The sequence below is a fragment of the Myotis yumanensis genome, unplaced genomic scaffold (genome assembly GCF_028538775.1).
Source record: "Myotis yumanensis isolate MYYU_CA2020_CCGP unplaced genomic scaffold, mMyoYum1.0.hap1 SCAF_5, whole genome shotgun sequence".
NCBI lineage: Eukaryota > Metazoa > Chordata > Mammalia > Chiroptera > Vespertilionidae > Myotis > Myotis yumanensis.
Genome location: NW_027223756.1, coordinates 27,416,697 through 27,546,381, shown reverse-complemented (window position 1 = coordinate 27,546,381; position 129,685 = coordinate 27,416,697). Strand labels below are relative to the sequence as shown.

The 129,685-nt window shown below is 44.3% G+C and overlaps 1 protein-coding gene, 1 long non-coding RNA gene and 2 pseudogenes across 3 annotated transcripts; 1 reads left to right on the top strand and 3 right to left on the bottom strand.

The window, feature by feature from the left end:
- Positions 1-8,088: 8,088 nt before the first annotated feature.
- On the bottom strand, positions 8,089-10,730 carry LOC139010371 (negative elongation factor A pseudogene; annotated as a pseudogene).
- A 945-nt stretch (positions 10,731-11,675) lies between these two features.
- Positions 11,676-27,417, bottom strand: LOC139010372 (uncharacterized). Its single transcript, XR_011471509.1, has 3 exons — positions 27,341-27,417; positions 26,436-26,468; positions 11,676-11,757 (listed from the first exon to the last, which is right to left on the bottom strand). It is a non-coding gene; the product is annotated as an uncharacterized lncRNA (long non-coding RNA).
- A 236-nt stretch (positions 27,418-27,653) lies between these two features.
- On the top strand, positions 27,654-74,942 carry NDFIP1 (Nedd4 family interacting protein 1). 2 transcript variants are annotated; one of them, XM_070414717.1, is made up of 8 exons: positions 27,655-27,877; positions 50,214-50,304; positions 55,245-55,375; positions 59,611-59,698; positions 60,570-60,694; positions 63,612-63,678; positions 65,963-66,068; positions 73,886-74,024. In XM_070414717.1, exons 1-7 carry the CDS (start codon positions 27,815-27,817, stop codon positions 66,064-66,066), a joined length of 669 nt encoding a protein of 222 aa, XP_070270818.1. In that variant the 5' UTR covers positions 27,655-27,814; the 3' UTR covers positions 66,067-66,068; positions 73,886-74,024. The 2 variants fall into 2 exon arrangements, with proteins under 2 accessions (XP_070270819.1, XP_070270818.1); XM_070414718.1 differs by lacking the exon at positions 65,963-66,068 and having other exon boundaries at positions 27,654-27,877; positions 73,886-74,942.
- A 34,855-nt stretch (positions 74,943-109,797) lies between these two features.
- LOC139010106 (M-phase phosphoprotein 9-like) lies at positions 109,798-113,447 on the bottom strand (annotated as a pseudogene).
- Positions 113,448-129,685: the final 16,238 nt, after the last annotated feature.

The following is a 129,685-nucleotide window of genomic DNA, read 5'->3' as shown; positions in this document are numbered from 1 at the left end:
ATTCAGCGTTGGAAGCAGCAGCTCTGTCCCTTTGCTGTGGTGCTCATGGCATTTCTGAGTGATGAGGAGATGTTCCCTCTGCCATCTCAGGAGGCCTAGGGGAAGCCCTGGGACCTCAGGGCTGTCACTCCTGGCTCCGTCTACTCCTGTCTCACCATGAGGACCAGGCTCCTCTATGGACAGGTAGCTTCCTTGGGACCCTCCCTTGGAGCATCTCCTTCGATCACAAGTTGCCCTGGGCGTCTCCTCTTCATTTTCCTCGTTGATGTATTCATTTGTTCGTTCATTCATTTAACAAGTGTATACTGTGTAGCTGCTGTGCAAGGTTCTAGGGCCAGAACAGAGAGTAAGACAGACATAGCGCTTGTGGGCATGGAGCTCACTGCTTTGTGGGGCGCAGACGGTACACATGTGAATAGAAACTGGGAAGGCAATAAGCAGGGTGGTATCATCCAGGGAAATCGGCGGCGGTGGGCCGCTTAGAGTGAGTGGCAGGGAAGTCTTTCTGCACGGAGATTGGCAAGCTGAGAAGCAGCCATGGAGTTGCTTCGGGAGTGAGGACTGTTCCAGGGAAGAGCCAGTGCAAAGGCTCACACAGGTGGGGCCTGGCGTTTAGAGGAGGAGAACGGAGGTGAGTTGTGAGGGCAGCAGAGGAGGGAGCTCCAGAAGCAGCAGGGATCAGACAGAACCCCATCGGCCTTGCCATGGAGCCTGCATGCTACTCTGAAGGCAACAGGAAGCACTGACAGGTTTTAAGCAGGAGAGGGAAGTGACCTGACATGTTTTTGCATGACTCTGCTGGTCTGGTGGACGATGGGCTGTAGGGAAGTGAGAGTGGAGGCAGGGGGACCAGCGAGGAGACTGGTACAGTGCCCAGGTAGGAGCTGATGGTGGCCTGGCCTGGCCTGGGACATGGGGATGGAGATAGAGAATTTGCAGGTAAACCCCAAAGGGCTGGCTGGGGACTGTGGGTGGGAGAAAAGCGAAAGGATGACTCCTAAGTGTCCGAGGGTGCGAAGGGGAGCAACTGCACGAAATCTCAGCTCTGCGGCCTGGGTGGAGCTTATTTACGTTGTTTCAGAGCCTCTTTCATGGCCATCATGACACCGCTGAGGACTAACGCATTTTGTAAGCAACACTTCTGAGGAGTTAAGCTAAAAGGAAGCTTTCTTACAACACACTCATGGGGAAGAAAATAATCATTTTAAAAACCAGCTGCTAGGTGTCTTAGGGTGGTGGCAGAACTCACTTAGGGCAATAGCTGTTCTTTTGAGAGGTAGACACCTTGAGGGGTCTTTCCCAGCATGAACGATATCCTCTTGGACATGATAGGATCTAACATATCGGGTACTTTAAACACATTCTAAGGTAACCCCTTCTACATATTAAGAAACTGGAGCTCAGAGATGCTAAGTAACTTGCCAAAGATCACACAGGAAACAGGTGGCAGAGCCTGGATTTGAACATATGAAGCCCGTTAACCACTCTGCAAAATCAAGAGAGTTCAATTGCTGGCACAAATAAGAATAAATAACAGAAGCTGTCCCCTGGCCAGTGGAATTGGGAAAGGTTTGGGGAGATGGCAGAAGGCCCTTGGGAGAGAGGAGGTGACCTGGCAAGTTACCATGAGAAGCTCAGCCAGTGGCCCCTGCCAGGATACAGTGATCAGGGAGTTTTCAGAAGAGTGCTGCCTGGGACTTGTAATCTGTTTCTCATTCCACACTGTGCTACGACCCCTCTCCTTTACCCACAACCCTCAGTAAAATCGTTGGTGTTTGGGAAACTAAAGAAGGAATAGCAGTGGCAATGATGAGCACGTCCCAGAGGTGAGAACAGAGAGGCCGATAGCACATTCAAGAACAGGACAGGGCCTGGCCGGCGTAGCTCAGTGGTTGAGTGTCAACCTATGAACTTGGTTCCTTGTGTGGGGCGTGCAGGAGGCAGCTGATCAGTGATTCTCTCTCATCATTGATGTTTCTATCTCTCTTTCCCTCCCGTTCTCTCTGAAATCAATAAAAACATATTAAAAATAAAAAGAACAGGACAGGAACAGAAAGTGATCAGACAGTACACATATGAACAAAGAGACTGGGAAGGCAATAAACAGGGCGGTACGTAAGCTACCCTGGGATCTGCAGCAGTCCTTTTGAGGGAGCTGGCCTTGCCACGGGATGTAGAATGGGGAAAGAAGCCATTTTATTTGGATGTTGAAGGATGGGCAATGGGTGAAGACTGGAGAACTTGAGGAAATCAGACCACTCATGATTTAATTGCATCACAATCTGAGGAGCACAGCACCCCCAGAAAGAAGCCCCGTGGAATGAAAAATTCTGTCTGGGTCAGTACAGTCAGCCATCGACAGTTTGCTCAAAGGGTCTGTTGATGGCAGCCTCCCTCCTGAAGTCTTAGAGCAAATATTCATTATGCCTGCATCACTCCATCTGAAGTCCTGCCTCCCTTCCTCCCATGTTTCCATATTGCTTTATTCATCCAGAGAGGAGGAGAGAGGAGCGAGGAGGGGGCTGCTCTCCCCCGTATGTAGGCTGTCCTCTGCCCCTGATCCTGATGACAGTGCAAGTGGTGCTTTGTTTATTTTTTTAGCGTTTGCGTTGTCCTGTGGGTTTGCATGCCTCTTTGTGCTTGTGTGAGCCCTACATCAGTTTCGAATCACAGTCTCCATGGATAAAACAGCAATCTTGTACAACTCACGGTGTCACTGCCTAGTGGAGACCCGGAGCTTTCTTTTTGGAGGATAAATTGGAAGTCTCTTCAAATTTTAAATGTGCATACCCTTTACTTGCAACATTACTCTTCTCTGTCTTAGAGAAATTATTTCTCCTGTGCAGAGTTTTCACATATAGCACTGAGTGTAAGAACAAAAAATTAGGAACAACTTAAATGTCCATCAAGAGGAAATCTATATATATAAAAGCCTAAGTGACCATTACGACTGAACGAACGGAAAGCCGGTCACTATGACACGCACTGACCATCAGGGGGCAGACACTCAACACAGGAGCTGCCCCCTGCTGGTCAGTGTGCTCCCACAGTGGGAGCACTCAGCTGATAGACCCGTCTCAGCGGCCCACCAGCCCATCAGCAGCCACTCACTCCCTCAGTAGTCCTGCAGGTCCAATCTCCAGAGAACAGGCCAGGCACCAACAGACTAGCACCATCGGCACAATCCCAACAGCACCACCGGCCTCCTGGAAGTTGGCCTCAGACACTGCAGCCACTTCCCCTCCCTAGACGCTCCACAAGGAAGAAAGGATATAAAAGTGGTGGCCAGGTAGCTCCTGACAACTGGCGGGAACATCAGAGGGATGGATCCGGATCCCGAGCAAGGGTGTCCCACCACCTGCCCGGAGGGCTGATCACATCCTGGCCCCTCTCCCCCCAGCCTCATCAGGACCCCACCCGTGCACAAATTCGTACACCGGGCCTCTAGTCCTTACATAAACAATGCCACATCCCTACAATAGAATCATAATGTGGTGGTTACAAAGAATGAGTAGATCTACATACCCTGCAATGGAAATAAGGCCAAGACAAAATGTTAAATGAGGGAAGTAAGCTGTGGAGTACATTGAATATGACCCTATGTAGGAAAACAGAACAAAAACAACCTTCCCCACAAAAAAAAAAAAAAAAAAAAAAAAAAGGCTCAAAACACATAGAATACCAAATTGGCCACAGTGGATACTTCTGGGTAGAGTGGATGTGGGTTTGGGGAGTCAAATGGGCTTTTACTTCAACTGTATTGTTTGACCTTTTTCCCCCAGCGGGAATATATTTGTGTGTTTCCTGTGTCATTAAAAATGATTTAAAAGCTCTAAAAATAAGGGCGTCCCTGAGTGATGTGCAGAGGGAGGCTCAGGCTGATTGTCTGACCCCAGGTCAGCCCGCCCTGCCCTGTTGGCGCCAGAGCTGCCCTTCTCCAGGTGATGCGCTCCAAGGTCAGCCCAGCTCCCCAGCCCCAAGGTGCAGTTTAGCTGCAGCCAAGTCTCTCATGCCCCTGAAAAATCAGGAGCATTCAGCCCTGTCACAGTTCCCGATCGTCACGGGTAATGGGCTGGGTCTCAAGATAAACCGGTGACTGAAAAAGCAAGGTGGAGGGTCGGGGAGGGAAGCAAGGCACAGGACATTGTGAAAAGAATTCCACTATTTGAATGAAAATAAAACTGTGACCATGCAGACTTATGTATGCATGTTTCCAGGACCTAGTAACAGTGATTGCTTCTGGAGAGAGCAACATGGTGGCTAGAAGATAGGGATGGGGTGGAGCCTTTATTATAGGCACTCCGTACCCTTGGAATTTTGAAATGTGTGTTGCATAATTTAAAATAAGTACTTTTTTAAAAATAAAAAATAAGACTAGGCCACCAAGGGAACTCTATTAGAAAGGGCCCTTTTCTAAATTCTAACAACATGGTTGGGGGACTTTCCCTTGATTTAGGGATCTAGGTGCCATGGCTATGATATTGACACGTAGGCTTAGGTGATGACTCAGTTTCTCCTAAGGCACCTCAGAAGGCCCTTTCGGTGATCCAGAAGTCATCTTGATGCTGCCACAGAGCACCTCTGTAGGCATCTCGTCCCTTAGTTTCCTTTTGGGGGTTTTAGGATAATAAAACACTCATTTATTATTATTCTATACTGTAGTTGGCTCATACCATGGGATTGAAGTTTCCAGAAAATAGCTGAGAAAGCTTCCTGTTATTGCCTTCCCAGGAAACATAAATGTACACAGCCACTCCAATTCCTTTGTGGAGTGAGGCAGAACCTACATAAATGTAAAGGAATAAATAAATACGCCCTTCTGTGGATGAGGTGGAGCCTGTACTAATGTCACATGCCAATTTAAATACTGTAACCCTCCTTTGTGAGAGTGTATGCGCACACACCCACGCCTTTTCTCACAAGCAAGTGCTAACTGTTATGGGTTCAATCAGCAAGATAGACCACCGACTCAAAATTTAAATTTTAAGAGCTTTTATTAAGCTGGCCAGCTGACTACAGCACGTCCCTCCTGTAGGAGCATCGCAGCTTGCAGTGCTGACCGAGAATACAGCAAAGCCTTTTATCTGCAACACTACAAAGTATTTCTAAAAAAGAAAAAAACAAACTGCAAAGCGGTTCATTAGCCGTTTCTGATACTGGCTGGGTAAAAGTTCACATAAAGTTTACAAGTACAAACGGGAGGAAAGCAAGGTCACACCTGGCATAACACATTGCTTTTCTAGCGAGATAATTAGCAATTTTTCTCTCCCATGGTCCCTGCCCCTCAGCCCACTCAGTAATTCTTCTCTGCCAGGCCCCTGCCCCTAGCACACTAACAACAATGGGAAGCTATTGAAGGTTTTAAGCAAAGGAGTGACCTAATCAGATTTGAATTTTATTTTTTTAAAATATATTTTAATTTTTTTAGAGAGAGAGAAAGGGAGAGGGATAGAGAGATATAAACATTGATGAGAGAGAAACATCATCGATGTGCTGCCTCCTGCACCCCCCCCTACTGGGGATCAAGCCAGCAACCCAGGCATGTTTCCTGGCCAGGAATCAAACCAGTGACCTCCTAGTTCATGGGTCAATACTCAACCACTGAGCCACACCAGCCGGGCAGATTTGCATTATTAAAAGATCTCTGCCTACAGTGTGGAAAATGGAAGGGATCACGGTGAAGCCAGAGTGGGAGGGGAGGCAGCCGCTGTGGTTCAGGCTAGAAGTGATGGTGGTGATGAGTGGGATGGGCTTGGTGGGACGATAGACATGCTTTGTGATTTGTAAATTCCTTACGTAGGGACTCATTGTGACCAGCCTGTGTCAGCCTTTGTAACTCCACCCATGCTCCAGGCGGGCAGAGCTGGCAGGCTCTCCTTGGACGTAGCTGCGGAAAGAGGAGCTGGGGGCAAGCTCAGGTTGCCACGGCTCATAAAGTGAGAAGGAAACTTGAATCCCAGCAGGAGCCCTGAGCTGCTCAGGGTTGCAGGCCTCTAATGTGTCAGTGACAAAGGGCTTGTGGAAATGATACGTAGCTGAAGGCAGAGTGAGGCAGAGTTTCAGACAGAGAGGCAGCACTCCCCCGCCTTCCTTGAGTTTATTTCAACGTACTTCAGCTCTCTTCTTTGGAAGTCCCTGGTGTTCAGGGCATGACGAGCTCTGATGGAGCTGCGGAGTTAGAGACGGGTAACACCCAAGTAAGAGGGAGGAGGCCTGGCTTCTGGCTCTTTTTAAAAAAATATATTTTATTGATTTTTTACAGAGAGGAAGGGAGAGGGATAGGGAGTTAGAAACATCAATGAGAGAGAAACATCGATCAGCTGCCTCCTACACACCCCCTACTGGGGATGTGCCCACAACCAAAGTGCATGCCCTTGACCGGAATCAAACCTGGAACCCTTCAGTCCGCAGACTGATGCTCTATCCACTGAGCCAAACCGGTTAGAGCCTGGCTTCTGGTTCTTGACTTCATCACACACCATCTGCCATGAACCTGGGGCTTAGCCCTTACCCTCTTTGGATCTCAGTTTCTGCGATCATCCCTCTTATGGAATTTAATATGAATAAATTATTACATGCTGTTCTTCTTGCAACACAGAAAGCCATCGTCTCATAACGCAGTGATGTTTCAGGCTGTGCTCCGAGTGCCTCATGATGAGTGAGAAGGGTCCTATTTCAACAAGGACAATTCCATTCTTTATTTAATTTTAAGATTTTTAAATTGATTTTTAGAGAGAAAGGAAGGGAGCAGAAGAGAGAGAAACATGGATCAGCTGCCTCCTGCACACCCCTGCACCAGGGATTGAGCCCAAAACCTGAGCATGTGCCCTGATGAGGAATCAAACCAGCAACCTTTCGGTGCATGGGATCATGCCCAGTTTCACAACCTCTAAGATGGATCATTCCTCACTCTGCAATTCAGAGATATGGGACCTGAACGCAGGAATGGTGGATAAATCAACCACTACTTCTGAATCTTGGCCCTTTCCTGCTGGACCTTAATGCAGTCTCAGAATTATTTGCAACACAACAATTCTAGCAGCCAGTTCCACAGTGGGCATGTGAAATAAAAGGAATTTTCACTCTTTTGACTTTTCATTGTAGTTTGACCTTGAGTGTTCAGTTCAGGTGAGAACAATAGCTACTCTAAAGCTTCATTTAGATAAAGAAGTTTTAAAGCAAGTTGAAGTCTTTGCTTTTGTCTTGGGTCATCTGAGCTGCATAACAAGATACCACAGACTGGGTGGCATAAACAACAAACATTTATTTCTTACAGTTCTGGAGGCTGTAAGTCCAAGATCAGGGTTCTGGTGAGAGCCCTTCTCTCAGTTTATAGATGGTGTCTTCTTGCTGTAGCCTCACGAGGTGGAGAGAATCTTTCTCATGACTCTTATAAGGGCACCAATCACAATATGAGGTCTCCACCCTCATTACTTCCCCCGAAACCCCACCTCCGAATACCATCTCTCTGGGGATTAGAGCTACATATGATTATTGGGGAGACACGGTCCTCAGCAGCTTTCATAACCTTGTTTTGCCAACATGTATATTAGAAAATGAGATCAGTTACTTTTGATCAGTTACAGACTGTCCACCATCCTAGTAGGCCCGCCCTCCTCCCATTTACATGTGCAAATCATACTCAGTCCTTTAAATCCTAATTCAAGTGCCACCTAATACCTCCTCCACGAAGCTGAACTTTTACAGCATTCTATTTGCCTTGCTCATTTAATGCCTTGCAGAATTGTTTTTTTTCTATAAATGTTTTGTTTCCAACTATACAGTGAGCTCCATGAAGGCATGATCCCCGTCTCCGCACACTTGTATTATTCCAGAGTAGCCCGGTAGTTACGCAGTAAATATTTGCTGAGAGCATGGATCAACACAGGAAAATCTGAGTACTAACCCAAAAGGGTATTTCATTCTGTTAAACTGCAAACTAAAGTGTACTTGGGTTCTTTCTTTTTTTTTTTTTTTTTTAATATTTTTTTATTGATTTCAGAGAGGAAGGGAGAGGGAGAGAGAGATAGAAACATCAATGATGAGAGAGAATCATTGATTGGCTGCCTCCTGCACGCCCCCCACTGAGGATTGAGCTCGCAACCTGGGCATATGCCCTGACCAGGAACCGAACCGGTGACCTCTTGGTTCCTAGGTCTAGGCTCTACCACTGAGCCACACCCGGCTGGGCTACTTGGGTTCTTTCTATTGGTGAATTGAAAGTAGTTGCTAAAATGTAAATTCTATGACAACAGGTGGTCTTTGTTTGCTTCATGTGTCACTGATGCCTAGAACTGAGACTGGCATGTAGTAGGCCCTGAATTTATTTTAGTTGAATAAATAAAAAAATGAATGAATAAAAATGGTTTGAGAAAATACTGTAGCCTGGCAATGACTTTCCTGTGTTTCTCGCATGAGGTAAGGCATTAAATGATTAGCAGGGTCTAGTCCTTTTGAAACCAGCTGGACTGTTGCTCGGTTATTTCTCTGGAAACTTGCACATTTCACACTTTTCCAAACAGTTAAGAGCTGTGGGGCATTATGTAATTGAGGTGTGACTTTCTTTTTTTTTTTTTTTTTTTTTTTTTTTTTTGTAGAAAAGCTAAACTTTAATCACTCAGGTAGTTTGTACAACGAACACAGGTGCCCGGAGGCTGGTCTCAAATGCTCACAACTGTACAAAAGACTCGTAGAAAACCTGTGGGCGGAGAGTGTGGCTCGGCCTCAGCAGCCTGTCCCCACCCTGTTCTCAGTCCCGCCTGGCCCCCCTTTGGTCCCCTCAACCTCGAGGGCAATGGAATTTAAGAAAAATAAAAAAGTAAAAGTCTATAACAGGCAGAGCTGTCACTAAAATTAGGAAGTTAGAACTTTTTTGGTTAACTTTAACATTCAAAAATATAATATTGAATCCAAAAAAGTGACTTAGATCACACAAAAAGTAACCCATCTTAAAACTTAAAAAAATCAGTCTAAAACACCCCGAGAACGAGGCGGGGCTCGGCAGCATGGCGGAGGCCTGCCGCTCTCGGAAGCCAGAGCCGCGTCCTCGGAGCCTGTCGCCGGCGGAAGCAGTGGCGGGCGACCCTAGGACACGTTGGCCATGGGCTTGTACTTCTTGAAGCGCGTCCACTGGCCTGTAGCGTAGTTCATCTCGAACACGGTGTCCACCAGCATGGTGGTGCTGCCCTGGCCGTCCGACTTGGGCAGGTCCTCCGTGTGCTCGCTGAGCTTGATCTGGATCACGTCCCCCTGCTCCTGGCACGGGTTCTCTCGGGAGCCGGCCATGAAGCCCAGGATGAGGGCCTTCTCGGGCCGCGTGACCTTGTTGGCCGTCTTGAACATCTCCTGCGCGGCGAACATCTGCTCTCTCGTGAGGGACAGATTCTTCTTGGGCTGCTGCTGGGCAGGGGGCTGAGTCTGCGGGGCCACCATGGCCACTGGAGGTGCCTGGGCAGCAGGGGTGACAGCTGGGGGTGTGGTGGGCGTCAGAGGCGAGGCGGGCGCCGCAGGCGTAGGTGTGGGCGTGGCTGGGCTCAGGCCGCTGTTGTACATGGGTGCCCTCTGCTTGAACTGTGCTGGCAGGGCAGGGCTCGGGGTGCTGGGCTCCTCGGGGGGCCGGCTGGCTTCCCGGGAAGGTGGGGCTGGCGGAGTCTCGGAGCTGGGGATGTAGGAGGAGGCCGGGACCACGCTGGGGGTGGCAGGCAGGTAGCTGGTGGAGGGCAGCGAAGGCTCGCTGTTTAGAGCCCCGAGTTTCTGTGTGGACACCAGGCCGGCTGCGTAGTCGGGGGGTGGCGTTCTCGATGACCGTCTCCTCCTTGGCCGGCTTTTCCACCACTTCCGTGTCCAGCGTCTTCCTTCTTCTCTTTGCCTCTCGGCCGGCACCGACCGTATCCAGCTCAGAAATGTGCAGCAGCTTCACGCCCCTCTCCTTCCGCAGAGGCGTCCTCGAGGGGGGCATGGGGGTCCGGTTCCCGGCCGGGCTGAAGACACTGGGGGCCGTGGGGCTGCGGAAGGGCGCCTGCTTCGGGATGCCTTTGAGCGGGGTGGTGGTGTCCATCTTCCGGAGCAGCCCCCGGCCCTTGGCGTGGAAAGGCACCCCTGCGCTCCTCTTCAGCTGCTGGGCGGTCTCCGTGGATTTCTGCAGGAGCTTGGCCCGCAGCGTGGCGCTCTTCGGTTTCCTCTTGAGCTGGAAGTGCTTCACGGGGGGGGGGGGGGGGGGGGGGGTGTGAGGGGGCCGGCGAGGGTCGTCAGGGCGCTTTTATTCAAGAGTCGGCACTCGAGAGGCAGCATGGCGGACGCCTCGCACTCGGTCACCTTCTCTCGAAGTTCTCCCAGAATATCCTGAACGTTGGGGTTCTGCTCTTCAAGATCAAGGTTAAGCGAGCCCGTGTCGGGAAAGGACTTGAGAATGTCGGCGACCATGAGCACCCAGGGGTCCGAGTCCAGGGTGGCCAGCTGGATGATCTCCGCCAGGGCGCCTTTCATCTCGTCCACCGCGCGGCGCGGGAGGTGCAGCGTCCCGAGCAGCAGCTTGAGCTTCACGGCCGACGAGAGGCCGTGGAAGCAGAGGCGGATGTTGTCGATGACCGCGGCCGTGAGCAGCGACGCGATGCTGGGCGGCGCCCACAGCTCGTCCGTGGCGCCCAGCTTGTTGTGCAGCCACAGGCCCGTGTCGCTCTCCCGCATGGACGCCATCTTGGGGGGGGGACGCCCTTGAGGTGTGACTTTCACCCCTAACTCGTAATTTACTTACTCTGGCCTTGTGGAAATCTGACTATATGTGGTCCTTTAAAGGATAAGATATTCTGCATGTTTTAAAATTTATATTTGTTATCAGAATAGCTCCTGAAAATTCTCTTATTTATGCTATGCCTGGCAAATGGAGATTTCAGTCTTCCAGGGCCTGCCTGCCAAGAGCTACTGTGTGTCTCCTTGTGGGAGAAATTGCTTGCTCATTTGCTATCTAACAGGATTGGTTGAAAGTTTGCTTTACTGCTGGTTGTGCACTCATTGATGGAGAAATCCACATTCAGAGTGATTTTGCCAATCTCCAGGCCAAATACTGACATCAGAGAGGCTTTTTAAAGCCGTGATATTTGTAATCCACTGTCCGGTGTATAGTAGGTACTTGAGTAAATGTCGAGTTCTTGCATTTAGTCACTCAACAAATATGTATCCAATGCCTGCCCTCTACTTGAGGTTACCAACATTAAATTCAGGTTCTAAGAACATTATTGGTGCTATCTCTCCGAGTCAAGTTGCCTAATTAATGTGGGTATGCTGTTATTTTCTTGTCTGGCCTAGTACTGCCAAATGGTTCAATTAAAGCAATAAAACTGAAGAGGCTTGATCTTCCTTTAACATTTATCATTAACAGGGGCTCGGTTCTATGCTAAAAAGGCCCTGGTAGGAATTTTATTGGGCCCTTTGCCTACTCAAACTACTATATAACCATTACCTAGTTAAGCCATATAGGTCCTTAGGGAGGCCTGGCAGAGCCATTATCTTTACATTACTGAAAGCCAGGTGGCTTGTTCAAGGCCGCTGAGTAAGGCCAGAGCCTGTTCACAATGTTGACAGATGGAGTCCCGCCCTTCTTTGCCAGGATTGGTCAACCACCCCCCACCCCCCGCCACACACACACACACACATACCAGTAAAAGCAGCTCCATTTGCCACCTTCTAGCTCTGTCCACTTGTGACCTCCTGCTGACTGTCTTCTTATCTCCAAGAAGCGCCCTGGTGAAAGTGCTGGCCCTGGAAGTGAGAAATTATGCGACATCAAAAACTAGAGCTTTGGAGAATCAGGCATCTTGGGTTCAAATCTTGGCTTTTGTTGGTTAGTGGCCATAAGACTTCAGGCAAGTCATTTATTTAACCTTTCTCAGACCTCAGTTTCCTCCTGTATAAAATGGGGGTGTTGATAATAGTACTCACCTATGGCATTGTTACAAAAATAAAATGACAAAACCAAAATAAAATGACATAATGTCTGTAAGCACTTAGCACATTGTCTGTCACATAGTCAGTGCTTGATGTACAGTTGCTATGAAATTATTAGGCAACTATTACACAACTATTGCCCTCCAGACAGAAAATTAAGTGACATCTAAACCAGTCAGTCAGATCTGATCTTTCCAACAAAACTCACCTGAAAAATCTATAGAATAGAATCCAGGCTCTCCAAGTGAGATACAGCCCATCTGCCCTATATACATCTGTGCTGGCTAAAACTTGGGGGAGGGGGGAGAACTATACAGGTGATGAAAAAGGAGTATGCCTTATAGAACTTATTTACCTGGATGCAGCAAACTGAAGAGAACGCAGACACACTTTGGAGAGATGCATTTATTACCTTTGGGAGGCTGAGCTGAAGTGCAGCTGAGCAACCAGGATTTTGACATTTATCTGTTTTCCTGATGCTTTATGGGCTCTATATAAAACCAGTGAAATGACCTTCCTACCAAGGCTGAACGATTTGCTGATAGAGCTGCAGGTTTCCGTGGGCCTTTTGTGTACGTGAGAGTGAGTGGCTTTCATTTCATTTCTGGAATAAAGGAAGTGCAAAGACATTAACTCTGAATCCATCAAAGAAAGGGCTCTGTAATTGCAATTTGGCAGCCAATGTGCTTGGGCTGTGTGCCCTCTGAAAGCCAGTGATGATCAATCCTGCGCATTTATCTGAGCCCAAGAGCAGACACGCAACTGCATCCGGCAAGAGAACATCGTGTTTGATCACTACAGGCTTGGGCCTGCTATGACGGGCGTGAGTAGGATAAGATCGATCCGATCTCGGCCCAGAAATCTAGACCTGGATGTCCGCTCTAGCAGCCATTAGGCACACGTGGCTATGGAGCACTTGAAAGGTGGCGAATACAAACAGATGTGCTTTAAGTGTGAAACACACACTGGGTGGCGAAGACTTTGTGTATAAAAGAGAATGTAAACCATTTTGTACCGAGTACATGTTAAAGTGGTCACATTTTGGATCTATTGGGCAAACTGAAATATATTATTAAATTTAATCTCATCTGTTTCTTTGTACTTCTTTACTGCGTCTGCTAGGAATTAAGGGACACGTGGCTCACATGTGTGTCTCGCTTTATGTTATTAGGCAGTGCTGCTCTGCAGTCAGAGACTGACGGGCGAGGCAGACTCCTCTTGGGTTTGCTCCCCGGCCCCGAGGCTGGACACCCGACTTTAGTCTGTCAACCAGAGTGCTTCCGGGGGAAGTTGGATTGGACACTGGTTGGAGCTGTAACATATAAACTAGAATGCTCTGGGGGGCCAGGGTGTTCTGCTTCGTGGGTCAGAAAAGCAGAGGGAGCTGATGTGCAAAGGGAAAGATAAGAACAAAGCACATGTGTAGGTTTGGAGAGGAAGAGATGAAACACGGGGTTTTCATAGTAATAACATCTACCATTGATTGAGCACTTATTGTGTGTGATTTTCTTTATATGCATTACTTGATTTTGAAAATGACTTTGTTTTTTGTAAAAATTACTTATAATCATTGTAAAAATATTTTTTTAAAATATATTTTATTGATTTTTTACAGAGAGGAAGGGAGAGAGATAGAGAGTCAGAAACATCGATGAGAGAGAAACATCGATCAGCTGCCTCCTGCACATCTCCCACTGGGGATGTGCCCGCAACCCAGGTACATGCCCCTGACCGGAACCGAACCCGGGACCCTCCAGTCCGCAGGCCGACGCTCTATCCACTGAGCCAAACCGGTTTCGGCTGTAAAAATATTTTTAATCTCTCAAACAAACAAACTCAAACAATATGGAAAAATAAAATAAAAAATAGAATCTCTAGCCATAACCGGTTTGACTCAGTGGATAGAGCGTCAGCCTGCAGACTCAAGGGTCCCAGGTTTGATTCTGGTCAAGGGCATGTACCTTGGTTGCGGGCACATCCCTAGTAGGGAGTGTGCAGGAGGCAGCTGATCGATGTTTCTCTCTCATTGACGTTTCTAACTCTCTGTCCCTCTCCCTTCCTCTCTGTAAAAAAATCAATAAAATATATATTTAAAAAAAATAGAATCTCCAGAAATTCTACTCCCAGAGAAAACCAAAGTTAACATTTTTATAAACATCTTCCTAGACATCTCTCTTTGCAGGTTAACATATTAGATACGTGTTTAAATACACAGTGGGAGCATTTTATAGGCGTAGAATGGCTTGGTGACATACCTAAGGTCACACAGTTAACAAGTAAATGAGGCTAGTTTCAGTTTCTTGGTGGAATTAGAACTGGACAACTGGACAAAGCAAAGATGGTCCTGCTATCAAGGCACCTTGATGATAAGGAAGCACAGCTGATTTAGTAAACTCAAGAGCTGTAGTGAATATACCATTTATGATTAAAATAAAGCATTTTCAGTGCTGTAAGCCTTCTGAGATATTGTTAACCTGAAGTCTTTGTTTGAAGCAATGCTGAGCTGACATCACCCAGGGCAATACCACCTGGCCCCATCACGTGACTGAGTCTTCCCGGACTCTCAGTGTTTACCGTTAATGATCATTGCAAGTGATGTTCATTCTGGTGGATTGTAAACGACTTTTCATTCCATACCCCACCCCCAGCTCTGCGGATGCTTTGCTTTGTACTTGTATTTGCCAGATGTTGTGGACCAAGCTGACTAATTTTTGCAGCCGCAGGATTTTGAATGAATGAATGAAATAGAGGTCCCTCTTCTCTTATGGATGAATAGCATATCAACTGCCAAGACGCACACTGAAGTCTTTAAAGATGTTTTGCCATTAATAGGATACTGATTAAAGAAATTGACACATCCGTATGTTGGATAAATCATGTGCTTATAAAATGAAGGAAGTGGGTCAAGAAAGAATGCCAGGATGTATTATTCAAGTTGTAGAACACGATCCCTCTCCCAGTTTCTTTGTAAATTTAAAAAGAATATATATATGTAGATGCATGTACACACATATATGTGTATAAATACATAAACATACATACATATGTAAATATATACTTTTTCTGGAAGGACCCATAACTGTTACCAATGAATAATTGTTACCATTAGGAGGGGCAGGAACAGAAGTCATCACGTATTATTGTAGATTTTTAGTGTTTAAAATTTCAAAGCTTTTACAATGTACTTTAAAATATATATGCTTAGAGGATCCGACTCCAAAGGCACCTTGGTGATAGGAAAAACATGGCTGCTTCACAGCAATTGTAGTGACTATTAGAATGAATGTTATAATTGTTATCTCATATCTAATATCAACAGCGGCGATCTAGCCAATGAGAACATGGGCCATTAAATGTTTTCTTCTCTGTATTTCTTCATGCTTAAAAAATGTTAAGACATTTTAAAACATATTTTTAAAAATTGATTTTAGAGATAGGGAAAAGGAGAGGGAGAGGGAGAGAGAGAAACATCGATGGGCGAGAGAAACATGATCAGTTGCCTCCCAGTACGAGTCCCAACGGGGGGATACCCGGGAATTGAACCAGCAGCCTTTCGATGCACAGGATGATGCTCCACCAACTGAGCCACACTGTCCAAGGCAAGACCTATTTTTAAAAGATGTTTTCAGAGAGATTTCCTTCCTCTCTAAAGGAACAAAGGGCCCTCTCACCTTACAGACTTTTGATGGGAAAATTCGTAAAACGGTACTATACGTACAGGAAACACGATCGGAGCAACAGTGTAAAACAAATCCAATTAGGGGGACAGATTTATTTTTTTGTCTTTCAGTTATTGTACTAAATCAAGCAGGACTGCCAAATAGTGCCCGTTAAGTTCAGTTGGTGGTGGCTGCCTGGAGTGCTGCTGAGAAGGCCCCAGAGGCCTTGTCCAGGCTTAGCTGTGGTTGGTGAGCCATGGCTGCCCTGGGTGTGCAGGGAGGGAGCCTGGGGAGCAAGCTTCATGGGGGTGGGTGTCACCGAGGGACAAGTTTTCCCCAGGGTGATTGTGACCTCCCCTGCCCCCCAGCGCGCCAGCACATCACAATGTGCTCCCCACAATGTCCCCACACCCCAGAGGGGGAAACAGGCTCTAATGGAAACTCGAGAGAACAGGAAACCTGATGGTGCATGAAATTAGCAGTGAACACTGGGAGACAGCTCTGTTTGTTCTGGGACAGGGTGAAAATCACAATCATTTCATGAGAATAGGCGCTGAGACCAGAGAAAAACTGAGTGCCAACTCATCAAAAGGTCCACCACCCCCTTGCAGATGGTGGCCCCGTCACCCGCCACCCTTGCAGAGCCTCTGTGACTAAAGGGGAGGCAGGACGAGGGCTTTGTGCTGACTGAGACGGATAGCAATTCATCTTTAGGGTCTCGAGGGCTTTGCAAGGTGCCAGGGTAGTGGGCTCTGAGGAGGTGGCAGCTGAACTGATGACCAAGTACATAGTACAAAAGGAGCCAGCCACTCACACTTCCACGGCCGCTGCTTTCTGCTGGGGGGCTGCGTCTTCCGTGGGATTTTTCAGGCACCTACTGATGGAGCATGTCGCCTCTGGCCAGGCATGTCTGCCAAGGCCTAGCTAGCAAGGGGCAAAGAGGCCTTTCCCCAAAGGGGGCTTTTTGGACCTCCCTGCAGTCTGTCTTCACTGGGTCTGGGGAGTAAGTGCATGGCTGTGCGGTCCCGGAAGGTGCTTCCAGCACAAAGCCCAGTGTCTGCTGCCAGCGGCCGAGAACAGACTCAGAGCTTAAAATAGCAGCATTGACTGGTTGGCGTATTCTGCTTCTCCCAGAGCTGCAGTGAGAGGACACGGGGAGGAGGGTGAGAGGTTTACAATGCTGCGTCTGTTCACCCCCACGGCCACCTTTGGGGTTTGGTCAAGTTTGGTTTAGTATTTAAACTCTTTGATTTTTGTTTATTGGCCCAAACTCTAGAAATATGAAGAAATGACTCCCCTCCCCCCATATTTGGCAGATGAAGGATATGACTGAATGGGATTATTTGGTTTTCTGCTGTTGATTGCTACACCCTTCTGTCCCCAAAGACAACCTTCCAGCCCCACCTGCCTTAGATAGAGCACAATTTGAGAATCTGCCCATCTTGTCATTAGAACCAGTGAGGATGGGGTCTGTGGGAGAGCATGAACAATGGGATAGGAGGGGTGGGTGGGGCAATGGTTAGACTTCTATATTTTATTTAACAAATACATTACACATATAGTCTGTCCACCACAAACAAGATCCAGTTCTTGTTCTGAGGAACTCGGAGTCTGGTAGGGTGAGGTACCTTCCCGGACCGCACAGCCATGCACTTACTCCCCAGACCCAGTGAAGACAGACTGCAGGGAGGTCCAAAAAGCCCCCTTTGGGGAAAGGCCTCTTTGCCCCTTGCTAGCTAGGCCTTGGCAGACATGCCTGGCCAGTGGGGAGCTAAATGGTGATAGAAGGGGCTTGACTTTGGGTGGTGAACACACAATACAATATACAGATGAAGTATTAATAGAATGGTACACTTGAAACCTATATAATTTTATTAACCAGTGTCACCCCAATACATTCAATAAAAAGTTTAAAAAAGAAAAAAGAACTGAGTCTAGTGGGGGAGTTGGACCTGTTTAAAAACTCTTTGTTTTGCTTCTTTGATTTCCTTCATTGAACCTTGTCTGTGGCAATCCTGTTAATGGCAGGATTAAGAGGCAAAACCTATTAAATGTTTAAGCTAGTTTAAAAATGGAAACTCTAGCCCCAAAACAAATGGATGAAATTACCGGGATCCTATTTGCAAAGAAAAGAATTTAAAGAGTGTAATTAGAGACTCTGGTACTTCATTGTACGTAACCACCACCTCCATCATTATCACAGATCCTTCTTTAGAGCACCCACCTACTCGTGACCTTCACTACATTGCAGTTTTTCTAAATTGCTTTTCCCCCCAATCTTTATTGTTGAAAGTACTACATATATCCTCTTCTTTCCCCCCACTGACCCCTTCTAGCTCTCCCCACTCCCCACCCCAAGCCTTCACCACTCTATTGTCTGTGTTCATGGGTTATGTATATGTGCATACAAGGCCTTTGGTTGATCACTTCCCACTCACCCACCCTCCCCTGCCTTCCCTCTGAAATTCCACAGTTTGTTCTATGTTTCTGTGCCTCTGGGCCTATTTTGTTCATGTAATTAATTTCTTCATTTCTTAATTGACTTTACTTCATTATAGCACAGACTAATAGGATTAAGGCCTCCACAAATATTACGTTTGGCTTTAAAGAAGCAAGGCTATGAACATATAAACTTTAAAATCGTCCTGAAAAGATGGCTCATAAGACTGGTATTGCAAAGTATATATGACTATGCAAAAGATAATTCTTTTAAAAGAAGTGTATAGTCCACATAAAATATGTACATGAGTGTTCATAGCAGTGTTATTCATAATAGCCAGAAATTTGAAATGACCAAAAGGTCCATCAACGGATGAATGGATAAACAAAGTGTGATATATCCATACCATGGAATATTCAACAATAAAAAGAAATTAAGTATAGATACACATACTTTAAAAGGGATGAACTTTGAAAACATTACTAAGTGAAAGAAGCCAGACACAAAAGGTCACATGTTATATGATTCTATTTATATGAAATGTCCAGAACCGGCAAATCCATAAAGACAGAAGTTGATTGGTGGTTGCCAGGGTCTGGGGGTGGGGGAAAGAGGGAGTGACTGCTTAATGAGCGTGAGGTTTCCTTATGGGGTGGTGAAATGTTTTAGAGCTAAATAGAGGTGATGGTTGCACCACATACTGGAGTGCAAACTGCCACTGAACTGTACACAATTTTAAATATGTTTTTATTGTTTTGAGAGAGAGAGGAAGGGAGAAGGAGAGAGAGAAACATCAATCGCTGCCTCCTGCACGACTCCTGCTGGGGATACAGCCCAAAACCTGGGCCTGTGCCCTGACCAGTAATACAACCGGTGACCTCTCGGTGCATGGGACAACGCTCAACCAACTGAGCCCACCAGCCAGGTCCGAACGGTACACTTTTAAATAGTTAATTTCATGTTATATGAATCTTATCTAAATTTTAAAAAAGAAAGAATGTACAAATACATGTTAAATTATGGATGAACTTTGAAAACATCAAGTTAAGTGAAAGAAGCCAAAAGGCCATGTATTGTATGATTTCATTTGTATGAAATGTCCAGAAGAGGTAAATCTATACAGACAAGAAGTAGATTAGTGGTTGCCTAGGCTTGGAGGGGGTTGGGAGGAAATGGGATGTGACTGTTAGTGAATATGGGGTTTCTTTTAGGAGTGATGCAAATATTCTAAATTTATTGTGGTGAAGGTTGCACATTGCAAATATACTGAAAACCACTGAATTGTACATTTTAAATCAATGAATTGTGTGGCATGAGAATTATATGCCAATAAAGTTATTTAAAAAGACATGTATACATTTAAGCTTTTATTTTTTTATTTTTTTTAAAGGGGAGAATGATGATTTTTATTTTTTAAAAAATATATCTTATTGATTTTTTGTACAGAGAGGAAGGGAGAGGGATAGAGAGTTAGAAACATCCATCAGCTGCCTCCTGCACACTCCCTACTGGGGATGTGCCCCGCAACCAAGGTACATGCCCTTGGCCTGACTCGAACCTGGGACCCTTGAGTCCGTAGGCTGACGCTCTATCCACTGAGCCAAACCGGTTAGGGCTAAATTTAAGCTTTTAAAAAATTGACTCACTTCAGGGGTAATTAGGGAATTGCCCATTTGCAGCCTAAAGAATTTTGTCTCTAGGTTTATCAATTTGTATGTTGAGGTTTTTGTGAATTCAGTTTTCTAGAAAGCTGGACTTCCAATAATACAAATGAGCAGAGGAGTGAAAAAGCATCAGGGAGCCAGAAACAAGCACAGTATATACAAAGATTTTTACACGATAAAGGAGACTTTCAAAATGTGTATGTAGCGAATGGTATGAGATCTACCTACCCTTTGTTTTTTGTTTTAAAGTTGGACTCCTACCATATTCCTTACCCCAAAAGAAATTGCAACTTGATCAAATATATTCACGTACAAAAGAAAACTATAAAATTATTAGTAGAAAATGTAGGCGAATGTTTTTTTCTTGATCTTGGGGGTGAGGAAGAACTCCCTAAATGAAAGCCAAGTCATCATTAAAATAAGAAAGAGAAACAAATTTGACTATTTTTAGAATGCAAAATGCTTCATTACGGTAAATACTATTCTCCCTCCCTCCTCTTCTCTATTTACCAGCTCTACCCAAATTTGATTGCTCCTTCAGGATACCACTAAAATTACCCTTCCCGGGGGCATCTTTCCCAGCCACTCCAGCGCATGTGCCTATTTCTTCCTTTTCTGAACTGTTGAACTTGGTCAAAAATACATGGATGGAAAGAGGAGATGGATGGCTTGTGTTTTACCTGTCAACTCTAGACAACTGGTCATGAGTGCTCAGGGCACTGTGTTGAGAAGGATTCTTAGGGGCCTCTGCTCTCAATAGGAGTGCTATGATCGATTATTGCTGTTGGTCCTGGGCAAGGATATATAGGCATGTCCCCTGCCTTTGGGCATTAACTATTTGAGTATTCCCCTTCACTTGACTTTAGGTACTTATAATGGATGCCATTCGTGTTGTTATTGCTTTTATATTCCCTCAGAATCTCTCATGGAGCTAGGCATTAGAGTGCCCAATAAACACTGTAATAACACTATAAAAAGAGTACAATGGCATTCTGAAAACAGTGCTCTCCAGGAACACAATGGTTCCCAGGAATAGAAAATATCCCAAAAGTGCCCTCTGGTTTATGGTGAAGGTCAAGAAAGGTGGCAGGGCGTCGATGCAATGGAAAGAGGCATGTCTTTGCTTCTTGTATGTAAACAAGAAGGCTGGGTCCTGCAGGTCTTACCTTCAAGCTGTGCTCACGGTGTGTGGGCTTTTATGGGGCAGAAAACAGAGGAGTTTTTTAAACAGAGAAGGCTGCCCTTGGAGTGATAATTAAATATTATTCACTGCAATAAATGAGTGCAGGAATAAAATAAAAGAACTGAAAGCACCCCTAACATGACAAAGTGTTCTACGGAGCTCAAGCATCACATGCCCCTGGCAAGAAGCTGGCAAGCTTGTCTTTGTCTTGAGAACAACTCCCGGTTAACACAGTGCCAGACACTCAATTGGGAGGTCCTCCCGTGGCTGCCCAAGGCCCTCTTCTCCATTTGTGGGCCGGCTGAAATTCATTTTGACTCCTTCCAGCATCTGCACCCCGTTTTAGCCGGCATGAGTACAGCCTCAGAATTTCTTTTTTGCCATGGCCTTATCTCAGCACACGAGGAGTTACTCACGGAAAGCCCAGGCCAGGAAAACTCCCTGGGTCTCTGTGGTTGGAAAATCTGTGTTACCCGAGGTGTCACAAAGAAGTCACCCCTTCTGCTTGCTGCTGTTTTGAAGAGGCAGAGGCACGTGATAGTTAGTTCCTGGTATTTGCAATTTACAAAGCACTTTTACATACATTGTCCCATTTAGAAGGTAAACGACTAGGTCAGAGACCCACGCCTTCTTCCTTGAAGTCAGCTGGCTTTAAAAGAGCAATTCTTGCCAAAGTTCACGAGCAGGGTTTCTTTTCTGCTGCCAAGAGATACTCCTCTCCCTTCCCAAGAAGGAAGCCTCGTCTCCAGGTGGGAGAAAGGCCACTCCTTAGGCAGCGGCTGGTTTGGGAGGGAAGGGCTTCGCTCCAGGAAGTGATGTCTGTGTTTTGGAAAGGAGGAGGGACTGACATTTTTAGGCTGCAAGCCTCTTCTGGGAGAGCTGGGGACAGACCTATTTTTAGATGCGTTCTCTGCCACCCACAAAACACTCAATAGGTAACCAAGCACCTGGTGGGTTTCCTGTGGGGAAAGTTGTAAGGGCCAGAGCGCTTCTGCGCGTTCTGAGTCATGAAGTTTGACGTCATTTCTAATCTGATGCGAGCAGGATGCTCCCCCCACCCTTTGAATCATCGTTTGATGGCATGATGGCCGCGGACTTGGGGTTGGCACACATCTGCAAATCATAAATGACTGGACACGGACTCAGAGAACAGGAGGCCGGGATGATGTGTGCTAACCCAAAGTGGTAGATTGTATGGTTCAAGGATGAAATGAACCTTGTGTTTAGGTATCCGTTCTGCCTCTTCCTGGCAATGTGAACCTGGGCACGTGACTTAACCTCTCTGAGCTCCGTTTCCTCAGCTCTAAGGTGAAGAATCATCAAATGATTTCTAAAGCCCCTTTAGCCCTATTTTCTATGCCACACAGACACAGGCAAGACCATTAGCCTCCAAGCCACTTGTTCCCTCATCCACAGAATAGAAACAGAAATAGACTCCACTTCATGTGTTTATTGCAAGCGGTAAAAAAGATAATAATTGTAAATTGCTTGGCACAGGCCCTGGCATAAGGTAAGTACTCAATACATTGAGTTATTAAAGTAGTGTTCTTGGGGCCAGGGACAGCAGAACACCTTTGTTAGGGCAGTGAACAAGTGTGCCTTACAATTTTTATGGTGAAGAACATCAGTGGGGATTTAGCTGGTGTTCTGGATGTTTTGCCGACTAGTACATTGATCACTATGAAGTGATACGGGCTTAACAGGAAATGGAAAGACAGGGCAAGAGGATGTTTGATGTTTGAAGAGCCCAGATCGGCTTCCCTTCAGCCACTTAGCCTATTGTGCCATTTAAAATTGAAATCTGAGTTTTTGTGACCTGCTTTATCTCACTCAACTCTAGAAAGGCTTTGTTCCCAGGGTGCCATCCCACCCTGTACCACTCCCCAGACTCCAGGGGAGGCATCTGGCAGGAAGGGGGGCCTGTCTTCCCATCTGTGGGCTTTAGGTACTGAAGATGTGATGAGGGAGAGCCCCACACAGGATCATGTTAGAGAGGAGTGCTTGAATAATTTGGCCAGGATTTTTGCTTAAAAACGTAGGTATTATTTATTTCCCGGTCCTCTTATAATCTTCTTTAGAACGGGAGATTCTCTCTTGAACGTTGCCTGAGGCCTGCTCTTGGTCCCCCCGGGCGAGTTCCCTGAAGACCTGCAGGACCCAGCCTTCTGCCCTCAAGCTGCTGCTGAGTTAAAGCCGACATCAGCGCACATTGTTTCTCCCCTGACACACCACCAGCAGTGCAGAGCTCCCTGCTTTAGCATTTCCCCGGTGTAATTGTGTTTCCTATGATACTCCCTAAACACACAGAGAAAACTGCCATCCTGGGAAATGTGAGAAACCCTTTCTTACCTCACAAATCTGCCCGAGGGTTCGAGAGTGAAGAGCTTTCCCTACTCACCTTGTTCTTTTTTTCAAGGCAATTAGTTATCACAATTGGCTGGTACATTGTGTTCAAAGATGAGGATCAGACAGTTGATTTCCTAGTGGACACTTAGCTTTTCCTCATTCCTTCGCCACCCACAATACCCCTAAATGTACTGAGGAATCATTCGAAGATTTTATAGGGTCACCATCTATAAGAGGCAACATACAGGGTGGGGGGTGTCATTTGCAGAGATTGTAATGGGAAGCTATTCCTGGAGTGTGGCAGTGCACAATTGCACAACCAAATGGGCAGCTGTAGCATCATTCCTGGCTGGGGAGAGTCCCAAAACTTTTGGAAATGCACAGATATGTGGAAATTAAATCACGCACTGCTAAATAACCAGTCAGTCAAAAAAATAAATTATAAGGGAAATTAGAAAATACTTTGAGATGAGTGAAAATAAAGACATAGCATACCAAAACTTGTGATAGCAACTACACTTAGTAAATAACCACCCTTAGCATTTCTTAATTTTATTTCTTAGCATTTCTTATATGAGAAACTATTCTTTTATAGTTTCAGCTTCTTGGTCTCATATTCTGCTTGCCCATATTGGTGCTAAATTAATATTTGTTGAATGCATGAATGGTGTTCCAGTGGCAAGAAGATAAACCAAGGAATCAGGAGTCCATGTTAAATTCCTACTTAGCTAATCCTTATCCTCTCACACTTTTGCACATGCATTTATGTTTTAAGATCTTTGATAAATTCTCATCCTCTTCTCTTTTTCCCCTTCCTTTTCCCTTAGGCCTTCTGCATTACTTTGTGGTTTAAACTTCCTACCAATCTCTTAATACATAAACTTTTTTTGTCCTGTTACTAAGCTAAGGGGTTGGCAGACTACTGCCTGGGCACCAAATCCAGCCCACTGCCTGTTTTTGTATGATCTGAGAGTTAAGAATAGTTTTAACATTTTTAAATAGTTTTAAAAAATCAAAATAATAATATTTCATGACATGTGAAAATAATAGGAAATCCAAATTTCGGTTCCCTTAAAAAAAGTTTTACTGGAACACAACTATGCCAGTTTGTTTGGTATTGTTTATAGCTGTGCTTACAATACAATGGCAAAATGGAGTAGTTGTGACAGAGAGGTGTGGTCCACGGAGTCCAAAATATTTACTGTTTACCTCTTTATATAAAAGTTTGCTGGCCCTTGTTCTGGGTTTTCGTACAAGCGTAATCATGACTTGGTATGCCTTCCCTTTTTTCCATCACAACAAAGCCTTTTTCTCCTCAGACGGACCTGGTCCTTTTATGTCCCGTATTTCCCTCCACACCCAGAGCAGTGCTCAAGATTTGTAGTCAAACAGATCTGAGTTTGAATTGTGGTTTGGCCACTCACTAGCTGAGCAAGGTATGTACATATCCTTAGTCTCTTCATCTGCAGAATGGATTTGTCATGAGGACTAAGGAGATGATGTATTAAACTTTAAAACATGGGTTGAAGAACCAGGAGGTGCTCCACAAACAGTAGTAATCACCAGTGGACACTTCCTTTATTTGTAATATGAAGATATTACCTTTTGCCCTTAATGAAACTAGTAGTAAGTCAGTAAAAATGGAATTCCATGATTCAGCTAGAGGCCTGTAAAGATTAGCTGGAGACATTAAGGCCTGAAATGAGATATTAGGCCAGTGAGCCTTTGTTTAAAATTTAACAAACCCTTCTTGGTTACTCATTGAGCTCAGGGCTGCGTAGGACTTAGGTGGATGTGAAAGAAGACCTCATCCACTGCGGAGGAATTTTTTCTCTGAACTGGGGGAATAAGGAAAAACAGACGTGAGCTGTGCTCTTACTTGTCCATAATATTTCTCTTCTCTCTCAGGATGGATGATTCAGAGTCAGCAGTTCACATAAAAAGTATTGGGCATGGAAATTATTACTGTTATTCTGCGGGGAAATAAGTTCATAAGTGCAGCAATCTGCAATGAATAACTTTCTCTGTGGAAACTCTCTTGACAACATCTCAAGATGAAGCCAAGGAGTGCAGTTTTTACAGCCTTGGATGATCTTCTCTGTCTGCTTGGCTTGCAGCAGGCATGGGTCCATGAGTCAGAGATTCAGAGCTTTTCCCTTTCCCTGTACAGTTTGCTTGCCAACTGGAGACCATATACAGTGGAGACTCAATTTCTCAGTCCCCAATATATCCATCCATTGAATCAACACAAATCATCTCAATTTACTTATTAAAGGCTTTGGGAGAAAATCACAGACGGAAAAAAAAAAAAAAAGGCTTAGTCTTTACTGTTATCACAAAACATTTGGGTTCAGGACATCTGAAAAGGAGTGATGCTCTCCCTTTCTGGAGCTTGCCGGAGCCCCTCCCCTCCCCTCCCTTCCCCCTCCCCTCCCCTCCCCTCCCCCTCTTCCCTCAAGCTGTGCTGCCTTTACCCTTCTCTCTCCTAAGCTCCAAAGGCCCTTCTTTTGCTTCTGTAACTTGTTTCCTGAGCCCATTTCTTCTACCACTCACTTCTACCTCAGTGACTTTCTAAATAAACTTTCTCTTACAGTATGAAAAAAGAGAAAAGAAGGAAAGGGAGATTGGAAACTGGAGATCAATTTTTTTTTTTCTTTCGAGAGGAAATATTCCTGTAAGAAAGCCCAGTATTTATAGTGTGATAAATATTTATGTCCATATGCAGGAAGTGTATAGCTATTGAAAGAGAAAGTAGTTTAGGAAAGAAGTAGATGGGAAGGGTAACAATTTTTCCACAAAAGCCACAGTGCAGCAGACATGCATAAAGATGGCAGCTGCAGTTCCAATAGCCATATGTGGCAGCACAGACGCTTCTTTTTCACTCCTTCTTACACGTAAGTTTAGAATATCTGAGCAAAGAAGCCTGGATTTCTACTTTCTGTTGATGAGGTTTTAAAAAATTTCAACTTAGATTCCCCCTCCCCCCCATATATAAGACCACAAGGTAGGGCATTATGTTTGAGATAATTCATTATACTGTATTACATTTAAAGTTTTCTTTTTCTGGCCTGGCCAGTGTGGCTCAGTGGTTGAGCATCAACCTATGAAGCAGGAGATCACGGTTCAATTCCTGGCCAGGGCACATGCTCAGGCTCAGTGGAAGGTGTGTAGAAGGCAGTCAATCGATGATTCTCACTCACCATTGATGTTTCTCTTTTCCTCTCCCTTCCTCTCTGAAATCAATAAAAATATATATTAAAGTTTTCTTTTTCTGGATTAAAAACAACTGAAGGACAGAGTAAGAGGCATACCATTTAAAGACTCTCAGATTGGCATGTTGCTGGAAAAGGGACAGACATGTAGGAGTTGGGATACTAGCAGAGAACTCAAAGTGAGGAAGCTGAACATCTAGAATTTTTATTGATTACAGTTGGCTCCTGTGTACAGAAACCTCAGGGTAGTTTCAAAACACAGCTATATGTGTAATATTGTAACTAAATTTGAAAATTAGAAGTTATACCAATAATATTAATGCCAACCCTAGACTACCAACGTGGAAAGGAAATCAGGAAGAAACTGCAACAAGCCTGAAAGATCAGGTTTTCTTCTGTGTTGGATAATATGGGTGGAAGCAATACCAGATGGCTGGGTGTGACAGGAAGAAACAAGACACCTCACATGCATGGATGAGCTATATTGTGCCACATGCTATGGGAGATACCGAAATACTTAAAAGACACACACTACTCTTGTCCACAACGTTTATAATGTATGTGCATAATAATGGTTTTAAAAGCTTTTACATTCCAGCTTTACCCCCTTACTGGCTGTGTTATTGGGTCAAATATTTAATCTTTTCCGGCGTTAATTTCTTCATCTGTGAAACAGTTAAGGATTACCTCTCATATGCCAGGTCTCCTGCCTCCTTTCAGCTCGTCCACAGGCGAGCTCTCACTTCCCGCCCCACCTCTGCCCTTGTTCCTGCACCGGGAAAGCTTGCAGCTCGGCTCACTCTGAAGGTTCTGCCTTTCTTATCAGCTCAGAGAGCTTTGGTTCAGAAAAGGATCGTGTCTATATCCATGGACGAGGCTGTTAGAATACTTACAGGATGCTATTATCATCACCTCTAAATAGGCTTTGAGATCAGGTTCGGGCTCGGCGGGCTGGGCTGGGCCCGGCGGGGCGGGGAGGTTCGGGCAGGGCGGGCTGGGCCGGGCGGGGAGGGAAGGTTCGGGCTCGGCGGGCTGGGCTGGGCCGGGCCGGGCGGGGCGGGGAGGTTCGGGCGGGACGGGGAGGTTCGGCCAGGGCGGGCTGGGCCAGGCGGGGCGGGGAGGTTCGGGCTGCGCGCGCCGGGGGCGGGGCGGGGCGGGGCGGCGGCGTCGTGCTGGTCCCGCCTCCTCCCGGGCCGAGTCGGAGCCTCCGCGGCGGCGCGCGCAGCCCGAGGAGAGCGGCTCGCTTGGCAGCGGCGGAGGCCATCGAGACCCACCCGAGGCGCGACCCCCCGGCCTCCCGGCGCTCCCGGCCGCCGCGCCCGCGTCCCTCCGCTCGCCCGCCCGCGCTCGTCCCTGCGCCGCTCGCCATGGCGTTGGCGTTGGCGGCCCTGGCCGCCGTGGAGCCGACCTGCGGCGTTGGGTACCAGCAGGTGAGCGGCGCGGCGTCACCCCCACCCCCTCGGGGCCCCCGGCCTCGCTGCCGGCCGCGCCAGGCCTCTCCAGCCCGGCCCGTGGCCAACTGGACGCCGCGGCTTGGCAGGCCGCGCTGGGCCTGGGCGGCCGGGCGGGCGGGCCCGCGCTCGGAGTCGAGGCCGCCGCGGGCCGGGCTGGGCCGGCCGGACCCTCCGCGACCTCGGGCGGGGCCCGGGCGGTGGGAGAAGCCCTGCCCGCGCCTTCCCGGCGCTTCCCTCGGCGGGCGGGTCCCCGAGTCGGAACCTGCCCCCGCCCGGAGCCCGGGACCTGGAGGCCTTGGGGTTCCCTTTCCCACCGCGGGTTCGATGTCATGGGGAGGGGAGAGCAGGCGTGAAATGGAAGGAAACGAGGCGGAGAGAGATTAATGTCGCCGCCGCCGCCCCCGCCCCCCGTGCGGGGCGATTATCAGGGTTTCGGAGCCGGGTCCGTGGCGGAACCCATCCCCCACGCCTCCGCTTTGAGACACCAGTAAAAAGCAAACAAACAAAAAACCAAGCAAAAACCGAGGCGAGACGCGAGCCTGCATTTTTCAGTAAATCTGGAAAAGACGCTGGTGAACTCGGATGGTATCCCAAAATGTCGAGCTGCGGGGAAGGCTGCGGGGCGTGTGCCCGGGTGTGTGTTAATGCGGTTCTCAACCTGTGGGTCGCGACCCCTTTGGCGGTCGAACGACCCTTTCACAGGGGTCGCCTAAGACCATCCTGCATATCAGATATTTACATGACGATTCCTAACAGTAGCAACATTACAGTTATGAAGTAGCAACGAAAATAATTTTATGGTTGGGTCACAACAAGAGGAACTGTATTTAAAGGGCCAGGAGGTTGAGAACCACTGCAATGACGTTTCCGGAGGTGGAATAGCGTAGCCGGGAGGGCATGTACGGGGGTGATTGGGCTATTATCTAGGGTGTGATTTGTGAGTTGAGGCCCCGGGGGAGAGCTGTTTGTTTCAGGCACCCCTCTCTGTGGCCAGGTTTCTCCCAGAAATCCGGGGAGGCGAGGGGTTTAGAGGGATTTAACTCGTCGCCACCGGGAATCCAGCCGGGTGGTCACTGGTGGTGATCGGGACAGCAAGTAACTGCTTGCGTTTGGTCGTGTTTCGAATGCTTTCCGTATAATTTGCGTAAAATGTCGGTCGTGCTTCGACGAAATGAACTGTTCTGTCAGTATTTTCGAAATAAAGGAAAACCAAGACGATTAATTACCTTCGAAGTGACCCTGGTGTGGCCAGTTGCTGACTTCTGTTTTGCTGTCATCTGCCCGGTGTTGTAATTTCCTCCTTCCTGCAGCCGGACTCCTGAAATGACTGGTTGAGAATTTAGCTGCTTGGTTTCATAAACACGCCCAAATTGTGGCAAAGCAGTCTGGTCCTTCCATCCCTCACAGCCTGGGGTCTGGCACATGCTTTTTTGTATGACCTTGGGCAAGGCTCTGGGTTCCTCTCCGCAAATAAAATACCAATGGCAGGCATCACTTAACTGTCACCAAGATGTTTGCAAATCACCTGTACACCGCCCCCCCCCCCCCCCCCCCGATCTAATTCATTCTTTTCATCTTGCCTTGGATAAGGCAAGCGAGCAAAATGCTGTGGCTTTTCTTTGTACTGCCATCTTCTTGAGCTATTAGGTAGTGCTCGCATACTGCTAGAATACAAAAAAATTGGTGGGGTATAAAAATTATGCATTCCTTGGTGTAGTATTTAATAGCTTTAAATACACAAAATTGAGGTATGTTAGGGAGAGCCCATCATTATTTTGAAGAAATAAGCTTCAAAAGAGAGTGAAAAAGAGAAATGATCTCCTTAGAAAAATTGGAAAATATGAAAGCCAAGAAAAACAACCAACCCACAACAAAAACCTATCACCCATAGATAACCAAAGTTAATATTTTGATGTGTATCTCTGGATTTATAGCTATGCAAATACAAGTGTATAGATCAGTGTATATGTGTACAGATAAAGAAAGCTAATATTGATTTACTATGAGCATTTACTATGCTTCAATCACTGCACTAACTGCTTTACATCCATTTTTTCACTTAAATCCTCACAAAACCCTATGAGGCAGGGTTTGGTAATGTATCAGTGGTTGCCAGCCGGTGGTCGGCAGACCACTGGTGGTCCGTGAGGTCCAAAATGTTGGCGACCGCTGGTATAGATGACAATGAAGACTCCAAGAGGCTCAGTAACTTGCTCAAGGTCACAGCTTCTAAGTAGTGATTACAAGGATAAACACACACTCACCTTCTTAAAACACAGGCTCATGGTCCAAATATAGGCATATGCACCCATACATACATATACAGGCACAACTTGGTACACACAAGTGCAATTTTACTGATTATACTTTACACACACTTTGTACAAATGTACACATGTATATGTTTATATACCCATATGTACATGTGTGTATCATGTTCAAAGACACATGTGCATTAGCAAATTTGCATGTATATTCATGTACATGTATACATGCACATGCATGCAAAGGCACGCAATATAGCTATATAATAAGATGAGTTCACATTTTTATGTGTGTATAGCATGTAATTGTATGGCTGCACCATAATTTAACCAGTTGCTCATTGTTGGTCACTAAGGATGTTTAAATTTTTCATTCATTGAACTTTCTTTTACGTGCATCTTCATCTATTTCCTTGGTATAAGTTTCTAGATGTGGAAATGTTTGGTCAGAGAATATGCATATTTAAAAGACTTCTGAATTATAGAATGTTGGTGAATTATCCAGGCAACTTGATATGAGCATGATACTCTTTGGTTGCTACAAAAGGCCATTCTGACTTCTGTTTGATCTCTTTAATCAAATTGAGCTTGTCTTCTATTGAAGTAAATGTAATGAAAACCATGTGATTATTTCATAAATGCAAACACAATTTTGCCTTTAAAGGTCTTTTTATTGGTCATGCAGTATATGCACAACGTGAATTTAGCATCATGACAGACTATCCAGAAAGACTGGGCTCATAGCTTCCTAGCAGCTTTATCCCTCTCTGCCTTTTTTTTGCATTTTAAAACTGAGATTGTGTGTCCAAACATTCTGAAGCACTGTTTGAGAAAGGTCAAGGGTAGGACAATTGTTGAGATAACCTGTTAAGTATTGCATTTATTCCTGTTCATCCATTCCAAGCCCTCTTTGCCTCACTGGAATAGAGCTTTGCCTATATCATGAATTTTGCCAAATGCTTTCTAAAATACTTTGAGATATAAAATTTACAATTTTAACCATTTTTAAGGGTATAGTCTGTTTAGTAGCATTAAATACATTCACATTGTTGGGCAACCATAACCACCATCCATTTCCAGAACTTTTTCATCTTTCCCAACTGAAACTCCATACACATTAAATATTAACTCCCCATTTCTTTCTCCAACCCCTGACAGCCATCATTCTATTTTCTGTCTATGAATTTATTACTCAGAGTACCTCATGTATAAGTATTTGTCCTTTTGTGACTGCTTATTTCATTTAGCATAATGTTCTCAAGGTTGATCCATATTGTCACCTATATCAGAATTTCCTTCTGTTTTAAGGCTGAATGATATTCTGTTGTATGTATATGTCATATTTTGTTTATCCATTCTTCCACAGATGGACACTGGGGGGCTTTTCACCTTTTGATCATTGTAAACAATGCTGCTGTGAATATGGGCATACAGTTATCTCTTGAGTGCCTGCTTTAAAGTCTTTTGGATATATACTCAGAAGTGGAATTGCTGGTTCATATGATATTAATTTTTGAGAGCCTGCTATACTGTTTTCCATAGCAGTGCACCACCTTATTTATTTATTTATTTAAATCCTCACCAGAGAGGATATTTTTTTCAGTTGATTTCTAGAGAGTAGAAGGGAGGAAGAAGGGGAAGGGAGTGAGGCTGGCAGGGAGGGAGGGTGAGAAGGAGGGAGAAGAGAAACATCCATGTGAGAGATACTAGTACATCGATTGATTGCCTCCTACACGCGCCCCCACCAGGGCTGGGGAAACTGCAACCTGGACTCTTGACTGGGAATCCAACCTGTGACACTTTGGTCTGAGGGAATGACGCTCTAACCACTGAGCAACCAGCCAGGGCAGCTGTGCACCAAGCGAGTGTAGTACATCCTGTTGTTAAATTAACCTGACTTTCCAAATAGCACAATTTATGTTAAAAATTCTAAATACTAGCTCTAAATACTGATAGACTTTAAGAATGTTTCTAGTGGAATATTTCCTTACTGATTAAAGAAGTTCCTTTCACATGCATATTTGTGTATATACCACCCCCCAGCAACTTAGTATAACCTTTGACAGCTTTTCTTTTTAAGTTCATGTATTACAGTAATATTAGGAATCAGAGGCTAGAATGGGATTTGGAGGTCTTTCTGGAGGTAGGATAGTTTATGAATAGAATTACAGCACAAGGGGCTAGGAAGTGGATTCTGTTTAATTTATTCAGTGCTTGACTGTGGTATTTAAACATTTCTTGTAGTACAGTAGTACACACATACATTCTTCATATATCAGAGTCCCACAGTAACTTTGTAAAGGATAACTTGATTTCCCTTACCTCAAGTTTGGTGTGCATTCTTCAGGCTTTTTTCTTATTTTTCATTTGCTTTAAAAATGTATTTACATTTTTAAAAAAATAAGCTTTCCTTTTTAAAAAAAATATATTTTATTGATTTTGGAGAGGAAGAGAGAGATAGAAACATCAATGATGAGAATCATTGATCGGCTGTCTCTTGCACGCCCCCTACTGGGGATCGAGCCCAGCCATGTGCCCTTGGCTGGAATCAAACCTGGGACCCTTCAGTCCGCAGGCTGACGCTCTGTGCACCGAGCCAAGCCAGCTAGGGCGTGTTTTTGTTTGTTTTTTTTTTTAGTATGTTTTTATTGATTTCAGAGAGGAAGGGAGGAGAGAGAAAGACAGAAACATCAATGATGTGAGAGAATCATTGATCGCCTGCCTGATGCATGGCCCCTCCTGGCGATCGAGCCCACAGCCCAGGCATGTGCCCTTGACTGGAATCGAACTTGGGGCCCTTCGGTCGGCAGACTGACACTCTGCTCTGAGCCACATCAGCCAGGGTTGAGCTGTACTTCTTGTAACATTTTTAGAATTTCAGAAACATTGAGAAGATAATACAGTTTTCATATATGCCCAGACCCCAGTTTCTTCTGTTAACATTTTACATTCATATGGTACATTTGAGACAATTAATGAACCAATATTGATGTATTATCCTATATAATAAAAGGCTAATATGCAAATTGTCCCCTCGACCAGGAGTTCGACCAGGGGGTGGGGTGGTGCCGGAAGCCGGTCCATCCTTGCTGCTTGACACAGTCGCTGCAGGAAAGAAACATCTGCACCGCATATGTTTCAAGGGACCTGGCATATATAGCATACTGTTCTTAATATGTTTGCTCTCCTTAGCGCCATGTGTTTTAACCAAGGTCACCTCTCTGAGAAAGGTTGTTTCCCCAGGTGGGGATATTTCCCTGAGGTTAGGGAGGGGATACAACCCCTTAATTAAGTACCAGACGGGTAGTTAAGCTACATAATCTTTACTCCCTGGAATGGAGATAAGAAATGCCCTAACCTTTGTAATAGAAATTGACAGGATTAAAATTGGCTGGTAAAAATATAGATGTAACAAGACAATAAACATCAGATCCTCATCAGATCCTGATCAGATCCTAACCAGAACTTGGCTGGAGATCCTAGTGACAGAACCTGGCGAAGCTGCTGATCAACTGAACGCTGCTGCCTCCGTGTCATCCCTTCTTCGCCGACTCTGTCCGCACCTTTGGGAACCCCTGGACCTGCTGGTGTTGGACCCCAGCATATAGTGCCCAACATGGTGCTGCTGGAGGCGTTGTGCATGACTGGGGCCATTGTCCTGGCCATTAGCCTAGCCCTGCCACTGGAGTTAACCCGAGAGGGCTTAGACCCTGTGAATTATAACAGATGGGTAATACGCATATCCCATCTTTTGGACAACTTTGCTCTGTGCATGTTGGTACTGATAGCTAATCTCATGTTATCCTTGCTTCTGCATGGACAGGAGAAGCCTTTAAAGATGTTAAGTCAGCCATAACCAGTGTGGCTCAGTGGATAGAGCGTCAGCCTGCGGACTCAAGGGTCCCAGGTTCGATTCCAGTCAAGATGTAACAGGAGAATAAAGACAGATCCTGGCTAGAGGTCCTGACTAGGCTGCTGATCAACTGAAGGCTGTCTTCGTGTCATTCCTTCTTCGCGGACTCCGTCCACACCTTTGGGGACCCCTGGACCTGCTGGGGTTGGACTCCAGCAGGGTGGGGCCGGCCGGCCAACCGCCTGTGGCCCCTACCCCCGGTTGGCCTACTCCATCCCGATCGGGAATTTGTGCACCTCTAGTTATTAACTAAAGTCCATGATTTATTTAGATGTTTGGTTTATCTAACCTCCTTTTCCTGTTCAGGATCCCGCACAGGTTACCACATTACATTTGATTATCATGTCTCTTTAGGTTCCTCTTGGCTGTGATAGTTTCTCAAAATTTCCTTGTTTTTGATGACAGTTTATAGGAGTATTGGCCATGTATTGATTGAGTGTCCCTCAATTGGGATTTGTCTGATGCTTTTCTTATGATTAGATTGGGGTTATGGATTTTGGGGGAAGACCATATAAGCAAAGTGTCGTTTTCGTCACATTATATCAAGAATGCATACATCAACATGACTTATCATTGTTGATTTGACCTTGATCACTTGATTGAAGTAGTGTTTGTCAGGTTTCTCTACTGTGAAATTAGTCTCCCTCCCCCCACCTTTTCATGCTGTACAGTTTGGAAGAAAGTCCAACCCACTATGCACAACCCACCCTTAAGGATTGGGGAGTTATACTCTGCTACCTCATTGAGTGCAGAGTATCTGTGTAAATTATTTGGAAATTTTCTGCATGGGACATTTGTCTCCTCCATTTATTTTTCCAACTAGAGGCCCAGTGCACGAAATTTGTGCACTTGGGTGGGTCCCTCAGCCCAGCCTGCGCCCTCTGGCAGTCCAGGAGCCCTTGGGGGATGTCTGACTGACGGCTTAGGCCTGCTCCCCACGACAGTCAGACATCCTTAGTGCTGCTGTGGAGGCAGAAGAGGCTCCTGCCACCGCCGCTGTGCTTGCCAGCCGTGAGCCCGGCTCAGGGCTTCTGGCTGAGCGGCGCCCCCGCTGTGGGAGCACACTGACCACCAGAGGGCAGCTCCTGCATTGAGCACCTGCCCCCTGGTTGTCAGTGCGCGTCATAGCAACCAGTCATTCTGCCCTTCAGTCGATTTGCATATTAGCCTTTTATTATATAGTATGATATCAGTATGGACTCATTTATTTTATCCTTTGGGTTACAATACAATACTACTTTATTTTCTTGCTCAAACTGTTCCAGCTTTGGCCATTGGGAACTCTTTCAGTTGGCACCTGTGTCTCTTTGACAAAGCTCCATCATTGTTGTTGTTTTAAAGCACTTCCTCACTTTTTGGCAGGAGGCTCATCATGTATATTTCCTGTGCCTCCTAGAATCAGCCATTTCTCAAGGAGCCCTGGTTGCATTTATTAGAAACCAAGGTCTGAGCTCACTGCTACTAGGGTATCATTGCTTGTAGGCCTTCTAAGCTGACAGAGTAAAGAAATATATGTGTGTATATGTATCTTTAAAATTTTTCTATATGTAACCATCTATATTAAACTAGCTGACTCTAATCTGTTACTACATAAATCTCTCTAGTCCCCTCCCCTCCCTTTCCTATAAACTCCCAGTCCAACAGTGAGAAATCCTGCTTCCACAATCCACTATCCACTTACCTAATTCTTTAATTCTAATATACATGTGTAGCAGTGTCAGAATTGTTAACCCCACACCCCTATGGGAAATAGTTTTATCAGCCAGAGGACAGGGTGTAATAGTTACAGATTCTTTTGCCTTTAGTCATACAGACTACTCATTTCCAAAGTGATTTAGGTACTTACTTTCCCCCATGTTCTTCCATGGGGTTGTATCATACATTTATAATGCATTTTAATTGTTTTGTCACATTCTGCAAACCATACTGGAAACTACCACCAACTTAAATGGTGTTTTTAAAAATTTTGCATACATTCAAGTTCATTCTTTGTGCTGTAAAGTTCTATAGGTTTTGACAAATGCATAGCATCATTTTTTTCCTTGCATTTTAAACAATACTTTTTAAGAAAAATGGTTGACGTGAGCCCTTTTTTATTTTCCAATTTTTCTATTAAATATTCCTTTTTGAAAACTTGAATGGAAATAATTTCAAGTTTACAGAAAATTTCAAGAACAGTATAAAATAACACCCATATGTATTGCCCAGATTTATCTTAAATATTAAGGTTTGCTTAACAATGGATACAATCCTATAAAAATTGAATGAATTACAAGTAAAATCTAAGTCCTTTTACCCACCATAATCCTTTTTCTATAGGATTCAATGCTTATTTTACTATTTACTTTGTTATTCAATTATTTTTAATTTACTTTGTCCTCATTACATTTAGATGAAATTCTGTAGATTAGGGAGTCAGGTATATAGTTTCCTTAGTATTCTCAAGCTTTCATTTTAGGAGCTTTATGTTACAGCATCCAAACTTTTCATATAGCTTTGTATTAGTAAGCAGTTTTGAAGCTTGTAATGTAGACTTCAGTATCTAGAAGGTTCACCTGGGGCCCTAAGTAGAGGCTGATTTGGGAGAACATAAAAGGACTTTATTAAAACATTTAATCACCAATAGTCCAGTCTCTGTTATGAAGTAAGTGGTTGTGTGACTGTGGGCAAGAACTTTAACCTCCTTCTAGCCTTCATTTTCTTATGTAAAATGAGGTAGTTGGACTAGATAATTTTGACTATTTGCAGCTTTAAAGTGTGGTGTGTGTGTAGAAACTGGTGGCAGAGAGACACTACTATTGATGATTTAGGAAATTTCTTTTGTAATACATAATTATTTTTAAAAGCAGATAGGTGAGTTTATGCCAAAAGAAAGAAGTTATGCATGATTTAAAGATACAGAAAATATCTTCTTAATAGTACATTTTAAAAGAATGAGTCACTGATAAAAATACAGAATACTGTTTTGTAATTTTGCAGTAGTAAAAACATTCTGTTTGTCTTAGCCTTCTGGTCAGCCTCAAACAAACATTGTGTATCATGGCAAAAATTTAATAATGCTTTTATAAATCAGAAAAATTAATAAATTTTAATATGTTCAAATAAATTATTTTTAGAGCAATTTTAGTTCACAATAAAGTCAATCTTTTAAAAGCAAGGAAATGTTAATTTTAAAAGTTTAACTTTTTAAAAAGAATCTGGCTCTTTGATTTCTAGTATTCTTATTCGTTGCTTTTAGTAGTTGCATTTTCAGAAGTTTTGAAAACCTGCTTATATTACTATAGAAACAGCATAAGAAGGATGATAGAGTTATCTGCAGCCTCAGAGATCTTATACATGGTTGAAGGAGGTTGATAGGAGATTGTTTTCAACTCTTGTCCTTATGTTGCTGAATTGCATTTTCAGATATACAGTATTTTAAAGTGTGCTCACAGTCAGTTCTCAGTCATGCATGTTTAGGAGCAGCATTAGGTTGCTTAAATTATTATTTAGCTTTCCCTAGCTAATGCTTTAGTTATTTCTGAGAAATAAACTCTTTTTTTAAAAAAAAAAAAATGGACTGACTTTCTAATTCAGTGATAGTACCAAAGAATAGTTAATGATGAAGGAAAATTCCACCATATAGTGAGTAAAAAGGTTATAGATTATTTTTATTCCCCCTAAAGGCTAGAAGGATATCTGAAAGATGGGATCATTGTGATTTTTATTTTCTTCTCTGTATGTTTATCAGGTTTTCTCCTTGTGAAAGTACACATTTTTAATCAAGAAGAAAAAAGTATTTTAAAAAATCCTCTGTTCTTTTTTCATGATTGTAAAAATGTTATTTTTGTGCTTGTGTTAGAATATGTCTAGAGTACAATGTATATTTCTCCCACAATTTGTATCTTGGTTTTCAAAATGTCAAGCTACCATTCACCAAAGATTTTTCATTTGTAATTTAAGTGGCATTTATGAAGTGCCAGGTTACATGTTTAAATGTTATGGAATGCACAAGGATGCGCCACAGGCCTTCCTGGTTATAAGTTTACTAAGTACCCGTGGGCTGCTGCTTTGTTTGTTGTCTTTCTGCCTTTTCCTCCCTTCCTTTTTTTCTTTTCTTTTTCTCTCTCTTTTTTTCTTCTTTCCCTTACTTAATAGTACCCTGCACAATTTTATGCACAGATTAAGTACTCACGAAATTCCTGTTGAGTGACTAATCAATGAGATTATATTATAGTATCCTATCTAATAATAGACAAAGATTGAAATTGACCATACCTTCGCTACGCCTCCCATTGGCTAATCAGCAAGATATGCAAATTAACCGCCAAAAAAGATGGCGGTTAATTTGCATATGTAGGCTCAAAGCGGCGGAGCGAAGACTGAGGCCGGCTCCAGCCGCCGGAGCCGCGAGAGGCTTGGAGGCGCCTTCGCTGCCGGGTGTCGGAGGAAAACCGGTGCCGGCAGCCAGGGGAAGAGAAGGCCTATTGCACGAATCTTTTCGTGCAACAGGCCTCTAGTTATATAATATTAATTATAGTAATTCAGAGAATGAGATAGTTGATAATTTAGAGAATGGGATAGCAGATAAAAGGTATCATTTTGAGATAGAAGAAGTCACTTGGTTCCAGAAACTACTGGGAAGCTTCTGAGATGAAACTTGAGCCTGACCTTGAAGGATGGGTAAGATGGACATGAGGGAGACAAGGACTTTTGGGAGAAATGGTGGATTCTCGTGATCTGTTTGCCACGGGTAACTTGTTCAGTTCCTATAAGGCATCATCCTCTCTGGCCCGGAGACCCTCTGTACTCTATTTCCTCTACCTGAAATGGCCCCTCTCCCCTACCTCCCCGCCCCCCACCTTAATTTTGGTAGTCGGTCCTAAGGGGAGTTTGAGTATCTTCTCCTTCCCTTAATTAGATTAGTTTCTGCAACAGCATGGATGGAACTGGAGAGCATTATGCTAAGTGAAATAAGCCAGTCAATGAAAGAAAAATACCACATGATCTCACTCATTTATGGATAATAAAGACCATTATAAACTGATGAACAAAAATAGATAGAGAGGCAGAGCAGCACCAAACAGACTGTCAAACTACAGCAGGAAGGCTGGGGAGGGTTGGGGTGGGCGGTAAGAGATAAACAGAAGGACTTGTATGCATGCATATAAGCATAACCAATGGACTCAAGACACTGGGGGTAGGGGAGGCAGGGGGAAGGTCAAGGGGGAAAAAAGGAGACATATGTACTACTCTTTGTAATACTTTAAGCAATAAAAAAAAATTAAAAAAAATTAGATTAGTTTCCCCTGAGCAAGGCATTCCCCTTTTGTGACACATTTTGTAATCATATTTTTACCTTTTCTTTTTACTTTTTATTTTGGTTTTATATCAAAGGTGTACACACATAAAGGTTAGAATCAAGTAGATTTTTTAGGCTATTAACAACAGCAGCAGTCTTCTGCTTACCCCACCTTCTCCTTAGTTCTTTTAGCTGTTACTTTTGCTTTTTTGCGATTATATTTGTAGTTAAATAACATTTACAATGTGCGTTTTAATTTTTCTGTTTTCAGCATTTTAAGATAAATATTTTTATTGACTTAAGAGGGAGGGGTGGAGAGAAAGGGAGAGAGAAACATCAATTGGCTTCCTCCCGCCTGCCCCCTCCCCTACTGGGGATGGAGCCCACAACCCCGGCATGTGCCCTGACTGGGAATTGAACTGGTGACCTCTTGGTGTATGGAACGACACTTAACCAACCGAGCCACATTGGCTTGGACAGTTTTCTCTTTTTTGCGGGGCAGGGAGAGGGGAAGGGAGGATTAATCCTCACCTGAGGATATTTTTCCATTGATCTTTTAGAGAGAGTTAGAGTGGAAGAGAGGGAAAGACAGAAACATTGATGTGAGAGAAACAAATGGATGGTTGCCTCCTACACAGACCAGGGCCTTGGCCAGTGAGGAACCTGCAACCAAGGTAGGTGCCCTTGATGGAATCAAACCTGGGACCCTTTGATCTGCAGGCCAACACTATCCACTGAGCCAGACCACCTAGGGCGGTTTTCTGTATTTTTAAAATTGATATCAGTATGGGATATAAGGATTTAGCTCTCTTTTACCGCTCACACAACACTTCCTGTTTCTCCATTTTTCTAATATAGTTATATCTATATGTGGTTAGATTGATAATGAGCGTTTCAATAGTTGAAAATATGTAGTATACTGTGATTACTATTCTTTGAACAGTACTTGATTTTCCCTAAAGTTATTTTTTTGTTTGCTTAAATTTCTATGTACATATCATAAATTTGCCAATAGTACTAATTCATCCTCAGGCTCTCACCTAATAATCTTAATAGTTTTTTGTTATGTTCAAACATATCAGATATTTTCTTGACTTCATTTAGGGGGTGTGGAGCTCTTTCCTGGTCTTCTGACCTGTCCTAGAAGGTTGCTCTTCAGTTGTCATTCTGGGGATTTCCTTTCCCAATCCTTTTCATTGAAGTGCCTTTCCTTGAGTCACATATTTCTCTCTTGGTTTACTGCTTCATTTTCATGGAACACACCTCCAGTATCCTTCTGAGGAAGAATGCATGGGAGGTTAACTTATCTTCACACTTACTTAGATTTCTGTGTTGGAAGCATTTTCCTCTAGAATTTTGAAGGCATTTCTTCAATTGCCTTCTAGGTTCCACTGTTGCTATTAAGAAGCCTGAAGCCAATTATGATGACTGATTCTTAGATGTGGCCTACTTTCTCAGCCCTTAGGAGCCTCCTTTTATCCTCAGTGTTCTTAAATTTCACTATGTTGTAGCTTGGTGTAAATCTATTTTCATCCATTGTGCCAGTTACTTAGTGGGGATTTTTGGTCTGGAAGCTCATGTCTGTCAGTTCTGAAAAAAATTTTGAAGTATGTATTTGATTTTTCTTTGATTTGATTTTTTCCCCTTTTCTCTTTGCAATTTGGACTTCTTGTATGGATTCTTTACATTATAAAAATCTCTTATATATTTCACCTCTGTCTTTTTCTCTACTTTCTCTGAGCCATTCTCAATTTTATATTCTCTTTGATACAATTTTAATTTCTTTTGTCATTTAATTTTTTTGCTATTTATTTATTTTTTAATATGTTTTTGTTGATTTTTAGAGAGAGGAAGGGAGAAAGATAGAAACATTGATGAGAGAGAAACATCATCAATTGGCTGCCTCCTTCATGCCCTCTACTGGGTATTGAGCCCACAACCCCAGGCACGTGCCCTAACCGGGCATCGAACCAGTGACTTCTTGGTTCATAGGTCTATGCTCAACCATTGAGCCACATCGGCTGGGTTACTGTCTTTTTAAAAATGTCAGTAGTTCCTTTACTTGATATTTTATGTTTTACCAAGATAGTCTTTCTAGTATACTTCGAGATGAGACACTGTGGGCCCATTATTTCATGACCATATTTCTAATGCATATTTGTTTGAGTATGTAAGTATTAAAATAATTCTGATATTTGCCAATTGAATATATATGTAAATCTGTATATCTGCAACCCTACTTGAGTCTACAGTGAATCTCTGTAGTTATGTCTAATCCAAAAATCCCTCCAATTGTCTCTTTAGTTTTATTGAATTTATTGACGTGACATTGGTTAACAAAATTATGCAGTGGTTCTCAACCTTCCTAATGCTGCGACCCTTTAATACAGTTCCTCATGTTGTGGTGACCCCCAACCATAAAATTATTTTCATTGCTACTTCATAACTGTAATTTTGCTACTGTTATGAATCGTAATGTAAATATCTGATATGCTATATGTGTTTTCCGATGGTCGAGACCCACAGGTTGAGAACCGCTGTTAGGTTCTGTAATATATCTGTTTATTATGTGTTCATCATCCCAATCTGTTGAATTTTCAAAACTCTTCTCTAATTGTTCCCCTTCTTCTTTTTTAAAATAGCACCCTTGTTATATGGTTCTATTTTTTTCTCTTGTTTTTCTGAGAGTATTGAATTTTTTTTCCTCTCTTTTAAAAGTTTTCATCGTCAGCATAGTTGTTTCCTCTGCATTGCATTTACTCTCTTTCCTTTGACCTTTTATGACCTTTTATGTTAGAAGCTTGCTTTTGGTGCATGGTGATCTTTGCCTGCTTGGTTAAGAGTGCATGGTCTGTACAGCAGTTTGGAAGTTGCTCAGTATGCTTGATGGAGCTTCTCATTGAGGTCTGTAATTAGCGTGACCTGACTAGGCTTTTTCTTTGAGTGATAGTGGCTTCATGTCTTTACTCCGGCTGGTCATTTCCCCAAAGAACAGGCCTGGCTGCTAGTATTCTGGGATCTGATTGGGGGGAAAAGGCTGGGGAATATCAACATTTAGTACATAAATCTCTCAATCGCTTTTTTCTGATATGCTACTCTTTCTCCTAAAACTCTGTGTCTCCAGCCCATAGATCTCTGCTTTACTTTCACCAGAGAATAAATCTCTAATCTTCTAATGGGGATTCTGGAAGCTGTGTGTGTTTAACTGTATCACTAACCTTTCTTTCTGCGTTTAAATCTCATTTTCACTCATACTTGCACCAGTACCTGGTGCTACCCATTCCTTTTTTCTTTTTCTTTTTAAAATTTATCTTTATTGTTGACAGTATTACAGATGTCCCCTTTTTTTTCCATATTGACCTCCTCCTTCCCGCACCCATGTCTCCCCTCTCCCACCCAGGCCTTCACCACACTATCGTATGTGTCCATGGGTTATGCATATCCTATATAATAAAGAGCTAATATGCTAATTAGACCAAACAGCAGAACGACCATCCGGGCCACCTTCTGGACGAAGCCCAGGCTGCAAGGGCCAAGGCAGCACCCGGGGCAGCTGTGAGAGCCTACCCTTGCACAAATTCCGTGCTTGGGCCTCTAGTATGCATCTAAGTTCTTTGGCTAATCTCTCCCCACCCACCCCTGCCTTCTCTCTGAGATTCATCAGGCTATTCCATGATTCTATGTCTCTAGATCTATTTTGTTCATCAGTTTATTTTATTCATTAGATTCTACATATGAGTGAGATCATATGATACTTGTTTTCCTCTGACTGGCCTATTTCGCTTAGCGTAATACTCTCCAGGTCCCTCCATGCTGTCTTTTTTTTTTTTTTGGGCAACTGAATAGTATTCCATGTGGTGCCACTGATTCTTGAGAGTATAGTGCAAGAGAGGTTGTTTTTCTGCTTTCTGGTTTAGGATTCCGTTTCTTGGGTCTACTATGTTACTGCTTCTAGCTTTCAGGATTTTATTGCTGCTTCCACCATAGTTACTTATCTTTTGCCTTAAAATTAACAATTCGTTAAAAAATATATTTTTTTATTGATTTTTTACAGAGAGGAAGGGAGAGGGAAAGAGATTTAGAAACATCGATGAGAGAGAAACATCTATCAGCTGCGTCCTGCACACCCCCCACCGGGTCTGTGCCCACAATCAAGGTACATGCCCTTGACCGGAATCGAACCTGGGACCCTTGAGTCCACAGGCTGACGCTCTATCCACTGAGCCAAACCGGCTAGGGCTAAAATTAACAATTTTAACATTTACATTTAAGAGGGTTTTGGAAGGGATAAGAGGCACATGTGTGTGTTTAATCTTTAACTGGAACATTATAATTGTAATTACTTCTTTTGATTGACCTTTTTTACTAAATGACAGGCTTAGTGAGGTAAAAAACACTAGTCATGTTCACTGTTGTGTCCTCAGACTGCACAGCCATCCTGGCCTGATGTGATCATTGAATGGTGTTAAGTTAATGTATCAGTTAAACACTTGTATAATGGAAGTTCTGTGATGATGGGGTAGAGAGAACAATATGAAATGCCTGCTACATTTCCCTCTTGACTCTCTTCTTGCAGGAGAAGGGGACCTCATGATTAGGCCTAAATTAAGACAGGCTCTTTTGAATAGAATACCTTGTCCCACCATAATCTCTGCCCTAGCATGCTGGACACTAGGTAGCTGTGGTGGCATCGGTATCATTATCATCATCATCGTAAGCAAGCATAGCTTTGGAACTTCTCATCCTGACGGAGAGTTCAGTAGCTCATGGGCTAGCAAAGCCAAGCAGGCTGCATGCATCCAGCACATGTCCCTGGGTTGTAGGCATGTCCTTGTCACTTTCAGTGCCTATATATTTGACTTCACTGTCTTTTTAGTGTAGACTATTTCATTTTTTGCATATGCCACTTTGTTGTTTTTAATAAATGTGAACCGGTAGTTAAGATTAGTTGCCATTTCTTCATGTAGTTTTCTGTTAGAGCTCCACATCAGGCTTTGTGAACATGATGTGCCACTCACTGTTAACACTCCGGTGTGGGGTGAATTTCCCGCCAAAATATAAGATGGCGCGGGCAATTATTTAGGTTTCCCGCGCAAAATCAGGGATTTTTATGATACCTATTACCCCAATGGGTATGAAACGGTTCGCATACGCAGGTAGGTATCTTTGTGAACGGCAAACAAACAAATATTTGGTAATACGCAGTTACAATCGGCCCGAGTTTACACGTTTCCCGCACTCCACCGCAAATCTATATGAACCGAGTTAAGACGGCTCCCGCGGAGTACTCGCAATTCACGCGAGCCGACTTAACTCGTTTCCCGCACTCCAAGTGTTAAGTCCTGGGTGAACGCATGCAGCCATAAAACATGCAAAGGTCCCAGTCTACAAGAGCTCACAGTCTACATCTCACATCCTCCGACAGCTCCTTTTTCCTCCTTTCTGGATTGTTAGTGAAGTAGGGTTCCCACCAGTAATGTATAAGGGTTCCCACTTTCCACACACACTCAACAGTGCTTGTTATTTTCTTTTTCATTTTTTTATGGCCATATTAGTGGATGTGAAGTGGTATCTCATGGTTTTGATTTGCATTTCTCTGATGACTAATGATATTGAGGATCTTGTGTATACTGGCTACTTATATATCTTCTATTAAATTTTGTACCCTTTTAAAAATTAGGTTGTCTTTCCATTATTGAGATTCTCTTTGTCAGAATTATTTACCTTATTATAAATGTTATCCCCTAATTAATAATATAGAACTGTTCTTGAATGTAAATAATTTGGTTAGAATAACACAATTTATAGTCAATGTACAATCAGAAATCTACAGTCTATATGTATAGGAAATTTACAGTCCTCACGAACTTTGGCTGTTTCTGAACAACAGTAAAATAGTGTACGCAGTTGTTTATGCACTAGCAGAGCCAGCGCTAAAGAAATGTGCTTATTTACTTTCTGGTAATTATACTGTCTCATTTGGTAGGATTTTAAAGAGTATGCAGAAGTAGTGGGTTGGAATGAGAGGTTTAAAAATTGCATTTTAAGGTAAAAGTTTTATAAATTAACTCTAAAATTAGAAGTGGTAAGTAACATTTAAAGCTAGAGTTTAGGCATTGGTCCAGGATTTTCTGAAATTTACTGATAATCACTTAAAGAAGGGATTTAAAACTTAGGAGAATTTTGTATACTTGAAACCTATATGGTTTTATTAACCAATGTCACCTCAATAAATTAAATAAAAAATACAACTTAAAAAAAATCTTATAATTTTCTTGCTGTTTAAATAAGACTCAACCAAGAAAAAAGTGAGCGGTATGCAAATACTTGTACTTCACGGAATTTTTGGATAGTTCAGCATTATTTTACGCATGGTTTTTGTGTTCATGTGAATTACTAGTATGTGGTATATTTTGATACTACTTCTTGTGTATAAGGATTTATGTATATGTCTTTTTTGTGTGTTTTTTTGTTGTTGTTTTGTAGGGTTTTTTTGTCGTCCCATTCTTAGTGAATAGAGAGAATCCAATTTAAAGACTTTTAAGTGCCTTTAGGTACTGCCACTGGTACAGTTGTAAATTTTGCTCCTTATTTAGGCCTAATCCTAGCCCTGGCTCTGCTATTGCCTAAAAATAGCTCATTTCTAAATTGAAGATTGTTCTTTAGAACTACTTAGGGGAGGCTAGTGAGGAAGTCTTCTTGCTGGGGTGGAAACTCAAATAAGAATTTAAATCTGTAGGTTGTGAGTCTTTAAACTTGTTAAATTCAAGTTTGCTTCTATTAGTAACTAGAGCTGTGAATGATTTCTATACAGGAGATTCTTTAAACTGTTGTGTAGCTAAAACATCATATATTTATTTCTAATAGCAACAGTATAGGTAGGATACACAAGAATGTAGTAAGGAGGAAAACATTATTTTAGATGTGCTATATATATTTCATAGGCAAAATCTAAAGGGCAAAACATTATTACCACCTATTTGTAGGTAAATATTAAACAAGAAATCGAGGGTGATCAAGGCCAAGAGACAATAGCCAATTGTGATAAATCTCAGGTGGGAACATGGACAAGTTTTAGGGTTCTTCTGGGGAGCCATGACAGAGTCTGCTCAGAGAAAAGAGGGGCATCAGGAAAGTGGGAGTGAGGCACAGTAGGGTGTGGCAAAGAGAAAGCCCATCTGAATTGTACGATCATTGGATTATTCCTATCTCAGCAATGGAGATATAGGTAATTATAGGTAGTTTTGTACTACGCTTAGTGCTTTATATGGCATCTAGTTACTTGTATAACTCTTTTTTGGGGGAAAAGCCATTTTTACTTATTTAGAGATAAGTAAAATTGATCAAAATTGTTTAAAAGAATACATGACATAAAAGAATTCAACCCTCAACATGTAGTTATTTATCTGTCACCCTTACATAATGTAAGGATCTCCCCCACCCAGTAACACAGAGCAGGGAGAGAGCAGAAGATCCCACCACTTTTCAAACCTGCCTCTCGCAGTATCTCCTCCAAACCAGGATTCTGTGACAGTAGGTTGTACTCAGGCTTCCACTGACCCAGTTGATAGAAGAGACAGGGTATCTTTCCAATACCAGCCCCACAGTGACAATGACGCTTATTTTCTGAGAGAGGCTCAGGGGAGAGCCTGAAGATCCCTGAGCCCTAGGGATGTGGCAGGGAGGACTGCAAGGAAGGGTTCTCAGGGACAGAAAAGGGGAACCTTAAAAATACATTTTGGAACTAAATAACCAATTTTATAGCCTTAGTGGTTCTCAACCTTCTTAATGTGCCACGACCCTTTAATACAGTTCCTCATGTTGTGGTGACCCCCAACCATAAAATTATTTTCATTGCTACTTCATAACTGTAATTTTGCTACTGTTATGAATCGTAATGTAAATATCTGATATGCTATATGTGTTTTCCGATGGTCGCAATCCACAGGTTGAGAACCTCTAAGGCTTAGAGGTAAGTCCCACTCCAGTTCTAGTGCATATGTGCTCCCCCCCCTCCCCATTAGTGTGCCTGACTTGTTTAACTGGCAGAGTAAATTCATGGCTGTAGATGCCCCCAAAGTCTAAAAAGATGTGTACTTAGGGATTCAGTTGTTTAGCAAGTTATTATTCCCCCAGATGGTGGTCACCAAATACTTGTTGAAGATGGTTGTCTCTTTTCCTCCCACACTGTAGTATTTTATTTTAAACACATTTCTTGACAGAGCCTAAATGTATCACCAGCATTACCGAAAACATGTCGGTACAGTTAAGTCCTGGATCTCTCCAATATGGGGAGCCTCTGTAGTCACAGTGGGTGTTTGTTGTTTTCAGTTGGAAATAATATTAGTATATGATTCTGAAGTGGTGAATCTTAATGGAGCAAAAAAGTCACCTATAAATGTTTCTTTTTTGCTCACCAAAGAGAAAATGGGGGTTTCTGTGACGGTTGGAATTTCTTTGCTCTGTTATCTGTTACTCTGGTGTGGGATGATCAAATTTCTCATTTCCAGGTTGCTAGGAAACAGGCAACCTATCTTATAGATACTGGCGTATTAGACCTCTTTATTCTTTCGACCTCTGTAATTTCTTAGAATTGCCATGCTTCCTTTCTAAAACCTAAATTATGCAGAGGCAACATGATTATTTGACCAAGCTCAGGAAGTATAAAACAATCAAAGATATCAAGCTATGTTTAAAGAACATTACTAGGTTTAAAAAGCATTACTAGCTACAGTATATTAAGGCAGTATTCTTGAAAAGTCCATGTTTGCCTCTGTTTTTGCAGCAGACTCTTGATTTTTAAAAAATATATATTTTTATTGATTTCAGAGAGGAAGGAAAAGGGGGAGAGAGATAGAAACATTAATGATGAGAGGGAACTACCGTGGGGGGATCAAGCTCACAACCCAGCATGTGCCTGTGACCGGAATTGAACCCAGGACCCTTCAGTCCGAAGGCCGATGCTCTATCCACTGAGCCAAACCGAATAGGGCAAGACTCTTGCTTCTTTTTGCAACATTCCGAGGACACAAAGTGTGGTAGGAGTAGGCTGAGAATACCCTGGTAGAGCTTCAGATAATGTTAAAAGTATTCCAAGTGAGCCCGGCCTGTGGCTCTGTGATCATGATTAGAGTCCCGGTCAGATCACATGCCTGGGTTGCAGGCTTGATCCCCAGTTAGGGAGAGTGCAGGAGGCAGCGGATCAGTGCTTCTCTCTCATCATCGATGTTTCTATCTCTTTCTCCCTCTCCCTTCCTCTCTGTGAGGGTAGGCGGGGATAGTATAACAAGTGAACCATGGCCCCAGGAACTCTATTTAAAGAATTTACTGATTTGGTGTCCTAGAAATATTGGCATTACTATAGCTATTTTGCCCATATGTCTTCCTTTAAAAGGAAAAATTCATCTTAGGTTACAATATAATTACTTTGGGAATGCTCTAAGTTTACCATTAGATTACAGGGGTTTAAAAAATGTGATCAGATGGTAGATGTTGATGGAAATTTGATACAGGAATTCATTTGAAATTGAATGCTTTGTAGAATTAATCAGAAAAGTTTTGTTGGCTTTTGATTTTGAATAGTATATGGATTAGAGACTGAGATGGTTAGTTAAAATTTAATGAATTAGGGAGCTCTACTAAATGTTATGACAGGTCAGACTCTCTGTTTTTCTCTCTCAATTCAAGATACAATTCTTTGTAGCAGTTGGTTTAGAGGCTATTTTACGAGTGGCTTAGTTGGCAGTATGTATTATGATGATATACGGCCTGGACGCAGAACCCCCAGTGAGTACTCTGTTATTACTTTACAGATTGATTCCCATTCTCAGCCAGTTTATCTTTTAAATGAGCTGTAGTCTATTGTCACACTGGAAAAATTAAAACAAATGTCTTTGTTCAATGAAGATGAATTGGATAGACTAGCCATATGGCAATAGCAGGAAGACACACTTTCAGTGTGAGTTAAAGTAACTGCAGCTGTAGATTGGACTAGCGAGGAAGTTGTTTAGATGAATTGACAGAGGTTATATGTATAATTGCGTAGAATTTTATGTTTTAATTTAAGATCTAATTTCCATGCCCGAACTGAATATAATGGTAAACCTTGGTTTGTGTGATTTGTCTTTGTCTTAACAGATTATTATTATTAGATTATTTTTGTCACTTAGAAAATTACACAAGTGATAAATGTTCATTACAAAAAGTTAGATGTATGTATAAAAAATATTCCTGTGATCACATCACTTGGAGATAAACCGTGTAAGCTGTAGATGTCTATCATTCTAGACCTCCTTTCCATTAAATATCTTCCAATACCAAATTGTATGATGCATACTGTTTGGTAAATTTAGTTTTGTTTTTTTTATGTAATAGTATTTAGAGTGAATATCTGTTTGAGCCATCAAATTTTCTTTATTTTCATTTTTATAGCTGCTTAGTAGACTTTTGTGAGATGAACTGTAATTTATTCAATAAGTTTCCCATGATTGGAATTGAGGTTGTTTCTAATTTTTGCTCCAATGACATTTACAGTGTTGGGCAGAAGTAGGTTTATAGTTGTTTGTATGGAAAATAAGACAATAAATAATGATACAAGAATAAACTCTTGTGTTTTGCATACTCACAACTTTAAACCTACTTTTGCCCTACCCTGTTTATATACTTTTTTGCCTCTGTCTGATTATTTCCTTAGGATAAATTCCTGGGAGTAGAATACTTTGTAAAGGATTTGCACAACTTAAGACCTTTGTAACAAATTGCCAACTAGCTTTACAGAAAGGCTATTCCAGTTTTCAGGTTCTTCTTTCTCTTACTGGCTTTATACTTGAATTGAAATGTGAACTTTTTATTTAGTTGCAGAATGTGGAAGAGCCTGTACAGCTGGAACAGGTTGCATGTGACGCTCCTCCTCCTTACAGCAGCATCTCTCCAGAGAGTGCAGTAGGTAGGTAATGGGCCAGAGGACCACTGAGCTCTTGAAGTGCACTGAGCCATAGACTTGCCTAGTATGTGTTTATTGGTGTTTATCTTTGCTTCAGCTTCCCCTAAATAGTCTTTGAAATTATATTTAGTTCGTAGCTTGAGGTGGAAAAAAACTAATGTTACTGTTCTGAAAAATAGGTCAAACCCCATTTTATTTTGGAACTCAATTTCATTCCAACAGACTCTCAATGTAAAAGAAGTAGAAATTTAGGGACCAGGTACATTACCTAATTTTTGTCCTTTTTGTAGTTTCCTTATTAGCTATTTTGCTTTTTGTGACTCTAGTACCTATGCTGTGGAATATAGTATGTTACATTCTTTTATGCTAGTAAATTCTTAATTAAAAACAAAACAACTAGAAGTCTCCTCTTTCATTCTGTTTCTCATGTTTTAAATGTTCCTCATAGTTTCCACCTTCCTTAATTAACCTTTCATCTTCCCACATTATGTCAGATTATCTTTTTAATTTTCATGTATAGGTGTAGAAGGAATAGGGAGGAAGAAAACAATCTCATTAGTTGAGGACTTTTGGTAGGTAACTAGAGCTTTCTGATAACCAGTTCTGCTTTTATTGCTGAAAGTTGACCACTTTTAATGAAACCTCTTCCATATTCTCCAAAATAGAACTGAAGCAAGTACATGGCCCATGGTGCCACAACTCAACCCAACCCACTCCCAGGGTGGATAGGCAAGTTGAAGACAGCATTCATACCAAACAGCCTCAGAATCCTTTTCAATACAGCACCTCAGGCAGTTGTCATCAGTTGATGTGAGATTAAATCTTTTGGTAGTCTCTGTGGCCCAAGGCTGCCATTATAATTAGATGATCATAGAAAGTTTCTCACCTCTACTCTGGCTTCAAATTCGGAACCCCATCATTTTGTATTAGTTAAGGTATTTTTATTTATAAGTTTCTGAAACTAACAATGCTAACATGGTTTTAGAAGAATTCTAGGGTGCCTTGCGGAATCAAATTAAGACAACAACATCAAGACTTGGGAAAGAATTGCAATGCTAGTCCTTATTCACTCATCTCTGCCTAGACCAGCAGTCACCAACCTTTCAGACCTCCTGGACCACCAGTGGTCCGTGGACCACCGGTTGGCGACCGCTGGCCTAGATTATTAGTACTGGTCTTCCATTAAATACATTCATGAAAATTCCAACTGATAAATAAGAAATTGGATTTCTGTTTATTAATGATAAAAGTCCTTCATTTTTATATTTTCCTGAATATCTTAGTTTCTATTTTGTGTAAATTTTTATAACCATTTTATTTTATTTTTTAATATATATACTTTTTTATTGTTGATAGTATTATAGATGTCTCCCATTTCCCACCATAACCATTTTAGATAGAAATCTTCCTCAAACACTTCTTTCCCTTATTCACTGACATTTCATATTCTTTTTTTAAAAAAATATATATCTTTATTGATTTCAGAGAGAGAGGGAAATGGGAGAGAGAGATAGAAACATCAATGATGAGAGAGAATCATTGATTGGCTGCCTCCTACATGTCCCCTACTGGGGATCAAGTCTGCTACCTGGGCATGTGCCCTTGACTGGAATCAAACCTGGGACCCTTCAGTCCTCAGGTTGACGCTCTATCCACTGAGCCAAACCACTAGGGCTGTTTAAAAATTTCTTTATGATTTAGGGATTACAACAGAAACAATCTCTGGAAGGTATTATGTTCTGTACTATAGTGGTGATGCCTTTATTCATTGAGATTTGTAGAACTTTTGACTCAAGAACCAAATTTCTCCCTGGTTTGTCAGATAACATCTCCTTTTGCTTTCAGCATGAGTTCCTCTACCTCTTTCTCTTGTTTTATTAATCTTGCTATGGGCCTCAATAGCAGATAACGAAAGTTTCTAATATTGGGTATAAAGGAAAGAAACTGTAGAATAAGGCCTGAAGAGATCTCTCTTGAATAAAGTCTTTGGGTTTTGTGGCATTGTATCCAACTATAGAGGTCTTAAACAAAAAAAACAAACTAACACTTAAGTTCCTAGGTCTCTATGAACTCTTTTAGTTCCAGGTTAGGGAAATAGGTTTTTAGAGATCATAAGTTACTCAAGATCATTCATTTTTTTTATTACTTATGAACTAGGATTTTTCTTTTTTCTTTTTTTCTTAAAGGAAACCTCATTAATGGCTTAAATGGCCTTCCACCTTTTGTTAAATTAACATGGCTTATTTTTAAGATAAATGTTAACTGTGTGGACTTATTAGTCCATTTATGTGAAAAAAGAAACAGAATGCAACACCCATTTTGGTGGGGGGAAAAATAACAAATCAATGTTTTGTATATTCATTTCACCTATTTTAATTTGTGATATATAAAATTTAACAGTAACAAATACTGGATTTTTTGGTACTAAATAAACTTGAAAAGATTGTCAAGTTTTTCATGGAAACTTAAAATTGTATGAGATCTATATGGATGGATTCTATTTTTAAAAAATCTTTTGAGCCGAAACTGGTTTGGCTCAGTGGATAGAGCATCGGCCTGCGGACTGAAGGGTCCCGGGTTCGATTCCGGTCAAGGGTATGTACCTGGGTTGAGGGCACATCCCCAATGGGGGATGTGCGGGAGGCGGCTGATCGATGTTTCTCTCTCATCAATGTTTCTGACTCTCTATCTCCCTTCCTCTCTGTAAAAAATCGGTGAAATATATTTAAAAAAAAAAAAATCTTTTGAAATAGGGAAATTAAAATGTTCGTGTTTTTCCTCAACTTAAATAGTAGATATCAGTTTTATTTTTGTATTAAAAATTACTATGGCAGTGGGCTAATTCAAACTGTACATTTCTGTTTGTGATGTGACTTTAGTATGATTTGATTAAAAGTAAGAAGAAATTTGATAGGAAGTTATATGGAATATTTTATAATATATACATACACGTGTATATGTATACATGCATATCTCTAGCTAATCGAATAAAAGAGAAACATGCAAATTGACCGTACCTTTGCTATGCCCTCAGCCACACCCTCCAGCCAGTCAGAGCGACTATATGCAAATTAACCCAACCAAGATGGCAGCTGGCAGCCACGGAGCTGGAGCAAGCAGGAGGCTTGGTTGCCCCAAGCTTCCTGCCTGCCCTGGCTGGCTGTGGTCTCCGCTAAAGGCAACAAAGTTTCAATTATAGAAGATAAATAAATCCCAGATACCTGCTTCCAGCCAGCCTCCACTGGGAGCTTGGGTGGCTGGGGGCTGTGGCCAGCCTGCAAACAGCCATCAGCCACTCACCCAGGCTGGCCAGGCACCCCAGCAGGGACCCCCACCCTGAAGGGGGTGTGGCCAGCCTGCAAACAGCCACCAGCCCCTCACCTAGACTGGCCAGGCACCGCAGCAGGACCCCCCACCCTGAAGGGGGTGTGGCCAGCCTGAAAACGGCCCTCAGCCCCTCACGCAGGCTGGCCAGGCACCCCAGTGGGAACCCCACCCTGATCCGGGACACCCTTCAGGGCAAACCAGCCAGCCCCCACCCATGCACCAGGCATATAATAAAAGGGTAATATGCAAATTGACCCTAACAGCAGAACGACTGGGAATGACTGGTCACTGTGACACACACTGACCACCAGGGGGCAGACGCTCAATGCAGGAGCTGCCCCCTGGTGGTCAGTGTGCTCCCACAGGGGGAGCTCTGCTCAGCCACAAGCCAGGCTGACAGCTGCTAGCACAGTAGTGATGGCAGGAGCCTCTCCCGCCTCCTCAGCAGTGCTAAGGATGTCCAACTGCAGCTTAGGCCTGGTCCCTGCTGGCAAGTGGACATCCCCTGAGGACTCCTGGGCTGCCAGAGGGATGTCTGACTGCCAGCTTAGGCCGGATCCCCTGGGGAGTGGGCCTAAGTCAGCAGGTGGACATCCCCCGAGGGGTCCCAGACTACCAGAGGGCACAGGCTGGGCTGAGGGACTCACCCCCCCGAGTGCACAAATTTTTGCGCACCGGGCCTCTAGTATATATATATAAAAGCCTAAGTGACCGGCCGACCATGAAGTAGCTAAGATGCTGACCACCAGGGGGCAGACCCTCAACGCAGGAGTGGAAACCATAGGCATGGAAACATGGAAGAGACTGATGAATCTCAGACAGGACGGGGGAGCACGGGAAGAGATTAACTGAAGATCTTATATGCATAGTAGAGGCCTGGTGCATGGATTCATGCACCGGGGGGGTGGGGGGACCTTTAACCTGGCCTGTGCCCTCTCGCAATCTGGGACCCCTCCGGGGATGTTGGACTGCTGGTTTCGGCCCAATCTCCGCAGGTCAGGCCAAGGGATCCCACTGGTGCATGAATCTGTGCACTGGGCCTCTAGTATATGTATATTTATGTACGTATGTTAGTTATTTTGACTTGGGGGAAAAAAACCCCAAGTTTCTTAGGTGGCAGATTTAGTTTAAATAACATGTTTTCCTGTATTTATTTCTAAAAGATTTAATATTTTATATTTCCCATTTACATCTGCATTTCACCTGAAGTTGTTTTTTCTTTCTTTTTGTTTAAACATATTTTTATTGATTTTAGAGAGGCAGGAAGAGGGAGAGAGAGATAGAAACATTAATGATGAGAGAGAATCACTGTTCGGCTGCCTTTCGCACGCCCCCTACATATACCCTGTCATATGCCCTGACCAGGAATCCCAGCGGTGATCTCCTGTTTCATAGGTTGACACTCAACCACTGAGTCACAGCGACTGGGTGAGAAGTAGATAAATTTAAAAATCATTCCCACTCTTATATTCATCGATAAACATCTTTTGATTCAATTATGTACATGTGCTCTTAGAGGAGTGCCTGGTTTTTATTTGCCAGAGTTAGTGGAAATCTTTTTTTTCCCTCCATTCAGCTAATCATCAGATAATTGTGACTTCCTTTTAATTCTGCAGTGTATTTTGACTACAAAGACGAGTCTGGGTTTCCAAAGCCCCCATCTTACAATGTGGCTACCACACTGCCCAGTTATGACGAAGCCGAGAGAACCAAGGCTGAAGCTACTATCCCTTTGGTTCCTGGAAGAGTAAGTCCATGGGAATTAAATTATTTTCATTATTATCCACTTTGATTTATTACTTACAATTGTATTGATTAGTAAAAGTACAACTAATTTTTAAAAACAAGCATATTTTCTTTGGAGATAATAAGCTCTTATCTCTTCCTGAAAATGATAAGAAAATCACTAGTTAAGCCAGCTCATTTTCCCTGTATCTTTACTACTACCACCACTTTCTTAATTCTCCTGGCATGGCTGAAGTGTCTTGGAGCAGGAGCTGTTTTAGGAAATACACTGCCTTCCCCTTGATTCTGCACAGTTCAGTTTTGGTGTTAGGTAGGTAGCTGTTGGGGAGATCTATGGAGATAATGAATAAGTGCAACTTTATGGAATTAAACTCATAAAAGTGTCCTGACAATCATCTAAGATGACCCTTGCTACCAGTGCAGATTACAGCATCTATAGGGCAGTAGTGAATTCAGATCCATCTGACTTGATGTTAATTAACGGGAGTGCGGGTGGGGTGTGATAAAAGCCAGCTGGAGATTTGGGGGCACTCTTGGTAAATGATGTAGATGTGGTTTAAATATCCATCCAGGTTGAAGCTGATATAGGTAAGGCCTTGAAATATTGAGACAATGGGAAGCAGGATCCAGTCTCCAGGAATGTGGGTTGATCAAGACTTTAGACTCTAGTTCCGGCAGGAAACTAGAGTGAAAGATAAAGAAGGGAAACTCAGTCTGGGTAACACAATGGCACAACTCCTAGAGCAGGGGTCCTCAAACTTCTTAAACAGGGGGCCAGTTCACTGTCCCTCAGACCGTTGGAGGGCCCGACTATAGTTTAAAAAAAAACTATGAACAAATTCCTATGCACACTGCACATATCTTATTTTGAAGTAAAAAAACAAAACGGGAACAAATACAATATTTGTATTTGCATGTGGCCCGCGGGCCGTAGTTTGAGGACCCCTGCCCTAGAAGTTCAGGCCTTAGGGTAGGGAACTGTTTACAGACCACATATTCAGGGATGGGGCTCCTAAAACCACTGCTTGGCGGAAATAATAGTTTATAAGTCTAATCTAGGCTGATTCTACATGGTGATGTGCATTCAGTTCTTGTAGGTGCCAGGGAGAAAATAAAAACCTCCTGGAGTTTATTGCCTTGAGAACAAAACAGTCTTAATGTAACTTCTAGTATTGGAAACAAACAACATGATTGATCCTATGTTTGGTGCTTTCATATAGTATTTTGTATATTGTTTCCAATCCTCATAGTAACATCACAGAGTAGGGATTATATTATCCCTGTTTTACAGATATAAAAACTTGAGTCCCAGAGAGATTAAGTAGTTTGCCCAAAGTCATGTAGCTAATAAGTAACATAGATGAGAGCCAAACCCAGATATTCTAGACTCCAAAGTCCTTGTATGTATGCTGTAGACCTGTTGGAATATATGGCAACTGTCCTATGGAAATAGACCAAGATATTAGATCTGACTAATCACAGAACTCTTTAGAATACTTTTATTTCACAAGTGTGTATACATATTTAAAAACATCTTTTTTTTAAAATATGTTTTTATTGATTTCAGAGAGGAAGGAAGAATGAGAGAGTGATAGAAACATCAGTGATGAGAGAGAATCATTGATCAGCTGCCTCCTGCACAGCCCATACTGGGGATCGAGCCTGCAACCTGGGCATGTGCCCTGACCGGGAATCAAACTGTGAATTCAGATCCCATCTCTCTGCTTTTACAGAGGCATTCTCCTGGTTCATAGGTCGATGCTCAACCACTGAGCAACGCTGGCTGGACAAGGAACGTCTTAAAGGATTTTCTTATTCAGCAAACCTATATAGAGCACTTTTTTAATACAATGTGCTTGCTGTGTATTTTGAGATGGGTAGGTAGAAAGCTTTGTATAAAGCAGTGTCCCTGCCAAGAGCTTCAAATCCAGCTGGGGAAAAGGCCCTTCAATACCCATATCTAAGCAGCAGCACAGGAGCAGTCAGCATAAGAACTGTGACTTTTTATTGTGTGATCATGGGGAAGATGGAATTTGAAATGTGCCTTGAGTTTTAAGGAAGGCATTCCAGAAGGAAAAGCCCAGGAAGCAGGTGTAAATTCAGCCAGGTACAGGGCAGGTTCTGTGGATTTAGTCATTGGTTTTGTTTGAGAACAGATTTGTAGGTGGTAAAGGGTGTCCCAAAATTCACGCAAGAAGTAACTTTGATAGAAAACACAGGTTTATAATTAAAAATTGTCAATTTTTTATTGATTCATAAAGTATACAGTATAGGGTTATGTACGGAATAGCATATCGGGTAAATGGCCTCCACAGCTTTGCTGGCACATACGCACTCTTTTGTTATTGCCTGAGCAGCCGCATTTTCGAAAAAGAATGGTCCGATGATGCCTCCAGCCCAAAATCCACACCAAACAGTGACACGTTGTGGATGCATTTGTTTCTCAACAATCACTCGTGGATTTTCTGAACCCCAAATGCGACAATTTTGTCGATTAACCAAGCCATCAAGATGAAAATGAGCCTCATCGAAATTCAGCCACATTTATGCAAAACAGTCATGGAAAATTTCAACAAAAGAGATCGTATGTGCCAGCAAAGCCGTGGAGGCCATTTACCCGATATGCTATTCCATACATAACCCTAGACTATATACTTTATGAATCAATACAAAATTTACAATTTTTAATTATAAACCTGTGTTTTCTACCAAAATTACTTCTTGCGTGAATTTTGGGACACCCTTTAGAATCTCCTGAATGCTAGGCTGAGGCATTTAGACTTATGTGCAGGTCACACAGAATCCGTTGTAGTTTTTGAGCAGGGGTGTGATAAGACCCGTATGGTGTTTTAGAAACATTATCCTGGCAACAGTTGGTAGGGTTACGTCCTGATAAACCCATTGAAGGTTGAAAATATTGTAAGTTGAAAATACATTTAATACACTTAAACTACGAACATCCTAGTTTAGCCTAGCCAGTTTCTATTAATGCATATCACTTTCACACCACCATATGGTTGAAAAATTGAAAGTCAGACCATCATAAGTTGGTTTCACTTCCATGTATTTTTGTAGCATATATATCTTTGACTAATTATGCAAAAAAACAATTTCTAATTTGGCAAAGCCTTATTTATCCTGCTAATATGAAGTCAGAATACTGCGTATTTAGTATTTTAAAAAATAAAATAAAAATCACATTCTTATAAAAATTTTAAACGAGAGAGGAAACATGTTAAGTTAGAAATGGAAGCTACCACTGATCCTTCCCTTTTTTTAGTTCCAGCTCCCCAAGGGAAGCACGTTAACAGCTTGTTGTGGATTTCCAAGCCCCTTTTCTGTGTAGGGACAGTTTTGATTGCCCCTCAAGTTTTTTGTTTGTTTAGTTTGAGGAACGCTTACTGGGCTGTGTACAAGTCTATCACTTTTACTGTTAAGCATATATTCACTTATTTTTCATTGTCTCAACACATCTACATCAGTTAAAAAGGTAGGCTACAGTATGTTGGTGTCAATATTGATCAAGATTATGTTCCTTCTGACCTGCAATATTATGTTTTCATGTTAGGATGGAAGAGATCCGATCTGCCAATAAAATTGGAAGTGAGGTTGTTTCAGACCTAGATTCCCACATAAACAAATGATTATGGAGATGAGCAGTGGGCAGCCCTGTAGACTCTACATGTATGATGATGCCATCCTTTTTTCCCCTATGTCAGTCTCATAAAACACCTGAGCTACTCAATTGTGTCTCCTTAATAGGTCCTGGATTACTGACATTCTAGAATTTAAGCCAGATGTATAAGTAAATTTTCTCTTTTTAAAAGATATATATATATATATATATATATATATATATATATATATAACTTTGTGTTTATAATTTTTGAAGTATATTGTTAAAGAACTTGGGTTATAAAATGAAAAAAAAAATCACTTAGAAAATGAGATGGAAGAAAGATTTGTTCTTTTCTCTAATTATATCCTACTCTTAGGTCTCTTTTTAAAATTTAGTTTTATTGCAGTAACATCAGTTTATAACATTATATAAGTTTCAGGTGCAAAATGACATTTAAAAACCATACTGATCCTTAATGCTTATAGTTTTGAATTGAGCCAAAGCAATGAGTTTTCTCCTTGGTACTACTTTTGTCCCTCTCTCTTTTTCTAGATGTCTTTCCTTTGCCTAGAAATAATTCATTGTGAATTTACCTTATTCTTTTTCTCTTCATGTAGGATGAGGATTTTGTGGGTCGGGATGATTTTGATGATGCTGACCAGCTGAGGATAGGAAACGATGGAATTTTTATGTTAACTTTTTTCAGTAAGTACATACACATAGCAGAGCCACTTCCCACAGACGGGACGGAATACTTTGGATTATGGATGAATTTGACTGAATTAAAATAACTAATGGAACTAATACTATTTATTTGGTGCCTTTTACTGAAATGTCAGAGCTTAGTATACTTTTATCTTAATATCCTTTCTCTTTGTCTTATACTTTTATGAATTTCTATGGAAAATATTAAAATAATTAAATTGGTTACGGGGCTGCTGCATTTATGCACGAGCCAAGCTCATCTTTCCGGTCTGCAGGGCCCCGTAGCCATGCTCTTACTTATACCTGACCTGTAAGTGCCTTTGTCTGATGAATTTTGTTTTTTGTGAGCTTTTATTTTCTAACAGATCAAAGTCAGCATGATTTTTGTCTTCTTAATGTTTTGCATTTATCTTTCCATGTGCCTCACTTAAAGTGAGCGACCTTATTTCTTTTATTTCTTATATTAAAAATATATGAAGGAAATGCAATGCTTTTAGAGGTGACATATGTAAACTACCAAAATTTATAGAAGCAAGAGGATGAATGACTTGAATCAAATTATTTGGGTGCACTAATTTAATGTTTAAGGCATTTATTTTATTTACTGAAGTTTAACACAGAGCAAAGGCATAAGCATACAGTTACGGCATTTTTTAAAAGTGAACAGCAGTAGCTATAATAGTGTATCATCTGATATTCAGAGAGGATGTTTTCTTGGTTGCTTTGGGGGAGTGGGTAAGGGTTGTGGAGGGCAGGTTGGGCTCTCTTTTATCCTTGGGAAAGCCATTTAAGCAGAAGCAAGTCAGAGGGCACACTCTTGCTCCAGGGTAATAGGACATGTCTGATATCTTTTTTCTCTCTGCTTTTGCAGTGGCATTCCTCTTTAACTGGATTGGGTTTTTCCTGTCTTTTTGCCTGACCACTTCAGCTGCAGGAAGGTATGGGGCCATTTCAGGATTTGGTCTCTCTCTAATTAAGTGGATCTTGATTGTCAGGGTAAGTTGTACACCAGAGTTGATAGACTCTGTAGAGAAACAAAAAATAGAGTAATTTTGAATATTTTATTGTTTTCATTTGCTTTATTTGCATTATGTCAACATTTAAAATGATTTTTGGTTTGTCTTTGTTCTGGTATCATGAAGTTGAACCTAAATCAGTTGCAATTGGTTCATGCATACAAGTTTTGTAATCAAATCTAGTGAATATTAGTGGTCCAGGGGTATCTATCCTACAGGTTTTTCACTACCTACTCTCTCTCTCTCTCTCTTTTTATTTTATTTTTTATTTATCTTTAACTGTTTAACAAGTGCTGCTCCATTAGGGGGTCTTATCTATAAAGTAAATTAGAGATATCTTCAGTGATTTGGAAGTTAGAATCACATGAAGTAATTTAAAGTTATAAAAGATCTAGTCTCTTCAAGTGTCTTCTGATTTCAAGTAAGTGTATTGCTATTGACAACTTTATAAATAAAACAAATTATTCATCATAATCTGGCATTAATAACTAATTAATGGGTGTTGACTGACCACTGTGGTTTTTCAAACTTATTTATTCTAAAGAAGTTGTTAACATTTTTTAGGATTCCAAGTTCCTTTCTTTTTTGTTAATCCTTACCTGAGGATATTTTTCCATTGATCTTTTAGAGAGAGTGGAAGAGAGAAACACATCAGTTGGTTGCCTCTTGCATGCACCCCGACTAGGCCTGGGCCGGGGAGGAGCCTGCAGCCAAGATACATGACCTTCACTGGAATCGAACCCAGGATCCTTTGGTCCACAGGCCGACACTTTATCCACAGAGCCCAACCCGCTAGAGCCCAAGTTCCTTTGAGAATCTGATAAAAGTTACGGGCTTTTCCCCTAGACAGCTAATATGTAGTCATCTAAAACATGAATTTGAGGTTAAGAAACCAAGCCCTAAAGAGGTTTTTCATTCTTTCTCTAAATATTCATTGTTATTGTATTAAGAAATAAAATACTATATTTTAATACTCAGGTTTTAACATAGACAAACTGTTAAATTTTTGAACATCAAAGCCTCCAATAGAAAACAGATAAAATTAGTTACCAGGTTTTTGGGTTTTTTTTTTTTTTTTTTTTTTTACTAAATTTAAAACTGAATTTAATGAATCAATTTGTATCAGTAGGATGGCTTTGTATGCAGGTAACAAAAACTTAGTTCAGAATGGCTTGGAAAACAGTGGGAAAAGTTATTATCTAGGAAAACAAGTTCTGACATGGAGATTAGTTAAATCAGTGTTTTCTTGACATCATCAGGGACAACTGTTCACCATGTTGGTATAGCTGCTCCTCCCTGAAGGTTTAGGCATTGTCACAGAAACCCACAGTGCTCAACAGAAAAAAGGGAACTATTGGTTCTTTTCTTTTTCCCTTTAAGAGCAGGGAAACCTTCTCAGCAGGCTTCAATTTCCATTGTCCAGAATAATATCCTGTGAAAGGAATGGGGTTATCATTATGTACATGAGAAAGTTTTCAAGGTCAAGGCATGGCTGGAGGAGTAGGAATAAAATCAGGGCTCATTAGAAAGGAAGCCAAATAGTTGGTTTTGGCACTGAGTAAACAAAGTAAAAGTATTAGTAAAACGTGTTTCTAGAAGGACCAATATTACATGGGTAAAAGATTGAGAAAACTAAACAGATTTGAGCACTTTCAAAACAAGGAGTCTATAAAGCTGAAAGCTATCATATTTCAAGACTACTTTTCCATGAAAATAAAGATATTTATATCGTAAGCACTTCAAACCAGTAATATTTAAAATACTTTTATTTATTTATTATTTTTTAAAAAATATGTTTTTATTGGTTTCAGAGAGGAAGGAGGAGGGAGAGAGAGAGAGAGAAATATCAATGATGAGGGAGAATCATTGATTGGCTGCCTCCCGCACACCCCCTACTGGGGATTGAGCCCGAAGCCTGGGCATGTGAATTTAACCTGGACCCTTCAGTTCGCAGGCCGATGCTCTATCCACTGAGCCAAACCGACTAGGGCAGTGGTTGGCAAACTGCGGCTCGCGAGCCACATGCGGCTCTTTAGCCCCTTGAGTGTGGCTCTTCCACAAAATACCACGTGAGGGCACGCATGTACAGTGCGATTGAAACCTTGTGGCCCATGCGCAGAAGTCGGTTTTTGGCCTGGGCGAGTCTATTTTGAAGAGATGGCATTAGAAGAAGTGGGGGGTGTCGGTCAGTCGGGCGACGGGAGACGTGGCGGGGGGAGGCGCACGGGATTCGTGCACCAGTTAAGTGAGCCAGTCAGTCAGCAGTCTCATTGTGGAGTGGTTAGTGCTAGTCACGTCCGCAAATTGAGCGCGGGTGACAAAAGTACCTACTCGAAGCATAAAGTTACCTGTATTTTTCCAACCAGCTGCAAATCCTACAGGTATTTTTGTCATCAATTTAATAATTGTAATTATTTTGTGTTGGTGGCTTTATTATTATAAAACGAAACATTTTTTAGGTGCCCTGTATGTTGAGATGGTTTGGACATATAGAGAGGATGAACGAAAGGAGATAGACGAAACAAGTATACAAGATGAGTGTGGATGGGAGAGTTGGAAGGGGTCGACCTCAGCGAACGTACCTCAATCAGATTGAGGACGTTTTTAGCAAAGGCCAGCTTAGGAGTACCCTAATTAAGTTAATAACAATGTACCTACCTATATAGTTTAAGTTGAAAAAATTTGGCTCTCAAAAGAAATTTCAATCGTTGTACTGTTGATATTTGGCTCTGTTGACTAATGAATTTGCCAAACACTGGGCTAGGGCACTTTTATTTATTTTTAAGAGCTAAAGGACAGCATTCATATACAAAATAAAGTCTTATGTTTTGTGTGCCTGTAAGTTAAAATGTGCAATTGTATCGCTAAACTGCTGTGAAATGTTTTTGTTTTTTCAGTTTTCCACTTATTTCCCTGGATACTTTGATGGTCAGTATTGGCTCTGGTGGGTGTTCCTGGTTTTAGGTGAGTGCTTTTAACATAGACAAAGGAGAGAAAAGATTATGTTAAATTTTAGAAGTGAGATTACTTTTAGTAAACCCTCATCATATTATGCTGCGATAGATTAATCAACAATAAGTATAATTTTAAAAATATTTCTCTCTCAAAAATTAGGCTTTCACCATCAGAATAACATGAATGTTAATAAAATGTCTATTAGTAGTTGTAGGTTTTCCCTAACTCATTCATATTCACTTCTCAGGTTCCCCATGTGACCAGTGGGACACTGATAAGACTTTATAGTCTGGATTTTTTTCCCCTTGTGAATTATTGCCATAAAGTCATAGACTTAACCCCAAATTGCTTTTAAGCATATTGTAACCAGTTGAACTACTCATGAGTATGTGTGTTGGATGTGTCAGTCAGTAGAAAACAGAAAATATATAGCCCTGTTAGATATAATTTCTGGAAGAACCACTATTGGGTTTCCAGAATTCTTTAGTTTGTTATTAAAATAAGAATTTCTTTTGTGTTGGGCAGAGGTTTTTTTAAAAAAATAACAGATATTTCAGGTTGGCCTTAATGTTTTATTTTTTACTCTAAATATTTATTTTTAAATCTTTTTTTCTAAGATATTTTAAAGCAAAGAAATGAACATTGAGGTGAATATTGTTGGCTTCTTCATTCTTTGTAAAGAAAATATTTTTGATAATAACAGATCACTACCATTTCTATAAAATAATAGCAGGGCCATTTTATCTATATATCTATTAAAGATGGTATAATTGCCTTGTTCTGCTTCTGTGACATCACTCTCTCCTGTTTCCTGGTTTGGGCCTTTTTGCAGCTTCCTTAATTAAGACCCCTGATGGCAGTGCTACTAATGGGTCTGGCTAGCACCATGTAGCACTATGCCCAATAGGTACTTAATACATTCAGGACTTACCTTCTTTGTCTCATGCATTGCTGACCCTAAATTATATTTAGAAAATACAAGTCATCCATCATGCCATTACTCACCTTCCAATAGCATCATCTACTTTACCAATAGTCATTATATAATGACTATTTTTCTTTTCCAAGGAAAGAAAAATATGATCCCCTCCCCCATGATTATTGAGAAGCTTAATAATAAAAATGACCTGCCAGAGAGTCACTTTGGAGGAATAGTTCCTTGACTTTCTTATTCTTAAACTGTCTTTAAGAGAAAAGCTGACTCCCCTTCTTCCCCAAAGCCTCAAGTCCAAGCAAATCCTGAAGGAACCAAAGAAGAGCCGTTAAGCATATTTCAGGTTGATTATTGACAGTAGATAATTTAAAGAAACTTAATGGGCTGATTTCCTTCTTTATATTAAAGATATGAGATATAAATTTATAATACCTTATAATTGATCTTTCTTGCTTTCTTGCTGCTTTTACTAGTGAGCAAAAATGATGAGACTTTGGATGTCCATTAAGTGCATCTGGACCTAATGTTTGGGTCATTTTTGGAACTTCTCTTGTGGAGAGAACCAACCTTTTTGGAGTTTTTTCTATAAGGACCAGGTCTAAAGGTGTTTAAAAATGTGTCTAAGACTCAGGGGCCATCTCTGAAGGAGGAGGGCTGGGAGTGTCTGAGCTCCCATTAGAGGGCACACCGACTTCCAGCTCACTCTTCCAAGAGGTACAGACTCCGTGAATGTGTAGATTCTGGTGTAGCCATACAAATCAGCCTTACTCTTTCACCTGCCTGGTAAGTAAATGGCAGAGTGCCCTATTTGTATGTATGTTTTAAGAATGAAGAAATAGGATTTAGAGTTGAAAATAAGAGACTTGCTGTAATAGGTAAGGGGATCCTGACATCTAGTGGTCAACATTATGTACTGTTGTAAAAAAAAATCCCTTGACAAGAAAGTATGAAATTTGTTTTCACTTGAGAAAAAGTTTATAGCCTCACCCGCTCCCCTCTTGTTTTGAGTTAATTATCTTGGAATGCTTTTTTGTAACTCAGAAGGTAGATTTTGATGTTTCTCATAGGCTTTCAAATGTCGATGTTTAGCCCCATCTTTTTTTTTATTTCCCTTTTAGACAATTAGATTCTGAATGTGCAAAAGGCTTTTATTTGGTTTTTGAGATTATGTTTTTTTTTTTAATGAGAAATGGAAAATTTGGTGTGGAAATCCTTTGGAAGCTTTGGAGGAAGTTGCTCATGTCTTGATAGCTTTTAGTAGAAAAACGATGAATTAGTGCTATCAAGGGGGACATTTCCGGGGAGGAGACTTCATGTGGAAATTATAAATTTATTCCTGATTTTTCTTTTTTAAATTAGGCTTTCTCCTGTTTCTCAGAGGATTTATCAATTATGCAAAGGTTCGGAAGATGCCAGAAACTTTCTCAAATCTTCCCAGGACCAGAGTTCTCTTTATTTATTAAAGGTATTAAAGAAAAATCAAACTGTACTCTAATCCCAGTGTAATGATGTGATGCATTGCAGATTTCTACTCAGGTTCAGAGTAGAGCGTACCTCCTGTGGTAGGGGATATGGAGAAGGTAATGAAACCACAGTCCTTGCCTTTTAGCAGCTTCTGTGGTTTTGTGAGGGGTGTTTCTACAAAAAGCTGTGGGAAAAGGTAAGTTAGAAAACTGCCATAGGAGGAAACGTAATCTCATGTTCTGACAGTGCAGAAAAGGCCGGGGTCTTAGTAGTCATCAAGGAGCTAGTATATGTGGCTGGGTCTTGGGATTTACTAGTAGATCTTTGAATCTTGAATCCGGAAGTCACTGCTTACTGTAGTACCAGTTCTAGAAGACAGTACTGGGAAGGGGCCTTTCAGCTCTAATTATGTAGGACCCTCAACCCCTGAGCTGGGAGAGACCACGTGTTCTTTAGGAACTCCTTTTGCCTGGACTTCTAACAAGCCCACCAAGGCTTCCATTCCTCAAAAATTAGTCAGGGATGCTTTCTTGGTGCCTTGTTACACCCTGATTTTACCATTCTGGTGGTAGGGTGGGTTCAAACGAAAGGAAGGGGAGAAAAGGTCTTTTCTCCTGCCTAGAATAGGAGGACTAAGCCCTGTAGAGGCTCTTAGATTTAAAAGAGAAGAGATGGTAATTATACCAGCAAGGCCTCTCTGGTACCAACATCTCATAGGCCTTCTTGGACTTCACTCTTTGTTTCTTAACTAGTGAGGATGGTGGATCAGCTCTGGCCTGGCCCCTAGGTATCTTGAGCAACACTTAGAGGCCAGGACAGTTAAAGCCTCAGGCAAGGCTTGTAAAGGGTGTAGCAATTGAGATAAGCTTTAAATGATAGGTAGCATTTATGTTAGTGCAAATTAGCTAGGTGGGGAAGAATTTCAGAATCACTGAGGCAGAGTGGAGTGCCAAAATACAGGATGAGAAGTATGAAGCTTGCCCAAGGGACCACAGTTTGATTGTAGCATAAAGGAGCATTGGGGGTCAAGACTGGAAAGCTGGGTTGAACAAATAGCTGTTCTGAATACTAATATCTTGAATACTAAGCCCATTTGCAGTGAATTCATAGAGCAATACTTTAAACTTAGTGACATGTTGGCTCAATTCAAGGCAAACCCCATCTGAACATCAATCAGTTTGTTCAGTATTTGCTGTTGGGTTATCATAGTTTATTTAGCTAATCATATGCTAAGGGTGGAGTTCTCAATGTTGAAGATTTGTGTAGGTCTCAGAATGTATCTATCTATATATAAAAGCCTAATATGCTAAGTGTCTGACCATTGGTCAACTGCTTGACCATTCTATCATGCGCACTGACCACCAGGGGGCAGACGCCCTGACTGGTAGATTAGCTTGCTGCTGGGGTCCAGCGGATTGGGACTGAGTGAGACGGGCTGGACACACCCTGGAGCCAACCTCCCACTGTCCCTCCCCAGCGTCTAAAATATTTCTTCTAATTAATTTCCTTTGAATGTGCACGAATTCGTGCACCGGGCCTCTAGTGTTTCTAGAAAAGTATTTAATTTGCCAGTTGGTGGGATAGCATTGAAAGTTTTAAGCAACAAAATATGATGAGAACTTGAGTGTACTAAAATTTGTTTTAAGCATGCACAGTAAAAACTAACACCAACTTTTCTATATATCAGATAGTGTATTAAATACTTTACATGTGTAATTTTATGCAAGTAACAGAAGGCTTTAATGCTATATAAACTCAGATACATGCAGGTGGAGTGTATTCATAGCATTTCTTATAAAAATTCAAGCATACAAAGAACTTAGTCTTATGTTGGTTAAAGTTGTTTTTTTCAAGGGACTGCACTTTTATTTGAACTAAAATTTTAGTCATTAAGAATACCAGTGTGGCCCTAGCTGGTTTGGCTCAGTGGATAGAGTGTCGGCCTGCAGACCAAAGGGTTCCGGGATCCGGTCAAGGGCACATACCTTGGTTGCAGGCTCCCTGGCCCTGGTTGGAAGCAACCAATCAGTGTGTTTCTCTCACATTGATTCTTCTCTCTGTCTTTCCCTCTCTCTTCCACTCTCCCTAAAAAAAAATAAATAAAATAAAAAATCAATGGTAAAATATCCTCAGGTGAGGATTAACAACAACAAAAGACAAATAACAGTGTGTTTATGCTTTTTATTTTTTTAATTTATTTTAAATATATTTTATTGATTTTTCTTTTACAGAGAGGAAGGAAGAGGGATAGACAGTTAGAAACATCAATCAGCTGCCTCCTGCACACCCCCTACTGGGGATGTGCCCACAACCAAGGTACATGCCCTTGACTGGAATCGAACCTGGGACCTTTCAGTCCGCAGGCCGACACTCTATCCACTGAGCCAAACTGGTTAGGGCTTATGCTTTTTTTCAAAGAAAGGTTATGCTTATTGTGTGTTTAAATTCAGGCGTGCCCTGAGTTTGAATTAGGTTACAAAGACTGAGCACATGGACATTGGCACCACTGGCCTAGGCCTTGATGCCAAGATGGGCCTTTCTTGTGTCTAGGACATCTTAACTCTAAGAGGCTTATCAGATGTTCTGTGTAGTTTTATGTAATTACCATTGTCATCTTTTTTTCTTTTTTCTCTCTGTCTTACTATATTTTATAGTCACTTCCAAGCCTTAGATTTAACTCTTACCTACTACAGAAGTTAATCCTTTGTGGGTGCCATAGCTCACCTTCTTACAAAGGGCACTAAAATCACTTGCAGATTTGGATTTTCCCTAAACCAAAGTATACTGAGGGGACAGATTTTCTTTAAATAATATTTTCCCTAAGTCTAGTCAAAAGGTAGCTTTGAATTTTTTAAAAAAATATATTTTATTGATTTTTTACAGAGAGGAAGGGAGAGGGATAGAGAGTTAGAAACATCAATGAGAGAGAAACATCGATCAGCTGCCTCTTGCACACCCTCTATTGGGGATGTGCCCACAACCAAGGTACATGCCCCCCCCCTTTTTTTTTTGTTAATATATTTTATTGATTTTTTACAGAGAGGAAGGGAGAGAGATAGAGAGTTAGAAACATCGATGAGAGAGAAACATCGATCAGCTGCCTCCTGCACATCTCCTACTGGGGATGTGCCCGCAACCCAGCTACATGCCCTTGACCGGAATCGAACCTGGGACCCTTCAGTCCGCAGGCTGACGCTCTATCCACTGAGCCAGACCGGTTTCGGCCGAACCTGGGATCCTTGAGTCTGCAGGCTGATGCTCTATCCACTGAGCCAAACCGGTTAGGGCAATAGCTTTGAATTTTTAAATGGATTGAGATCACAGCCCTCTCTATTCTCTTCATTCTTCTGTTAGAAATTTCAGTCTTTTTTTAAAATATATTTTATGGATTTTTTACAGAGAGGAAGGGAGAGGGATAGAGAATTAGAAACATCGATGAGAGAGAAACATTGATCAGCTGCCTCCTACACACCTACTAGGGATGTGCCTGCATCCAAGGTACATGCCCTTGACTGGAATCAAACCTGGGACCCTTGAGTCCGCCGACTCTCTATCCACTGAGCCAAACCAGTCAGGGCAGAAATTTCAGTCTTTCACACCTTCTTCATCTTGCTTCTAATACCTAACAAATGACCAGGTGGAGAGAAAGCGTGAACTTTTCAGTTTTACTGAATTGTTAGGGACTTTATTTAAAGTTCCGTAAATTTGTTGATTTCTTTTTCTTTTCCTTTTTTTGTTAATCCTCACCAGAGGATATTTTTTCCATTAATTTTTAGAGAGAGTGGAAGGGAGGGGGAGAGACAGAGAAACATGGATGTGAAAGAGATACATTGATTGGTTGCCTCCTGTACTTGCCCCAACCAGGGCCAGGGAACAAACCTGAAACCTAGATACATACTTTTGACCAGAATTGAACCTACAACCCTTTGGTGTGCTGGCCGACACTCCAACCATTGGGTACACCGACCAGGGCTGATTATTTTTTTAAAATCCTCACTCGAAGACATGCTAAGAGAAGGGAGGGAGGGAGGAGAGAGGAGGGAGAGAAATTAACAGCAATATGAGAGAGAAACTTGTATCAGCTGCCTTTGGTACATAGTACATGCTCTGACTGGGAATTGAGCTGGTAATCTTTCAGTGCACAGGACTACACTCAACCAATTGAGTCACTTTGGCCAGGCTGATTTTGTTTTGTTGTGATTTTCTGAAATCTCTGAAATGTTTCATGGGTGTATCCTACGTGTAAAATGAAGCATCTTTAGGGTTATGATTTGAATGAGGTAGTTCTTGGTAATAATGCTGTTGGAGCTGTGAGGTTGGTTATAGGCCTGCTTGTCTGAATTAGGGAGTCAGAAGCCTTAGATTGGAGTTTTAGGAGTTCTCAGAAACTCTGAGGTTTGTGAGCTTCCCTCATTGGAGTGCAGGGTAGGGTTTCTTTGCTCTTCTGTCTGACTGGACTATTCTAGTTGATTCTAAATTATTCCTGACATGCCTAGAGGATTCAGAGCTCTAAATTAAGGGTTTGGGGACTTAGAGCAGCAATCAGAATTCTAATGACTTCCTTACTAATTTTCAGTATCCCCAGAGGGGTAAGCTATAATAATATCCCATGAGACTGACTTCTTTTGACAATTGATAGGGAGAAGAACTGTCCATCTAGATCCAAATGTAGAATATTTCCTTTTTCTAGTTCAGAGGAAATTCAGTTTTAATTAAGTTTAAATATGTGCTAGAAAACCATTATGTGAAAAGTAAATCTTTTATTTCCTTTCATTGAGACTTCTTTTTCTTTCTTTAATGGAGATGTCACTAGTTAAAAGCTAGCTAGAGGCTTAGATAGGGAATTTTTAAAATAACTTTGCTAGAACAAAATAGTAACTTAATTCCATGCTGTACTAAGATCTAGCATTTTGCTGGAAAACATATAGGAATAGTGCCTTTTCTATTCAGGCTATCAAAAAGTTAGTACACACATACACACACACAACCCCCATACCTGCCCCCCCCCCCCCCCCACACACACACCTTGAAATGACCCCAGGGGCATCTTTTTAATGAGCCCAAGTAGATGTTACAAAAGCGGAGCACCAAAGCTTATGTGATACTAGCATAGGGGCAGCTCTCAGGTTCCTTTTTGAAGCCCATTTAAGGTTAAAAAAGGAAATCTGGTTTCCTACCCACAGCCGGAAAAGCCAGCAGGAACTGCTGGAGGTGGCACATGGGCATCAAGGAGAAGTGACTGTGAGGAAGCAGGAAAGACAAAATGTTCCTTCTGTGTTGTAAAAAAAGAAACAGATACCTTGTAGAAACATCTTTATCTGAAATGCTAAAATATGTGAGGTGTTCATACTTTCTCTTACCAGTATTACATTTCTGTGCACTGCCAGGTCATTGAGGGTAATTAATAGCTGCAAGGTGGTAGCACAGTTAACTGGTATCTAAATGCCATTCCAAAAGCACTTGTGGATATGAAGCATAATAGATTTCTGTTATTTTAACAACATCTGAAATAAGAAGAAAGAGAACTTGTAAGCTCTGGCATTAATGAGATAATAGGGCCCTTTGTAGTTAGATAATGATTGCTAAGACTGGTGAGCTATACCTACTAGTCTTAAGATAGTTTAACCTTTTCCATATGATGATTTAACTTCTTCCAAATGCTTTCATTTCCCTTTTTCTATAGTATCTTCCCCCCCCCCCCCCCCCACTTTAATATCTCTCTTAGAGAAAATTCACCTCAAGCTAAAGTTTGATTTATTGGACTGTGTTATAAAGTAGCAAGACAGTAAAAAGGTTTCTAGTGTGATTTTTTTCCTTTAAAAAATATGACTCACATATTTTAGCATTTCCTTTAAAAAAATCACAGTGTCCAAGAAGAAATGGTTGTCTTCCTCTTGCAATTAAACGATTTGTAGACTGTTGGATTCCTTTTGCTTCTGAAGCATGATGTACAGTTTAGTAATGATGTCCGAGGCCCTAAAACCTGTCTGTCCTCCAGTTCATGTTCCACCATTATTGTAACAACTGTGAGTCAAGTTGATCTGAACAGGCCTCTGGTCTTAAAGGGCAGTGAGTGCCTCTTTAAGTAGTCTTTTTCATGTGGTGTTTGTATGGTGATTAAGATCACCCATAGAAACCCATGTAGGTCCTCTTATTGGATTTTAAATGTTTTTGGGTGGCTCTGGCTTTGAGGGATCTATTAAAGCTAATTAACTGCTGTGGAAGCAGTGAGAAAAGTGGCTAGGTAGTCATCTGGACTGTATTATATGTTCTTTCAAACTCTAGTGTTTTGACTTAATAATTGTTACATTAGTTTTTATCTATTTATGAAAACTGATAAAACTGAAGTTACTTAGGTTTGTATTGAGTCTGGGCTCATTGCAAAAACCCCCATTTGACATCAGTTTACCAATTTTCTTTTTCCTTCTGCTTGGCTTTTAGAATTTCTTAAATTCTTACATCTTTGACCCTGCACATTTTAAGGTTTTTCAATCTAAAGAAAAGTTGCACTTGTGCCAGTATCATTGGTTTACTTTAAATCAAAACACTGACTGAATTTGGAGTTTGGTGAAATATTAAGTTTATAAAGAATATGTTGATTTCCTCCAGTGTTGTAGCTTCTCTGCATTTTCTCAGCCTTTTAAACATGTACACAGCAGTCTAATCAGAAAAGATATAAAAAGGCTGCTTGTGGCTTTTACAGTAATTTGGAAAGATGGAAAAGTAAGCTAACGGCCTGCCTGTGTATGAGGTCATCCAATTCTCTCTTGGTGCAGAGTAGCATAAAGTACTTTCTCAATAAATATTTGTTAAGTAGTTAATGTATCTCTTTCATGTTTCTTTTAGCATTAATGTAGGGAGTTACTTGTACTTTTCCCCATTATTTTCATGTGAACCAAAACAATTTATTATGCCAATACAGAAATGCCTCAAAGTATTGGATGAAAACTGCATTTAACAAAATTTATGGACATTATTTATTTCAGTCATGTTTATCCCATTTTATTTTTATTTGTTTTTTAAAATCCTTACTGAGGATATGTTTATTGATTTGAGAGAGAGAGGATGGGAGAGAGAGAGAGAAAAACATCGATCTGTTGACTCCCGTATACACCCCAACCGGAGATTGAACTCACAATCTTTTGGTGTTACGGGACAACTACCAACTGAGCCACCTGGCCAGGGTTGTACATTAAAAAGTAGTTTGGGGCTACAGATATCTTTTTTTTCTTTCAGAGACACATGCCCAAAATAACATTGCCTATTTTTCTAATTTATTTTTAAAAGTACATGTGATACCTCTGAGTTTACAAGTCGTTTTTTAACTTTGCCACGCTCTGAGACAACATGACATGATTGGCATCCTTACTAGAAATCTTCCTTGTGTGAGACCTGGCAGCATTGGCAGGGTAAACAGTAGCTGCAGATGTATTAGGAAAATGACTTATGTATATGCTTGGATCTTACTGTCTCTTTTCTTCAAGTTTCAGCCATTGCTGTGGAGGTTAAGTGTGAGATGAAGTAATTGCTACTTGCATTTCATTCTTTTGTTAGGAAGTTTGGAGAGTGAGACCCCTGACTTCATGGGTTTTAAAGAAAGCATTCAAGTTCTTTCTAGTTAGAGTCCTTGATAACTTTAAGAACTGGAAATTTAATGTTTATTGAATGCTTTGATGTCAGTGTATAGTAATCTTAAAGCTGTGTTAAAATGTATTTCTTGTGTCTCTAAACATCCTGCCTTCTTTTGTGACCACATCCTTCTCTCAGCCAAAATAACACACTAACTGAGTTTCAATATTCAATATCCTTCTCTGGCAGATGTTTTCTGGCAAAGGCCTTCCTGCGTTTATGAATTCTCTCTCAAGAAGCAAGAGAACACCTGCAGGAAGTGAATCAAGATGCAGAACACAGAGGAATAATCACCTACTTCAACAAAATAAAGTACTGTTGAAAAAGATCATGTCTCTCTATTTGTTCCTAGGTGTTAAATTTTAGTAGTTAATGCAGAATTCTGTAATCATGGAATCATTAGTGGTTAATGTTTGAAAAAGCTCTCGCAATCAAGTCTGTGATGTATTAATAATGCCTTATCTATGGTTTGTAGTCATTTTAAATAGCATGAGCCTTGTCCCTGTAGTCACTAGGGGGCAATCTTGCTTTATTCATCCTCCATCTCAAAATGACTTTTGGCATAAAATATTTTAGTGTAAGATAATGTGTAATGCTGGCTATTTTAAAGGGGTTTTCTCAAAAGTTAAAAATTTGTTATGACTGCATTCATTTCTGCACATAATTCATATTTACTGTGAAAATTAATCTAGAAATTGATGCAATTGTATTGTGAACACCTGAAAGCAAAACCATAGTGCAAATACATTTGAGATTTGGTCAAGAATATGTTTTTAATTGGAAAATAATAAGCATTAATTTTTTTATAGTTTGTACTCTAAATTTTGCGGTACCTGTTGTTCTTTGTTGTGTGCCTAAGGGATTGTAAATGTGTTGTCACTGTATAGAATAGAAAGGACAGGGACAAATACAGCTTAATTACTAAAATGCAATTCTGGACACTTTCTGTATGATTAGAGTCTCCCTATCCCTTCTTTTTCTTTTTCTCTTATCTCCTGATGATGATTAGGCCAAGGGCTAGGAGTAGGGAGGGGATTAGTTACTAGGAGCAAAGAATTTGCTTGGAACTTTTGAGATGATCCCTAACATACTGTATGTACTACTTGCTTTTACAATGTGTTAGCAGAAGCTGATGTGTTATAAGTGTAGAATGATGTGCTTTCTGCCAAGTGGTTATTCACCTTGGTTTGCTATGTTAAAACTGTAAATACAACAGAACATTAATAAATGTCTCTTGTGTAGCAAATTTGTTGTAGATTAGTGTTTAATTTTTTGGTTTGCATTTGTTGATTGCTAAGGCAATTTTTCTAATCTTCATTCATATAGATTTCACACAGAATAATTCAATAAATATAAACAAATTTGTCTTGGGCCAATTTTTTTATTTTTCAGTACAGGAAGTTCCCTTCTTTCAGATCATACTCAAATCATTCCTAAAAATGTATGTGAAAATTGGTTCTGCAAAAGATAGTGGACTGAAATAGGAAGGAGTTGTAGAGATTTTAAATCACCCTGCCATTCCCAATTATGTTTCATTTTTTAGACATAATCTTAGATAATTTATTCGCATTTGCCTTTTTTCTCAATTGAACACAGCATACTGGTTTAAGTGCTATGACCTATGAGCACCCAGTTGAGGCAAAAGATTTCTCGTTCCTCTTGATTTCTATTCTTATCTCAGTTGTGTTAAATGTAGAGATAATGGTTCTTACAATGTCAACCATTTGATTTTTTTCCTTCTTCCACTTACTCAAATAAAATATAAAGGAAAAAAATGCAGCAAAATGGTCAAATAACGACAAAATAGCACTGGTGTGGTGTGATAGCTGTGCATGTTTGTTCTCTGCCGCAGGTGAGTATTGGGATCAGCATGGGATGTCTGTTCAAGGGTGTCAGTAATTAATGCACAGACGTACAGGTGGTTTGAAAGCCAAACAGGGAAATTGAGAGCCTCCTGGATTGATTGACAAGGCAATGATCATCCTAATTTACTGATTATTGTAAGTAATAGGATAGTATGTTCTTGTTCAAAAGTTCTCTTTTGCTGTAGGTAAGTAGGGGCTTCATGAAAGTCTCTTTAACGATTTTTTTTATTTTGAATTAGATTATATCAGCAATAGTTTGGAAGAGTATGTAGCTTATAATGTTCTAAGTTTCAGAATGCTGTATCTCTAACAATCTGAATAAACGTGGACATATGCAACAGAGAGAACTACTTGATTACCTTACAGGACAAAAGAGAAGGGCCCTAACTCATGTCACTCACATTGTGGACTTGCTTTGTGTTTCATCTTTAGGTCCCTGTGCCTTATTCGGTTCTGTATATTCAGAGAATTGAAATATTTGCATTCCTATTTCTACATATTTGGCTTGTAAGACTTAGTCAAATGTAAATCTACAGTTTGATATGCTTTAAAAATATTTAGGAGGATGATTTTTTTTCCCTTTAAATGTTCTAAAAATTAAAGTCCAGATGCATAAAGTTGGTACACTATGTCACTTATAGTCCTCATTATTCCGGGTGGAAATGTTTATACTGCACACTTTTCATTTTTTCTTTCTCATTCTTTTCTGTCTCCCTTTGGTATGCTTATTATTAAGAATAACCCTTTCAGCCCGGCTTACGTGGCTCAGTGGTTGAGCTTTGACCTATGAACTGGGAGGTCACGGTTTGATTCCCAGTCGGGGCACAAGCCCAGATTGCGGGCTCGATCCCCAATAGGGGGTATGCAGGAGGCAGTCAATGAATGAGTATCTCTCGTTGATGTTTCTATCTCCCATTCCTGTCCTCTCTGAAATCACTAAAATATATTTAAAAAAAAAAAAAAGTAACCGTTTCAGCCTGGCTGGCATGGTTCAGTGGTTGAGTGTTGACCTATGAACCAGGAGGTCATGGTTCGAATCCTGGCCAGGGCACATGCCTAGGCTGGATCCCTAGTGTGGGCGTGCAGGAGGCAGCCAGTCAATGATTCTTTCTCAATGTTTCTCTCTCTCCCTTCCTCTCTGAAAGCAATAAAAAAAATATATTTTTAAATAATTTTTTCAGAAAAAATGGACCTTTAAAATTAATTGTTTGAAAGGAGATATTGAGGAACCACTGGTATGAAATAAACTAGCTTTGACCCTGGGCTAAGGGACAATGATGGCTCACCAGTGACCACAGAGGACTCTTATGTTTCTTACTTGTTACCATTTGGAATCATACAACTATGTTTAAAGGATTCTGCATAGCCATTTCATTTTTTTTCAGAGAATTAGATTGTGTGAGAATAAAAGGTGTTATTAAAATTTACTTGTTAAGAAATGTTAAGAATGAATATCTTTACTAATGGGATCAATTTCATTCAGAAGTTTAAAGAAACAACAAGATTTTTAGTTTGGCATTCTTGGTGAATATGTTATCTGACTTGAGGGGTGATCCATCATGAGTCAATAGTAACACAGATGAAGTTCCTTTTGGTCTTCTCTATATTCTTATATTCCAGTTAGCTATAAATTGTTTATATTTAAAGGAAGAAAGAGCCCTGGCCAGAGTGGCTCAGTTGGTTGGAGTGTTGTCCCTCTCATACACCAAAAGGTGGCAGGTTCATCTCCTGGACAGGGCACATACCTAGGTTTCAGGTTCAATCCCTGGTTGGGGTGTATACGGGAGGCAACCGATCAATGTTTCTCACATTGATGTTTCTTATCGATCTTTCTCAAATCAATATAAATAAATAAATAAAGGAAATAACTAATGAAAGGGAGTTTCAGGACTAAAGAAGTGATCATTTAAATGGGTGCCTGAGGTGGCAAGATTCTCAGGTGAAGATCAACAAAAACAGCTGTGAATGGAGCGCTGGCCTCAGCTTTGAATCCAGCCCCGCCACCTCTTCCTGATGTCTGACCCTCTTAAGAGTTGTCATGGTAGATACTGAAAAATCACTTGGCTCTGATTCTATTAAATACCAATAATCAACTCTTAAACATGCCAAGAATAGACACAGAACTATACGTTTATGTAAAGTGTTATGTAAAGTGTAAAGGAGCGTTTTATGAAAGAAAACATAATTATCACCTACCTCAACAATACATTCAGGTAAATCATGTACAAGATGTAGTTTAATGATTTTCAGATTCTGCTGGTGTTTTCAACTACGTAGATTTTCATCTTTTCAGGCTTTCTGAAGATTTGAGGGATGATGAGAGTTGTAACAAAATGCAAAATATGTTTCCATTGATGCTTTGTGCATTGTTAAAAATTTGTTCTGCATATTGTTAAGCCTAAGTATTTATAGCCTGTAAGTTAGGTAGATTGAGAGCGTTTGTTAAACCAAAACAAAAGTACCCTTGGTTTAGCTTTCCCTTCTGTGTTCTATGCACTTGTGTAGATGTGTATAGTTGCACTCATTTAGAGCACCCTCCAAAAGTGCTCTTTGATAGGTAGCCTCTGAATATTGGTGGTTTGTAGGCTCTGCTACAAAGTGAAGGACATGTCAAAGAAATAGACCAGGGAGACTATGATTAGGTTGAGAGTAAAAGGTTTTCAGGAGGAAAAGATAGTGACAGAAGCTGGTTTGCATCATCCCCATTCTAAAACAAGGCTGTTTTATAACCCAGCTCATTATATCACCTACAACTTTATGGCTATAGAAGCCTGCTCTTACGGAATATGAATGGAGAGCTGTCCCCCTGTCTATAACATTTGAAATGTTCCATCTACTGCGTGGCATTTCGATCTCCCGAACCCTCCAGTTAGCCTCAGAATTCATCACTTGCAGAATAGAGAGATTATTCAAGTTTTGGTTTGATACCTATTTTTACTTAAAAGTCTTTTTTTTTCTTTACCAAAAAGCATCTTTCCTGATTTTGAATTTTCATTCTTACATTCATCAGTTGGTGAATTAGTAAGAGGTAAACCTAAATGCAAACAAACCCCTTAAACCTGAATAGAGAAAAAAATGAAATATAAAGAAGTCTCTTACATGTCTGCATGGGTCAGAAACTGAGATGCAATTGTGTGAAACAGACATCTCCCAACCTGGCTTTGTATATTGTTCATCCTGCTCCAAAAGTAGTTCCTACTAGTGTCCCGGTGCATGAATTCATGCATGGGTGGGGTCCGGCCAGCCCGCCCCAATGGGGGCCCATCGGACGGGCTGGCTGGGGAGAGGGGCCCCAGGCAGTTGGCTGGCCACCCTCACCCCCGATGGGGGGGGGGGGGGCTGATTGGGTGCAGGGCCAGTGGGGAGAGGGGCCATGGGTGGTTGGCCAGACAGTCCTGCCCCTGATTGGGGTGATGGGGGGCAGGGTCAGCCAGGGGGAGGGGCTGTGGGCAGTTGGCAGCCGGCTCTGCCCCCATCAGGGTGTTGGGGGCTGATCGGGGCAGGGCTGACTGGGGTGGGGGGTCGATCAGGGCCTGGATCATGCTGGTTGGCTGCCACAGTGTGCATCATAGCCACTGGTTGTTTCGGTCTTTCTGGTCGTTCCGCCATTCCAGTCGCTGGGCTTATATATATAGATGTGGGAAATGAAATGTCTTGCAAACTTTCCCCTTGTCCATATGTGATTGCAGGTTTATAGACACCAAAACTGAGAAAAGTGGTTTCCTTTAAATCAGCAGTTCTCAACCTGTGGGTCGCGACCCCTTTAGGGGTCCAATGACCCTTTCACAGGGGTCGCCTAAGACCATCGGAAAACACATATAATTACATATTGTTTTTGTGATTAATCACTATGCTTTAATTACGTTCAATTTGTAACAATGAAATTGGGGGTCACCACAACATGAGGAACTGTATTAAAGGGTCGAGGCATTTAGGAAGGTTGAGAACCACTGCTTTAAATCTTACAAAGAATAGTGCTGGAGATCTGAGGAGAAGGCAGCAGTCATTGTTATTCATTAGTTGTCTGGAAGGTTCATGAGTGGTATATGCTGTCTGGGAAATAAGAAGTTGGGTCAAAAACCTAAAAGGAATCTCAAATAGAGAAGGTGATTTCTTGACACGAAACATTATCAGCTAAACTGTGGAACTAAAGAATGTGCTGCCTCTGCCTCTGACACCCAGCCTGACTCCTGGAATTCACCTGATCGGCAGTGGTTTTTCACCTTGCACTTTAGAGTTTGCATTCGTATCCCCGCTGCGAGCTGCTTCCCCCATGTAAGCCAGCTACTTCCCGAGCCAAGTAGAGCGCATCGGAGCACCTATCATCATAACATGGCTAAAGTTACACTTGGTGAAACATCCTTTTCATATGCTCAACCTTCCGAAATGCCTGAAATATTCCCTTTAAATGAGGTTTTAGAAAGAATTTTGCCATCTGCTTCCTGATGCCACATCTTTTTTTTGACAGAACATCTCACAGGCTGTATTTGTCAGTCACGGTTTAGATGTCATTTGAATATGTTTTCTTCCCTGTGGTTATCAACACTGAAGATGTTTACATCCGTGAGTTATTTCCAGTTTACATTTTAACTGGGATTGCAGATAAATTAGTGAGCAAGCCACCGGGTGGATCAGTATTTTCACCAACCTTTTTATTACTAGCACCACTTGGTACTATACAGTTGTAAAAAGAAGAAAGAAAAAAAAGTGGGCACTGCTGGCCTAAAGAAGCAAAATCGGGAGTCCATTATTTCCCAAGTCTGGCTCAGTGACTCTCAAGGCTTAGATCTTTGTACCCACGGTCACGTGTGTGTGAGAAAAGCCTTGTTTGGGGTAGTTGTATATGTTGTTCCTGAGGTTATATGTGTGAAATGGGGTTTAATCTGTACTAGGTCTCCTATTGTTTGGGGCCCTAAGCCCTTCTATGATTTAGCAGTTCCCTAGATGTAGGTATTAAAATCAAATCTTTTGCCCAGCTGGTGTTGCTCAGTGGTTAAGCGCCAACCTATGAACCAGGAGGTCACGGTTTGATTCCCCGTCAGAGCACATGCCCAGGTTGCCAGCTCGATCCACAGTAGGGGGGCATGCAGGAGGCAGCTGATCAATGATTTTCTCTCATCATTTATGTTTCTATCTCTCCCTCTCCCTTCCTCTCTGAAGTCAATAAAAAAAAGAATTATATTGCCTTAAAAAAAATCAAACTTTTTAAAAAAATCCTCACCAGAGGATATTTTTCCATTGATTTTTAGAGAGAGTGGAAGAGAGAGGGGAAGACAGAGAGAAATATGGATGTGAGAGAAACACATTGGTTGCCTCCTGCATGTACCTTTAACCAGAATTGAACCCAGAACCCTTTGGTCCACAGGCTGACGCTCAATCCACTGAGCCAAACCGGCTAGGGCAAACATACATTTATTTATCTATCTATCTATCTATCTATCTATTTATTTATTATTTAATCAATGTTATTCTAACACCCATTCTGTAGAATGATAAATGGTCAGACTTGATTCCACAGAACTTCCAAGTAAGGATAATAGGTAAGTACTAATTTTGAATCTTCAGCCTCCATTAAAGAAGGTTGAATAGAAGAAACTTACTGACACTTAACACTGTGGGTTGGGTTTTCATTAGAATATTTGCTGGGCATTGATTGTTGAGTAAAATGAAGAATTATTCTGTCTTCATGTAAGTCTTCTCCAAGCTCATGGCTACAATAGTTTCCACTTCTTTACATAGGACCATGAGGAGGGATATGTCAGAGCAGTGGGGAAAGTCCGTAAGAAAATTAATTTCTAAATATTTGCCAAGAACGATTGTGGACTCTTCCCTGAGGTCTTTAAAAATAGGGTTGATTCTCCTTGTTTGGAATGGCTTAAGGGTAAAGGAAAAGGAATGGATTAGCAGGTCCCTTGAAGTCCCCACCAGCTCGAGAGGTTTATATGTCAGTGACAGATGGAGCCGTCAGTTCGCAGATGTCATGCCTGCGTTCCCAGGCTGTGCTCCCTTTCATGTGGTGACTCTGGGAGCACTGTCCTAAATAGTCCGCCGGAGAGAAAGGAGTGCGGCTAAACTTGTAAACCTAACTTGGGTGGCTTGTGACTTACTGCTACATTCTTGTTTTTTTAAGATCCAACGATCAAAAAAAGTTGCACTTTGCTCAGAATTCCAAAATGAGAAAACATAAAACCACTATCTCATTTCTGAAGCCATTTCCAAACCTTTGTATATTCTTTTTTTTAATCATTATGATTTTTTTCCAAGGACATATTTTCATTTTTGTTTATATAGACTGACTTCTTGCTGTGAAAGATGAGTTCATTGGCCCAGCCACACTGGCATGACACGAGGTTCTGAAAATATTGAAGCCCTTCTGTACCCGTTAGTAAATGTCAGCCACTGGACTCTCCCCAGGGCTCTCCCTCTCTCCTGGCTGCCCCATCTCACCGCCAGGACCAACCCCAACACCCATTTCCCTGGGACCCAGAGCTACAGGGGAGATGGGACTGGTCCCGCCTCCCAGGCCCTTCAACACCCACCACTGCGCCCCAAGCAGCTCAGTTTCCATCTGTTTCATATAATGGCCGTCAGGTAAGGCTTTGTTTGCAGAGAGTATTCAGTGTGAAAACCGTTTGAAAACCCTGCTCAAGGTCAGCCCTCAGGCCCTTGCAAGTTTGCACAGTCCAGGATTTTGGAGAATGGAGGCCTTTCTCCCAAACACACTAGCTCCTTATAAAGTCAAGTGCACCTCTGCATCCTGGTGTAATTACCTTGCATCCAAACGGGCAACAGACACAGGCCTGCGGGTATGGAGATGACCCCTGAGCCGGGTCCAAATCGGATGAGGCAGAAGGTGCTGGAGCCCAGACTCAAGTGAAGGCGGCAGGAAAGGAGTGGGCTTTGCTGTGTGCCCAGCCCTGTGCCAGGTGCTCACGGACCAGATCCTCTTCCTCCCTTCCTCCGTCCCTTCCTTCCGGCTTTACTGAGCACCTGTCTGTGCCAGGGGCTGGGGTACAAAGGCAAAGCTAGCATCCCCAAGACCTCACCGCGCCCCGTGAGAGCATCATCCAGAAAACCGCTGTAACTGGGGTGGGTGCAGGATACAGGGGGAGCCCCAAGCGACTCAGGGAAGGTTCTCCAGTGGAGTTAAAGCCGAGCTGGGATTTGAAGGATGAGGAAGGGCATTCATGGTGGAGGGAACTGGATGTGTGAAGGCAGGGAGGCAGGAAACAGCCCACCTGGTCTGGGAACTGGGTGGGGTGGTGGCGGGCGAGGTGTGTGTGTGGGGGGGGGGCGGTGTGGAGAGGCCAATGGAGCAGAGGTCCAGGAAATCTGCTGCGTGAGTAGTAGAACCCACTACTTAGACCCTCTACCTCCTTGACCTCTTTTGCCCTCAGCTGCCTGGCCAGGAAGAGCCCCCGCCCCTCGCGCCCCCCCACTTCCCCCGCAACTGCACAAAAGGAGGCTTTGAAGCTGGAAGAGAGGGAGTGAGGAAGGAGGGGTCAGTTGGTGTGTATTTTTGGATTGCTTCCCAGAAATCTCCTCCTTCTCCTCCTCTGACACCATGGCAACCAGGTGGCAGCTGGGGGAGCCACCTGTGAGCTGGGCTGGGTTGAGGGGGAGCTGGGCTGGGGATAGGGGCCTCTGCTCCCCCTCTCTGAGCCTCAGTCTTGGCATCTAGAATATGGGCATGACAACCCAGTTGCTGGCTCCTGTCAACCCAGGTGTTCCAGGAAGCTGAGGCCCAGACTGGACTCCTTAGGGGGAAGGCCTGGGAGGTAAGGGCGGGGCTGGGGAGTACCCTGCATCAACTGCAGCTGGGGGCTTGGCAGGGCGGCTAGGAGTTCCTGAGCCACGTAACCTGCACTTCCCACCAAGCAGCCTGCCCTGGTGCCCACTGCACTGTCACTGCCAAGGAGTCCCCAGGGGAGCGGGAGACAGGGCTGAGGCACAGATACAGGTATGGGTCTCCCTGTGAGCCCTGCAACGAGAGGTCTAGGGGGGTCTCCCCTGCCGGATCACAGAACCCGGTCAAAGCCCCAAAAGGAGGGGTTTATTTCCTGAGGCTGCTGCTCTGATGACCACAGACTGGCCTAAACAAACAGGACATGTGCTCTCCCCGTTCTGGGGCCAGAATCTGAAATCAGGGTGTCTGAGGCTGTGCTCCCTCCCAGGGCTCCAGGGGAGGGTCCTTCCTTCCTCTTCAGCCTCTGGGGGCCCCTGGCCTCATCCCTTCAATCTTCACATGGCCCTTCCTCCATCGTTACAAGTTTGTACACGTGGCCTGGCCCCCTTGTTCACATGCCCACTCTCGCCTGATCACATGGCCCCGCCCCCTTATTTAGGTGCCTAAGCTCCCATGTTCACGTGGCCCCACCCCCTTGAGACCTTGGATGGTCTCTGTTTCCAGGTGCCACCTCCCTGGTTGGTTGGCTGCCCCCTGCTCTCACACCTGTCAACAGTCCCTTTGCCAAAGTCCTTCCAGAAGATAGTTTGCGCGTGCCATCTCTCTCCTGCTGGGACTCTGACAGCTGGGATTGAAAAGGAGACAGGAGAGCAGTGGCCCATCCAGAGTCCATGCAAGAGGTCCAGAGGGGCCTGTGCAGTCCCTGGAAGGCCGTTCTGAAGGGTAAACAGGTATCCCTTCGTATATTCTGTAGGGATTTTGTTTAGGTGGCATTGCCTACTATTATCTTTTTATAAATTTTATTTTGAGAGTTTTCATTTTTTAAAATATATTTTTTATTAATTTCAGAGAGGAAGGGAGAGGGAGGTACAGATAGAAGCATCAATGATGAGATAGAATCATTGATCGGCTGCCTCCTGCACACCCCCTCCTGGGGATTGAGCCCGCAACCCGGGCATGTGCCCTTGACCTGAATCAAACTCAGGACCCTTCAGTCTGTAGGCTGAAGCTCTATCTACTGAGCCAAACCAGCTAGGATGGCTAATATTACCTTTAAGAATCCCTGTTCTCAGGGACCATGGGTGGAAGGGAAGAAAGAAGATGAGGTGGGTGAGGAGGGCCTGGAGGAAATGAGGGCTGTTTCCTAAGAAGGGAAGGCTGGTGAAGACAGCTCATCGGGCCGTTTGTTCTGTGCTCCTGCTCGAATCCTATAGACTCAGGACAGTATTGCCAGCTGATTGCTAAGAGCCCCTGTAAAAGGATGGGCCTAACTGAAGAATAAATTTAAAGAGCGACTAAAATTTTTTTTAAATTCCTCCTTTATTAGGGTCACTTTTCTTTACATATGATTGTATCTCCAAGAAGTGGTCTGATACCCTATTGAGAGACTTTCTTTACAAAAAAGAAAAAAAAATCTCTGAAATTCCAAAGACTCTTCACCCTCCACTGTAGCATTTATGTCAGACTGTGATGAATGAGACTGTGGATTAAACTTAAAAACAACCCCAACAGGCTAATGTGCTTTATGGTGGCATTTTTATACAAGTGACTCATTGGTGGAAGTATATGGACCATTTTAAAGTGCAACCTGATCTTTCAGGGGGAGACACGGTGTAGACACGGTACTTAGGACAAATTATTCTGTTTGTGCCTCAGTGCCCATCTCAGCCGTGTCCTCGTTGGGTGCTTATTTCCAAGTAATGCCTGATCCGTCCAAAAAAACAGTATACTAAAAACTGTCATGAAAAACATATCAAGTTTTAAGAGTGAGCCATGGATACTTTTACTGCCTCTTATTTATTGCCGGGTGTATTTTATTGGAAGGAAAGGTAAATAAATGTGTTTTGCGGAAAATATGTAGTGTAAGTCAGCTCCGGTAGCAGTTAGGCTGTTATTTCTTAACTAGACGGTGGAGCATTTACACACTTAGTTTATTAGTGACCTTCCATAAAATTCTTAGGAGCACAGGGCCAAGCAGGGGTCATAAGTTTATCCCAGCTGGCCCTCGAGAGCACTGCGTGGTGACCTCAGACAGCTGCCCCGAAGCCAGGGCGCCTCCCTACGTCCTCAGACTCAGCTGCCTTGGCTGCACCTCCCACGCCAGTGTTTCATTCCTCTCGGGAAGACGTACAGATGAAATTTGGGAAATCACCTGTTAGGAGTAATACATTTGTACTTTTGAAAAATATAGTTTCTATATGTTCAAAATACTCATGATCTGGCTTCTCTTTTTCTTTTTATTTATTTTAAAGCCACTTTTTGGAGATATGATTGACATATAAAAAGCTATACAGCCCTAGCTGGTTTGGCTCGGTGGATAGCGTCAGCCTGTGGACTGAAGGGTCTCAGGTTCGATTCCAGTCAAAGGCACATGCTTGGGCTGTGAGCTCAATGCCCAGTAGGGGGCGTGCAGGAGGCAGCCGGTCAATGATTCTCATCATTGTTTCTTTCTCTTTCTCCCCCCTCCCTTCCTCTCTGAAATCAATTAAAAAATATATATTTTTTAAAAGCTGTACATCTTTAATGCCTACAACTTGATGAGTTTGGAGGTTAATATATATATCTGTCTGTGAAACCATGCCATGAACATATATGTCCCCTCCAAAAGTTTCTCCCACCCTCTTTATTTATTATTATCTTTTTCTTCTTTTGTGATAAGAGCATTTAACATAAGATCTACCCTCTTTGCAAAATTTTAAGTATACAATACAGTACTGATAACTGGGACTGTGTGTATAGTAGCTTGCATAGCTGAAATGCTCTGGCTTCTTGCATATAGTCGTTTCAGGCCTTCATTTAATAAATTCTCATTTGTATTAGCTGATTATAGACAACCTTGTGCTGGCTATAGTCTATGCAAGATTTGTACAAGACAGCCCCTAGCCACAGGAGGTTCTGTACTAGGGAGGGGGTTGGGCAGGACTGAAGACCCTCTTGTCCAAGAAATAATATATCTATACCTATATCTATATCTATATCTATATCTATATCTATATTTCAGAAAGGAAGGGAGAGAGAGAGAAACATCAATGATGAGAGAGAATCATTAATTGGCTGCCTCCTGCATGCCCCTTACTGGGGATTGAGCCCACAACCCAGGCATGTGCCCTTGACCAGAATCGAACCTGGGACCCTTCAGTCCCCAGGCCGACGCTCTATCCATTGAGCCACACCAGCTAGGGTTTCATTGATTTTTAAGGAGAGTGGAAGAGAGAAACATCGATGTGAGAGAAACACATCGACTGCTTGCCTCCTGCATGAGCCCTGACCAGGTCCAGGCCGGGGAGAAGCCTGCAACCAAGGTACATGCCCTTGATCGGAATCAAACCCGGGACACTTTGGTCCGCAGGCCAATGCTCTATCCACTGAGCCCAACAGCTGGGCCAAGAAATCTTAATACATCATAATTGTATCTGCCTTATTTGTGTTGTGGTGGAGGAAGCTCTTTATACTTTTCAAGTTATGATGGTCTGCCTCTAGTTTGCACCAGAAGGGGGCTAAAGAGCTTCATAAAACCAAATACCCGCCAAAGAAGGAAAGATGACTGCCATGTGGGGAAGCCACTCCTGAGGCCTAGGAGGGCGAAGGGGGAGCATCTCAAGGTGCTGGGGGCCTGGGACCTGGAAAACCAGCTGCAGAGGGGAGAGGTGAGCGAGTGGACTAGCCTAGGGCTTGAGCACTCCATCCAGTCCTGACTCGCTGTGTCATATTGGGTCGTTCGTCGCTCTCTCCAAGCTCTGGTTTCCTAACCTGTGTACCAGAATATTCTCTCCCAGGGCTGTCTTTAGTTCTAAGTAGGATAATGTAGCAAAGTGCCTGGCACATAGAAGACAGGGCTAAGCCCAAACCTGTCATTCAAACCAAGGGCTTTCACTTCCTCCTCAGGACCACGTAGCTTTCCCACGTTCTGCCTTTCCTCAGTCCTTCTTTCCTCAAGGCGGCCACTAACTAGATCACCCTGATGAGCCAGCCCGGGCTTCCTCCTGCATTTCTGAAGCCCACATGAGAATATTTCTTCCTCTTGCTTTTCGGGTAATGCCACCATGCATTTATGGAGGCCTACTATTTGTATATGTGTTTGTCTGATCCTCACAGATTACTATAAAAGGGATCATTGCACATTCTTTACCAGCAGGCAGCCAAAGCCTTCCTCCCCTGGCAAATAATTTTTCAACACTCATCACATCAAAAACTCTATAAATCCCATCAACGGACTCTCATGTCCTGTCCTGAGTTCTATAGCCTGAAATTCTGGCCTCCTTTTTTCTTGGGCCGTTTGTACTATCTTACAAAATCTGCCCAACACTATCATCGTGTGGGTTTAGGTCTTCAAAGCGTCCTTTGAACTTCCCATCCTTTCCTTGTTTCTTTCTGCATTTACCTTCAATGCTTTGCTACTTCTTCATCTGTGGCTCGGTGATTGAGCGTCGAACTATGAACCTGGAGGTCACGGTTTGGTTCCCGGTCAGGGCACATGCCTGGGTTGTGAGCTCGATCCCCAGTGTGGATCAAGGATGGTGTGTCCCTCTCACACCCTGACTTCACCTACCCTGAGCCTTGGCCTTGTCCAGAGTGGACTCCGGATGGCAGTTGTGGATGCTCAGAGCACAAAAGGTTTCTTGTTTGCCCAAGAGTCTATCAGTGTTTAAACAGAACCAGCGGAAGCTCAGGCACACGGTATCAGCAGCTTATCGGGCCCAGGGTTTTCCAGGTGCATTGCTAGTCCCTCGAGTTTATCCAGCTCCATCAGCACTGAGTTAAAAATGGCAAGGCCAGGCTGTACTGCACCGAGATAGGGCAGGGAGAACAAGCCAGTTAGTGAGGGTAGGGGTGTGTGGGTCCTGGAGATCTCATTTGCATTCTGCCCATGTAGAGAATAAAGCTGTGGTGGCCTGTGTGTTAAGAGGCACCCAGAGAGAACCAAGTCTGGTTTAGGAATACATCCAGGAGGTGGGCTGACTCCAGGCCTTTTCTGGGGCGGAAGGCGGAGGAGCGATGGCTTGGTACCCTGGCTCTCTATCTTAGTCTACCAGGTCTGCAGTCAGCTCAGGGAGTGCTTACAGGAGGTGCCAACTGTGAACACCTTAAAACTGTATGCGATTTTGGCATTTGCCAGTGTGTCTGCACACATGTTTCTCTGGGAGCGGATCCAGGGCCCACAGGGCTAAATGGTCCTGCACCATTTGGGCTGCATCTTCTTGGAAGGAAATTTTCGGGACAGATAGATGGGCAGCCTGTTTTAAAACGAGTCCTTTCCATTTACAATCATCACTCCTACTGTCTAAGCACGTGCCGTATGCCAGGTGCTGCGCAAAGCACTTCGTGAGCGTCGCCCCATTTAATTCTCAGAACAATCTTAGGACATTGGGATTTTTATTTCTGTTTCATTTAGTTATTTTTTTGTGAATCCTCACCCGAGGACATTTTTCCATTAATTTTCAGGGAGATTGGAAGACAGAGGGAAAGACAGAAACATCAATACAAGAGAAACACACCGACTGATTTCCTCCTGCACATGCCCTGACCAGGCCCCGGGCCAGGGAGGAGCCTGCAACCAAGGTACATGCCCTTGACTGGAATCGAACCCGGGACCCTTTGGTCCGCAGGCCAATGCTCTATCTACTGAGCCAAACCAGAGAGGGCTATTTCTACTTTATAGCTGAAGAAACTGAGGTTTAAAGAGTTGTGACTTGCCCTGGCCAGTGTGGCTCAGTTGGTAGGAGCGTCTCTCTGTATACTGAAAAGCCACAGGTTCGATTCCCAGACAGGCATAGAACCAGGTTGTGGGTTTGATCCTCTGCCCTGGTCAGGGTATGTGCAGGAGGCAACAGACCTCGGTGTTTCTCTCTCACACTGATGTTTCTCTCCCTTCTCCTCTCTCTAAAAATCAATGCAAATGCCCATGGATGAGGATTTTTTTTTTTTTTTTTTAAAGGAGTGATTTGTCCATGGTCACAGAGCTAAGTAAACAGTAGAGCTAGCATCTGAACCTGGGCTGCCTGATTCCATAGCTCGTAGAACCATGGAAATTGTTTTTTTTTTATTGTTGTTATTGTTTTTAATATTTTTAAAATATATTTTATTGATTTTTTTTACAGAGAGGAAGGGAGAGAGATAGAGAGTTAGAAACATCGATGAGAGAGAGAAACATCAATCAGCTGCCTCCCGCACACCCCCCACCGGGGATGTGCCCACAACCAAGGCACATGCCCTTGACCGGAATCGAACCTGGGACCCCTCAGTCCCCAGGCCAACGCTCTATCTGAGCCAAACTGGTCAGGGCAAGTTTTTAATATTTTTAAAATTGATTTCAGGAAGGAAGTGAAAGGGAAAGAGAGATAGAAACATCAATGATGAGAGAGAATCATTGATTGGCTTCCTCCTGCACACTCCCTACTGGAGGTCAAGCCTGAAACCCAGGCATGTGCTCTGACCTGGTTCACTGGTTGACTCTCAACCACTGCGCCACACTGGCTGGGCAGCACCATGGAAGTTTTGTCTCTAATGTTTTAACATATTTGTTTGAGCTTCTCATATACATGTAAGCGCTGGTTAGTTTGTTTAACTGGCACAAAATTATTCCAAACTCTAGCCATCTAAAAATCAGCTTCATGAATTTTTTCCTATTTATTATTTTTTTAATATGTTTTTTATTGATTTTAGAGAGGAAGGGAGAGGGATAGAAACATTGATATGAGAGTGAAACATTGGTTGGCTGCCTCCTGCACGCCCCCTGCTGGGCATCGAGCTCAAAACACAGGCATGTGTCCTGACTGGGACTGGGGACCTCTTGGCTCATGGGTCGATGCTCAACCACTGAGCCACACCAGCCAGACTGCCCAATTTATATACTGCCTATATTATTAAATTACTATTTAATTAAAACTTTTATTATTAAATGTTATTAAATTTGTTAAGCCTTAGCATCATCCTAAACAATGTCCATGAAATAACCATTGATGTGGTTTTATTTTTCTTGAATTTACACTGAAATAACTATATAGCCATTCAAATGAAAAATGTTATGTCCCACCTAACATCATTTATGTCAGTGTATGGGTGCTGCACTTTGAACAATTCTGATGTCAGACGTGAAGGCTGCATGTCCATGTTGCAGCAGAACTGTGGGTGAACTACAATAGCCTTTCTTTTTTTTTTTTTTTAAATGCAAGAGTATTTTTTAAATATATTTTATTGATTTTTTACAGAGAGGAAGGGAGAGGGATAGACAGTTAGAAACATCGATGAGAGAGAAACATTGATCAGCTGCCTCCTGCACACTCCCTACTGGGGATGTGCCAGCAACCAAGGTACATGCCCTTGACCGGAATCGAACCTGGGACCTTTGAGTCTGCAGGTGACGCTCTATCCACTGAGCCAAACCGGTTAGGGCTACAATAGCCTTTCTACCCCCAACCCCAGGCAGCCTGTCCCGCCCAGGCCCCGCCTCCACACGGAGTGTGATGCTGGGAGCCCTGGGAGCCCGAGAGGTGGCTGGGTTGACTCCAGAGAAGGTGCCCTTGGTGGAGACCATGCTCTGTATCCTTCAGGGCCTGTTTTCACTGCTCTAATGAGACAGTGGTGCCAAGAAAAAGGATATTACTTAGCTTGCTTTGCGGGGGTGTCCTCAGGTGCTGTGTGCTCCCGCTGAAGAGCATTGCTGGGGCCCTGGGTGATGGAAGAAATGGCCCTGCCAGGGGCAGAATCTGGGTGGTAAGGGGTCTCAGCCTGGGCTGAGAGAGGCCTCTAACTACACTCCATTTGTTCCCATTTCTGTACCAACCAAATGCTTCTCCCTGCATTCCATCCTCTCTGGGGCAGAAATTAAAGGGAAAGTTAAAGTCCTATGGTCTGACATTGTGTGTGTACCTGAGTACATTGCTGTGTCTTACAAGCAGCTAAAGAAGAATTCACACAACAGACTGACACGTGTTTCAGAGGGAAGGGTGGGGGGAGCAGGAAGAGATTAACCAATGAACTTGGATGCATATATGCATAGCTCATGCACAGACAATAGCTCAGGGAAGGCTTGTGGAGGGGAAGGGAGCAGGGAAGAGGGGTCAATGGGGAGAGGAAACGAGGTGGGGGGACATCTGTAATACTTTCAACAATAAAGATTAAAAAAAAAAAGAATTCCTAATTTCCTTCCTGACTTCGCTCTTACCCCAAAATGTACTAAGCCCCTCAGTAATCCAGCAACCTCATCTTCATCTGCGCACCCACCCCGCTTAAAGTTCCACTTTCTTAGCTTTGTAATTTGGCAGTCCTGCTCACCGCTAACCGGCAAGTGAGAGAGGATGGCAGCATAGCCGTGTGTGTGTGGGGGGGGGGGGGGGGGGGGGGCGGCACTCGGGCGGGTGGGGAGGCGCTGGAGTTTTTCATCTCTCACAGCCTGGAGAGGTCAGCCTGTGGGAAAGGTTCGCTTTGGGACCAGCTGGTCTTCGGCTCTCTGACCAGGCCCAGCTGCGGCAGAAAAGTGACATTTGTCTCCCCACAGCTGACCTGGTATCTTGATCATTTCAGACACAGTGATTGCCTGTCCATGGTGGTTCTGGCTGTTACTATTTCAGTACAGGCGCGCTTCCTTTCACTGCGCTTTGCTTTATAGTGCTTCACAGCTGTTGCCTGTTTTATAAATTGAACACAAGACCCTCACAGCGGTTCTCAACCTGTGGGTCGCAACCCCTTTGGCGGTCAAACGACCCTTTCACAGGGGTCGCCTAAGACCATCCTGCATATCAGATATTTACATTACGATTCATAACAGTAGCCACATTACAGTTAAGAAGTGGCAACGAAAATAATTTTATGGTTGGGTCACAACATGAGGAACTGTATTTAAAAGGCCAGAAGGTTGAGAACCACTGATTAAAAGATTGACCGCACTTTACTGCAAGTCTCGCTTCACTGCAAGATGCGCTTGACCTCCAGGCTTGCTTTACGGCCGTGGCCTGGAACCGAAACCTGCAGTGTCTGACGAATGCCTGGGTGAAGATGTGACAAAAAGTCTGTGAAAAAGAAAAGTCTGCTCTTGGATTGGTCTGGGCATGTCTCGTTCTGACCTCCCTCATCCTTGTGGGTCAGCAGTAGCTGACCCGGGAGACTCCTCTGGGAACTGCAGTGGTTCTGGTCCCGAAACAGAATTCTAACTCGTGGGGGTGCAGTTCCTAGTCTTCCTCTACTGTCTGGTCCCCAAAATGGCCCGGCCCGACCAAGGACTCACAGGTACGCTGCTTTAAAAAATGTCTGTTGCCAGCTTTTAACTTCGGATCCCACTCTCCAGCTGCCCCTCCTCCCCCCGGAGCCCGTGGCTGGAGTTTACAGAAACCCCCGGCACAGCCGGAATGCTGCCAGTTGCAGGAGATCCCGAGAGAGATAAAAAGCACATCTTTGACCACTTCTTTACCAAACAGACGGAGATGTGTAATTAAAGGCCCCGGGACTCTGCTGGAAATAGGTTTAAACTTGAGGTAATCCCTTCTGGCACTTCCTCTTCCTAATAACCACCAACAGAAATCAAACAAATCCACCTGGCTCCAGCCAGGAGTCTGTAACCAGCAAAGGTCACAGAGGAGCGATAAGAGAAGAAAGCGGCCACGAACAGCGTGACTGGAAACACATGTTGGGACGTGTTAGAAAGCGACTCCTGCCAGGACCGTCCTGGCCCTGGGACGGGCCCTGGGCCGCGGAGAACTGGTTCCCTCCCCCGGAGAAGAGGTGCAGGTGGGCCCTGTGCCTTCGCCCCTTCTCCCTTTCAGGTGGGACTCAGCCGGGAAGACTAGAGGTGAGGCAATTCTTAACATTCTTTTAAATTTATTTTTTCCCTCTTTCCAAAAGTAAGGCATGGCCGTTATTGAAAATACGAGTGAGAAGCAAAACAAAGGCTGAAATAAGTGCCCCTAATTCCACCACAGCGTGATCCCCCCTGTGATCGCCTGGGTTCGTCTTCCAGCCTGTTTTTGGTGCCTGCACATGTACACACGTGTAAAACGCACACACATATCCACAGGAGAGTTTTCTCAAAACTTTCAAGCTGCATTCCACCGTGCAGAGTACTTTCAGCCGGCCTTTCGCTTCAGTCTACCCGGAGCATCTTTTGTCCTCGTCTGGCGTCACAGCGTTTTAAGCGGCCGAGTGGTGTTCTGTCACCTATCAGAATTTACTTTAGTAATCTCCTGTTATTGAATGTTTAAGTTGTGTCCCAACTCCCGTCCCTCCTCTCCTCCCCCCACACCCTCCCCAGTTAAGCTATGTTGTGGAAACATCCTGACTATTGGGTTTGGGGCTGAAAGAGCAGGTGTCAGCTGGTTTGAGCCTGCCCAAGTGAGCTCAGCAGCAGGGAGGGGAGGAGACATGGGCTTCTCGGAGATGGCTGGACTCTCGCTGGGTGAGCCCGTGTCCCGTGTATCTTGAGGACAACCAGAGAGCAACCCCGGGGGTGAAGGTCAAGCAGGTCCCTCCCTGGTGCTGAAGGGATGTGGGCTGCAGAAGACATGGAGGTTAATGCAGGATGACATGGCTTTGGGGGGGGTGGCGGGGGGGGGGGGGGCCGTGGTTTGCCAAGGGCAGTGAAATGTGAAACTGCAGGAGAGCTTTAAGGAACAGGAAGTCTTCACTCTCTTCCTGGGTGTCTGTGGTCCTCCGGCTCAAATGGTGGGTCCATACCAGACCGAGGGGCTTGATGCTAAAATGTAGTTGGGTCACCGGTGGTGAACTTGGCTCCCAAGGTTTGCAGACATTTACCTGCACGTTCCCCTCCTCCCACCCCTTGTTCTCTATCTGTGACTTTTGCAGCAGGGGATTGCAATTAAGGAAAACTGCAAAGACAGGACAAGCAGAACAAAATGAGCGGTGAGCACGTACGAGCACCTACTATGTGTCAGGCTGGTGCGTGTTACCATCCTCATGTTCCAGGAGACGAACCCTATGCCCAGAAATGTTGGTGGTCTGCCCAGGGCCCTATAGCTAGGAAGGTGGAGATGGGATTTCATCTCAGGTCTGACTCCAGAACCTGATCCAAACCATGGTGCCTCATGATGAAGCATTTACAAAGGCTTCCTACCCAGGCAGGTTTATATACATGACTTAAGTACAGGTAACAGGACAAACCAAGGTCATTGTAAAAAATGCCATTGTTCACTGGTATTTAGACAACTCGCTTCACAAAGAGCTGGGGAAGGAGTGGGGGGAGGGGGCAGGTCCTGGAAGCATCTTGTCTGAATGGTTTTGTATAAAGTGGTCACAACAGGAAGCCAGACCGATGGGGCTATGTGGAGTGTTTGTATCTTGGGGTAGGAGACAGCTTCAAGTGTTTACTGCTTTGACCTGAATTTCTTTGCTTGAATATCTTGAGTGAATATAAACAGGTAGCCTCAGATTGTTCGATCTAAACTTGGAGTATGCATTCCAAAGTTGGAGGGTAGTTTTAAAGACAAACAGGGACAGAGGTCCAGTTGTGTGCTTTTCAAAATTGTTTTCGGCCTTCAGATTTTGCCTGTGATACTAATAATTTTGACCTAATTGACCAAAATGAAAAAAGGCCCCAAGAGGCCAGAATATACTTGGCAGTATGTGCATGTCATAGGATCCAAAAACGGTGTCAGTGAACAGTATACAGTGAAGAAAAGAGCGGTCATGACAGCCACGTGGGGGCCTGGAAATCATGCATCTGCAGCGCCACCCCCAGGACAGAAGGAGCAAATTATGGCGCTGAGCTGCCTGCCCACACTGAGTGTGAAATCCCAGCCCGCATTTCCTGGGCAGTGGCTGCTGTTGCTAAGGTTCCAGTTTGGCCACCCATCCCCTCAGTCAGAAAGATGGCTGCACCGGGTCTGTGTGGCATTATCTGCCTACAGGTACACTTCGGGAACCCAGGACACGGTGGCACAGCTGTCATGCTCTCATCCCACCAGAGCCCAGAGGGCCTGCTGAGGCAGCAGGCCTGACCCAGGGAACAGCAGTTGCTATGCACACAAATGAGGCTTTCTCTTGATTTGGGGGCACTCCTGACCCCCCGCCCCCGCCCAGGTCTCAGGACTGCATTGGAGGCAGCAGATCCCATCGGCCTAGTGAGTCCCCCGTTACCCGTGGAGGAAACGCGATGGCCTTGAAGCCAGGGGCTGGGCAAATAGGGACCAGCACTAACAAGGTACCTAGCTGCCTAAGGATGGGAGAGCCAGGCGGGGCTCAGGATCTGGAGGGGCCTTTGGTTCCAGCAGGGTCCTTAGCGCCTGTGTGTGAAGCTCTGTTAGAAGTAGCAGTCCCTGAAACACCGGAGACCGCTGCCGCAAACAACCATTTCAAAAATACAACTAAAAGACTGAACGGACATCACCCAGAACCACAGGAAGGCTGGCTGAAGAGAGACTCTACAACTAGAAGGAAAGAGAACAGCAAATCGAGGCTCAGAGGCGGCGCAGTGTGGAAAATACAAAGGTACCGAGGTGCGCACGAAAGCGGGCTGGTGGCTGAGGGCGCGGTTGTCGTTTTCTGTCGGGAGTGAGTCTCAGACTCTGGGCTCCAGATCCGGGCGAGTCTCTAGGGACCCAGACTCAAACGGGAGAAGCGGGATTACCCGGCATCAATTGGAACCTGAGGGCAGCTTTCTCTCCGAGGTTTGCAGCGGCTGCCGGGGTTCTGAGAAGCAGAGCCTCTGGGAACGGGACTGAGCGTGGCCATAACTGCTCCCTCCGCCCGCCCTGTTGATCCCGCCCCGCCCAAAGCCTGCGCACAGCCATTTGCCGATCGCCTCAGGCAAAGGCTGGATTAGCGCCTCCCCAGAAGACAGACGTTTTTCGCACAGCTGATTCCTATAGCCAGTCGGCCTGAGGGTCAAATCCCCCTAGTGTTAACTACAACAATTAAGGCTTGGCTAGAACAAGACTGCGCACAGAGACCACAAGGGGGTGCACCAAGAAAGCATAAAAGATGCGGAGACAAAAAAACTTGACAGAAATGGAGGATATGGAGCTAAGAATCGCAATTTTGAGGGCTTGCCATAAATTTGTGCAGAACCTCACGAAAACTAATGAGACCCTCGATGCTACGATAAAGAAATTAGAAAGTAAGCATACACAGACTGAAATAAAGAATATTATACCCAATAGCAGACCAGAGGAGTACAATAATCAAACCAAAGATTCGACAAAAAACACCCAATTGGAAAAGCAAAATGAAAAAAGAATCCGAAAGTGTGAAGATAGTGTAAGGAGCCTCTGGGACAGCTTTAAGCGGTCTAATATCAGAGTCATTGGAGTGCCAGAAGATGAGAGACAGCAAGATATTGAAAACCTATTTCAAGAAATAATGGCAGAAAACTTCCCCCACCTGGTGAAAGAAATGGACTTACAGGTCCAAGAAGCGCAGAGAACCCCAAACAAAAGGAATCCAAAGAGGACCACACCAAGACACATCATCATTAAAATGCCAAGAGCAAAAGACAAAGAGAAAATCTTAAAAGCAGCAAGAGAAAGAGGCTCAATTACCTACAAGGGAATACCCATACGACTGTCAGCTGATTTCTCAACAGAAACTTTGCAGGCCAGAAGGGAATGGCAAGAAATTTTCAAAGTGCTGAATACCAAGAACCTACAACCAAGATTACTTTATCCAGCAAAGCTATCATTCAGAATTGAAGGTCAGATAAAGAGCTTCACAGATAAGGAAAAGCTAAAGGAGTTCATCACCGCCAAACCAGTATTATATGAAATGCTGAAAGGTATCCTTTAAGAAGAGGAAGAAGAAGAAAAAGGTAAAGATACAAATTATGAACAACAAACATGCATCTATCAACAAATGAATCTAAGAATCAAGTGAATAAATAACCTGATGTACAGAATGAACTGGTGATTATAATAGAATCAGGGACATAGAAAGGGAATAGACTCACTATTCTTGGGGGAAAAAGGGGTGTGGGAGATGCGGGAAGTGACTGGACAAAAATCATGCACCTATGGATGAACACAGTGGGTGGGGAGTGAGGGTGGAGGGTGGGGTGGGAGCTGGAAGGAGGGGAGTTATGGGGGGAAAAAAGAGGAACAAATGTAATAATCTGAACAATAAAGATTTAATTTAAAAAAATAAAAAAATAAATAAAAAATAAAAAAAAAAAAAAAAAAAAAAAAAAAAAAGAAGTAGCAGTCCCCCCCTCCACAGCTGGAGAGGAAGTCGAGGGAACCCAGGCCACCCATAGGATCCAGAATGATTGGGTTGTGGGGAGGGCAGCAAGGGGATCAGGACAGTGTGTGATTGGTTCCCAGAACCCCGCCCGGCCAATAAGGTGGGGAATTGGATGATCTCTGCACACCTGGTCACTCTCTTTCCCACCTGCATCCAGTGTGGTCCACACCCTCTCCGTGCCAGCTGCGTGTGGCCGATGGAGCCCATCGTCACAAGCCTGCACAGGCAGAGAACCCTCTTACGCTCCATCATTACAGTGCAGTGGGACAAGCACAGCAGAGGGAGGAGCTGGGTGCAAAAGGCTGTGTTGGTGCAGGTGCTGCACCACCTTGTACGTTACTCCTTCTAGTTATGTCCGGACTCCACAACGGGCAGAAAGTGCTTTCAGGCTAGAGACCAGTTCTGCCCCTGGCTCCTGCAGCAGCCTCACCCAGGTCAGAGTTCATGGTATGTGGTGGTCAGTACTTCTAAACGGAGCAGCCAGCCTTGAACCCTGTGGCAGGAGCGGGGGTGGGGCTGATATGTGTGGCGAAGACAGCCTCACCATCTTTTCAGGGCGGAGGAGGCGGGATAGCTTCCAGGGATGGGTAACTCCCGCTCTGCTTTCTGAAAGGGCTGTTTAAAAATCTGTCACACATCAGCTGAGCTGCCTTGGGCGAGTTACTCACCCTCTCTGAGCCTGCTGCTCTCGCTGTGAGAGTGGAGCACAAGATGACCTCAGCCTGGAGAGCTGCCTCAGAACTGTGCCTGGCTGCAGTGGCACTCAGAAGAGGGGGGCTTCTCAGGACCCCAGGGTCTGAGTCTCTTTATCTTCTTTCATCAGGCACTGGCTCTTTCTAGAACCTACCTTATCCATTCTACTCTGAGCCAGACTCGATATAAGTCCAGAAAGGTCCTTAAGGTTTACGTTTAAGAAAAAAAGGAGTATTTAGCCCTGGCTGGTGTTGCTGTGTGGATAGAGCATTGGTCCATGCACTGAAGGGTTGCAGGTTCAATTCTCGGTCAAGGGCATGTACGTGGGTTGCAGGTTTGATCCCCACCCCGGTTGGGGTGTGTGCGGGAGGCAACCAATCTGTGTGTCTCTCACATCGATGTTTCTCTCTCATTCCCCTTCCTCCCTTGCTTCCACTATCTGTAAAAAAATCAATGGAAAAAATATCCTCAGGTGAGGATTAACAAAAGAGGAGGATTAAAAAAAATGCTTTGGCCTCCTATTGGCTTTTTGAAAGACTTAGGGTATAACTAGAAAAGAAAAAACTAGCTGATAGTAGTGTGTGACCAGATGGGTGTTTATTTGTCTTTTAAGTAATTATTTAGCTTGGCAGAAGTGGCTCAGTGGTTGAGTGTCAACCTATGAACCAGGAGGTCATGGTTAGATTCCTGGTCAGGGCACATGCCCAGGTTGTGGGCTCAATCCCCAGTAGGGGGCATGCAGGAGGCAGCCGATCAATGATTCTCATCATTGATGTTTCTCTCTCTCCCTCTCCCTTCTTCTCTGAAGTCAATAAAAATATTTAAATAAAAATTATTTATTATGAAAAGTTTCAAAATAACAAAAAAGTAGAAAGAATAGTAATAGTATAACCAACACCCACCACCTAAGGCAGCGGTTCTCAACCTGTGGGTCACAACCCCTTTGGGGGTCGAACGACCCTTTCACAGGGGTCGCCTAAGACCATCAGAAAACACATATATAATTACATATTGTTTTTGTGATTAATCACTATGCTTTAATTATGTTCAATTTGTAACAATGAAAATACATCCTGCATATCAGATATTTACATTATGATTCCTAACAGTAACAACATTACAGGTATGAAGTAGCAGCGAAAATAATTTTATGGTTGGGGGTCACCACAACATGAGGAACTGTATAAAAGGGTCGCGGCATTAGGAAGGTTGAGAACCACTGACCTAAGGTTTTTTTATTGTGGTAAAGTATACCCATCATAAAGTTGACCATTTTAACCGTGCAGCTCAGTGGCATTAAGGACATTCACAATGTTGTATGCCCTGGGGGAGTGGCGGAGGGAGAGGGCGGAGAGAACAGGGAGATTCACCTCCAGTTCCTCTGGTGCTTTCGTGTTTGGAATGAGCTGGGCGGGCCTTTGGAGGGGGATAGTGTCATTTTTTCTCAGGCGTTATCCATCCTGGCTCTCTCCTTGTGGGAGGTTATAGGTTTCACTAGCCCTTTCCTGAATGGCCAATTGTTTCTAGTCTTTTTATATTTTAAAAAAAGCTGAAGTGAGATTCTCTGTGCATTCTCTTTCTATCCTCTTGTGAATTATTTCCTTAAGAAAACTCCCAGGAGTCAGTTACCTGGTTCGAAGATCTGAACCTTTGGGGGCACTTGCCCTGTCTTGCTGAAGGCTCTGCAGAAGGACCGCACACCATTCCTTGCCACCAGCAATGGACGAGGTGCCAGGTTCCCCAGTTTTGCCCACATGGGTGTTCCTCTCCTCTCTGCTGATTTAAAAGGTGTAACATGGTTCCTTGGAGTTTTTAATGGACGTAGCTCTGATGCCTAAGCAGCTTCAATACTTCCCACCATTTGTTTACTATTCTGTATTTTTTCTGTATGAATTGTGTGCTCCAAGCTTTGTTCATTCACTTCTTGGGGCCTTGGAAATAGTTCGTGTTTTAGATGAGATATCTGCATACATGGCACACTCCGCTGGTAGTTTACGGAGAGTTGAATAAAGGGACATTTATCGCCATGTGGACGAGGTTTAGGGAACCGGTGAGGATGGAGCAGCCCTCTGGGTGAACAGTCTGCCCTGACCACCTAATGCCTCCAGAAGCAAGAAGGGAGCAGGTACCAGCCCCCATAAGAGCTGGGGTCTGAAGGGGGCTCCCTGACAGGAACTGTGGCTTTGATGGAGGGACCCGGCCAGCCCAAGATGACTCTACAGGGAGGGAGCCAGGAGACTAGGTACCACCCTCACTCTGCTCTCTCCCTCCCCTCTCCTGCTGGTGCCTGGAGCTCCCAGCACTGGCCCCAAACATGCACTTCCCAAATTGTGAGATGATTTTAGGAGGTTTGTGGACAAAGATTTTTCAAAGGTTAATAGTTATGTGTTAAATATGCACACACATTAAATGCTTATATTTATGTATGTAGTAACATATAAGATCGATTATTTCACAGATTTCAAAAATGTTTTTTATTGATTTTTAGAGAGCAGAAGGGAGAATGAGAGAGAGAGAGAAACATCGATGTGAGAGAGAAGCTCCGATCGGCTGCCTCCTTTCATGCTCCCTACCAGGGATCGAGCCCACAACCCGGGCAGGTGCCCTGACCAGGTGTTAAACCGGCAACCTCTCTGTGCATGGGATGATGCCAAACCAACTGGGCCACACCAGCCTGGGCTTCACAGATTTTTTTCTTGTTTTGTATGAGGCTAAACTGTATATTTGATTTTTAAAATGGACTTGATTTGGTGGACTCCATGGAATGAGAGAATACATGGCAAGCAGACTGAAGTTTGGGGAAATGGGCTCCCCTACAGGGACTTCCCCACAGCATCTGATCCTTTGATCTCCTGTGTACACACACACACACACACACACACACGCACACGGGCACGCACCCTGAGGTAACTATCCTGGGAGGCCAATGTCATTCTTGGACCCATTCCTGGCCAGCAGTGGTCACTTGCTCCTGATTTCCTGAGATCACCAAGGGGACACAGGAATGCAGCAGAGGGTTGCGGAGCCCCATCCACGTTTCCCCTCATCTGACTGATAGGGGAGCCAGGAAGGGAGCCCCGTATCTGCTTGTGCTCATTGAGCAATGACCCAAATGCTGCTGGGCTACCCCTAAGTCCCGCAGCCCTAACACTGGCCCTGGGCTGGAGTGTCTCCCACAGCAGAGCCAGAGGGACGGAAGAAAGGGGAGCCAGGCTGGGCCCTCATTCAGGTGTGGAGGGAGGACGGGAAGTACCATCTCCTTACTCCGTCTCCCACCCCCTTGGCTTGTGGGGACACCCCAAAGGATGCTGACAGCTCTACCTGGTGATCAGTGGCTGACACCCTCTGCTTTCCCACCTGGGGAAGTTGGTTAAAGGCCCTGCCTCCCCCGCCCCCAATTCCTCACCCCCCGAGCCCCCACCCTCAGAACGAGTGGCACTGACGGGAACCATTCAGTAGAGCAGACCACTTAGTGTTATCGCCTCCTCTCCCCGGGGAGCGTCTGCTCCTCAGAAGGCCCCTGGCGTGCACCGCTGTGCAGAGCATCTACAGGACAAACCAGAGGCTGTTGGGCAAAACACAGATTACATTATGATTTATTATGTTACTCAGAGAAGTGGTTTGCCAAAATTTCTTTGATAAGTGGCCATATCTTTTAGGAGAGAGAACAGGTGGCAGGTTTGGAGCCGTGCACACTTGCACTTCGGGAAAGCTTTGCTGACCTCAGCCCTGTGGGCACAAAGATTGGACATCCTGGTGGCCGGGGGTGGGCCCAGATTATGCCTGTCTGACCCCTTTCATTTTTCAAAGTAACTTGGTTTGGGCAGTAAATTCTGGTCACACTGCCCACGGGACATGTGACCAGTCTCCAGAAAGGACATAGAATTTGGGGACTGGAGGGGATTTCCAGATGTCTTTTAGTTCATTATCAAGCAGAACTCAAAACCCCACATCCAACCCCTGCCCTTGCCCCTGTCAGATAGATGGTACAGCCTGCTGTACACCCAGGCTATATGGTACAGCCTATTGCTCCTAGGCTAAAGCCTGAGCAGCATGTTACTGTACTGAACACTGTAGGCAATTGTAACACAATGTAAGTATTTGTTTAGAAAAGGTAGTAAAAAATGGTATCCTATATAATTAGCATAACCAATGGACACAGACACTGGGGCAGTGGGGGCTTGCCCGGGGTGGGAATGGCTGGGGGTGGGGTGGCAATTGGGAAAAAGGAGACATATGTAAAACTTTAGACAATAAAAAAAGATGGTATTCTATATAATAAAAGGCTAATATGCAAATTGTCCCCTTGACCGGGAGTTTGACCAGGGGGCGGGGCCAGCCTGCCAACTTCCCACGTCCCCTCTCCCTGGCCGCCCCGACCTGATTGGCCCTGATTGGGCAGGCTGGCCGGACCCCACCCGTGTACGAATTCATACCCCGGGCCCACCTGTAAAGGGCACTCACCATGAGGGGAGCTGCAGGACCGGAAGCTGTTCTAGGTGCCTCAGTGAGTGAAGGTGAAGGCCTAGGACATGGTATACACAACTGTAGACCTGATAAACACGGTACACTTAGGCTACACTAAATTTACAAAACAACAGATGAAATCACACACAAGAGAAATACGCAATCAGGAGACGCAGTAAACATGAGATGCACGAGGCTGCTGCTGGCATGACGGCATACAGTTAGTCTTACAGCAGACTTTATAAGTAGAAAGAGTACATTGTAATGAGGAACATACAGTAAATACACACACCAGCGACATAGCTGTTTATTACATTAGCGAGTATTATGTCCTGTATGCGGTTGTCTGTGCTGTGCTTTTATACGCCTGGCAGCGCAGTGGGCTTGTTCACACCAGATCACCACAGACCCGTGAGTAATGCATTGAGCTACGATGTGATGATGGCTGAGACGTCACTAGGCAGTGGGGATTTTTCATCTCCATTGTAATCTTCCGGGACCACCATCGTATACATGCGGTCCATTGTTGACGGAATGTCGTTATGGGGCATGTGACCATGTGAGATGCTGGAAGCACAGTGGCGCTGGGTCCTGGCCGTCCGTGCGAGTGCGGTGGGTTTTGGCACCGTGTTCTGAGCTGAGGACACAGAGAAGGAGTGGATGTTCTGTCTTTGCTGGGGTGGGGGTGGGGGGGGGGCGGGCGGCGCTGCAGAGAGGAGCAGTTTGGGAGCACAGTCCTGAGGATGAAGCAGCCTTTCCACGGTGGGCAAGATGGGAAGGGCTTTCCAGGCCAAGGCAAGGGCTTGAGCAAACGCCCGAGGTGTCTGAGAAACAGATGCAGTGGGCGGGATGGGGAGCTGGTGCAGGCTGGAGAGTCCGTGCTGAGAGGTGGGTAAGAAAGCGCCCTGGAGTCTCACAGACTGGCTGAGTGGCCAAGTTATTTCACTTCTCTCAGCCATAGTTTATTTATCTGTATAATGGGAATAATATGACCCACTCCACAGGGTTTGTGAGAATTAAAGGATATATTGGATGTAACTCAGCCAGCATGGTGTCTGGCATATACTACTGTACATGCTAACAAAATGTAAATCATGGCACAGTTTCTGCTACTACTAATAAAAGTGGGCTCTTCTTTTCCAAAACATATGGCTTGAGTCACTGGAGTGAGCTGGCAGTGATCCACTCCCAAGCAGGTCTGGCCTGATTTCATTTAGGAAGATGCTATCTGGCGCAGGATGTGAATGGAAGAGCACTCACAGGCCTGGCTGGCTGGCGGATCTGTTGCCATCTTCCTCTGACAGTTGCATCCGGCAGCAGTGTGGATCTGACATCAGTGAATGCATTTATTAACTACATTTTATTCTATGAATATTTATTGCGAACCTGTTATGTGTCAGATCCTGGGTCCAATGTCTGAGAAGAATATGATGACGAGGCAGAGAGAGGAGAGAAAAAGCTCAGTTCTTTCCAAAACTGTGTTTATCAAATCAGAAGTGTATCTGGAGACCATAATTTAGCTGCTTTTTGTTACCCCGTAGCTGGAAGCCTGGTGAAGGGGAGAAAAGAAGATGTCTTCCAATGTGTCTCTTTTATTGGAGTGTGAGTGCCTCAAGAGTTACCACTGTGGAGACCAGGCCACGTGTCCATTTGGTTGCCCAACAGATATTTATTGAGCACCCACTGTGTGCCTAGCACTCTTTAAATGGTCTTTCAGATACGAAGAGAGCTCTTTCCTTGTCAAATAGACTTGGAAAGAGAAAGGTGGGAAACCCATGGGCCTGTCGTCTACGCTGGAATTAAATGCTACTGAGGGGAGTGATGGGTGGGGAAAGGCTGGGGGAGGAGGCCTCCACTCGTGTTTTACAGCTCTGTTTCTATGGGAGTGTGTTTCCCTAAAGGACAGCGTACTGGTCTCTCCCATTCAGGATGCCACATGTCACTGGGTGGGGGCGGGGGGACGTTCATTCTGTTCATGCAAAAAGCATCTACTTACTCTCCCCTCACCCCACATGCACTTGAAATCAGTCTCTACAGAACCAGTTTATCCCCTGTATTTCATTGAAGGAAACGCTGCCTCAGACATGTTGAGCAGACTAAAGAGTAATAATGAAAGTAATTTAACAGTGGCTGTCGCCATCATGTTTGAGTACTTATAATATTCCAGGCAAGCAGGTGCTTTTCACACATCATCTCATTTAGTCACACAACAACCATGTCATGTATGTACTATCATCTCCATTTCACAGACAAGAAAAATTGAGGCCAAGAGAATGGGTAAGTAATCAGGCCATGGTCACAGAGCTGGGAGTTGAACTTATTTCTCTCAGGCTTCAGGTGCCTTTACCCCTGGTCAAGGAGTAAACTTGACCTTCTCCTTGACCTTCTCCTTCCCTTCCCTTCCCTTCCCTTCCCTTCCCTTCCCTTCCCCTACTCTCCTTCCCTCCCTTTTTCTCTTTCTTAATGATTCTTCAGTTAACCAAACCAGGCTTAGAAACCCTGATGAGTCCTGGCCAGTGTGGTTCAGTTGGTTGGAGCATCATCCTGTGCATTGCAGTGTTACGGGTTTAATTCCTGGTCAGGGCACATGCCCAGGTTGCTGGTTCAATCCCAGGTCAGGGCACATGTGGGAAGCAACCAATTGAGGTTTCTCTCTCTCTTTCTCTCTTCCTCTCCCTCCCTCCCTCTCCTTTCTTCTTTCTCTAAAATTCAATTAAAAAAAACAAAGAAAACTCTGTGAGCTTTCTCTACAGTGAGGCTGCTGAAAGGGTTAACTCCGGCCCGGTGCTCAGAGATGGATGCCTTGGCCTTGGGAGGCCGCTATTAGTCCTCCTTTCTAATTAGAAATCGCCACCACTGGCTTTCATCCCCGTGCTAACCAGAAGAGTGTGTGCGTGTTTGTGTGCATAGCTCTTTATCTCCATTTCCTGTTTCATATTTAATTTGGTATTTTTTCCAGTTTGTGGATGTGGAACATGTGTAAGGTTGGGACATGGTCTGTTAGTAATCATTCCTGCACTTGGGGGTTGGCTTGCTCCCACTGAGACCCACCAAAGGCTTGTGAATCCCAATCTTCCTGCCTCGTGTAGTTACTTTGTCCCGATCACCCTGGTTTCTGTAGGGACTGCCTTCGGGGCAGTGGTTTTGCCTTGCAGGTTGCTTTCTGGAAGGTCTGGGGTGGTTCTTGTGTGGGGAGGGGTAGCATGGCACCCTGACGAGGGGTTAATATAAAGACTGAGTGCCCTGGGAAAGATACCCCCTGGTGATCCGCTTTTTCCAGGGTTGGGTGGAACTCAGCACCAGACCTTTGTTCCTCCTCACGGCTGGAGAGAGTCATGATGCGCATTCTGTGTTCACTCTAGGACCTTTCTCTGAGGTCAGGGAACCAAACATCTGGCCTGGACTCCCAGGCGGCTCAGAGCATAGCCTTACAGACCCCATCCCTGAGTGTGGGGTTGAGGCCTCGTGAGCGAGAATGATGGCCTTGGGGACCGGGAAGCTCCGCCTTCTCACCGGTTCCTCCTCAGCCGAGGAGGGCGTCTGGTGAGGCTGGTGGGAGTCCTGTTGAGCTTTAAGGGTCCTAGGGACCCTTTTCCGCATCATGGGTGAGGATTGGGGTTCACAGCTGCTGTCCAGGGGCCTGCCCAACAGGCACCCTGCTCTCCCGGATGGTAACAGTCCTCATCCTGCTGACTTGAGCTCAGCACCCTCCTGGGAGTTTCTGAGCCACTGGAATTTTTTTGGAATGGGGCTCTGATTGCTAGGGATTAGCTCATGTATAGAATGAAAACAGAGGAATTGTAGAATGAGAGTTGGAAGGGAAGCTTACCAATCGGTCTGATCTGAGAGGGCCGGGACCTGGGGTCTCAGAATGTGCTTGGGGGGAGAAGGAGAGGCGTGGACCCCTGGCCCTGCACAGTTCTGCATGGTGCACACTTGCATTTTTTAGGCAGAGGGTCATGGCTTTCACGAAATTCCCAAGCGGTCTGGGGCTTCTTAAAAAGTTGAGAATCATTGCTCTTAATCACTCCCTCCCCTCACCAAAGAGTGCTGTACAAAAAGGGCCCACAGGCCCTGACCGGTTTGGCTCAGTGGATAGAGCGTCGGCCTGTGGACTGAAGGGTCCCAGGTTCGATTCTGGTCAAGGGCATGTACCTTGGTTGCGGGCACATCCCCAGTAGGGGGTGTGCAGGAGGCAGCTGGTCGATGTTTCTCTCTCATCGATGTTTCTAACTTTCTATCCCTCTCCCTTCCTCTCTGTAAAAAATCAATAAAATCTATTAAAAAAAAGAAAAAGGTCCCGAAGAATATGGTAGGAGTGAAGTTCAGAGGGCACAGAGGGAATATGGGCAGGTCCAAGCACTTCACCATCTCATACTTTCACTTAATTTTTGGTGATGGGAGGGGGATACGCTTAGAAGGTGGATGAGGCAGAAACAAATAGTTCGTGTTTCTTTTCAGACAGGAGTAATCCATTTCTATTATTTGCTCTTAGCTGTGAGGATACACAGGAGGAGTCTCAAGTCTAAAGAATTACAGCCAGCCCAGACGCCCTGACTTGGAATAATCCATTATAAGAGTACAGTTCCTTTTATCACAATATTCTTATCTTCTGTTTGTTTCTGAGCCGAACAGAAATGCCCTAAGCTACACCCGAGCTGCAGAGTTTCTAGACCAAAGGCTACTGTTTTCTTCCTGCAGGAACCCTGGGGTGTTTGGGGGTTAAAAGGCCTGGGCCAGCCATGTGTGTTTAAAAAACAAGGCTGATTCCGCAGCCAGTGGCTCCAGCCTGACTCCATCCTGCTGTTAATGGAGGACAGAGGACCACTTATAGCTTCCTCTTCACCCCATAACAAATAGCCCGTGCTCCCCCAGGCCTTCCTGAGCCCCCGCCCCCCACCCCCCGGCCTCCCGGTGGTGGCAGCGCAGGCCTGTTCTGAGTCTGGTTTCTCAGGAGGGCCCTGCAGTCAGCCCCACACAGTGTCAGGCCCAGCTCGTCTCCGTGATAAGGCCCTAACTAACTGCCTCAGCGGGGTGGCGAGCAGGTTTGCCTGGCCTCTGTCTTGTCTTTGGCCACTCCAGAGCCTCCTGGCAGGGTGGAGGCCTGTCCTGCCAGCAAAGTTTGCTTCAGTTTTGAGCATAGGCTCCTAGGGCACCCCCTCTGGGAAGTCTTCCATGACTGCTCTAGCCCAGGTGGGTTGCCTCTTGTTGCCTTCATCTACCACATGCACTCCTTCTTTTGGTTTTTGTTTTGTTAATCCTCACCTGAGGATATTCTTTTTCCATTGATTTTTTTAGAGAGTGTGGAAGGGAGGGGAAAGACACACAGAGAGAAACACTGATGTGAGAGAGACACAGCAATTGGTTGCCTCCTGCATGTGCCCCGGCCTGGGCTGGGGATTGAGCCTGCAACCGAAGTATGTGCCCTTGACCGGAATCAAATCCTTGACCCTTCAGTACAAGGCAGATGCTCAAACCACTGAGCCAGACTAGCTAGGGCTGTCATGCATCCTTTTTTAAATTTTAATATTTAAAAATATATTTGTATTGATTTTAGAGAGGAAGGGAGAGGGAGAGAGAGATAGAAACATCACTGATGAAAGAGAATCATTGATCTGCTGCCTTCTGCACGCCCCCCACCGGGGATCAAGCCTGCAACCCAGGCATGTGACCTCCTGGTTCATAGGTTGATACTCAACTACTGAGCCACACCAGGCAGGCTCATTTTTTAACTTGACAATCTAAGGGAAAAGAGGTCGGTGCTCCTGACTAAATAGTCAGGTATTGCATGTTTTAAAAATTCTTGCAGCAGCCCTAGCCAGTTTGGCTCAGTGGATAGAGCGTCAGCCTGCAGACTGAAAGGTCCAGGTTCAATTCCTGTAAAGGGCACATGCCCAGGTTGTTGTCTTGACCCCCCAGTGGGGGGTGTGCAGGAGACAGCCGATCAGTGATTCTCTCTCATCATTGATGTTTCGATCTCACTCTCCCTCTCCTTCCTCTGTGTTTGTGTGTGTGTGTGTGTGTGTGTGTGTGTGTGTGTGTATAAAATTCTTGCAGCACACACGTGTGCCTGCCATGGCACACCAGTGGAAAATCGCTGCCTTAGTGGTTCTTCTGCCTGTGGTGTTGGCAAAGATGGAGCATCCAAAATGAACTCACATGGCTGGCAGCTGGTGCTGGCTGGTGGCTGGGACCTGAGCTGGGGCTGTCACCAGAAGCACCTTGGCTCCCCGCTACCTGGTCTCTACCCATGGCGTGGGTTTCTCACGACATGGGGCTGGGTTCCAGAATGTCAATTCTGCCATGTACTATTTTTTTTATTTTTGGTATAGAAAAGGTGGAAATTTATTGAAGAACAAGTACAGACTCCCATGTGGGGAGGGGGAAAGAGTCCCCTGCCATGTACTATTGAGCAAATGCAGTCACAGGGCAAGTCCAGATTCAAGGGCATGAGAGACAAGCTCCACCTCTTGATGTGGGAGGGGCATGTGTGCCCATGCAGGGAGGGGAATTGAACTATTGAAGACTGACTCCATAAATATTTAAATATAAATACAGGTTGGAGCAAGAGTAAGTTTACTGTTGTTCATATGAAAAATAATACAATAATTAATAAATAATAATATAAGAATAAACTCTGTTTTGCGTACTTATAATGGTCAACCTACTTTTGCCCACCGTGTGTGTGTGTGTGTGTGTGTTCTTAGTCTTCACATATCTTTGTAGATAGGCGGGATTATTTTTGTAGCTTAATTCCTAGAAGGGAGTTGTTGGCTTACTCTCAGCGGTTCTCAACCTGTGGGTCGCGAACAATGAAAATACATCCTGCATATAAGATATTTACATTACGATTCATAATAGTAGCAAAATTACAGTTATGAAGTAGCAACGAAACTAATTTTATGGTTGGGGGTCACCACAACATGAGGAACTGTATTAAAGGGTTGTGGCATTAGGAAGGTTGAGAACCACTGGTTAAGGGATACACATTTCTAGATGGGAGGGAGTTGGGGGCTAGGTGAAAAAGGTGAAAGGGATTACAGAGCACAAATTGCCAGTTATACAAATAGTCTCGAGGATGTGAAGTGCAGCATAGGGCATGTAGTCATAATATTGTAATAACTGTGTATGCTATCAGATGAGGACTAGATTGATGGGGTGATCACTTTGTAATGTCTACAAATGTCTAATCACTATGTGGTACACCTGAAACTAATCTAATATTGTATGATAGCTGTAATTGGAAAATAAGTTAAATATTTTTTTGTTCTGAAGCATTTATTTAATTTTTTTTAAAAAAAGAATCATATTCATAATGATGAACAAATTGACAAAACTGGTGCACAGATACCTGCAAAAGGATGAACGCTATTTGTTTAGAGACCAGCTGCCTCCCAGTCACACTTCCTTATTCTTGATATAAACTGGAGACATATACTATTTTAAAATAACACTTTTTAAATAGTAAAATATACAAGAGATTCCCGAGCATAACAAACATATCTTGGAAATATGTGGCCATTTGAAGTATGAAAGAGCAAGTGGCATTGTTGTAAAAGTATGGTGTGAAGGGTTAGGAACAGTATACAACGCTTTGCCTTTCCCCGGTGCACAACTACACATCCGTTCAATGGGTACACGCGCCAGAGGCGTACCGAGGTGCGCAGGACGTGCACCTTCTTCAGCGGCCTGCGCCCTGAGCCCAGTTTGGGTTCATCCTTTCAGATGGTCCTCCAAGGCTTCCTGATTTAATCTCGTCTGCAAAATGACTCTTCCTCCTCGAGGCATCCGACTGAGGGCAGCCTCTATCTGGTCTTTTTCTTTTGTAAGTTCATCAAAAAACCATTCTGTGTCCGCCAGGGTCCTGATTTTTGTGGGCGCCCAGCCGGGCTCGACAGTCTCCTCCCCCCCCCTCCCCCCCACAGGCGGGGCTCCCTGAGGCAGCAGTTCTGGGGAAGAGATATGACTTGCATGGGTGTTGGTGGCTTTTTCTGAATTTTTTTTTTTCCTTCCGAATAGGAAGAAACTGGAGTTGTTTTCTTGGATTGGTACATTGTAACGGAGACACAGGAACAGCATCTACATCATCCAAAAGTATATCAAATCGAATCGGACTGCTTTTGATTTTGCTAAGTAGATGACTAAATCCTGGGGACAAAGTTTCCTTAGGAGGGAGTCCTCTCTGGACGATAAGCCGCAGTCACGGGTGTTGACATCTCTCTCTTGTGGTTGGAGTGCAGGATGTGCGGTTGGAAGGTGGCAGGGATGACGCCCTCAGCGCAGCACAGTTAAACCTGCTGTGTCTGCGGGCGCATTTCTCTGGGGACCGATTCGCACCCACAGTTGTTTCAGTTTGCCAAGGATTCACTAATTTATTTGAAGTGCGCCCTTTCTCTGTCTGTGTGCCCCAATTTTTAAATTTTTTTTTCTTCCTCAAGTTCTTTTAAAGTGCTCATGATTGGCGTGTCTGAAGTCTCTTGGTTTTTTTTTTATCAGTAAGTTTGTTGGTGAACTCCCAGGTGAAGAAGCCTTTTCCGGAGGAGAATGGTACCCAGGAACGCATGCCCCGGGGTGGCCCGTGAAGACCGAGTATTCCGCCCCAGGGATCAGCCACTTCCGCCTGCTGACGTCGGAGGCGGCCAGTGTGTTGGCACGTGAGGGTCCTGTGGGAGCTCTAGAATTATGACGAAGAGTTAACATTTTCATGTTTCACTTGCTTGACCTGAGCTTCAAGTTTTGAGATTGTTCTTTTCCAATCAGAAATCTGAGTCTGTGCACCAAGCGGTGTTCTCGGTTGTATTTAATGCGTGCTTCACTCTTCGTGTTCTCTTCCAAGGGACTCCTACTCTCCTAAAAGATGAAACATTTTGTTTTCCTGTTTCAGTCTGGCGTCTTGTCATCTGAGAGTTTGTAGGCATTCTCAAACGCTTCCTCCGGCTCCTGCAGCCTGGACTGCAGTCCAATGCTGTGCTGTCTTTTTCTCGGTCACCTGCTCTCATTCCCTCCAGGAGAACATTCCTGCAGGATTTTGGGGGCACTGCTGGCTGCACCGAGGCATTCTCTGAAGCCGTTCACTTCTCTTTCTAGTAGGTTATTCTTATTTTCCAATGTCTTCACACCACTAGTGGTTTCATGCAGAGCACCATCTCATTGGCCGCATCTGTCTCCGGGAATTTGATTGGTTTTCTTCTGATCTTCAGCTGCAGAAATCTCTTTTGCCTCCAGCTTCTGTTTCAAGCTACAGTGGGGCCTTGACTTACGAGTTTAATTCATTCCGTGACGGAGCTCGTAACTCAAATTACTCGTATGTCAAATCAAAAAGTGAACGAGTGAGACATGTGATGCTGGGCTGATGTTGTGGTGTTCACTGTGACGTTCGCTGCGCCAACTAGCGGTGGGGTGTCTGAAGCTGGCTCGTAACCCGAATTTTAGCTCGAAACTCAAAGCAAAAAATCGGCCGAGAGATGGCTCGTATCTCGAAAAACTCGTTGGTCGGGACACTCGTAAGTCAAGGCCCCACTGTATTTATTCCTGATTCATAATGAGCTCTAAGATCCGCTATGTGCCGGGCATTCTTTTCCTTCCAGTTCTTCAAAGGCTCCTTGGGAAAGCGTCTCCTCACTCTCTGGAAGCTGGGACGACTGACCGAGGCTGCAATTAGCGTGACAGGTTTTCTTCTCCCACAGTGTTGACCGAGATGTCGCCACGAGTGACAGTATAGAGACCTGGGCCTGCTTTCTCTTGGGAATGCGTGATTTTCCCGAGAGCTTTTGCAGGGGAAGGGCATTTGGGGAGCCCAGACAACTGAGAGGTGACATTACTTGGGAGAAAGAATCTATGTCAGAGTGACCGACACACTGGGCTCCAGAACAGAGTCTGGGAGAAGGAAATCGTGTTGTGGAGGGCGTCCAGAAAGCCAGGCGGCCGAGTCCTCACCACCTGCTCACTTGGCTTCATGTTTAACGTGGGGTCCAGAGTCAGCACCAGGCTGGCTGCCACTTGGGGGGAGGAGGGCGGGGCAAAGGGCTTGTCTGTGGCCGCAGGCAGAGAGTGGTACCTGTCCTGCTCCTCCAGGCCCCAAAGCTCAGGCCTGTCAGGCCTGCAGAAGAGAAGCGAGAGGCAAGAGAACAAGTGTTTCTAGAGTAACATTTGTACCTAAAGAAAATGAAACGCGGGAAATTCTAGTCTTTGCCTATCTGAATACGAAAAGTTGCATGTGGACGGGAAAAGGTTCACGTGAAGGCCTTACCATGGAAGAATCCTCCCTTCATGGTCCAAGTATTTAAAATTGAAATATATTACAAGTCAAGATCAACTCGCATAATTTAAAAAATTTAAAGACAACAATTTCTTTGTGAATAGTACAGACTTGTATGGAAGCAATGTAAAGAATTCAATAATTGAACTATTTATTGAGCATCTACTGTGCCAGGCTGGGCATAGGGAGACTGAGGCCCAAACAGGAAAATCACAGGAAGTTAGAGGGCGGTGAGCACTCGGTCAGTAAAATTTAAAAACCAGATAGAAGGGAATATGTAGTTGGGGTCGGGGAGGGAGGAGAGGGAGGTCTGGCAGGTGCTGGTTTTGGACGGGGGCGGTCAGGGTTGGCTCACTGTAGGGTAACAATGAAGGAGTTGGCCATTTTAGCATATGAGGCAGTTCCCATACAGGGGGAAGAACGTTCCAAGTTCAGGAAGCAACCCATGCAAAAGCCCTACAATGAGAACTTATCTGGCGTCTGTGGGCAAACAGTCTCCCTGCCGAAGCAGAGAAAGGCAGAGAGCAGCAGAGCATGAGGTCAGAGCTAAATTAATTTTTTTAAAAAAAGACATACACGTCTCCAATCTGGACAGCCACCGCAAAATTGTATTCGACAAAGCTGTTCCATACACAGAACCCTCGGTGAGAGCAGGAGTGCTCATTCTCCCTACGCTCACCAGTGCTGGGTACCGTTAGGTCTGACCAAATAATGGAATCAGCATCCCTCCCCTGGGAACTGGCCTTCAGACCACTTCACAGCCAGCACTCCCTTTTGCTTAGACCACATTCCACTTGCTAAGACCATTATCTTTCCCCACAGGGCCCGCCCAGAGGATTCTCCTCCCAGAAAAAGCCCGCCTAGAGTCCTTTAAGATCTCTCACTCCCCATCCCTGAGTGCTGGTGCCATTTTGGGGCTCAGCCCATCTGGTTTTCCAGATCACCTACTTCATAATTCTTTACCCCTTTTGGCCTTGTGCGTGCCTCCTTCGGCGACTCCAACAGATACCATCCATTGTCTTCATCTCTGTCAGTCTGATGGGTGCAAAACGGCACCTTGTTTCTACGATTAGTGCTATTGAACATCTTTATAATGTTCATTCTTCTTTACACTTGAGAGATTAATTTGGGATACAACCATGAGTTTCCTATACTCCAGGCACCAGCAAAGAGACAGGGAGGTGACTTGGGGATTTGGGGGCAGCGAAGACCCCCTAAGAGGACTCTGAATCAGGGCCTCATCAAACTGCTTGCTGCCTGCCTTTGAGAGGGTTTCACAATGTTGCCGAGCAGATTATTAATCTTGTGCTATCCTCAGGCTCATTACTTACTTGGAACGCTGTGTCAGAGGGCCCTGTCATACCCAGGAAAAGAATGTTCTGCGTTTCACTGGGAATTGTGAGACCTGCTCTGAACCCTGAGCCCAGGGTCAGGGGCTGCACAAGCACATGGTTAGATGGTTAGGAATGAAGAGGGTAGTGAGGTCGGGGGACTAAACCTCCTGTTAATGCCCTCCTGTTAACAAACTTGGCAGGCTTTTCCTCTCTTGCATTTGCATCTTTCCCATCCCCCGTTCCCCGTCCACCCCACACACACCAAAAAAAGATAAGAGGCTACAGGCAATGGTGACTTTGATAGAATAGTCCATGGCTTAATTCAAAGACACTCACTGGCCAAGGCTGGTCCCACTGCTTTTCCAGCTCTAGATCCAAGCTTTAGTCTCCCAGACTTTGCACACTGACTAGCATGTCAGATGGTTTGGTTATAAGAGACAGAAAATCCAACCCACACTCTGGTTTAAGCAGGAAAACACTAAAGATATTTATTGGATCATATACCAGGTGGGCATGGGAATGGATTGGATTCAGGGCTCAAAAATGACACCTGCCATCCCTGGACTCTCTCTTGGATCTCCCCTTCTCTCCTTAGACTCCTTGTGAGCAAGATGGTGGCGACCCGTGTTTGGCCCCTTATCCTCAAGGGGTTAAGTCCAGACTGAGGGAGGGCCCGTTTCTGCATTCCCAGCAAAGGTCTCTGGGGCCCATGGGCTCTGGCTCCCAGGGCCACTTTTCCATCCTTGCTGCAAGCCCCATGGCCCTGGGGATCTGGCACAGTGATGGGCTTAGGCTAGGATGTGGGCTCCTCCCCGACTTGAGCATGGAGGGAAGATGGACCCCAAACAAGCCCTGGGAGCTGTTTCCTGAAGGCAGAGGAAAGAACATTGGGCTGTCAAGACCCAACGTCCTTGTTTCCGCCCGGCAGTGTGGCTGAGAGTCGACCCATGCACCAAGAGGTCACCGGTTGATTCCTAGTCAGAGCATATGCCGGGTTGCGGGCTTGATCCCCAGGAGGGGGCATGCAGGAGGCATCGATCGATGATTCTATCTCTTTCTTCTTCTCTCTGAGATAAAATAATAAGTGACTAAAAAAGTGAAAAGAAGCTTTTGGGGAGGGGGAATCCTTGGTTCCTCCATAGTGCACCTCACAAGGTCATTCATTTAGGATATAAAACTACAATGGGAGGGTTTTGTGGATCCAACTAATTCTCAGGTAAAACTATTTCATTTCATCCCAGGACCAGCAGCAGCAAACAAGAAAGTGCAGATAGTCTAAGAACAACTGCTCAGGATCCCTGGCTTCCGTGCTCAGTGGTGGTCTGTTTACCTACGTTCACTGAGTGGGTGAGGAAGAGCCCAGATGTGCCGCCTTCTTTGCCCTCTTGCCTGGGGGGGGGTGGGGGGGGGGAGGGCGGTGGTGGTGTCTGAGGGGTGGGAAGGCGAAGAGGGGAGGGAGAGGTTGGAGCCGGCAGAGATCGAGGGCTTCTTTTCAAAAGTCAGTGACAGGATCCATGTTGTAAGATTGATTATCTTTATTGCAAATTGTCTGTGCTGGTTTAGGTCAAGGGTATATATTTTCTTCAACCGCAGGCTTAACTAGTTTGGAGAAGTGAAATGTCCTCTTTGCCAGGCGCCCGGGGACATGCTAACAGGCCCCACGGGATCAGTAGCTCCTGTTACACCTTTCATGGTTTACTTTTTTGTTTTTGTGTTTTAGAGAAAACTCAGGTTAAATATTTGTTGTAGAGGAAAGGGATGCTGCTGCCTCCTCGGGCTTCCCCACTGTGGTGCTGTAGCCCCACTTGGTGCTGTTAGCTGTCTCATCGGCAGTCGCACGCACATAGCGTACAACCTGAAAGGTGCACAATGCTATGTGGGAAGAGTGTTTGCCTCTGGAGCCCCTGTCCCCGCCACCACCCCAGTGGTGACCAGTTTCCATTGCATCTTCCTGACAGAATCCATGCACGACCTCATTTTCATAGAAAAATAGACCACATGCACATTACTGAATGACCATTTATTCTTTAAAATAAGACAAATAGAATTTTCCATCGCACTGACTTTAAAGCCTCCGAGTTAAGGCCACAGAGTTAAAGAGACAAACCAGACCTCACCTCCAGTCAGCTAACCTGCTGACCTCCACTGAAAGCTCACTGGGTCCAGAGGTTTATACACATCTGTGGGTTCTCTTCCCGCCGTGCTCCCTGTTCACAGGGCCTGCACCTTGAGCTGCTTCCTAGCACGTTTCACCCAAAATGGTTTCCCTCGGCATGATTGGACAAACTCCCTCTCGCCGTATTGGTCGTCTGGGCCCCACAGTTTCAAAAAATAAAGCCCAGCCTCAAGTTCAAGACTTGTCACCACGAGGGCGTACCGAAGCGGCTGGCTCAGAAGCTGAAGGCATTTCTGAAAGAAGAGGCCATTTCACTTCTCAGGATCCCTGGCTTTCGTCCTGGGTGGGGTCTGTTCATCCACCGTCACTGAGTGGGTGAGGAAGAGCCCAGATGTGCTCCCCTGGGGAGCACGGCATAGCCCCCTCCCCCCTCCATGTTCCAGGCCTGTCCCTGAGGCCCTGGGATGAAGTGATGGATAACACACAGTCCTTTTCCTCGAGTAGCTTGCCGTAGCCCTGGGAACCGCCCGGTGCCGCTGTGCCAGAATTACTCAGTGCCCCTCATGTGGGTCTCAGTCCCGTGGAGATGCCCCTGATGATCCACATTCATTTTAGACATAAAAGTTCTGCTGTGTTTGTCTTAAAAAAAAAAAAAATCATTCTCTGGTCCCCTACAATGCAGCTGACAGAGGGATGTGGAAATAATAATACTGGTCATACCCTTCACTTACTGATGAGCAGAAATAATTGCTGTGCACAGGGATCGGGCTCCATCCCAAATTCTTCTATTTTTTTGTTTTGTTTTGTTGATCCTCACCTGAGCATATCTTTCCATTGATTTTTAGGGAGAGTGGGAGAGGGAAAGACAGAGAGAAACATCCATGTGAGAGAAACACACCGATTGGTTGCCTCCTGCAGGAGCCCTGACCAGGGCCCAGAGCAGGGAGGAGCCTGCAACCCAGGTATGTCCCCTTGACCAGAATTGAACCTGGGACCCTTTGGTCTGCAGGCCAATGCTCTATCCATTGAGCCAAACCGGCTAAGGCCCAAGTTCTTCTAAGCTTCACCTCAAGAGAGCCCTCAGCTGGGCTGAGTGTTACACTCATTTCACACAGGAGCCCTTGGCCTCAGAGAGAGAGGAAGTCGGCAGCTCTAGGTCACAAAGTTCAGGGTCAGTGGAAGCAGCCTTCACGCCGCATCCTTCTGAGTCCGTGCCCATGCCTTAGGCCTTGTGCCAACCACTGCCCACCTGGAACTGGGAAGCTACCCACCCAGCCTTTGGCAATTTGTTATGAAGTAGGAGTATTTTTTGAAGTGACCAATTTCTTGAAGAAATCCTTGATTCCCAGTAGACAGGTTCTTACTACTGAGCTGGATTTGTGTTCCAGCAAGAGGTAACATCATTATTTAACAAAAAGAAACAGCTCCATCAGTGTGTAGTAGGGCCATGAATTTTGGTCACACCACTCTCAGATGTGCAGAGAAAGTATAAGGTGTTTATTTAAAACTATAACTGGTAAAAGCCCCACCTCACCTCTGTGTACTGGCGGGGAGGGGAGCAGGAAAAAAGGCAACTTATAATGGAATCTGATTTTTTTAAACAGTCTCTTGAGATTTCACTCAGTCTCTTCCTGACCTGAGAGGGTGGGTGGGGAGGGGTGTGGGAGAATCGCAGTCTGGGGCGAGGGTCCCTCTGTCTTTGTTCTTGTCCTTGGGTGTGAGCTGGCCGGTGTCAGGGAGGACTAGTCCTGTCCCTGGGCCATCCTGGTGTCTGCTGTACGTCGAGTCCATTCCTTCCCAGCTCAGACAGTGCCTGGTAGGACATCATCCTTGCTGATTTGAATTCTGCCGTGTCTCTGTCTGGTCCTCCATCTTGGTCCCTGGCAGGAGTTTCATCCTTGGCTTCTGGCTCCTAACTCAGCGTGCCCACGATGCAGGAACTGGAGAAGTCTCCAGCGGCAGCCCAGACCCTCTCCTCCTGGCCCTGCTGCTGGGCCCACTGTCCTCCTCAGCCTTGTGCTGTGTTGCTAGAACCCCCTCTGCTCGCCATGGTCTCCTCACCTGACCTAGCTCCTGGTGCCTCTCTGAGAGAAAATTGGGGCTTACACACATACATGTCAACTTCTCGATTCTTCTGCTTGCCATCTGTTCCCCACAATCTTTGGGATGGGAATGGTGGTCTCTCTTCCTTCCTCTACATTCTGTTTGTTTTCCCAACTCCAGCCTCCTAGCTAAGTCTTAATGGCCAACAGCAGGGAGAGATGCCTCAGCACAGCCATCATTTTCTCCAGAGAAGGATCATTCATCCTACCTGCTCCAGTCTTTTCCTTTGATGCATCCCTAAAGTGAGCAAGGGGCCAGTCTGACTTTCCCCCATGGAGCCACCAGGGCCAGCCTGCTTCCCGGCATTGCCACTCGGGTGCTAAACGTACCCACACAGGCCATGTGGGCCATGTCCCCCTGGGAGCCCCCCCGCACAGGCACCAGCGGTCGTTCTCACAGCCGTTCAGGGAGCCGCAGTCCTCTGCCTGAAGCCCTTCAAAGCTAGTCTGGTGTTCTGGGAGGAAGTCAGAGAAGGAAGCTGAGGCCTGGACCCAACTCCTAGACCCTCGCCCTCCTGGGGTGGGGGTGGGGAGGATCAGAAAACTCTCACAGAAAAATGCTAAAACAAAAAGCAATGCTCTTAAAAAGTAAGAGTCATTTTAGGTGGGGTAGACCTTCAAAAGCAGGTTGGGGTTCACTGTTTTCACAACACCAGGGCTCCTGAGCAGTGGGGGTCTGTATAGTTTGGGTTTTGTTGTGGTTGGCGGGAGGGTGTTTTGTTAAAAACTTTATTTTTCCTGTTGGGAGGGGATTGGCAGCAAAAGTGGATTACCCTCACTCAGCACAAAGCAGAGCTACCAGGTCTGCCCAGCCCACTTCTCTCTCTAAGTAACTCCCCACCCCTGATCTCAGTGGTGTCTGAATCAGTCTGGGAAGGCCTGTGGCAGGTACACTGCACAGATGCCAGGCCTGACTTTCTCATTAGAATCCACCCAGGTCCTGGGTGCTGGGGTCATTGCCACCTACAAACCAGTCACCACAGCCGGCTGGTGTGGCTCAGTGGTTGAGAGTCGACCCATGAACCAGGAGGTCACGGTTTGATTCCTAGTCAGGTCACATGCCCAGATTGTGGGCTCAGTCCCCAGTAGGGGGCGTACAGGAGGCAGCCAATCAATGTTTCTCTCTCATCAAAGTTTCTATCTATCCCTCTTTCTTTCTCTCTCTCAAATCAAGAAAAGCATAATAAAATAAAATAAAAACTCATTTAATCTTTCAAATACTTATACATTCATCTTAATTGAGATGCAGAGGCCACATATAAGAGAACTATATTTTTTCAGGAACAAAATATTCCTGATTCATGGATGGGGCTAGAGATGCCAACATTTTATGGTGCCCGGTGTAGTGAATCTCAATTCTACACCTGGACAAGTTGGCCAGGAGTGCCATTTCCTGAAATGTGACCTTAGAGCTGATGTTACTAAAGAAGGAGCCATGACAGGAGGTGTGTGGCCCAGAGTCAAATAGGCTTGGGCAGTAGGTTAAAGCAAAGTTAAAGTTAACCAGGCTTCTTATCTACAGGACTTCTCACCCCTTTCACAGTACACACCACTGCATTAATCCCAGGATGGGCTACTGAAGATAGTATTACCCAAACTTATTTTTTTAAAATATATTTTTATTGAGTTCAGAGAGGAAGGGATAGGAAGAGAGAGACAGAAACATCAATGATAAAAGAGAACCATGATTGGGTGCCTCCTGCACACCCGCTACTGGGGATCGAGCCCACAACCCGGAACCAGGAATCAAACCGTGACCTCCTGGTTCATAGATCGACTACACCAGCCGGGCCCAAACTTATTTTTTAATGAGCATATCATGGCATTAATGTGCAGAGTTCTCTCTGGAAAGAACCGATCTAGGATGAACCATGTAGAGGAAAACAAGGAACTCATTATCTTAGTGTTTCCTTGTGAACAAAAGCTGTAGTCCCTGAGTCAAAGAGAGAGCCTGCAGGACAGAACAATTTCCATGGTTGGCAGAAAGCCCGGGGTCACAATGCTTTATTGCTGTGGTCCAACAAGTCCTCTCCCACAAAGGAACCAGCACAAGCTTCCCCATGCCTCTGACAGTAGCACATCATTCCCGAGGAAGGGGTGGAGTTATGCCCTTGTGTTGTACCCAGGTTATTACACCTGTTCCTTTTCATCGCTGAATGGTACTCCAGTGTATGGATATACCACAGACTGTTTAGTCATCCACTGAAGGACAGTTGGGTTGTTGCTGTTTTTTGACAATTACAAATAGAGCTACTTTGAACATTCATGGACAGGTCTTTGTGTGAACATAGTTTTCATTCTTCTGGGATAAATACCCAGAAGTATGATTGCTAGGTCACATGATGAGTGTGTTTCATATTATGAGAAACTGCTGAACTGTTTTCTAGAGTGGCTGGACCATTTTGCATTTCCGCCATTTGTGTATGAGGGTTCTGGATGACTGGATAAACAGCCAATGGCCAGGGGGGACCATCCACTTGGAAGACGCAGTCTTTGGTTTTTAGCTGTACTAATACTTGTGTAGTGTTTTTCATTATGATTTTAATTTGCATTTCCCAATTGGCTAATGATGTTGCACATATTTTTATGTGCTTATTTCTATCCTCATGTTCTCGTTGGTGAAGTGTCTGTTGAAGTCTTTGCCTATTTTCTAATTGGATTGCTTATATTTTTACTGTTGAGTTTTAAGAGTTCTTTTTATATTCTGGCTGGATACAAGCCCTTTGTTAGAAATGTGTTTTGTAAATATTTTCTCCCAATCTGTGGCTTGTCTTCTCATCTCTTAATAGAGTCTTTCACAAAGCAAAAATTTTAACTTTTGATGAATCCAACTTATCAATTGTCTGTCATGGATTGTGATTTTGGTGTCAGGTCTACGAACTCTTCACCTAAAATCTTCATGAAGAATTTTCTCTCATGTTTTCTTCTAAAAGTTTTATATTTTACATTTAGATCGATGATCTTTTTTGAATTAATTTTTTATAAGGTGTGAGATGTAACGTGAGTATCTTTTTGCTTATGAATGCCTCAAATAATTATTCTAAGACTTTGATAAATGCTCTCATTTATCCATTACTTTTTTTTTTTTTTTTAACACAGTCACATTTTTCACTACTTAAATAGTAAGACTAAAAGTAGGGACCACAGCTTATGTTTGTTGGCATCTACCTCCGAACCTAGAATTCATTCATTTAACAAATAGTAATTGATTACTCATTATGTGCCAGAATGATGCTGGGTGCTTAGATTACATCTGTTCTCATGGAGCTAATAACCTAGTGGAGGAGAAAGACAATAAACCAGTGATGGTGAACCTTTTGAGCTCGGCGTGTCAGCATTTTGAAAAACCCTAACTTAACTCTGGTGCCGTGTCACATATAGAAATTTTTTGATATTTGCAACCATAGTAAAACAAAGACCTATATTTTTGATATTTATTTTATATATTTAAATGCCATTTAACAAAGAAAAATCAACCAAAAAAATGAGTTCGAGTGTCACCTCTGACACACGTGTCATAGGTTCGCCATCACTGCAATAAACAATGAAAAAAAAAAAAGAGATAACATTGTGATGAAGTGCGCAGAAGGAAAAGAAAACCTTACGGAGATAAAGACCAATGGCCAGGGAGGACCATCCACCTGGTGAGGGAGAAGAAGGTTATGTCTAAGCTAAGGTCTTAAGATCTGTGATATCATTGTGACTGCCAGGAAGCAAGAGGGATGGGGAGAAGCCTAACTCTTTCTTGGTCCAGTTATCTGTCCATCTCTACACCTTTCAACTCTCACAGCTGAAGAAGGCTCTTGAAAATATTTACCCTTTTTCATAATAATATAAAAAATGAATACAGTACAATATATCTCCTGCCACGGAAATATATCCTCCACATGTTGCTCAGTGAAAAAAGACACTTTCAGGAAATTGTCGCTTTTCCCTGCTGCCCCTCCCCATACCATCTTTTAGCCGCCAGAGTTCCCCAAACCCCTGATTTCTCCCCCTTGATCGGAAGTTATAATGGGCAGTGATAAGGCTGCAGACACTTGAGAGGGTTCCAAGTAGTCTCTATTGGTTACTGAACCTCTGAGCTCTGTCACGGACCTCCCACCTGCACCCTCCCCCACTCCCCATTCCCAGGGCTACCTGGGGAGAACGCAGGTGTTCCCAGCTCATGGAGCTGAATGGCTGGACTAGGAGACAGTGGGGCCCGAGGGATCAGGCAGGGCCCAGCAGAACCCAGCCCCACAGGAAGAGACAGGGGCGTCCCCAGTGTCTACAGCCCAGTGTGGTTTTGTGGTTCCCTTGGATTTTGGATGTTCATAAAACAAGCTGCCAGCTGCCTGCCTGCCACGTGGGCGAGGCTCTGCGGGATGAGCGCCTTTCTGAGAATGAAGTGGGCTGGTGGGGCCCAGCACAGCTGCCTGTGAGCCTCCTGGTTGGCTACCTGGAGTGCTCAACAGGCCAGGGAGGGAGGCCCAAATTGCCAACTCAGGGCCTTCTGGCGATCGAGTAGTAGACAGGATTCTGCAGGGTGTCTCTAAGGATTCTCAAAGGGCCTCCAAGTTTTGCATCCTTCACTCTGTCTCCTTTTGCCCTGGGCCTACCCTTCAGCACACAGATCCCCAGAAGCCTGGGGGCACTTAGCACGCCTGCACACAGGGGCAAGCCTGCTCCTTTTCCAGGGCATTCTCAGCATACATGTGTTTTGGAAGAAACAGAAATGTGGGGAGTGAGGACTGAGCAGGTTTGTTTTTTCCCCTCCTATGGGCATTGTCAGCCAGTAAGCACTTTTGGACAGAGACAGAAATTGTTGCTTTTAATGTCCGAGGGCGATCTGATCTTTCTGGAGGACCTGGCCAGGCCTCCCATTGCTGGTGGGGGGAGAGCATGGAGTCCCAGCGCCGTGGGCCTGGCACTCTGAGAATGTGGCCTGCCAGCCCTGGGGCTGGGGGTGCTGCTCCAGCTCCGTGGTCTCCGGATGACTTAACCCCGAGGTTGCTTGGTTACACAGGCTGCATCTCAGTGAGCCCAGTTACTCATTACCTCTCCCTGGGCTTGGCCTGACATGGGTAGGCAGCCTTGCCTCTTGGCATTTGGTCTGCCCAGTCAGACTCACTCCTCTGGGGGTGTGTCCCCAACTTCTGCCCATAGCCAATGGGAGGGGAGGAGGGGCGGTTGGCCACTTGGTCTAGGATGGGACTCAGTCTCTAATTGCACTTGACACTTCCCTCGGACTTGATATTTATTCCCTAGTACCTGGCTATCTTGTCTGGCTCTGAAGGCAGGCCCTTCTCCTCCCTGGAAACCAGAGATACCAGGACTAGGGTGTGGCTTACAGATCACCCATTGTTTTCATGACACATCACCTACCCATTTCCTTTTAGACCCTCATTACAGAGACTCTGGTGCACCTCCCGGAGGCCTAGGTAACACCCCAAGCTCAAATAAGCTCAAGGGAATTGCCATAGGGCCAGATGCCTGGGTCCAAACCCTGACACCATTACTTACTAGATCTTTGATATTAGACCAATCACATGACTTTGCTGAGGCTTAGTCTCCTATATAATGGGAATAATAACACATATCCACTTCAAAGGACTATTATGGAGATTAGAGAGGATAATATATGTAAAATGCTAAGCATATTGCCTAGTACATAGTAAGTGCTCATTAAATGGTAGTCATTGTTTTTGTCATTCCTTTCAAAATTTACCCATCTTGCCCCAGATGGTATGGCTCAGTTGGTTGGGCATCATTCCATGTACCAAGGGGTTGCCAGTAGGATTCCCAGTCCCTGGTTGTGGGCTCGATCTCCCGTGGGGGGCATGCAGGAGGCAACTGATCAATGTTTGCTCTCACATTGATGATTCTTTCTCTCCCCCTTCTCCCTCTCCCTAAATATCAATAACACATTTTTAAAAATTTTTATTACTTACTCAGAGAGGAAGGAAGAGGGAGAGAGAGATAGAAACACCAATGATGAGAGAATCATTGATCGGCTGCCTCCTGCATGCCCCCCACTGAGGATCAAGCCTGTAACCTGACATGGGTAGGCAGCCTTGTGCCCTTGACCGAATCAAACTGGGACCTTTCAGTCCGAAGACCGATCAATGCCCTATCCACTGAGCCAAACCGGCTAGGGCAATAACACATATTTTTAACAAATTATCTGCTCTAGCTGGTTTGGCTCAGTGGATAGAGTATTGGCTTACAGACTGAAGGGTCCCGGATTCGATTCCAGTCTGGGGCACATGCCTTGATCCCTGTCCCTGGTCTGGGCGTGTGTGGGAGGCAACCAATTAATGTGTCTTTCTTACATCGATGTTTCTCTCTATCTGTTTCTCCCCCTCTCTTTCACTCTCTCTAAAATCAATGGAAAAATATCCTTGGGTGAAGATTAAAAAAAATTTTTTTACCTATCTTGTGTTCTACTCCTTAGGATTGATCTTCCTGCTCAGTGACAGTAGCTAGTAGAGAATTAACTTAATTAGCTGATTAAAATATTAATAATAATAGCAACAGTAAATCCTCATATAGCTCTTTCATTGTGGCAGGCACTTTTCTAAGCACTTGATATATATTATTTACTTAATCCTCCTGACATATCTCTAGGATAGGTGCTATTATTATGCCCACTTAGAATGAGGAAATCGAGGCACAGAAAGGTCAAGTGATTTGGATGAGGGTACACAGCTGGTGAGCAGCAGATCCAGGATTCAGACCCAGGGAGTCTGGCTCCAGAATCTACAGTCTTAACCTTGACACGCTTGATCTGCTTCCCCCGGAAAACCTGGAGCAGTGGGAGAGGGCGCCCTAGACATGCATGGAGGATGGTCAGGCTGGGCTTTCGGTGCTTTTCCCATTGCCCTAGGCAGGAAGCCACCATCTCTGCTTACTGTCTGCTGTGCCTGCAGCATCTCACTGCTGCAAAGTGATTTGCCAGGTGTTTTTCACACACCTGCAATTTATCTGCCCCCTCCAGCAATCAGTTGGGGCAGGCAGGAGAGAGTAATTGTTATTTCTATTTTCCTGAGGCTGAAAGAGGTGAAGCAACTTGCCCAAGGTCACCCAGATAGAACCAAAGTATAGGTCTTCAGTAGCTAGATGCAAATTGTTTCTCCTATATTATCCTGCCTCTTGTTGATGTCAAAGGTAATTTCCTAGATCCCCAAACCATAATCCTATATAATAAAAGGCTAATACGCAAATCGACCTGACGGTGGAAGGACGGGTCGCTATGACACACACTGACCACCAGGGAGCAGATGCTTAATGCAGGAGCTGCCCCCTAGTGGTCAGTGCGCTCCCACAGGGGGAGTGCTGCTCAGTCAGAAGCTGGGCTCACGGCTGGCGATTGCAAGGGCAGTGGTGAGAGCCTCTCCCACCTCCAAGGCAGCACTAAGGACCCCTTGGGGGATGTCTGCCAAGGAGTCCCGGATTGCGAGAGGGCATGGGCCAGGCTGAGGGACCTCTCACCCCCCCCCCCCCGTGCACAAATGTCGTGCACCGGGCCTCTAGTATAATAATGAAATCCTGAAGCCAGATTGCCCCTTAGAGCCATGCATTTTGTTTGAATATGCTTGAACACCTCCAGTGATGGGGAACTCACTACCTATCAGAGTCAACTGGAGAGTGCCTTCTGGGTATACAAGGAGGGGGTGGCCAGGGACACAGCCGGCCCTGGAGATGCCTGACCCATGAGTGAGGCTGCGGGATTGAGCCTCTCTGAGGAACATCCCCGAAGCCAGGCCTGCAAGGTCTCCCTCTCAGACCTGCCCCAGAGCCCTCTCAGTCCTTCCTCTCTGAAACCGCAGTCCCTCCCTCGGAAGGGAGCCCTCTCTGCACAGACTGGTTAAGGTTTATTAGCACTTAAAATTCCTCCGAGATGAGTTGGTATTTATTTCTCTCCAAAGCTTATGTAACCGTAAGAGGATACTGAGGCTGCCAAAGCTGTCTGTGGTTTGGATGGCGCTTGCAGTGGTTTCTTCTGGGAGCTAAATATTATAATGAATGATCTCATACTATCATTTTCTTTGGAACCAAGTCATACTTGTCCCAGTGGTACCCGGAGCTACCTCCCAGGCCCCTGATGTTTTGATTCAGGCCAGTACCTGTGGCTGGGGTGAAGGGGACAAGGAGAGCAAAAACGAGTCCCTTGAGGCAACTTGGTCATTCAGCTTCTTCAAGGACGCTCAGATCTGGGTCTTCAGTTCAGCCGGGACTGAGGCTCTGGGTGGCCCACAGTGATGGGGCTGCTGGGAGAGATTGTAGCCACTGTCTGTTCCAATCTGAGCTTTTGTAAGGAGGCCGATCGGCGACTTGGAACAGGAATGAGTCTGGGGGTCTGACTGCTGGGAGAGAACAGGCGAATCCTGAAGAACTGTCAGAGCTGGGGCAGCCTTGTGTTGGGAGCCTCCAGCTGTTGAGTTAGAGGTTCCACGGACCCAGCACTTACTGCATACCAGGGACCAAGCTAAGCACTCTGCCTGCATTCATAGGGTGGTGCGTACAGCTTTGGGTTGGAGGGTAGACTGTAGTGAGAGTGGCTGGCTCTGTGTCTGGCTCTACCACGCACTGGCTGGGTGACATTGTCTGTGGGAGTGGGGTGGGGGTGGCCTGGCCAGTGTGGCCGGGTGGTTGAACATTGATCCATGAACCATGAGGTTGCTGGTTCAATTTCCAGTCAGGCACATGCCTGGGTGGTGGGCTCGATCCCCAGTGGGGATTGTGCAGGAGGCAGCTGATCATTGATTCTCTCTCATCGATGTTTCTCTCTCTCTTTCCCTCTCCCTTCCTCTCTCTCTCTCTCAAATGAATAAAAACATTTAAAAAACGGGGGTGATAATAGCCCTCCTTATGGGGTTGTTGGGAAGATTAAACTTGATCACGAGGACAAAACTCTTAGCACAGTGTCTGGCAAAGAGCTCAGAAAATGTTAGCAATTATCATTATCATCTGATCTAATCCTCCTAACAACCCTGTGGGGTGAGGACTCTTGATCGTGTTTTGTGGGGGAAGAAATGAGTCTTAGAGAGGTCACGTGCTCAAGGTCATGTAGCTCATGAGTCAAAGGGCTGGGATATGAAAGCTTCATTCCTAGTGTCCCCTGGGCCTGGAGTCAGGGGTGGTGGGGTTTACTGCATGATTCTTTCCTTGGGGAACTTGAAAGCTGCCACATGCAGGGCTGGGGGTGGGGAAGAGCGTGATTCCCTGCCATGGATGTCTGCCCTGGGGCGATTGGTTCTTGGAAAAGACTTGAGCCCACTAGATCCTGAGCGCCAAGAGGGCTAGGGACTATGTTGGTCTTGTCCACCGTGTCCCAGCTCTGAGCGCTATGCCTGGCACAGGGCCAGGCCTCAGAGTCCTTGTTTGGACAACTTACACCTGCAGTGATCCTTTGGGCACCATCATTTTAACGAGTGGAGACGGCCTTCTCTTTCTGTTGTCAGTAACCTCTTTGACCTCAGTGACAGATGCGCGTGGCAGCCACTGGGCTGATTAGTCCTCAGGGAACAGAGTGTGGGGCAGGTGAGGAGAAAGAAGGAATCTGTGTTGGGGACAGACTTTGGCAGTCAGCGCTTTAGGGCCTGAGGGGGGCGGCAAGAGGGAAGGCTTGGTGGGAGCTTTCAAAACCCTGGCCAAGTGCCTTGAATTTAGTGGGTAGCTATTTACAGAGCACCTACTAGGCGCCTGCAGTGTGCTCGGGGGCTTCAGATGCAGCTTGAAGAGAGATATGTTCCCTGCCCCCAGAGAGGGCCCAGCCTGGTGGGGAAAGGATGGCAGAAGGTAATCAAATGAATCATGGTTAATTATAAATTGTGATAATCGTTATGAATGAAAAGAGCTCTGGGTTAGTGACATGCAAAAACACACACACACACACACACACAAACACACCAAACAAAACAAAACAAAAAACCCTGGGAACAGAGCTGGAGAATAACAGAGGCAGAATTCCCATCTTAGTGCAGTCAGGGCAGGCCTCATGGAGGAGAGGACATTTGAGTTCCTTTGAAGACAGTGTATGACCTCAAATGGGACTCCAGTCTTCCTCCCAGTTGTCACAGGGGAATTGAAGCTCTGACCCCCAAGCTAGTGCCAAAGGCTAAATAAAGCCACGCTAAGGCCTTTCTGAAGATGGCCTTGGGCCAGAATCTCAAGAGTAAGGGTCCTGCCCCACTTAGGAGCTGGGAGTGAATTAACAGTGAAGGGGGGTACAGAGGTGCTTAATTAAAGAAAGAGGCAAAGGCTCTACCCAATTGGGTAAAAGGCGCCATACATCCCTGTTCCCCGAGGGCATACATGATTCTTGTTTTCAAAAGTTTCTCCGTGTTTATCTGCTAGGTTTGGGATCGTCTTAAATTTTGTAAGTGTCCCCAGCAAGAAGAAAGCTCCGGATTTTTGCTTTACTCCTTTGCAAAGCATGTTCAATCTCTAGTGCTCTCTCAGTCATCCTCCCCTATACCTGGAGCTCTCAGGCCCATGTTTTCACAGCTCTCACTGTCTCCCAGATCTTCACCAGGCTGCTGCTCCTGACACCGATCTTGGCTTCCCCACCCTGCCCTCCCAGTTTACAGCCAACCTGAGAGCAGGCCCAGATAGCCCCCACGCACTGGGCTGTGTGTGTTGGGGGGTTGCTGTGGGTTGGGTGGGAGTCACAGGGCAGCTTAAGTTTCTTCAAACAGCTTTCCCACGGCCTCCACATTCCCAGGGCAAGGATGCATTTCCTAAGAGGAGCCCAGTTCAGTACCTAAATCCTTCCAGGTGAGGAGCCAGAGGGAAAAAGTTAAGGTCTTTTAACTTCTGGAATTTGCATTCTTGGAATGAGGACCCTGCCCAGCTGAGACACAACAATATCAAGGATACCAAGTATGGAGGGAGAATCAGCAGGAAGAAGAGATTATGCTCTGGGGTATGGTTTTAATGCTCTCCCAGCTGGTTGGATGGGTGCCTGCTTCTTGGGGCTGGGGTGGGGATGGTGAGAAGGTGGAGGTGGGGTGGGGGTGGGGACGGATGGAGGGCTGTGTAGTGTGGCTACACCGAGGAAGCTGTGTGAACCCCAGCTCTGCCTTT

Bases quoted from the DNA above. Each gene is read 5' to 3' on its own strand.
- NDFIP1 (XM_070414717.1), top strand. From the start codon at position 27,815: ATGGCGTTGGCGTTGGCGGCCCTGGCCGCCGTGGAGCCGACCTGCGGC. The intron at 27,878-50,213 runs GTGAGCGGCGCG...CTTTTTATTTAG, and splicing joins GCGGCGTTGGGTACCAGCAG to TTGCAGAATGTGGAAGAGCC. The intron at 60,695-63,611 runs GTAAGTTGTACA...TTGTTTTTTCAG, and splicing joins AGTGGATCTTGATTGTCAGG to TTTTCCACTTATTTCCCTGG.